The sequence below is a fragment of the Apostichopus japonicus genome, chromosome 5 (assembly GCF_037975245.1).
Source record: "Apostichopus japonicus isolate 1M-3 chromosome 5, ASM3797524v1, whole genome shotgun sequence".
NCBI classification, from domain to species: Eukaryota; Metazoa; Echinodermata; class Holothuroidea; order Aspidochirotida; family Stichopodidae; genus Apostichopus; species Apostichopus japonicus.
Window position 1 is genome coordinate 24,205,264 of NC_092565.1, and position 116,040 is coordinate 24,321,303.

A 116,040-nucleotide genomic window follows, 5' to 3' on the forward strand; every position below is an offset into this window, starting at 1 on the left:
TAAAAGTTACCACAAAACTTTTGGACCATATGGATTCTATATACAACAAATTTCAGTGGGTTTTATTTTTCAACAAAAGTTCAATTTTTATTTACATCTGTTTCTTAATTTTTTCAACAACACAGCGCTGCATGCATGAACATGTGTTGTAGTAGTCTGTGACTAATGATGTTATAGGGTTAAAAATCAGAGGTCAACATTCAAATAACCAAGACAGCATTGTGGTCATTAGGCTATTATAATACCAAAATAACCATACGGCGCATACTTCAAAAGCAAGTAGGTTATTACAGACTTTATCTACAGTGCTTTATTTAATGTAAAACGTCAAATGTCACATGATCAAAGGTGGTCAAACTTGGATAGATTTGTGTGAAAAAGTGATTTCCAAACAAGTTTTTGAAAGTATGGCTTATGGACTTCAACTTGGTTAGTATGTGCATGGGGATGGGTTGTAGTGTCTGTTAGATTACTGACATAAAGTGTCAGAGATGAAATAACCCCCAAAACAGCATTTTGGTCTTTACACATATAACAAAATAAAATACATGGAATAATTGCTTCAAACACAAGGGATCAAAGAAGGTAAAGGTCAAACACTGCCAAACTTATGCATGTAATAAAATGACCTGAAATTTGTGGTTAACTTATTTCAAGTCGAGGATAATTTGGTAGCTGAAGTTGATTGCTTAACAAAGTTGCTAGAAATTTATATTTAGTAACAAAAATAGGTCTTTTGGCTTCTATGTCATACCCATGAAGAAGCACTTTATAGTGTTCATTGTTTGAATGAATGTTTATTTGTGCCTATATACCCAAATTATGAGATGAGATCTGCAACTCCATGGATTACCTACTTGGTTTTTTATTAATTTCTTTTGGTCATATATATCTATTCTTATAGCTGCTTGTATTATAGCCTACCACAATTTCTTCTTTAATTATACTTTCCACTCCACCCCATATCATTTGGAAATGTAGCTTCTGTTTTGTGATGCACCTCATTTAGTACAAGAAACCTATTGTTTTCTGAAGAGTTTAAATGGCATTTGAGGTCAATAGAGGTGAAAGTCTGAAACCCTGGTAGGCTCTTAAACTCAAAATGGAAAGCTTGGATTTACCCGGATTCATCTTATTGAGTACAAGAACCTTGTTGTTTTTGCAGAGGTTAGAGGTCATTTGAGGTGGTCAGTGGTTAAGGTGAAAGTTGAATAACTTATCCAACTAGATAATTTTTGAAACTTTTAGTTGGGTGAGTGTTGCCCCATAAAATGTACTACGTGCATTGAACCCCCCACCCCAAGAAAAAATACATATTTCATAGCCTTCCTCCACAAGGTTGCTCAGGAGTCACAATGGTTGTCCTGTCAACCTGTGTTGAGGAGGGATTGGTAGTGTGGCATTCTTATACATTTTCATATTGACCATTTGAACAATTTGCATCCTGCAAATTTGATATAAATTTAGTTAATGTCATTAGCAAATTATGCCAGAAAATAACTCATTTGTGTGGTGTAGATTATAAAACTGTCATGCAAATTCTCCCACTTGATGTTTGATCAAAATTACTATCCTGAACCGAATACCGTAAATTTTTAGCTCATACCAGCATGTAGTGCTGGTTGAGCTATTGTAATCTCAGTTGCTTCCATCCATCCATCCATCCATCCATCCATCCATCCATCCATCCATCCATCCATCCATCCATCCATCCATCCATCCATCCATCCATCCATCCATCCATCCATCCATCCATCCATCCATCCATCCATCCATCCATCCATCCATCCATCCATCCATCCATCCATCCATCCATCCATCCATCCATCCATCCATCCATCCATCCATCCATCCATCCATCCATCCATCCATCCATCCATCCATCCACATCCATCCATCCACCCACCCACCCACCCATCCACCCATCCATCCATCCATCCATCCGTCTGTTCACACTTGCTAAACTGCTTCTTCTCGTACAACTGTTGATGGTTTTCGCTCAGTAGGGGTCAATCTTAGGGTCAATGCTTCAAATTACTTGTTCTTGTGCATGGTTCAATGGATTTGGATGAAACTTGGACAAATGGTCCATGTGTGGTGGACCATCATGTGGGTCATTACGGGTCAATGTTTGAAAATAGGCAAAATATGTTTCTCCTTCAGATAGCAATGACTGCTAATGAAAGTTGGTGATATTGATCCATGACAGGTGTGTCATATTGACTGTTTAGTATTTTGCATTTAGTTAAGGGTTATCTAGGGTGCTGTAGGAATCAATCTATGAAAACTGCTTCTTACCCTACAGATAGTAATAGATATTAATGAAAGTTAGTCATAATCATCTATAAATTTAACTTACAAAAATCCAATAGGCTCATTTATTAAGAAACACATGATCAATCTGGTATGAGCTACTGCACCATTGGTGCTCTAGTTAAAGTTTACATCCAACTTCTGGGCAACAGCCCTTTCATGTCATTGTTCATTTACTTTCAAAGTTTCAATGGTGTCATTCATTAAAAAGGATTGTGGCGATGGGGATTTAGCATGGCAGCTATCACCTTACACCCAATCAATACCATTTGCCCAAATTAAAGGCATATGGAACACCGGTGGATGATCGCCAACGTGCCACCGTCGAGTCACAGGACATTTCATTTGTATTCCGAGGGTGGTTGCAGCCTGAGGGCCGTTGATGTGCCATGGCAACTGAAGGGACGTCAGGGGCCTTCAAATGACTGCTGAGTGCGGGCTGGCACACATTCACTGCAGTAGTGATTTCAGAATATATAATTAGAAACTGAGACACGATCGTAAGGCGAAAGAGGCAGAGGTGCACACTCAGTATCATTGATGACCATTTGCCTATCAAAGACATCGATTGGCCAATTAATTGGATACTCATTTTTATTATATTTGCCATTTATTTGGAAATTACCACTCTTTTTTTAGGAAAGAAATACTAAGGATAAAAAATTACCCAATACTGAAATCTCGCGCCAGCTCCTAAGTGGGGGCAGTATAACTAAATAGGACAATTGTATTACGGAAATCAGGGTATGAAGATCGACAGTAATTAGCTGTGGTATCATCACCAAGAACCACGGATGGATCACGTCTGCTCGGGCAAAGAAAAGTTGATTACTTATTTACGTTAACTTAATAGGACTTTCATTGAGCTGGTACAAACATCATTGTCAAGTATACTTTTCGTGTGTCACTATCCTTTAGGCCTCACTGTGACGCATTCACGTGGTACCAGGGAGTTTCCACTCCCCTGACAACCAGAAACACTGCATTTACACACTGCGTGGTATGTTGCTACTGTCTTTGCTAGAAGTACTGGTACCAGATTTTCCTATTTCACGCGATGAGACTCGAGTATGTAGGCAGTTATTCTGAGTAGTGGAGGGGCACCAACAATTCGAGGGGGGGCACCAACAGTGGCGTCACCAGACTTTTCAGTCTGGGGGGGCACAGGGGGGGCACCAGCATTTGATGGGGGGGCACTTAGGTGGATACGGATCAACGTCCTGGGGAGGGGTCTAAGGGGAGGGGGTGCCCCTCCAGGCGCGGCGGAACGGAAAAATTATTAGGGGGGGGCTAATGTGTGGAGACTATCTAAGCGCAGCGCCACCATCGGTTGGCGAGGAGCGTACAAGAAAAATTTGGGTTTTTCAAACCCCCAGATGGCCGGAAACGGCACTTCCCGAGTGTTTTATGCTGCGAATACCTAGCCCTAAAATATGGGTCTCAAGCCTGCAATTTCTCAGATTGCACGTAAAAGTCTGTAAAAACATTGTAATTTGTATATTCGATGGTGTTTTAAGAGAGTAGCTATTACTCGTAGTGTACTCGCAAAGACGTTTTTGAGTGTAGTGAGGGGATGTTGGAGAACTGGCTGAAATGAAGCAAGTCATTGGCCTAAGACGAAGTTGTGTTGCGCTTACCGGTACTCACACTCACTGCTTCCACTTTTCACGGGGCGTGAAGACGCGGTTGGGGTGACAATATGGTCTATAGCCAGGGGACAGGCCGAAGGTCCCCCCAGCATTTACTAAAATTATTACACCTATATAGTATACGTGTGCATCGGACAGATCGACAAGTATGCATTGAAAAATGGGCAGATGCACGTTTCGGAGCCTTGGTAAATATTGGGGGGGGGGGGGGGGGCTTATCATGCATTTGCCCCCTCAACTTTTTCATTGGGGGGCTGAGCCCCCAAGCCCCCCGGTTCCGCCGTCACTGCCCCCCCTCCCCTTTGGAAAATTTTCGCATACGGAGGATGGGCTAGATGCAAAATGCTGCCACATTTGATGCTAAATTCGATCTGAAGATATCTCCAGAAATTGCTATTTTTGAGGTAATGATTTTAACAAGGCGCAGAATTTTGCAGAGGATATGAACCACATGCTGTCGATATTATGCCTAACCCTATCAATAGAACCTACATTTGTTGAATTAATGTGTGCATGACCCCGACTCCTTTCTTGTCCTTCTCGTTTTCGCCCATTATCTATTAAGATGTAACAGGTTCCAGCATCGTTATTGGCTCCTATCAGGGATCTCACCATGCAATCCAAAGTTTGATCACACATCGAGTATGGCTCAGTATGCAGGTGTGAACATTCGCCATTTGTTCCTACAAGCATCTGACCTCAAATGACCTCTGCACCCCCTACACAACAGGGTTAATATATGGGTCCACAAATATAGGCAAGTATGGTGCCTGCGGACCCTCACATTCTCACATTTCGTCAGCTCCTAACCTGTCAACCTCAGACCAAGGCAACATATTGCAGTACCCTCCCTTCTCACAGTCATGTAGCTCGCGAAGCGGACTTGTATATCCGCTGGTATGGCGTGAGCACTGACACATTCAATGTAAATATCGACACCTGTTGTGATGGCGCGGGTTACGACTTCGATACCCGACGTTCAAGGATAAACTTGTTCATTTTTTCGCAGCTCATTTGAAGAAAATACGAATTACTGTGCTTCTTTGTCCTTATGAAAAACCAACTCAGATGATGGGAGTTGAATATAACAAAATATATATATATTTTTTTACCAACCCAAATCTCAGATGGGGGGGCACTCGGGGGGGCACTAGGTTTTCCAGGGGGGCACGTGCCCCCCCTGGCCCCCCCTTGGCGACGCCACTGGGCACCAACAACTCGATCGACTGAGGAGGGGAACCATCAATTCGAGGAGGAGAACTATCAACTCGAGGGGGGGCAGAATAGTGTCACGTTACTTTGTGAACTATTTTACATCAAATAAATGTTTACTTGAGTAGAATTAATCGTATATAAATAGAACAAAGAGATAGGGAGTCAACGTATACAACACAAGTCTGCATAGCGAACACGTGTGAATGTAATTTCACAGATTCAACGTTTTCAAGTTATCGGCCAATAATCAATCGAGCAGCACCATTCGGGAAAATTTCCCCAGTTTGATTGTGTAGCAGTTACGAATATTGCTGGTGCCCCTCCAAAAAATTGCTGGTCCCCTTCTGTTAAGTGATAGTCCCCCTCCAACTCAGAATTCTTGACTATGGACCCCCTGGCAGAACTTTGCAAATCACCAAGTATAAAACAAGTATAAATCGCAGTGTTCAAAGTAACAGAACAAATCTGACTGAATGGTAAAATAAGTGGCAAAAACGTACAATAACAAATTAGTCAGTCTGGTTGGGGTCATCCAGTCAGTTCTTTTTCTCATAGAAATAGACGAAAGAACGATATTAGCACGATATAGATCTCACAGAAGAGCACATACAACTGCACGTACAACTGCATGTATACAGGCCAGATCTGCGTTCTCTTTTATATTTCTATAGTTGAACTACAGGCTGACTGAGGACGTGTACACATACTGTTTCTTGATGATACTGATGAGCTAGCTAATGTATCATGTTGGAGCCAGTGAATGTGCCACCGAATAGTGTGATTTAATTTTTACACAGCAGACATATGGTAAAATAATTACAAAGAGCATAACGTTGTAGTAAGCTTAAATTGCACCCTACACTAAGCAACATTATTTGATGACTAAGAGTAAGACAGCTAACGTTAGGCCAATGGCACCTACGTAAAACACATTGCACTTGCACAGGTAGGCTTAGGCCTAATTCATAATATAGGGAAATGAATACTATATATGCAAACACTATTCTCAATTGACGAATGCAACTTACTGGATAGGTATGGTTTAATATTAGGCTTGACATGCAATAACTTGTAGTATACTGATTAAGAACTTGACAGTTTTGTCATGGACTAAATTAGTCTGACAGGTTCTGCTTTCTTCCTGAGCATGTACTATTCAGTATTAGTGATTTTCTAATGTTATTGAAAAGGCAAGATCTCATGAAAGATCTGCTTTATTGGCTCCAATTATAGCACGCTAGCCTATAGCTAGGAAAGTTTTGTTATTACGTAATCGACCTGCCAAGGTCGTAAATCGACCTCAGGCTGTACAATTAGCCTACATAGCTTCTTAACACCATTAGGCTCCTTGTGTAAACACTGTGTGGAAATATGTGGACAAAGACCCTCATACAAGAAATAATATGTGGCAAGCGTTGCAGACTAATTGGTAAAGAGGTCATTTTACGACCAAGGCAGGTCGATTATGAAATCTCAAGAAACTTCCATGATAGCGTGCTATAGTTGGGGTCCATACAGCAGAACTTTAAGGCGGCACGGTTAACCGGTCTTGTAACTCAAACCGGTTCTTGAAACTGCAGTTTAACCGGTTTGGTACATTTCTTTAAATACATAAAACCGGAGAAACAGAATCAGGAAATTACCAGTAAAATGCGTAAAAAGGGCTGAAAGAGTGGTGACTTTGGCAGCTGGGGAAACACTGAGAAATTTTGTACAAGTATGTGCTTAAAGAAGCTACTATTGCAAACACTTGTTCTTGCACAGGCCCATCTAAATAAGGCAAGCGGTATGCGTTGATTCATGGAGGTATATTGTTAACGTTCATCCAATCTTCTGAGATGACAATGTTTTTCCTTTTCTGACAGTCAAATTTCCTTTTGAGGTCGTCAGAACTACAAGTGCATTTTATAAATGTCAGGCAAGAATAACAAATAATGCCAAATTTATTATCCCTAGGCCTACGTTCATGATCCTACAAAAGTAATAAGTTTCATAGACCAGTGCCTTGTTATTAAAGTATTTCAGCAAAGGCGTAATTTGAGCGGTAATAATGCATTAAAGTAATACGGGGCTAAGAACATGGCTACTACAGTCATGTTACAGAGATTTGACCTTAAATAGTTAGTAGATATTTTCCGTTGATTTGGTTGGCATATAATCCATAAAAAAATTCTGCATATATTTTTAGCATCTCTGTAATTCACATGTACACAAAACCCTTTTCAGCAGATTGATCAGCTGCGGCATTACATTTACCTGTGTAAACAAATGATCACCCTAATGTGCACAATTCATAATGTTAGTATACCTTTGTTACATTTTCATCACAAAAAATGTTTCCATGCTTGTGTGTGGAGCAATTGTAATGATACAGGGTTGAAATAGGATAAGCTGGGCTGAAGGAATCTATGCTGCACTAATGTCAGCATTTCCCAGAATGGTTGGCAGAAATGGATTGAACAATAATTGTAGATGGGGAAGGAGAACAGAGAATAAGAGAAAGATGTTGTGAGTCATAATCTATTTTGATCAAGTGAAAAGAAATTCTTAACCTCAGACATGTAAAAACATAGAACCACAAGCCCCTGGAATGACGTACAGCATGGTCTGAAATTTATACGAATGTTTTGTGAGGTGGGCATGGTCAAATGATCGTCAGTTTAACACCTAAATATGCATCCCATAAATTTTTAAATCAATTTCAAAAAATTCTTTATAGTAAGGATAAGAGTGGTGCATTTTAATTTTTCTTATTGTGGTCTTTGAGTCTTACAGTAGGTCGGAACATGTCTCAGCACTCTCACACGGCAAAACCTTGCATATACATATTGCGTGTGCATCTAGCAAACTGTTTCACACAGTAAACTCCTTTTGAGAGTGTTTGTTACAGAAGCAATGGTTCAAAATTTGAACTCTCTCAAGTTCAGGTTACTTGTACTGAAGTATATATTGCACCTGTTTGTAACATTAAGCTCAGGCGCGTAGCAAGGAATTTGCCAAGGGAGGGGCAAACCTGTACGCAAACTATCCGAGCCGTAGATTCAGCATTGGAAACTATCTAAGCGTAGCGCCAACATGAGTTGGCGCGAAGCGTACTGTACAGTACAAGAAAATTTTGGCCGAAAATGCCTCCCAAATCGCTGGAAATTGCACTTCCCAGGCCTTGCAAGTTGCATCTATTTGAAATTACTAGCGATATCATAAAAACGTACAAAAAATATGCTCAAGTGGGGGGGTTGCCCCCTTTGCCCCCCCCATTTGCTGCAGCCCCCCAACCCATTTCTTTTGGTGAAAATTCGGACAATATGCTGAGAATTTTTCGGGCACCTACTGTACTGAAAGAAGAATAATTTGTTGTGTTTTTCAATTTTTTGGGTGAAAATTCGGGTAATATGCTGAGAATTTTACGGGCACCTACTGTACTGAAAGAAGAATAATTTGTTGTGTTTTTCAATTTTTTGGGTGAAAATTCGGGCAATATGCTGAGAATTTTTCGGGCACCTACTGTACTGAAAGAAGAATAATTTGCAATGTGTTTTTCAATTTTATTGGTGAAAATTCGGGCTATATGCTGAGAATTTCGGGCACCTACAGAAAGAAGAATAATTTGCAATGTGTTTTTCAATGGTTAAACTGATATTATTATTATCGTTATTGTTGTAACAACTTCCCCAATAATTCTAACCACTATGGAAGGGTGATAACACGGAAAATATAACCCAATTTTTTCGCGCGCCCCGCGCGCATTCAACATCTCTTTGTGCATGTCATATAGGCCTTCATCGGTTATCAGCATGTCATGTAATAAATTATAACCAATGAATGCCTATATGATAGCACATTAAGATGTTGAACGCGCGCGTATTTTTGGTTTTATTTTTCGGGCAAGTCATTACAGCCCCCCAAATCAAATTAGGCTCCTACGCCTATGGTCAAGTACAGTGTAAAATTCTGAACATTGATTGCTGATGACATATTAGGAGAAGGAAAATGCTCGCACACAAGTTTCATAGCATTCCTTATGAAAAAGAGAAAATTGATATCTTTTTTAACTTGTATCTGACAACTCTAATAGACCGCAAATCTCAGAACATGGGAGCTTGGAAGAAAGTTAGGTGAAGACAGACTTGAAGTTAACTAAAGTTACAGTTTGAAGTTTTCGGGACTGGGTTAGCCGAACGTAGCTAAGGCCCTGCCAGTGTTGTGCCTTTTTTCTTTATATATAATTATGGTATTATAGCAAAAGTTGGTATCGCTTGTAGTAATCATCCAAGCCATAGCCTTAGGCAGTACCATTGTTTGGTAAAATCTAGCCTTAGAGGTACTGTATGTATCTACTGTAGCCTATGTATCTAGCCTATGAGTAAATCTAGCCTTATAAGATGCTATATGTCTTCTTGTTACTTCCAACCAGCTCTTATTTATCACCAAGTCATTAGATGCTTAATTGAGATAGGAAATTTAGGTTAGTGTTCGTCAAGTGTAATGCAGTGACCTTTATTTCACTTTGTTTCATTACCATTCAAGTTCAAGATTGCTTTCATTCCTCCAGATGCAAATTTGGTGGACGAAAGTAACAGGTTGTTTTCAGGGACCATATTTAACTATTAAAGTAGAGTATGGTTCCATTAGGTATTGGTTAATCCTGATGAAAATGGTGAGACCTATTACACTGTACTATCTGATGATGTTGTGTTTCTTGATAGCATTGTTTTTTCCCCTACAGATTTCAATACCATACTTCAAGAAGACTTATTTTCAGACATGATGAGAAGCATTTATTGATGGAAGGGGTCCACAGGAGTCCACAGATGATACCATGGAAGAACCCAAGGTAGTAACCCCTCCTTCAACCACCAATGGAACAGGTCATTCAGAAACCACATGTGAAGAGTCTAGTACAGGCACCATATCACATGACCCAATATCCCAGCAATCTACCCTTATGTCTCATCAAACCCCTTCAGATGTTTCCATTCCAAATAGTACTTCCAGTGTAAAGGAGTTCAGCGATGCTGATCAGATCTCTCAAAGTAGCTCGGAAAGTGTTGTCCCTCTCGGAGTTGTAGCCGAGCAAGATAAAGAGAGGGATGATGCTGCAGGAAATGAAGAGGATGGCTCTATGGCCGGCCAACATGAGGAACCTGATCTCCAAAGAGCTTCCCAGGATGACCACCACCATGGAGACTCAGACCACAGTGACCATTCCTGTTTACAACTAGAAAGTGAATCTCAGATGGGCCAAGAATTGCCACCAACAGAAACCAACATCGCAAATGCGAAGAGTAAGGTCGAAAGTCCACACCTCAGTGGAGGGGTCATGCCTGGTCTCCAAACCCGGTCTTCAACTGACAGTGAATTAAACAATGCATTCCAAAAGGGTCATTTAGCCACCCCCTCTGAAAATTCCATTCAACAAGCATCTGATCATATAAAAGACTCCAGCCGTAGTGTAAATACCTCAATAACTAATAAGGCTGTCAGTGCCAAAGAAGGCATCAGTGTTTCACATACTAGTATTACAAAGACCACTGATCAGGAGGTTTTAAACTCTTTACCAGAAGTTGAAATATTTAAGGATGAAGAGAAAGGAAAAGGATGTGATGGTCCCGAGGACAGTTGGAAGAAAGACGAAGATGACCTTGAGTGTGCAGAGGATGCTCTACTCTCTCAACTGGATGCGGAATTGGACAACGTCAGCGAGGATAGTGACCTTCAAGAGTCAGATTTAGACTTAGCCAACGGATTAACCAAGGAAGCCGTAATCGAGGGACTCGTGGATTATCAGAAGATTAAATTGGAACTGGAGGCTCTGAAAGTGAGGCATAAAAAGAAATCAGTGGCTCTGGAAAGGTAAGAACCAGCTTTAAGGATTATCTGGGCAAGAAATTTATGTTGGATAATCAAAAGAGGAACATTTATCTAATAATTCGGTTCATATGAATATGCCTCGAATTTTTATATTTTATTTTATTATTACATGTAGATAATTGATATTTGATATTTGAAGTTGTCCAAATGGGTCTGGAGAGGTCATCACTGCACACTGATAAAAAAATCCTGTGTTTTGTTTATGTTTTTGCTTCTGATATTTTTGCATTTCAATTGAGTTGGGTTCCAATGTGACCTAGATACGAGCATTGAAGTTTACGAAATAACCACAAAATGTGACCTATATATACAGTAGCATGATAGATAATTTGTATGCAAACTTTTGTAGAAAAAAACAACATGTTCATCAAGTGTGTATCTATGAACTGTTTGCTTTGATTTTACTCTTGGTACGAAATTGATTGACTTCAGATGTTGTAATATATTGAAGCTTGAAAGAGGATTGTTGGAATGAAAGTCTTGTTCACATTTGAGAACGCAAGGGGGATCAAATTTTGCGTGTTCTCAGGATCAGGCCCCACAGTCTTGCTCTCCCTTTCGGGGAGGGTCCTGACCCAGTAAGGGCAATCAATAGTGTGGTGTGAACGGCAAGAGGATCACATGACCCGAGATCTCTGGTTACCTGCCCTCGTCACTTCCACATAAATAAAGACCAGAGAGAGTCTAGCACTGTAGTCCTGACCCTGTAAGGGCAATGAATAGTTTAGTGTGAATGGTAGGAGGATCACATGACCCGAGATCTCTGGTTACCTGCCCTCATCACTTCCGCATAAATAAAGACTAGCGAGAGTATAACACCGTAGTCCTGACCCTGTAAGGGCAATGAATAGTGTAGTGTGAATGGTAGGAGGATCACATGACCCGAGATCTCTAGTTACCTGCCCTCATCACTTACGACGCATAAATAAAAACCCGACGAGAGTCTAGCACTGTAGTACTCTAAATATTTAAACTTTTTGATTTGTAAGCAATCATTGTGACCTTTTTCGCACTTGCTTAATGACACCACCGGTTCTCAAATGTGGAAGCACCTGGTGGGGTCAGCTTTAGTACCTCCCTGAGGTGTTCTTAAACGTGAACAAGGCCTGAGAGAAAATCATGCCTGGATGCATCATGCTTAGATGAAGTTGCTATTTTATAATTCAAAAACAAATTTATTTCTGGCTTTTTTCTTTCAAAGATTTTTTCCATGTTACAATTTAAGAGAATGTATAGTTTAAAGTTTATGATAGGAGTATTGTGTTTTCAATGTATAGCATTGCTCAATACAAATAGTTTAGTGTTGAAAAATATGTTGTAATCCACAAGATGGATGCAATGTACCTTAGTCAGGAAGATTTGATTTATGCCAAAGCTATTTTCAGCACTGACCATGCTTATATGCTTACAACAATGTCAAAGCAATTTGCATGTATATTTTCATCATGATCACACAAATGAGGGGAAATAAAACGTAATTGTTTATTTTTCTTTCATTTTAGAATTAGAGGGGAAAATGAATCTTTACGAGATCAGCTCTCAGATGCCAAGAGGGTCATCTCATCGAGAGATGGGCAACTAAAGGAAAGAGATAATTACATTAAAACTCACCAGTTCAAGAACAAGGAAGTAAGATCATGCAGAGGTTTTGCTTCATTGCATTTAACGTTTTTTATTCTTGAAGTAGGCTCACCACTCATTGAGATCCATGCTTTGTCAGTAATAAAGGGTTAACTTGATAATGACTTGCCTTTGAACTGCCACTTCAGACTTTTCAACTCTAGCAGTGTCGGTTGTCATCCTATTCACTGTATGTGTCTCACATTGTCTGTCACCAGAGTATTCCTTTATCAATGAACCCTTTTCAGTTTCGATGATAATCATAACTCATGCATTCATGATGGTCTGTGTGTGTGTGTGTGTGCATGGGTGCGTTTGTGACGCTCAGCTACGATATCTCAAGAAGGGAAGGTCGGACCAATTTCATATGTAGTGTGTAGAAGAACCACATTGAGTACAAGAAGCCTATTGTTTTTTGGTGGAGGTCAAAGGTCATTTGGGGTCATCATAGGTCAAATTGTGAAAACCTTGTAAACATGATACCTCATTATTGGAAGCTTGGGCTCATACATGTCATGTAATGTCATGTCATGTGTATATATAACATTGAGTACAAGAAGCCTTTTTGGTTACGTCAGATTCATGAAGAAAACTGCACATGATACATCATCGAAACCACAATGCATTTTTGCATTCTGGTTGATTTTGGTGTAGGTCAAAGGTCATTTGGGGACAACAGGTCAAATCGTGAAAGCCTTGTAAACATGATATTGCAAGAAGGGAACCTTGGACAGATCTCATATTTGGTTTGTAGATGTACCATATCAAATGTAAAGAGCCTATTATTGCTTTTGGTGGAGGTCATAGGTCATTTGAAGTCAAGAAATGCGAAACATTATTTACTTTGCTCCCTCTTACCTGTCTCTCTACACTAACACACGTTCCTAAACATAATATCAAAAGGGAAGTTTGAATAGATCACATATTTGGTATGTAATTGAACCACATTGAGTACAAGAAGCCTAATGTTGTGGGCAAAGGTCAATGGGTGGTTTGGGTTCACCAGGGGTCAAATTGTGAAAACCATGTTTTACACAATATTTCAACAAGGACAGATTTCAATTATTAATATGTTGATGTATCTATCACATTTAGTACAAGAAACCTGTTATTGAGGTCAATGGTCACTGCAGGACAGCCTGTGTCATTGTAAATTATTGTTTGTCACCTCACATTTCACTGTATTAATTAGATCAAGTATGTTGTGCACCCTCACTATACATTACATCAGATTCATGAAGAAAACTGCTCATGTAACATCTTTGAAACCACAATGCATTTTTGCATACTGGTTTATTGAATTTTTATTATGTTTAACAAATTTTGTGTGATCCACTGCTATGCAAATCCGGTTGTACTGTAAATGTTAACTTTACTCTCTTTGTTGCTTCACCCGTAATCAAGAATCATTAATTTAAACTGTATTTTGCTACTTCCAGCTTCAGGTTGTGATAGATCAACACAAAGAAGACCTGAAAATATCCAGAGAGAAGTTGAGAGGTCACGATGCTGCTGCCAAGAAGGCTATCGGTCAGTTACAGCAAGAAATGATTGTCAGAGTCAATCAGGTATCCCTTCAAATTGCTTTGGTTTCCTTAAGAGTTGATGATATTTTGTTCAAACTATGAAGTTTAATTGTCTGTATATGGGTAATTCTGGTCATATAAATAACTGATCATCTTGTAATGGTTTCATACATTCTACTTGAATCTTAAGTTTGGTTAAATGCCATTACCTTCCCTTACAATTCTTCCTCATCCCTTCCACTTCCCTACTCTAGAAAAATACAACAACAAAGAGAAGAACATATGAAACACAATTTTTCAAATCCATTAAAGCTTTAACAATCAAGCAAGTGTAATGTAACAGAATCAGAATACATGAAGAAATAGTAGCATTTATGCAATAAAAAGTCAGCATTATACCACTAGTCAGCATTCTTACCAATTCACCAGACCAGTAGCCATTCGCTACAGTCTCAAAAGAAAAGAGGAACTTGTTATAGTGAGACCAATGTGAGAATAACTTAAAGTGAATCTTATTGGAACAGAAATGTTGTTACAAATGCAACAGATTGCATCTGCATTTTTTCCCTCTGCTAAGGTCAAGGGTATGTATGAGGATGCGATGAAGGAGAAAGAGAATATGGTTTTGAAATATGCAAAGAGTGAAAAGGAAGTCTTAGATTTGAGGAAGGCCAAAGAAGCTATGGAGAAGAAAGCAAAAGAAGCTCAACAACACGTAGAAAGTACAAACATCCAGATGAAACAAATACGTGTAGAGCTGAGCAAGATGAGAAACACAACCATGTCACAGGTCAGAGTCATTGCATATTCAATAGTTAAATCACCCAGTATTATATAAAGTGTTTGAACGGTTCCTAAGTTATTACACGAATTCTGCGCAAAGTGTTTTGTTTGTTTTTTAAACCCATGGTTAGGCAAGATTTTCCCAAGATTTTTCTGAACATGAAACCATTGTCAGCAATCCTTTTTAATTCCCCAGTGAATGAGGTCGCCAGGAGGAAAATCCTGTGGCGACTAGATCTTTATTTTTCCCAAATTCTGGTCGCCCAGAATGAAAATGTGATCGCCACTTTGATATGCTAAATATTAGTACAAAAAACACTAGGCCTAGGCTCAACATCGAGTAGCACTACTGTCAGTACTGACTACACTAACGTTGAACTTTAAGCTAGTAGTTAGTACTGGTGACAGTGGCTAGTAGTACATTTTGATTTAAAATAATGACATAGGCTAATGTATATTATTTTCTAACAAAATGGGTACGGTGAAAATTATCTTACTTTATGTTTTCATGTTCAAATACATAGGTGTAAGATAAGGTATAAAACCTTCCTCAATAATTTCTATTTGCTTTTGTTTGTTTCATTAACTTGTTAATTACTTCATATAATTAACATAACTACTAACATCACACTGCCGCCGCTGATTATGCTTGCTCTCCACGTCTATTGGATCAGACCATATAAATATCCAATTTAGCTCTTAAACAGTTATTACTACTACTATCTAATATGCAGGCCCAGGGTTCGCATTAGCCGCTAGATTGCGCGATTCGCGCAATTTGATCGCATTTGGAATAAACGATTAGTAAAAAGCCACTTGCGATTATTATTTTTTAGTTATCCTGTCTATAACCCATAAACATCTTGTGAAATTCCTTGTCAGCCTTTCCTTCTATGAAATAAACGAATGAATAAATAATAATTTCTTCCACATGGTAGCCTAACACCACACTAAGTCAATGGAAATCTGGCTAAGCCTAACCATCTGTTTATTCGCTGAAATTGTGACGCAGTTATAAGATATCCATGGAATACTTTCATTATTGCTTTTATGTTCGACCACATGGTTGCCTAACATCACACTAAGTCAATGGGGTAATCTAGCCTAGCCGTCTGTTTATTAGATGAAATTGTGACGCAGTTATAAGATATCCATGGAATACTTTCGTTATTGCTGTTATCTTCGACCACATGGTAGCCTAACACCACACTAAGTCAATGGGAAATCTGCCTAACCATCGGTTTGCCAAAAAAAAATCACACTTTGCGTAGGATTCGGGTAATAAATAAGGAACCAGGTAGTACCGCGTCGGGCGGGTACCTTCGTTATTTTGTAAAGCATTGATGAAATTTTCAGTTGCAAAAACTCGCCACAGTATTATAGGGCTGGCGACTAGCATTAAATTTTCCAGAAATTCTCATCGCCAGCCGAGAATGGTGGTCGCCAATGCGACCATGGCAACCGTAATGAAAAAGGGTTGATTGTCAGAGGAGAATATAATTCATGTAGTATAGCATTCAATATGTAATTTCTTGAGAAACGCGATACACGAGGGTAAACAATTTTTTATCAGGTACCCGGATACCCGACGAGTAACGGCTCTCGGGTACCTGGTTCCCATTTTTTGACCCGCGTAAACACTAATTATATACTGTGCTTTTTATGTCATGCTTTAAAGGACTCATATGGACAGTATGAGCAGTATGCATGTATATCCCGTTTCTATCAGATAAAGGTTAGGAACTGTTCGTTCTGTCAATATTACTGGCTTGAAGCATGATGTGACAGGACAGTATAGCAAGGTATTAACATTGCAACTTGGCTAGACATTGTTAACTAGTTTCAATATCAGTGGTTACAACTGAGTAATTCTGTTATAGTTTTGTGCAAGAAATTCCCATGCCAATGGGGTTAGTCTAAGTTTACACACAAAACTTCAACTTGACCATCCAAAGTTGTAGTTCGTCTGATTTGTGGATGGTGAAGGTCACCATAGGGGGGGAGCAGAATGTGTGCGGTAAGGTGAAACACACTCCTCTCCTCTCCTCCCCTGTCTAATGCTTGGGATTTGTTGATTGAGTTTGGATCATCAAGGGATATCTTACAGGGCACCTTGGAGAGGGACATGTCAGCAAACAGTTATCTTTCTTGCTATCGTCTGATTTTTTGTAAGGGTTGGAATATTTGTGAACTTTGGGAGGCAACTACGGCAACATTCCATCTGTGTTGTTAGCAAATGTATGTTTACTTCCATTTGGCTGTGGTAGTCAAATTAAGTTCTTCTGCAGATTGTAACTGTACTCAGATCCGAACATTTAAAGCAATTTGATCGTTTCGGTTGCATTCTTTCAGGATTCAGAAAGAGACAACTTCCAGAAGGAGATAGAACATTTGAAGGAAGAAGTCAACTCTCAGGCAATCAAAGTCAAATGGGCCCAGAATAAGCTCAAAACAGAATTGGATTCCCACAAGGTAAATATTATGTCATTTACTTCCTTGATTGTTTGTGTTTTATTTATCAAAAACTTGATCAGACTGAACCAACTATCCTAGTTCATTTTGGCCATTTTAGTATTAATTATTCTTGATTAAAGAAATTAATGGAATTTTTTAGTGAAAAATGGGAACCAGTCCTTCCGATCATATCATTTTCCAGATTAAAACTGACCATTGCGTACATTTTATGAACAGTAACTTTTTAATTATGGGTCGCCATGATTGAAAGAATCAAGTAGGGTAAAAACGACAGGCTAGGCATGTGGCTTCAGTGTGCACATTTTGAGTGTGAAAACTTTGCTTTGAGTGTTTTATTAAATTCAAATTTCTTTATAAAATAGGCACCAAAATCTAATTTCTCAGAGCTTTCGGGGGCTTCGACCCCTGGACCCCAACCGGGGGTGTTGCCCATGGACCCCATCACGGGCCCTACGGCAGGCCCATGGACCCCACCTGTAAAAGTGTCGCGCTGCGTGCTGACTGACGCCTTTGGCGTTAGTATAGTATCACCCACAAAGTTCAGTCATTTTTTTTTACCCCAGGCTCATCCCTGGACAATAAGTACGACTAGGATTTCAAGGCACACTCTCAGCTAGGAAATTGCTAAAATCAAAAATTTTGTCTCAACGTATTCCCCGATTAAAAAAATAAAAACAATGCTGCCCTCTTCTCACAGCGGCAACATATTCATTTCTTTAATATGGCATTCTCATCCTTAGCTATAAACAGCATACGCAAATGGGTACCGTTACCGCGAAGGTATCAAATTTCCGAGATTCTAATCTGCCTCTCAGTGTTGCGTAACCTATAGGCACACTGTGTAACTGTACTGTGTGCTATTCGAGTTACGCAATTTTTCGATTTGCTATATGGAACAGTGCATATTGTACTGCTGGGAAAACGCTATACCAGCTCGTAGCACCAGGTAGTTGTTATGGAAAGTCATATGGGCCCGTATGATCTCGTGCTGCTGATTTTTGTTGGAGAAATTGCTGAAGAAATAAAATGCGAATAGTTTCGTCGTGTAATTCTCTGTAAACATGTGACTGAATGTGTGCTGCTTATGTACTGTTATTTGACGAAACGACTTGCTTCTGGCCTAACGTTCTTCAATACTTGAGTTCAAAATAAAATAAAACAGTGAGCAAACAGCTTATCCACTAGAGAGCCTGTGTAGAAAAAAACACGCACATAATACAGACAGGTTAATGAGCATGGTGAACACAAAGAGATAGATGTAAGGGGATTAGTATGTAAGATAAAAACCAACAGGGAATGAAAGATAAAAACCAACAGGGGAAGAGGATAGGTAGGAGATAAACAGTGGAGGGACAAAGAGAGGATTAAGGGAAGGGGTAGGGAATAAACTGGAGAAGGACAATGACAGAAAAGTGTGTAGAAAAAAAGGGTGGAAAAAGCTATGAGAAGAGGAGTAATGGGGGAGGGGGCAAGGGGAGGAGGGGGAATGAAGAAAAGTTAGTCATGTCCTTCCTGAATGTTGAGCCCATGAGGTTAAATGGTGCGAAGGCGTAGCATCCACAACCTCTCTCTGCTGATTCGCACTAGCCCAGGACGGCTACCTAAGGATTCAATCCCCTGGGCCTATAGAGACATGTCGTTAATGGTATGGTTGCATAGCTCCCAACTCTTGAGAAGGCAAATGCTGGTCCATGCCACGAATTGCCGTCCTGGGGGAGGGGTATATGGGGGGTGTCTCCCTCCCCCTTTTTTTTTTGGAATCCTGGTGATGCCTACATGTAAACTGGTGGCACCTAGAAAGGCTTTTGTCACCCACAATTTTCTGAGAAATATGCATTTTTTTGTGTGTAACATCAATAAATTGAGTAGTAGGTGATAATTCATTCTTGCCCGTGGCATGAAAATGTTCGCTGCTCGCCCCAATGAAATGAAATATAGCCTAATTTGAGGTTCAAATGATGAAGTAAAGGAGGTTTTATACTCTATTATACTAAATGCTAAAGAAATGATGGTTGCTAAGTCCAAATTTGATGCATTTTTTTTAAATGTATACTTGTCAATTACAATGCAGGTTTTTGGGATGCTTGAGTGGGTCAGGGGCTTTGGGTGTTAGAATGCGGGTCCAACACGCGAATTGTGGGTCAGTTGGGAGCTCTGTGGTTGGGAAGGTTAAAGTGTTCTCCAAAAAACCCTAAAAGATGAATGACCTTCGGCACAGGGGTAAACTGGACTCCTCCAGCTGCCTTTACTACATTTTACTGCATTACTACAAACATATGGTGGCTTCCACGCCAACTCTCGACCAGAGTATGCTGTATTGGCCCCAAATAAACCAGATATTCAAATATGGTTACCTTTGGTCAAAGTTTTGAAACTGGTTTTATTACCACATTCCAGGAAATTTACCTCACTGGGACATTCAGGCATCTTATGCTTTCAATTAGAATGCCTTAGAACAATTTGGAAAGTAAATACCTCTAGGAACATATTAAATATTCTAGCAATTATAGCATGCTAAATTGGGGACAATACTACATAGCCCACCTTGAAAATATCCTGTAACCTACTCTGGATAAACACTATCTAATATGGAAGAAATGCTTTGGTTAAAGTATGAATATGGTCACTTGAACATTAAGAAATGCAAGTGAGATAGTGGTAAGTTTTCCCTGCTCATGGTTATCGTATATAGTTGAACTCAATGTAAGAACTGTACAGATGCAATCAATGTGTTAAAAATAAAAACATGTTACAATACTGACTTACCTAACTTTAGAATAAGCAATACAAACAATAGTAGGGCAGTATTCCAAATACGGAATGCAAGGACATATACCCAAATAAGGCTAGGAGACGCCATGCCTCCATTGTGGAACTTCTCCATGATACAGTAAGTATAGCAGCTTTACATGCAAAAGAACTTTTGCCAAAACTTCAAAAGACCCTATAATGTCCCCTGCATTTCAAACATCTCCATCTGCCACTATCTCCATCTGCCACTGGGCCAGACTGGGATTATCATCAGAGCACTGAATGAACTGTTTTATCACTACTAGCTGCAAGTTAGAGTACCTCTTCAACACTCTATGACATCACAAAATATGTTATGTTAAATTGATCTCACACAATACAAAATAAAGACAAGTTATTCTGTACCAACAATAAATAACCCAAGATCAATGTCACATTAGAACTACTGGTATGACTGAACAAGCTACAGTAATTAAAAAGATCAGATATTGCTATCATGGAAAGCCAAATAGTGTACAATCAAGTATGTAGTGAAACCAATATTTCAATTATTTCCTTATTTAATATGACACAGTTGTAACTTTGATGACATCAATTATGTAGTTTACTTACGCTATGAATGAACATGCAAATCAATGCTAAATACTACAGAAAGGAGAAGGATACATAACACACTGAATGCAACAATCAATGTTTGACACCATGGAGAAGATAAATTCTTATGATACATTGCACTAGCTTAGTAACTTCATTTTACTGAGACATCATGTTTGTTGTTGTCTGTTATGGTACAGTTTGTTCAATTGTCTTGAAGCCTTGTGATATCTACATTCTGGATACTTGTTACTCCCATTGTCCACTCTTGTGTCCTTGATGTATGGTATTTAAATACGCTGAGAAACTGCTTTGACATCAGCTATTTCAAAATTGTCCGTATCCATGTTAACAACGTTCACTATGCAAATCCATAGCTTTCACTGGAGAACAAGAAATATGACAATCATCTTACGTAAAGTAGAGAAGCACACATTTATTAATGAAACAATCCAACACAAATACTTCCAGTTCCAACCCTTATATCTGCTTGCAAAACATCCATCATGCCATAACGCTATGCTGTGCTGTACTGTTCCTCTAAAGGATGTTCTGTACATCTGTAATGTGAAATGAAAATGGAAAAAAGACATATTTATGGCATTGTGTGAGGACAGAAGTGTCACAAAGATATACCTGTTCAAATGATTTTCCAAGATATGATTTATTTGATTTTAATTGCAAAAGAGACATTCAGGCTCATAGCCAAGGTAACTGGGTTGGAGCCAGCACAAATGTTATGTTTGTTTATTCACTGAGATTGTAACTTGTACTCATTGTAATAACTAAAATTATTGTTCAAATCTGGGTGAAAGTAGACCACCTTAATGATGCCCCTAACACGTTAAACTAGAAATATAGCTCACACTCAAAATTTGCCAAAAATGTCAATGTCTTTGCTGATATGAAACTATATGCACATGACAACCTGATCAGATGACAACTTCAGTATAGGCAGTTAAGAGTAACTATCTTTAAGCAGTGCAAGTACTGTACTGTATGTACGAATGATGCCACATCATCATGAAACATAAAAAGAAAACATAAAGAGAAAAGAATAAATGTGCAATTTTTTAACACAAACTGCTTCAGACAGGTAGGTAGCACATTCTACAAGATTGGTAAATGTCTTTATTTTTCAGAGATAAGGAAAAATACTACAGGTACTGTTATCATTAACTTGTGGGGTTTGAACATTTTTGGGTCCCTCACATTTACAGACCTCCAGTGGCTGTATTAGCACCATATTTAGCACTACATGTCTATGTCATTAATAAAACATAATACAATAAATGAATAAATGTGTCCAATGTCCTAAATCTGGTTAGTCATATACAGTCCTACAGTAGTAGACTGCAGACCTAGTTAAAATGTAGACTTATTTACAGCATGGAATGGTTACAGTATGTACATCAAAAAATTACCAGTCTCCACTGGGGTATAGCTGCTGGAGTGCATTGCTGCATCAGCCTCTGTTGGGCATGGCCTTTCATTGAGGAACTGGTGTTATCTTTTCTGGTTGATCAGTTTGGATACCAACCTCTCGAGTTTCTTAATTGGGCACACACCTTCAACTGGAAAAGACAAATAATACCGGGATGTGCAAAGTTAATAATATATCAGAATGCATACTGTACGCATAGCAGGGAAGTGCTCATGAATATTTGAGTGCCAGGCAGATTGGACGGTAGTGTGATCCACACCCTGGGAGAGGGATTTCATGGGTGGGGTACCCCCCCACCCCCAAATGGACAAATTTGCACATGAAGTATGCTTAGGTGGTGCTATATTCCTATTCTGTGCCATATATTCTCCCAGATTTTGGTTATGGTAAAACTTATTAAATTATCATCAAAAAGTGTTGGGCGAAAAAGGTTAAATACTGTTTGTGCGGGGCGGCATTCAGAACTGCTGGGCGTACAGTAGCTGCCCAGTGTGAGCAAATCCCTGACATAGTGAATTATATAACTTCCAACATAAATTACTGAATACCACATTTTGCCCTTCACTAAATAGTCAAAAATTCAAATCAATTTTGCAAACACAGAACAGTAATAACACTACTAGTTAATACAGAACTTTGCTATTGGCAGCATAAATTCATCACATCTGCTTTATGATTTACAGTATGTATAGTATCAACTCTGCAAGTATTCAAGAATGGTCCATTTACTAATATAGTGCAAACCTAAACTAGTGATGTGCAACTATTTCTATTATATTTCTTATTTCAATGTTAGTAGTATACACCTGCAGTATTATAACTCATCTACTAATACCTTACATACACTAAATGTCATGTAACGTTTGATGCTACAATGACAATGTCCCAGTAGGCTTGCTCATACACTAATATGTCACCAAATTTCATCATGTTCAGGGATGCATAATTGCTTTCAAAAATATAGCTAGGCTTTGCTTATTTCCAAGACTAAAAATTACGGAATATTCTACAGGTGTGCCCTAAACAATGAAGTGTTTAAAAGCAGGGAGTTGTTATTCCATAACAACTCCCTGTTAAAAGATATATACTATAGAAACATGATATGGTATATAATGGGTGACCATTCTAGTTCTCTCACAAATCAGTAGTATCATTTTCATTTTGTATAATTTTTAGAACTGCATGATCAGATTATGTGTAGAGCTATGAAGCCTATGATGTTGTTATATGTTCTATATCATGATGAAATTATCAATTATTGTAAGACGGACTCAACGACCCCCGGAATGGTGCGTCATGTCCGATGAAGCGCATATTTGGTGCGTTATTACAACTACAATATGTGCTTCAGTGTCCGTCAATGTGCCATGCATGGTGTATCCTTTAAATTAAATGTGATAAACTTTGTCGAACATAAAATGGTGGCATTCACAATTATTGGTGACATTGATTTGTTTATGTTGTCCTTGATTTTATGATTAAACAATAATGATAGCAAACTATCATGTTATGAATGCATAAACATGTGAACAATATCTACTATCCTTCACTAATTCAACAAAGGAGCCTGTAGAGCTAGTGTACAGTAGCTTCTTTCTGAGAAGGCTTTTGTGTTTTGAATTAATTTGGAAAACTTAGTAATATCAGTTATCACTTTACACTACAGTTACAGGAAAAGCCGCTACCGTTTTTTTTTAAGTTACTATACTAAGTTGGAAGTATTATAGGCAAACTCTAATTTGGGTGAAAGAGTTTAAATTACAAAGTGGCTATTCTTACGACTAGTCGTAACAATAATTCCCTTTTACGCATGCACAGTTACTTTAACGTGGCTATTTTTACGACTAGGAGTACTCTTTTTACGACTAGGAGTAACAATATTTTCCGGTTAAGGGTTGGGTTAGGGTTAGGGGTTAGGGTTAGGTTTACCCCTACTACATGCGCAGTTGCTTTATTTACTTTACTGCGCATGAATTCGCCGATGTCGTAAGAATAGTTTATAAATAATTGTTAAGACTAGTTGTAAGAATAGCCACGGCCTTTAAATTAATGCGTACATTTTTTCTTTGCAAGTGGAGAATCATCAACAGCTTAAGTGGCTATGCGGATTGACAAACAAGTGAAGCAAAGTAAATATCCTAGCCTATGCATATTAGACTTAAAAAAGTAAAAGAACCCAATGCCTTAGTAACTTAATTCATCTTGGAGTTGCTCAGCAGATTCGAGGTTATTTCACCACTTAAGAACCCATTCTCAGACAAAAAAAAAGACAAAACTGAAATGGCTACACAAATTAGTAGTCTATAACTGAGAATGACCATGCATGCAAATATGCAGTAAATTTTCAAGTTGTGAGACTAATTTATTTGTTGCTAGGAACTCTATAATTGTGCTGGTAAAGTAGAGTAGGAAATGAAAACAGTTACTTTATTGCGTAAAGGCCCGTCCCTCACGTATCTCATTGCATACTAGACTTACAGTTACAAAATAAATATGCCCATATCAAAAATGCTCTTGACAGGAATAACCATCAAATTGAGGCAGGCCCTCCATGGTGCATAATTTTATAAATCTGGGCCTGGAGCTAGGCTACAGTAGTCCTACTTTTGCTATTGCTCCGCTCATGAGAAGTTGCATTTCTTTCGAGTTTAATTTTCTTGTGGGGAGATCTCCCTACCAAATCCATATTACACTAATGTAGGCTAAGTCCTATTCATATTTGCAAAGCTACCGAATCATAAACCAAACACATGATACTGCACACTTCCATACTGATCATGCTTAGTAGGCGAATATAAGTAGAAAAGCATAAATAACACTTCATGAAATGTTCGGCCTAGGCTAGGCTACAGTTTGTACAGCAGCCTGCACTGCAGTAGCATGGACACTGCGGAGTTCGGACACCTAAGCCTTAAAACACCCCAAAACTATATCTCATGGTATAAATCACCTGAAACTATACTTGATATGGTTGGGTCATTTTGGAGAGAAAATAACTGTAGCTTCGTAGTTTTTCGTGCAATTGGCTCTTGCTGTAGGTTGTCTCATCGTGAAATAGCGTATTTCTTAGGGGTGTTCGGACTTCGCAGTGTTCCAAACTGCGCAAAACTGACTATACTACTACTGTACTAGCCTATGTCTCTCGGTGTATTAGTTGCCTTAGTTTGTAGTACTCGTAGTAGCAGGCCTAGCTAGCATGATCTATTGAACAATATAACAATGAAGCCTACGGCAGACCAAACACTTCGGCCGGAAATCAGTATGCAGTAGCCTAAATAGTACATATATAACGTTAGTCGTTAGCATAATTTGCTGCCTACCTTCTCGTATGATCTGCCATGCCAGTAAATGCTCCGCGAAGGTAGCATTGGTCATTTTGTCGATCCCTGATCTCTGTTCCAGTAGATCGTTTTTGGAGACCCAGTCCACGTACGTAGCACCAGCTCAAGTACACTTTTCATTTCATGTCCGTTTTGTCGCTCACTGCTTTTGGCACTGGGACCCACAATAATGCAACCTGTGCCTTCCACCTAAACAAATACCGTATCACGTGATTAACGGTGAACCATCGAAACATATGAAATTGGCCCGCCCTCTAAAAATTTCCTAGCTGAGAGTGTGCTTTTAAAAAATCTCTCGAATGTATGATCAACATATTATGTAAAAGAACAAGTTTGGGAATTCTGGAACTTTGTAACTCTCCAAAAGATTGCTCACTTGCAACTTCACCGTGGAATTTCCATCTAAATCGCTATTTTACTTTCAGAAAGTTTAACTTTCCTCACTACAGTGTAGCTTGCTAATGATAGCCCACGAAACGAAGTGCCGCAATGACGTCACAGCACTCATCTTTCTCCACTGTTCAAAGTATATTAGATTAAGTTGGCGCGAGGTCAAAAAATTCACTTCTCCTGAATCATAGCATAAAAATCCCCTAACTAGCTTTTTCATGTACCAAATAGACTGCCACTAAAAAATTCCTGTAAATTTCTGATGCTACAAATTTGTCACCAGTTACTTTTGCATATTATTTTTAATCACATTCAAAAACAGCAAATTGAAATTTTCTTAAGTTTTGGACTTTGTATCGTTATCTAGAATGAAGCTTAGATCATCCAGTCAATGAATTATAATGTAATTTGAGTTTGATTTTTATCTAAGAGTGTCAATTTTTTGTGGGAAATTGATGCCAAAATTTCTTCAACTTGCTTCTTATTCATTGTTGTAAAATGTAAAATATTTAGAGAGTCTGACGTGGCGACCTGCATTTACTTTTGTTGCTTGAAGGAAACCAAGACAAAGCTTGCCAAAACGGAACAGAGACTTGCCGAAGCCAAGGAAGAAACAGAGACCATCAGGAAGAATTGTCAGGATATGATTCGTCAATATCAGGTAAAATATCATTCTTTTATTGTAGCTTGTAGAAATGTCTTAAGTTTCCATGGTAACTTTACATGCCATATCGATGCAAATTATGCAACAACATAGTTCCAAATTGCTAAATTTTGTCTAACAATGTATATTCAGTAGCAAAGTTACCTTTCCATCAAATGTCACCAGTTAATCTAGTCCTTCCCTACTTCTGTAGGGAGTTTACCTCTACTTGACCTAATTTGCATATTCAAATTGGGGCAGAAGCTATTGTCATCTACCTTGTAAGACTATATACAGGCCTAATGCTTCTGACTGGCCGAGAAGCAAAACTTCATAATTTCATACAAAGCAGTACATCAGTCTAGTACTGATAAGTAAATAAAACAAAACAGTTAGCAAACTGCTTATGTCCACTAAAGAGCCTGTGTAAGAGAATGTGTAAAAGTAAGTGGGCCCACTTACTTTAACACATTCTCTTGTAAGAAAGTGGTATACATGTTTATCTAAGTTTTGTAATTATATGAAGCCACCTGCCTTAACCTGTGACTTATGCATTTAAGCACTCTGCAACCTGGATGATATATAGACAGGGTCAACAAACAGTGGCACATTTGTAGCCTCACCGACGATGTTGGGGTGCATCAATTTACTTTACTTAATCTTAAGCTCTCGGACTTGTTGTAAATATTGAGAATATAAATGTTGTCTTTTCTGAAGGCTGTTGGCTTCTTTGTTGACTGAGAGGATATTATAGGTTCAGTATAGATCACAAGCCGGTTTCATAGTTGGTTAGTTTTGGGGAGACTAACCAAATCTTCCCACCACCCCTATCCTCACCAGGTGTACACCACTGGTCATGATATCATAGTATTAATTTATGCAACTGGCCTTATTGGCAATGCTGCTTTTGAATACCAGTCTATTGACAATAGAACGTTTTGGTAACGTTGGCTGTTGCAGAGATATTCCAGAAATGCCTGTTTAAGCAATGTGCAAAATGAAGAAGATTGATCTCTGTCCTTTCCAACATTGCTTCTTCTCCCGATTGACAGGAATCGGAAGAAGTTAAATCTAATTCGTTAGGAATTCAACTGAAAAAGACGGAAGAGGAGCTCCAGATCCAACAACAAGAAACGACGGATCAATTAGAGGTAGGACGTTGAGGAAGCGAGGCTTCTAAACTCTCCAACATTTATCCTGCTTGGAAATGTATTGAGATACCTGTTAAAGTATGTTTCAAAAGTGTGCCATAATGCAACTCACCATGCTATATCAAAATGCAACTACTTTCGGATTGTAGTCCTAGTCCAAGCGGTCATTTGTTAAGGTCTTAGTAGTGTAAAAACATGCTTATGATTTAGGTAAGGAACCAACATTTGAAAATACGAGTACTTCATCATGCAAATGTCATAAACTTTGACACCAATGATTAATGCTGAGAGAATAGGTAGAATTTACATGATAATTTTCTACAATGACCAGAGAATAGCATTGATTGGAGCAAGTGGCCAGACAGAATCAAAGTCTCATCTAGATTGAGTAATGTGCAGGATAGGAGGGCGAGGGATTCAAGCCTAAGAGGTAAGGTCAGCATCCCGATTAGTATAAGGTCTTGAGGGCCAGCATACCCGATAAGTATAATATAGTTGGTAGATTCTTATATGAACTAGAATGAAAGTTTGTGAGCTGCCTATTGAGAATCTCTGATTTAGGCCATGATTATAATAGCAAGTGGCCAGACAGAATCAATATCTCAGGATAACTAGATTGAGTTATGTACAGTATAGGTGAGGACAGGATTCAAGCTTAAAGCATTAAGGGCTGGCATACCCGATCAGTATAAAATTGTCAATCATTTTTGTGCAAACTGGATTGAAATTTTATGAGCTGCCTACTTAGAAGCCCTGAGTTAGGCCATGATTATGAAAGAACATATAAAAGTACCCTGCTCTAGGCCTTGAAAATGATGGTTTTTGGTATTAAACAGGGTGGTCATAGTTTAAACCTTTCAATAACTTATAATTGTGTTGTTGCTTTAAGGCTAACTTGCAGCTGATATCTCATTTATGGTGGAGAAGAAATACTTTTCAATGTTGTGGTTACATTGACCGTACAATGTTATCACTCGTTCTCTCATCACTTTCAGGTTCACAATGCCAAACTAAAAGAACTGAATCGCTTGAAGCAAGCACATAATGATGCAACAGCAGAATTGGAGTCTCTAAGAGTTAGGGTCAGTAATATCTGCATGAATTAATGTTTACTCTGATTATAAGGAAAGACAGATGTACCATCTCATATGGCATCAGTAATGTTATAAGAGAAAAAGTTTGCTTCCAGTGACACAAACCCCTCAAAAAGTTTCCGGCCTGTAAAAAAACGTTGCATCCTTCATTTCTCTGCTTCGTGTTCCAGCCGAATGAAGAGCGGGATAACAATAATGCAGTGCCTCCACTGCTTGGTGCAAGGACAACCACCGGAACGTTGCAGGTTCTATTAATGCACAAACCTTGTATGGCCAATCTTCACCAGTGCTCTCGCTTTTCCAAACTTCTTTGAGCATTCGCAAAAGAGTTGAAGCAAATTGGAGAGTTGCAAATCCCTATACACCTGTTGTACAACCGTTTGGTAGTCCTCGAAGCTGCTTACTGCTGACAAGCTAGCTTATAAAAATTCTATATATTTGGTCCATACAGAAACAACATCACCCTACATTACTACATTTAAATGTCATTGAAAGCACACATATGCACAGACTCTTGATATTAACAACCACCACATTGCCACTAGTATCTGTCTGTCATTGCATCCTACTGATGTTACAAGAAACAAAACTTAGCAGTTTTAAGAAATGGTTTCAAACTTATCGACATACGTAAATTTAGTAAGAGTAAGAAAAGGTACAACGCACACAAAGATATAATGAAGAAGAACAAAAGACTGAAAAGCCTTAAAAGAAAAATATATGTACCAGCAACAGCTTCATTGAAACAATGAAGTGGCAAACTATTTGTTGTTAGCAACAACATAGTTCTCATTCTGTGGTATTTGATTGTTCAGACATTATGATTAATTTATCATCATTGATTATATTTGTATGTATGTGGTCTTTGATTGTTCAGGTCCAGTGTTTGGAAGATGAGAGAATACAACAAGAAGAAATCCTGACTCAATTTAAAGGTTTACTCAACAATCAGAAAGATGCAAATCGTAATTTATCGAAGGAACTTGATGAGACCAAGGCTTTAGAGGTGCAGCTGACAGAGTAAGTCCTTGATGTCTTACGTATTTCCAGGAAACCTTTGTATTGCTGTAAGATTTCGACCTATAGTTTAATCAGAACTACCTTCTTCTTATGTACATGATGGATATAAAGTGAAGCCACGGTCAACTCAACTGCTGTGATTTTACCTGTCTTCCTGTCATCAGAAACCTTAACATTTCAACAAAACTACAAGATGTTAATTTCATTTACTTGAAAGTCACAGCAAATATTTGTAAAGAACTAAACATATGTTAGAGGGAATAATCCATGACCTCTGTCTTCCTAATAGAGCTTCAAACCCATACAGTAAGAATAATTAAAACCGCCTCATCTTATCCACAACCAGCAATTGGAAAGTTGGAAATGACAGTGGTGTCTTTCTTTCTTCTAATTTTAGTGCAAATGAAAGTATCAGACAACTCGAGGAGAGGTTGGGTAACATTCAGGAGGATGGGAAAGATTTGGAGGCTTCTCTGGATGCATCGAGGCAGAAAGAGAGTGAATTGTTACAATTTACCCAAAAGATAACATCCAAGAACACAGAGCTTCACTCGGACGTTGGGTTACTTCAATCCAAGGTGATTGTAATACCATTGGAATGTTTATTCAATTTTTTTATTTTGTAGAATGGCTTGTTTTGATTGTTTAGCTGCTCCTTTGTCCTGGCATCCATCCACATGTTTCTTTATGTAGTTACAGGGAATAATTTATCCAGTATGGCATCTCAAAATTCTATACAAAATGATCAAGTTGCTACAGTCGGTGTAAAGATGTATGCAGCACTTTTTGTACATAGTATATATAAGCTAGTGAATCTTCAAAACTGCTAAGCAAAATTTTGACGTTGAATTATTCCTTGAGTTACGTATTTCCTTTGGACAATGGAATTACAAAAAAAAAAAAATTAACAAAAAGCTCAAAAGATGAATGTAATAGTTGGACATATTTGTATAGACAACAGAACCAAAGGATAGAAGGATCATGACTTACTAATAATAGTATCAATGTAATAATGTAACATGTAGTTACCAAACTCTTGTTACAATTCTGCACTATTAAAATCATATTTTACACGCTTCTCAGTTTACAGTTTCCTATTTATGCTTTGATATTAGTAGTAAAACACACAGACCAGTGTCCACAAAAGGAGATAGTATAGAGATTGAGAGAGGAAGTTTTCCATTTTTCCATTCCCCTCCCCCATGCATTTCCCTCCTATCATTTGTAGTATTCCTCCTCCCCCCTCCAAAAATATATATATATATATTAATGATAATATAATACTAAGATGTTTTATGGTTCAAATGTCATTGGTTTTGGTTTTGTGGTATTGTGGACACAATATTCTCCTCTCTTTGTCTTGAGTATGAGAAAACAGTACCCTGAATAATCCATTTGTTGCCATGTAGTTTCAATGGACTGTATAATAAAAAAAAAATCTGTAAGTTGTTTCCCGTTTCTGAAGTGAAACTTCCATTTCTATCATTTTATCCTGTTTCCTTCTCCTTCAGGTTGAGACCTTGACAGATGAAAACAAGTCACTGCAATCACAGATGGAAGACATCACCAGTAAACATTCACAGCTGGTAAGGGAAGAATTGACTAGGGTAGTTTGTAGTATAAGTTTACCATGGAAAATCCCTCTCCTTTCTATTCACAGCTGGTAAGGGAAGACTTGACTCGGGTAGTTTGTAGTATGAGTTTACCAATCCCTCTCCTTTCTATTCACAGCTGGTAAGGGAAGACTTGACTCGGGTAGTTTGTAGTATGAGTTTACCAATCCCTCTCCTTTCTATTCACAGCTGATAAGGGAAGACTTGACTAGGGTAGTTTGTAGTATAAGTTTACCATGTAAAATCCCTCTCCTTTCTATTCACAGCTGGTAAGGGAAGACTTGACTCGGGTAGTTTGTAGTATGAGTTTACCAATCCCTCTCCTTTCTATTCACAGCTGGTAAGGGAAGACTTGACTAGGGTAGTTTGTAGTATGAGTTTACCAATCCCTCTCCTTTCTATTCACAGCTGGTAAGGGAAGACTTGACTAGGGTAGTTTGTAGTATGAGTTTACCAATCCCTCTCCTTTCTATTCACAGCTGGTAAGGGAAGACTTGACTAGGGTAGTTTGTAGTATGAGTTTACCAATCCCTCTCCTTTCTATTCACAGCTGGTAAGGGAAGACTTGACTAGGGTAGTTTGTAGTATGAGTTTACCAATCCCTCTCCTTTCTATTCACAGCTGGTAAGGGAAGACTTGACTAGGGTAGTTTGTAGTATGAGTTTACCAATCCCTCTCCTTTCTATTCACAGCTGGTAAGGGAAGAATTGACTCGGGTAGTTTGTAGTATGAGTTTACCAATCCCTCTCCTTTTTATTCACAGCTGGTAAGGGAAGAATTGACTAGGGTAGTTTGTAGTATGAGTTTACCAATCCCTCTCCTTTCTATTCACAGCTGGTAAGGGAAGACTTGACTAGGGTAGTTTGTAGTATGAGTTTACCAATCCCTCTCCTTTCTATTCACAGCTGGTAAGGGAAGAATTGACTCGGGTAGATTGTAGTATGAGTTTACCAATCCCTCTCCTTTTTATTCACAGCTGGTAAGGGAAGACTTGACTAGGGTAGTTTGTAGTATGAGTTTACCAATCCCTCTCCTTTCTATTCACAGCTGGTAAGGGAAGAATTGACTCGGGTAGTTTGTAGTATGAGTTTACCAATCCCTCTCCTTTCTATTCACAGCTGATAAGGGAAGACTTGACTAGGGTAGTTTGTAGTATAAGTTTACCATGTAAAATCCCTCTCCTTTCTATTCACAGCTGGTAAGGGAAGACTTGACTCGGGTAGTTTGTAGTATGAGTTTACCAATCCCTCTCCTTTCTATTCACAGCTGGTAAGGGAAGACTTGACTAGGGTAGTTTGTAGTATGAGTTTACCAATCCCTCTCCTTTCTATTCACAGCTGGTAAGGGAAGACTTGACTAGGGTAGTTTGTAGTATGAGTTTACCAATCCCTCTCCTTTCTATTCACAGCTGGTAAGGGAAGACTTGACTAGGGTAGTTTGTAGTATGAGTTTACCAATCCCTCTCCTTTCTATTCACAGCTGGTAAGGGAAGACTTGACTAGGGTAGTTTGTAGTATGAGTTTACCAATCCCTCTCCTTTCTATTCACAGCTGGTAAGGGAAGACTTGACTAGGGTAGTTTGTAGTATGAGTTTACCAATCCCTCTCCTTTCTATTCACAGCTGGTAAGGGAAGAATTGACTCGGGTAGTTTGTAGTATGAGTTTACCAATCCCTCTCCTTTTTATTCACAGCTGGTAAGGGAAGAATTGACTAGGGTAGTTTGTAGTATGAGTTTACCAATCCCTCTCCTTTCTATTCACAGCTGGTAAGGGAAGACTTGACTAGGGTAGTTTGTAGTATGAGTTTACCAATCCCTCTCCTTTCTATTCACAGCTGGTAAGGGAAGAATTGACTCGGGTAGATTGTAGTATGAGTTTACCAATCCCTCTCCTTTTTATTCACAGCTGGTAAGGGAAGACTTGACTAGGGTAGTTTGTAGTATGAGTTTACCAATCCCTCTCCTTTTTATTCACAGCTGGTAAGGGAAGAATTGACTCGGGTAGTTTGTAGTATGAGTTTACCAATCCCTCTCCTTTCTACTCTCCTTCCTGCTCCTTGCCACCTTATGCATGATAATTTAAGGCTCTAATGGGTTTTGGAGGAGGGGGTGGGTATAGTTCGCTGTACCCATCATCACATCATAGACTGCAAGTAGTTTCATTATCATGCACACTGTATGCTTAACTTTCATGTGTATATAGGATCTGTGTCCCCCAATGGTAAGAAAGGGAGATTGTGTACAAAACACAAAGGCTGATAGTTTAATTGACATTCTGATTTAAAACATTTATGATAAGAAAATCAAATTTGGAAAGACTTATTAGTATTAGAATGGTTGAAAGGCTGTCATCCAAAATAGGTTCCTCTCCATCCTCCCCCATCCCTCCATCCTCTCCCACCTCTCCCACCCCTCCATCCTCTCCCACCTCTCCATTCTCTCCCACACTCCACTGACTTCATGCCATTCCCTAACCATCCCATCACCAATTGTACCATAGAAAAGTTGAAAATATAAAAAATGCCATTGGTTCACCTTTTTTGCTGTTAACGTCTTTCAGATGAATCCCCTTCTGTTTGATGGTTACTACATATTATCATGCTATGTAAATATGTAATATATGCATCTTTTAAGTAATGCCTCTGTCATCATTTCGACAGTCAACCGATCTTCAGCGTGAAAAGGATTTCAGGCAGCGAGAAGTCACCATTCTGACAAGTCGTCTCAATGAGAAGTCTCGAAATGAAGACGACCTCACTCTGAAGCTTGAGGAAGCCAAGGACGAAGCTAAAACGTTAAAGAGGAGACATGTCGCCAATACAAAAGTAAGTATCACATGACTCTTTGTGGGGAAAAGTGATAGGTTCTTTAAGAATTGCAAGAAGTTATGTTAAAAGCCTCACTTTGCATTGAAGTTTGCGGCAATCTTGTGGTCACCTGTTCAACTGATGTGGTCGATTGAGTGGAACTTATTTTGGTTGGCTACACCCTGGATCCTTCCCTAGAGTAGATCACAGTGGGTGGTCTGTGATGTAATAATAGCACATGCTCTTGACAAGCTTTACCTTTCTGGTTTCTTCTTCTTGCTGATTTATCCTTGAAACAATTTGGAATTTTTGTTTCGATTTAAATATGCCACCATTTGGTATGTAGCCCACTTTGAAGGTCCAAAACCAGCAATATGCTGCATCCCACCTTCAACCAAAGAAATATGGTGTTACCTAGTTCTGGGTTATAAATTAAGCAAACAGGTAGTTATTCCAATGCTTCTCTTTATTTTGTACTTCAGACTCCTCAAAGACACCACTGCTTCCTTTTACATGTCAGAAACATGGAGCCTTCATTTCCAACATCCACTAGACTACTATGCACATCACTGTAACCTCAAAAATCCTTTAGATTCTCATTTCAAAAACTATCATATAACATTGTGATCTCTACATGTCCTTAACAAGTCCCTGCATTTCCTTGTCTCTCCTAAAACACCCTAAGCTTTTCCCTTTCCTTTCTCCCTTAATGCATCAGCTCCTCTCCTGACAAACACCACAGCCCAACTGCCTTAAACCCAAACTACCTTCTTCTCATCATCTCTACCTTTTCTTTAGTCCTCTTTACAAGTGTTGCACCCTTCTTTTTAAGCCCAGCTGTTTGAATCCCCTTAAGAATGCCCTAGTGATAGCTTATGCAGCTAATGTAACTTAGCTCAGCTTTCTGTTCCTTACTTGCAGACTTCACAACAAATGGTAACCCCCAAAAAATGATATGTGACAGACTTTTAACAAGATTCTCACATCTCACACGGCACTCGTTGAATGAAATTGGCAAATTAGCATCAGTTCAAGCAAGAGACAAATGTGATGAGGATAGCATGTATGCTCTCTAGAGTGATCAAATTACAATGACCAGAGGATTTCCACTGTAACTGCAATAGTTAAAGAGGATTAGGATAGCATGTATGCTCTCTAGAGTGATCAAATTACAATGATCAGAGAATTTCCACTGTAACTGCAGTTGTGATGGGGATGAGGAGAGCATGTATGCTCTCTAGAGTGATCAAATTACAATGACCAGAGAATTTCCACTGTAACTGCAATTGTGATGGGGATGAGGAGAGCATGTATGCTCTCTAGAGTGATCAAATTACAATGACCAGAGAATTTCCACTGTAACTGCAATTGTGATGGGGATGAGGAGAGCATGTGTGCTCTCTAGAGTGATCAAATTACAATGATCAGAGAATTTCCACTGTAACTGCAGTTGTGATGGGGATGAGGAGAGCATGTATGCTCTCTAGAGTGATCAAATTACAATGACCAGAGAATTTCCACTGTAACTGCAATTGTGATGGGGATGAGGAGAGCATGTATGCTCTCTAGAGTGATCAAATTACAATGACCAGAGAATTTCCACTGTAACTGCAATTGTGATGGGGATGAGGAGAGCATGTATGCTCTCTAGAGTGATCAAATTACAATGACCAGAGAATTTCCACTGTAACTGCAATTGTGATGGGGATGAGGAGAGCATGTATGCTCTCTAGAGTGATCAAATTACAATGACCAGAGAATTTCCACTGTAACTGCAATTGTGATGGGGATGAGGAGAGCATGTATGCTCTCTAGAGTGATCAAATTACAATGACCAGAGAATTTCCACTGTAACTGCAGTTGTGATGGGGATGAGGAGAGCATGTATGCTCTCTAGAGTGATCAAATTACAATGACCAGAGAATTTCCACTGTAACTGCAATAGTGATGCAGGCATGAGCATTTTCCGCGGATTTCCGTGATTTCTTTTCTTCCTCCAAAAATATACACCTCTCAATTTCCGTGAATATCTAACAACAGCGTTACTGTATCATTTGATCCGTCGTTCGCATGTTTTTCATCACCAATGCATATCCAACCTGCAGGGGACAAAAACTCTTATCCTAGCACACTGTAGCATCCGCAAACTGGAGCCTATACCGCAATTTTTCTCTGGATTTTCATAACGTTCCCAACATTATTGCAACGATATTTTCATAAATTTCCTATGATTTTCAAAGTATCATTAGAGTAGGGACAACTGAGGAGAAGTGTAGCTCCTGAATATTATTCCACATTCAGACTGACCATTGTGTACATTTTATGAACAGTAACTTTTTAATTATGGGTCGCCATGATTGAAAGAATCAAGTAGGGTGAAAGCCACAGGCTAGGCATGTGGCTTCAGTGTGCACATTTTGAGTGTGAAAACTTTGCTTTGAGTGCTTTATTAAATTCAAAATTCTTTGTAAAATAGGCACTAAACTGATGTCTTAAAACCTCAAATTTCTCAGAGCTTCCGGGGGCATCGACCCCTGGACCCCAACTGGGGCATTTCCCATGTACCCCACCATGGGCTCTAAGGCAGGATCATGGACCCCACCTGTAACTGTGTCGCGCTGTGTGCCGATTGACGCCTTTGGCGTTAGTATAGTATCACCCACAAAGTTCAGTGATTTTTTTTTATACCCCAGGCTCATCCCTGGTGATGAGGAGAGCATGTACGCTCTCTAGAGTGATCAAATTACAATGATCAGAGAATTTCCACTGTTACTACAATAGTAAAGAGGATGAGGATAGCATGTACGCTCTCTAGAGTGATCAAATTACAATGATCAGAGAATTTCCCACTGTTACTACAATAGTAAAGAGGATGAGGATAGCATGTACGCTCTCTAGAGTGATCAAATTACAATGATCAGAGAATTCCCCACTGTTACTGCAATAGTAAAGAGGATGAGGATAGCATGTACGCTCTCTAGAGTGATCAAATTACAATGATCAGAGAATTCCCCACTGTTACTGCAATAGTAAAGAGGATGAGGATAGCATGTACGCTCTCTAGAGTGATCAAATTACAATGATCAGAGAATTCCCCACTGTTACTGCAATAGTAAAGAGGATGAGGATAGCATGTACGCTCTCTAGAGTGATCAAATTACAATGATCAGAGAATTCCCCACTGTTACTGCAATAGTAAAGAGGATGAGGATAGCATGTACGCTCTCTAGAGTGATCAAATTACAATGATCAGAGAATTCCCCACTGTTACTGCAATAGTAAAGAGGATGAGGATAGCATGTACGCTCTCTAGAGTGATCAAATTACAATGATCAGAGAATTCCCCACTGTTACTGCAATAGTAAAGAGGATGAGGATAGCATGTACGCTCTCTAGAGTGATCAAATTACAATGATCAGAGAATTCCCCACTGTTACTGCAATAGTAAAGAGGATGAGGATAGCATGTACGCTCTCTAGAGTGATCAAATTACAATGATCAGAGAATTCCCCACTGTTACTGCAATAGTAAAGAGGATGAGGATAGCATGTACGCTCTCTAGAGTGATCAAATTACAATGATCAGAGAATTCCCCACTGTTACTGCAATAGTAAAGAGGATGAGGATAGCATGTACGCTCTCTAGAGTGATCAAATTACAATGATCAGAGAATTCCCCACTGTTACTGCAATAGTAAAGAGGATGAGGATAGCATGTACGCTCTCTAGAGTGATCAAATTACAATGATCAGAGAATTCCCCACTGTTACTGCAATAGTAAAGAGGATGAGGATAGCATGTACGCTCTCTAGAGTGATCAAATTACAATGATCAGAGAATTCCCCACTGTTACTGCAATAGTAAAGAGGATGAGGATAGCATGTACGCTCTCTAGAGTGATCAAATTACAATGATCAGAGAATTCCCCACTGTTACTGCAATAGTAAAGAGGATGAGGATAGCATGTACGCTCTCTAGAGTGATCAAATTACAATGATCAGAGAATTCCCCACTGTTACTGCAATAGTAAAGAGGATGAGGATAGCATGTACGCTCTCTAGAGTGATCAAATTACAATGATCAGAGAATTCCCCACTGTTACTGCAATAGTAAAGAGGATGAGGATAGCATGTACGCTCTCTAGAGTGATCAAATTACAATGATCAGAGAATTCCCCACTGTTACTGCAATAGTAAAGAGGATGAGGATAGCATGTACGCTCTCTAGAGTGATCAAATTACAATGATCAGAGAATTCCCCACTGTTACTGCAATAGTAAAGAGGATGAGGATAGCATGTACGCTCTCTAGAGTGATCAAATTACAATGATCAGAGAATTCCCCACTGTTACTGCAATAGTAAAGAGGATGAGGATAGCATGTACGCTCTCTAGAGTGATCAAATTACAATGATCAGAGAATTCCCCACTGTTACTGCAATAGTAAAGAGGATGAGGATAGCATGTACGCTCTCTAGAGTGATCAAATTACAATGATCAGAGAATTCCCCACTGTTACTGCAATAGTAAAGAGGATGAGGATAGCATGTACGCTCTCTAGAGTGATCAAATTACAATGATCAGAGAATTCCCCACTGTTACTGCAATAGTAAAGAGGATGAGGATAGCATGTACGCTCTCTAGAGTGATCAAATTACAATGATCAGAGAATTCCCCACTGTTACTGCAATAGTAAAGAGGATGAGGATAGCATGTACGCTCTCTAGAGTGATCAAATTACAATGATCAGAGAATTCCCCACTGTTACTGCAATAGTAAAGAGGATGAGGATAGCATGTACGCTCTCTAGAGTGATCAAATTACAATGATCAGAGAATTCCCCACTGTTACTGCAATAGTAAAGAGGATGAGGATAGCATGTACGCTCTCTAGAGTGATCAAATTACAATGATCAGAGAATTCCCCACTGTTACTGCAATAGTAAAGAGGATGAGGATAGCATGTACGCTCTCTAGAGTGATCAAATTACAATGATCAGAGAATTCCCCACTGTTACTGCAATAGTAAAGAGGATGAGGATAGCATGTACGCTCTCTAGAGTGATCAAATTACAATGATCAGAGAATTCCCCACTGTTACTGCAATAGTAAAGAGGATGAGGATAGCATGTACGCTCTCTAGAGTGATCAAATTACAATGATCAGAGAATTCCCCACTGTTACTGCAATAGTAAAGAGGATGAGGATAGCATGTACGCTCTCTAGAGTGATCAAATTACAATGATCAGAGAATTCCCCACTGTTACTGCAATAGTAAAGAGGATGAGGATAGCATGTACGCTCTCTAGAGTGATCAAATTACAATGATCAGAGAATTCCCCACTGTTACTGCAATAGTAAAGAGGATGAGGATAGCATGTACGCTCTCTAGAGTGATCAAATTACAATGATCAGAGAATTCCCCACTGTTACTGCAATAGTAAAGAGGATGAGGATAGCATGTACGCTCTCTAGAGTGATCAAATTACAATGATCAGAGAATTCCCCACTGTTACTGCAATAGTAAAGAGGATGAGGATAGCATGTACGCTCTCTAGAGTGATCAAATTACAATGATCAGAGAATTCCCCACTGTTACTGCAATAGTAAAGAGGATGAGGATAGCATGTACGCTCTCTAGAGTGATCAAATTACAATGATCAGAGAATTCCCCACTGTTACTGCAATAGTAAAGAGGATGAGGATAGCATGTACGCTCTCTAGAGTGATCAAATTACAATGATCAGAGAATTCCCCACTGTTACTGCAATAGTAAAGAGGATGAGGATAGCATGTACGCTCTCTAGAGTGATCAAATTACAATGATCAGAGAATTCCCCACTGTTACTGCAATAGTAAAGAGGATGAGGATAGCATGTACGCTCTCTAGAGTGATCAAATTACAATGATCAGAGAATTCCCCACTGTTACTGCAATAGTAAAGAGGATGAGGATAGCATGTACGCTCTCTAGAGTGATCAAATTACAATGATCAGAGAATTCCCCACTGTTACTGCAATAGTAAAGAGGATGAGGATAGCATGTACGCTCTCTAGAGTGATCAAATTACAATGATCAGAGAATTCCCCACTGTTACTGCAATAGTAAAGAGGATGAGGATAGCATGTACGCTCTCTAGAGTGATCAAATTACAATGATCAGAGAATTCCCCACTGTTACTGCAATAGTAAAGAGGATGAGGATAGCATGTACGCTCTCTAGAGTGATCAAATTACAATGATCAGAGAATTCCCCACTGTTACTGCAATAGTAAAGAGGATGAGGATAGCATGTACGCTCTCTAGAGTGATCAAATTACAATGATCAGAGAATTCCCCACTGTTACTGCAATAGTAAAGAGGATGAGGATAGCATGTACGCTCTCTAGAGTGATCAAATTACAATGATCAGAGAATTCCCCACTGTTACTGCAATAGTAAAGAGGATGAGGATAGCATGTACGCTCTCTAGAGTGATCAAATTACAATGATCAGAGAATTCCCCACTGTTACTGCAATAGTAAAGAGGATGAGGATAGCATGTACGCTCTCTAGAGTGATCAAATTACAATGATCAGAGAATTCCCCACTGTTACTGCAATAGTAAAGAGGATGAGGATAGCATGTACGCTCTCTAGAGTGATCAAATTACAATGATCAGAGAATTCCCCACTGTTACTGCAATAGTAAAGAGGATGAGGATAGCATGTACGCTCTCTAGAGTGATCAAATTACAATGATCAGAGAATTCCCCACTGTTACTGCAATAGTAAAGAGGATGAGGATAGCATGTACGCTCTCTAGAGTGATCAAATTACAATGATCAGAGAATTCCCCACTGTTACTGCAATAGTAAAGAGGATGAGGATAGCATGTACGCTCTCTAGAGTGATCAAATTACAATGATCAGAGAATTCCCCACTGTTACTGCAATAGTAAAGAGGATGAGGATAGCATGTACGCTCTCTAGAGTGATCAAATTACAATGATCAGAGAATTCCCCACTGTTACTGCAATAGTAAAGAGGATGAGGATAGCATGTACGCTCTCTAGAGTGATCAAATTACAATGATCAGAGAATTCCCCACTGTTACTGCAATAGTAAAGAGGATGAGGATAGCATGTACGCTCTCTAGAGTGATCAAATTACAATGATCAGAGAATTCCCCACTGTTACTGCAATAGTAAAGAGGATGAGGATAGCATGTACGCTCTCTAGAGTGATCAAATTACAATGATCAGAGAATTCCCCACTGTTACTGCAATAGTAAAGAGGATGAGGATAGCATGTACGCTCTCTAGAGTGATCAAATTACAATGATCAGAGAATTCCCCACTGTTACTGCAATAGTAAAGAGGATGAGGATAGCATGTACGCTCTCTAGAGTGATCAAATTACAATGATCAGAGAATTCCCCACTGTTACTGCAATAGTAAAGAGGATGAGGATAGCATGTACGCTCTCTAGAGTGATCAAATTACAATGATCAGAGAATTCCCCACTGTTACTGCAATAGTAAAGAGGATGAGGATAGCATGTACGCTCTCTAGAGTGATCAAATTACAATGATCAGAGAATTCCCCACTGTTACTGCAATAGTAAAGAGGATGAGGATAGCATGTACGCTCTCTAGAGTGATCAAATTACAATGATCAGAGAATTCCCCACTGTTACTGCAATAGTAAAGAGGATGAGGATAGCATGTACGCTCTCTAGAGTGATCAAATTACAATGATCAGAGAATTCCCCACTGTTACTGCAATAGTAAAGAGGATGAGGATAGCATGTACGCTCTCTAGAGTGATCAAATTACAATGATCAGAGAATTTCCCACTGTTACTGCAATAGTAAAGAGGATGAGGATAGCATGTACGCTCTCTAGAGTGATCAAATTACAATGATCAGAGAATTTCCCACTGTTACTGCAATAGTAAAGAGGATGAGGATAGCATGTACGCTCTCTAGAGTGATCAAATTACAATGATCAGAGAATTTCCCACTGTTACTGCAATAGTAAAGAGGATGAGGATAGCATGTACGCTCTCTAGAGTGATCAAATTACAATGATCAGAGAATTTCCCACTGTTACTGCAATAGTAAAGAGGATGAGGATAGCATGTAGGCTCTCTAGAGTGATCAAATTACAATGATCAGAGAATTTCCCACTGTTACTACAATAGTAAAGAGGATGAGGATAGCATGTAGGCTCTCTAGAGTGATCAAATTACAATGATCAGAGAATTTCCCACTGTTACTACAATAGTAAAGAGGATGAGGATAGCATGTACGCTCTCTAGAGTGATCAAATTACAATGATCAGAGAATTTCCCACTGTTACTACAATAGTAAAGAGGATGAGGATAGCATGTACGCTCTCTAGAGTGATCAAATTACAATGATCAGAGAATTTCCCACTGTTACTACAATAGTAAAGAGGATGAGGATAGCATGTACGCTCTCTAGAGTGATCAAATTACAATGATCAGAGAATTTCCCACTGTTACTACAATAGTAAAGAGGATGAGGATAGCATGTACGCTCTCTAGAGTGATCAAATTACAATGATCAGAGAATTTCCCACTGTTACTACAATAGTAAAGAGGATGAGGATAGCATGTACGCTCTCTAGAGTGATCAAATTACAATGATCAGAGAATTTCCCACTGTAACTGCAATAGTAAAGAGGATGAGGATAGCATGTACGCTCTCTAGAGTGATCAAATTACAATGATCAGAGAATTTCCCACTGTTACTACAATAGTAAAGAGGATGAGGATAGCATGTACGCTCTCTAGAGTGATCAAATTACAATGATCAGAGAATTTCCCACTGTTACTACAATAGTAAAGAGGATGAGGATAGCATGTACGCTCTCTAGAGTGATCAAATTACAATGATCAGAGAATTTCCCACTGTAACTGCAATAGTAAAGAGGATGAGGATAGCATGTACGCTCTCTAGAGTGATCAAATTACAATGACCAGAGAATTTCCCACTGTTACTGCAATAGTAAAGAGGATGAGGATAGCATGTACGCTCTCTAGAGTGATCAAATTACAATGATCAGAGAATTTCCCACTGTTACTGCAATAGTAAAGAGGATGAGGATAGCATGTACGCTCTCTAGAGTGATCAAATTACAATGATCAGAGAATTTCCCACTGTTACTGCAATAGTAAAGAGGATGAGGATAGCATGTACGCTCTCTAGAGTGATCAAATTACAATGATCAGAGAATTTCCCACTGTTACTGCAATAGTAAAGAGGATGAGGATAGCATGTACGCTCTCTAGAGTGATCAAATTACAATGATCAGAGAATTTCCCACTGTTACTGCAATAGTAAAGAGGATGAGGATAGCATGTACGCTCTCTAGAGTGATCAAATTACAATGATCAGAGAATTTCCCACTGTTACTGCAATAGTAAAGAGGATGAGGATAGCATGTACGCTCTCTAGAGTGATCAAATTACAATGATCAGAGAATTCCCCACTGTAACTGCAATAGTAAAGAGGATGAGGATAGCATGTACGCTCTCTAGAGTGATCAAATTACAATGATCAGAGAATTCCCCACTGTTACTGCAATAGTAAAGAGGATGAGGATAGCATGTACGCTCTCTAGAGTGATCAAATTACAATGATCAGAGAATTTCCCACTGTTACTACAATAGTAAGGAGGATGAGGATAGCATGTATGCTCTCTAGAGTGATCAAATTACAATGATCAGAGAATTTCCCACTGTTACTACAATAGTAAGGAGGATGAGGATAGCATGTATGCTCTCTAGAGTGATCAAATTACAATGATCAGAGAATTCCCCACTGTTACTACAATAGTAAAGAGGATGAGGATAGCATGTATGCTCTCTAGAGTTATCAAATTACTTCTTAAAAGTACAAATACTTGCGGCCCGCCTTAATTCAAGAGGTGTTTCATACCAAATACGTGGTGCTTCCACAACTGAAGATCTTTGCCCCCAAACCCAATTTGACTTGGCCTCTTTCAGGAGAGACAAATGAGTATATGCCACTCCTGAAAGATATTGGTCTGGAATTATCCCAGAAAACATGCATTTACATTTTGTATGCAGTATTTCTCTGCTGTAGTTCTATGCAGTAGTTCTCTGCTGTAGTTCTATGCAGTAGTTCTCTGCTGTAGTTCCATGTAGTATGCATTACACTGTCAGGGTCTACACAGTAAGCATTTCACTGTCAGGGTCTACCCAGTATGCATTTCACTGTCAGGGTCTACACAGTATGTATTCCACTGTCAGGGTATACACAGTATGCATTTCACTGTCAGGGTCTACACAGTATGTATTCCACTGACAGGGTATACACAGTATGTATTCCACTGTCAGGGTCTACCCAGTATGCATTCCACTGTCAGGGTCTACACAGTATGCATTTCACTGTCAGGATCTACACAGTATGCATTCCACTGTCAGGGTCTACACAGTATGCATTTCACTGTCAGGGTCTACACAGTATGTATTCCACTGTCAGGGTCTACCCAGTATGCATTCCACTGTCAGGGTATACACAGTATGCATTTCACTGCCAGGGTATACACAGTATGCATTTCACTGTCAGGGTCTACACAGTATGTATTCCACTGTCAGGGTATACACAGTATGTATTCCACTGTCAGGGTCTACACAGTATGCATTTCACTGTCAGGGTATACACAGTATGCATTCCACTGTCAGGGTCTACACAGTATGCATTCCACTGTCAGGGTCTACACAGTATGCATTCCACTGTCAGGGTCTACACAGTATGTATTCCACTGTCAGGGTATACACAGTATGTATTCCACTGTCAGGGTCTACCCAGTATGCATTCCACTGTCAGGGTCTACCCAGTATGCATTTCACTGTCAGGGTCTACACAGTATGCATTCCACTGTCAGGGTCTACACAGTATGCATTCCACTGTCAGGGTCTACACAGTATGCATTCCACTGTCAGGGTCTACCCAGTATGCATTCCACTGTCAGGGTCTACCCAGTATGCATTTCACTGTCAGGGTCTACCCAGTATGCATTTCACTGTCAGGGTCTACACAGTATGCATTCCACTGTCAGGGTCTACACAGTATGCATTCCACTGTCAGGGTCTACCCAGTATGCATTTCACTGTCAGGGTCTACACAGTATGTATTCCACTGTCAGGGTCTACACAGTATGCATTCCACTGCCAGGGTCTACACAGTATGCATTTCACTGTCAGGGTCTACACAGTATGCATTTCACTGCCAGGGTCTACAGAGTATGCATTTCACTGCCAGGGTCTGCATTCTTTCTTGTGCTGCATAAAGCTCACTTCTTTCTTCGTTCACAGGATCTCACAAGACAACTCCAACATGCAAAGAAACGAATTGAATCCCTGGAGAAGGATGGCCATGGCGGTAAAGAGAGTAACAGCATGGGGTCACGTACCAGCTCATCGGGGTCCCTGGAAACGGCAGGGGTACCAAGTCAGAGCACGTCCAGTTCAGCCAGAGGGAGTATATCTGGACCAGCAGCTGGGGAAGATAAAACATCACAAAGCTCCCAGGTAGGAGTGTGACACTGGTCACAAGACACACACACACACACATAGAAACACAAACACAAAACAGACATAATAAAACAGATACGTAAGGGATTAGAAAATGGATAAATTAATTTTTTGATATGTAAATTTAACCAGCTTTGGTAAAATGACAAATTAAAGATCAGCTTTACTCAAGTGGGGTGGCAAAGATAGGTAATGTTCATACTGAAATCAGTACGATGTATACACACATGCAAGTAGAGTTTGAAATTGTGTAGCTATAGAAGTTTGTACATGTTGTATGCAGATTGTTTTATATCTCTTAGGATCATTCCATGTTTCATTACAAATGACAGATGTACTTACGTCTGGCTAGTGGTCGTGCCAGGATAGAAGGACAGTGCCTCGAATTAACGGGATGTCTAGCCAACCTAACTGCAAGACTTCTTGAGTTTTAGACTATGGCAAAACCTATTACTTACTGAGAAGCCACCAAAGTTTGCCTTACTATGAAAATCATTAAATGAATATGAACTACCAAACTGATGATATTCATAAATGTATATAAATTTTAGTTTTGAACAAAACACAACGTCTAAGTAGACTGTTGTATCACGTAGAGATGTAAAAGTCATTGTCATTTCCCGTTGTGTTTGAGAAGACACTTCTGCCTGTGAAAATCAATCCAAAACTGGGAAATAATGAAAATATCTTGACAAAACCTGCATTTATACCTTTGTGATTGTTAACTGTACTACAATTTGGTTATTTTTAATTTCTTTGTGTTTGCATATTTTACAATTAAATTCAGCTATGACCACCAAATATAGCACTATTTACCAAAAAACAATTCCAAGACTCTGGAGAATTCTTCCTTCCATCTCATTCAAGCGTTGTATCGTTTGTTACTTGGAAAGTAAAGTGTCCCGTCTGTGGGTAAAGTCATTTACAAAAATTCCTAAATTTTTTGATTCTATTGTAGAGTCCTCAGGTGACAATAGCTTCAGGGAACAATGACTTTCCAGGGATAGACAAAGGGATGCTCGTAGAGCGGATAATACGACTCCAGAGGTTGCAGCAAAAGTACAAGGAGAAGATTGAGTTTCATCTTGAGCACAATAGGAGCCTAGTAGAGGTTGTTCAGAAGAAGAACAAGTGAGTACACCCCATGAATTAGGTTTCACTGCCAAACTTTTGTCCAGCTTTTGACCTGAAATTTCACAGATTGCAGGCTGGATTTCAAACTTTGGCATATGCCACACTAATGTATCGCTCCTCAGGACAAGAGTGTGAAGTAAAATGGTGATTAAAACCACTTTTTTTTTTTCTTCTTTTTGTATCTGTGACAGGATTATTCAAGGCTATATCCTACGGGAAGAAACAGGGACACTTTCCACAGCTGCAAGCGACATACACAAGGTAATCCATCAAAGCTTACCAAAACTGTTTAAAGCTTATTATTGATACCCTAGCTTTATAGGGTATGTTTTATTGCTTTTATGATAAGATGTATGACATTACTTTGTTAAGTGACATTTGTTAGGGGACTGTTGTGTGCTGTTACTCTTTAATCACCCTGCAATCAGTTTTACAAGTGATGACTTGGTCATATACAGTGAATTCAACATGGACTTACAATTACACTGTTAGTAAATATGCTAGAATCCAGACAGCCATCTTAACACCACCCACTTCCCCCACCCCGTTCTCCCCACCTCATCTTCCACACCCACATATCCCCCACCTCATCTCCCCCACATCCCCCTCCTCCCTCATCTTCATGATCTTTTTAAAGACATATCATACTCAGTCAAGCAATTAAAGTTTAAGATGTAAATCAAAAGGTGAAAGCCTAGAAAATTTGAAAGAAATGTTGATGTTGGGAATTCATGAATGAAATCTTCCAAATAAGGGAGACTAGAAGATCCATGTGAGTTGTCTAGTAGATGACTCCCCCTCACAGAAAATGAAGAACATTAAACAAAATGATGAATCAGTATACAGACTTGAGGAGGGGGATGGGGAGTGAGTGGGGTTTGGGGCAGGTGGGGAAGGGAGGATTGGGAAGGAGATTGATAGGAACACTAGCAATTGTGTGATCATGTACCTAATGCTTGTTGAGAGCTTGTATCCTGTATCGCCAAACTAAATTTGTAATTTTTTTTACTTTGCCAAAAATCTAGTTGTTCCCTACAGAGTTTTATAAGTTGAAATGTAATGCCCCTTGAAACCATAGGCCATACTGTTTATTTAGTCCACCAAGCACTCACACCAGAAGTTACAAAGTCGGGTAAAAAAATTAAAAGGTTTGCCAATGAAAAGTCAAGCATTAGACAACATTGTGTGGGGACACACAATTTTCTGTATTGGGTTAACTCCTTAACTCACAAATCAGCGAGTGCAAAGCTATGAAGTGGCTGTGAACCACCACAACCGAAATTCAGCTAACAACAAAATGTTGAGAGGTTTGCAGATTGCGGTTTGGAATTTGATTCCGTTCATGTGTCATATTCTGCACAATGGTCATTTCTTTCAAGTTGACAATTATTGCTACTAGCATAACAAGAACATTTTCAGTGTTTCCTAGAAAGGTGGAGTTTGACAAAGCTGACTTGAGGTGACTTTGTCCCTGGCAAATTTCATGGGATTGTGTTAACATTAACAAAGTGTCTAATCAAATCAAGGGGACAGGCTATTGAGGTCTTCTTTGGTGTTGTTCTATGTTACCAACTGGGATATGTAATCAAAATGTTCTCTAGCAAAGAAATGGTGCAATATTTTCATTTAACTATGTTGTAAAGTAATAAATGTCAAGAATGTTTTTGACAAAATTAGTTCAGCAGTCTTCTGCTGTCAATTTGAACTGTTGGATAAAGCATTGTTCACTTCTGGGTATTTTGTTTTTATACCCCATAAAATAGCTTTATAAACTGCTGTTAAGTGGAACCCTCATCTTTAAGTGTTGTATCCCATTGACATCACAACAGATGGTAATTATAACAAATACCACATGGATACATTTAAAATGGAAAGGACGTCTCAAAGCAACTGCTTATTTTCATTAGATGTGAGCTTATTCCCCTCCCCTGCCACTATCGAACAAAAACGTTATCTTTCTTTGCAGGGCTCGGAACATAAACTGTTCTCATGTGAAGCCCAAAACAGCATCCAAGAGTTATAGCATTGCTAACCAAACAATCTAAATCAATATTTGCAGCATCAGTCCTACCCTTATGTTAACTATTCTTGGCACTGCTTAACTATGTTTTGGTGCAAAAAACTCCAAAATCCACCCCCCAAAATTTAATTTTTGGGAAGCATATACATCATCACATCATCATTAGGTCTAACACAGTTTTTGTAGCAAATGTACCTAGCCTAGACTGAACTTAATAAACATATAACAATCTGGGTAGTGTTGTTATATGAAATGAAGTGGTAAGGCAGCTTTTTCAAATTGATTTTAATGCGGGAACTCAGCGATGCCCGTAAGCTCACACCACAAAACATAGCACCCATCTCATGGCAGTCTTATTTAAAGTGAGTGAGCTGGCCATGCTGGGTGGACCACGGTACAAGTCTTCCACTCCCAGCAGTTTTTCTTCCTACGAAACAATAATTCATTGATTCAAAGTGACTACAATAATACAACTAAGGGTGTCCTAACTTTGAAGCAATTTTGTTTGGAACAGCCTTAAAATGAAGGCTAATTTAACCTGAATTAAAAGGAAAAACCAAATTTACTAACAGGAAGTGGGGGGAAGGGGGGAATTTCACGTTTTGTTTCTCTTTCTGTTTTCCGCTATTGTACACCATAATAATACCAGCTGACCTGTTTTAAGTTTCGATGAGAATAGAAACCTATGCTGTCATGATGGCGTGTGTGTGTGTGGGTGCTTCTGTGTGTTGTGACGCCTAGCTTATAATCACGATATATCAAGAAGGGTAACTGTGATGAGCCTCATAGTTGGCATACGGATGTCCCATAGTGAGTAGAAGTACTCAGAAAAATTGGTGAATCTCATAGTTATCATGTGGATGTCCCATATTAAGTAGAAAACCCCTATTGTTTTAGTGGAGGTCAATCACCAGAGGTCAAATGCTGAATACCTTGTAAACACGATTTCTCATGATAGGAAGTATGAATATTTTTATAATTTATTTTTATGAGTATTTTTATACTTGGCATTTGTATGCATCATATTGAGTAGAAGGACCATATTGTTTTTGGTGGAGGTCAAAGGTCATCTGTCATCACCAGAGCGCAAACACAGAAAACCTTATAAAACACTATCTCAAGATATGTAGCATTGATAGTTTTCATACTAGGCATGTGGAATGTGCCATATTGAGAAGAAGAACCCTATTGCTTTCAGTGGAGGTCAAAGGCCATCTGAGGTCACCAGACTTAAAACACTAAAAACCTTGTAAACAGGATATCTCAAGATAGGAGGCATGGATACTTTTATAAGTATCATGTGGATGTGTTTCATTGAAGAAGAGAACTCTGTTGTTTTAGGGGAGGTCAAAGGTTTAGTTTAGTAGAAAAAAAGGATCAGGAGGGACACTTAAGTCCCCATCAAGGACCCTATAGAGAGAGAAAAAAAAACTGAAGACACAAACACTCAGACCCGATTACAATGCTTAAAGTGCTTGTCCAAAGCATTCTTAAACCCATTGACACTACTTGCAAGTACAACTTTCTCAGGCAAACCATTCCACTCATTCACAACCCTATTAGAAAAAAAGTTATGCCGAATATTAATCCTACTATGTGACTTTTGGAGTTTAAGACAATGACCTCTGGTACAACTACTGTTAGCAAACATGAAAAAGTCGGTAAAGGATAAATTGTCGAAACCATACACAATCTTGAAAACCTGGATCAAGTCCCCACGTAACCTCCTAAGCTCCAATGTGGTGAGATTCAACAGTTGTAACCGCCTATAATAAGGAACACTCTTTAAGGAACTAATCATCCTAGTAGCCCTCCTCTGGACCCTTTCAAGTACTTCCTTATCCTTAGCAAAATATGGGTTCCAAGCCTGCACAGCATACTCCAGATGAAGCCTAACCAACTGCTTATAAAGCCTAACTACGATGTCCTCTTTCAGAAAACTGAAGTTCCTCTTGATCATACCTAAAACCCTATTACCTCTTTTAGCAGCTTCAAGACAATGTTTAGAAGGTTGCAGAGATGAGTCAATGTAGATACCTAGGTCTCTTTCAACAGAGACCTCCTGTAACTCCACACCATTAAGATTGTATGTAAACTTTTGGTTACTACTACCAATGTGCATTACCTTGCATTTGTCAATATTAAAAAGCATTTGCCACCCCTTAGACCAGGAAAAAACCTTATCCAAATCCGTTTGAAACTTCTCAGAATCGCTTTTGGAAGAGACCTCAGAATACAATTTGGTGTCATCAGCAAACTTCTTAGCTGTACACAAAATATCTCCGTCGATGTCATTTATATAGGCAACAAACAACAAGGGACCCAATACAGACCCTTGTGGAACCCCACTAGTAACGACCTGCCAAGAAGAAGCACAGCCTTTAATTACCACCCTCTGTTTCCTATTACCAAGCCAATTCTCGATCCAAGACAGTAAATTCCCATTGACACCCATACTCTTCAGCCTAAGTAAAAGACGCTGGTGGGGAACTTTATCAAAGGCCTTCTGGAAATCCAGGAACACAACATCTACAGACTTCTGCCTATTTATCTGAGGTCACCACATTTCAAATTTTGAAAACCTTGTAAACACGATATCTCAAGTTGGGAAGCTTGGATACTTTGCACGTGAATGCATCATATTGAATAGAAGAAGTCAATTGCTTTTGGTGGAGGTCAAAGCTCATCTGAGGTCAGCAGCGGTGAAACTGAAAACCATTTGGACATGATATCTCATGGTAGAAATCATGGATACATCTCATACATGGTATATGGATTTGCCGTACTGAGTACAAGAATCCTGTTGTTGGTGTAGGTCAAAGGTGGTTTGAGGTCACCAGAGATCAACTCTAAAATCCTTTAAACATGATATCTCAAGTTAGGAATCATGAATACTTTTCATAATTGATGTGGATGCATTACATTGAGTACAAGACCCCTATTGTTTTTGCTGAGGTGTGTATTGCCACACACAGTAGACTAACATACATGTGTTTATCATGCCATAGTGTAATTGTACATCAAAACAGTAGTTTAGTACATTAATATTACAAGAGCTATTACTGGTGAACAAGCAGAAGTCTAGTGTAATGAAGTCATTGAAACCTCAATGCATTTTTGCATTCTGGTTAAACTTGAGAATGATACAAAAAGGATTTACAAGATGAAATTAATGGAACAAAAGTAAATACTTAAATGTAAATTTGTCCCCCTTTAGCTGTTGTTGCATTTGTGTCCGTTTGCTGGCATTTCCCTGTAGATATCTACCAGTGGATGTATTTGCAAACCATGTCGACCTCCAAAGAAAGTACATTGGTGGTTGGTCATGTGATAGTTATCAGGTCATTATCAAACAGGTATTCATTCCTTGGGTTGTTATACTTCCTTGCGAAAGCTCTCGATCTGAGACGTTACTGATTTTCTTGTCTAAATCACCCTGTATAAAGATGACTCTCTTCTGCATGGGCAGTCAACTAAGGTTGACTTGGCACACATATATATTGGTGTCACAAGGTTTGGTTTGGTCAAGCATTCATTTCCTGCTAAAATTATATTATCTTTATTAGAATTATTATGAAAAATTTTGGACTTCCTTGTTTTGTGTGATGTTAAAATTTTTGAGATATCTGTAGTGGAAAGGGGAAAAATTTAATGTTTTAGTGGGTTAATGCTTTCAGAATTATGAAACTTTTCCTGAAAAGTATGAAAATCTTTGTGATTAGTAATAAAGAGATACCCCCAACCCCTTCCCCCCCCACTAACCCACCGTCAAGTTTTTATTGTTATTTCTAACATTGACAAAACAAAACAAAAGGAAAGGATACCAAGAAAACACAATAAGACGATAGCTAATAAAAAGTTCATGTTTACACATAAATTGTATAAATATATAACTATCTATTGCTTAAATAGTTTCCATTAGCTGATAATCTTTCTTTGTACAATATATAAAATGTTCAATTATGCATTATTCAGTTGTTCGTCACATTAGCCATTCTTAGGTTGTTCGTGAAGTGGAAACCGAGCCAGGCTTGCAAATGCTTTCATCCCTCTATGGCTATTATAATGAATCAAGGCAACGGTCAGCGGAGGACTGTCAGGCAGTGTACTGACCGTTGACCTCAATCTGCCCGTAAATGGTCCATGAAGCATTCTTTCATATTGATCTGAGCATTGTGAAGATTGGCAAATTGATATATCTATTTAAAAGTTGATGGTAGGATGGCAATTACTACCGAGGCATCCCCAGATATCTGGGAATTTTTAATAATAAGATCATGTTACAGAGGTCAGGACTCAGCGTACAGTGAAAAATAGTCCAATTGGTTTCTTAATAGATTTATCTGCATTGTGGTGTTATTGTCCGTTGAAGATGGGACAAATGTAGATAGAGAAAAATATTAACATTAATGCAGGGGAAAAAGTAGATAAATTGAACAGTATCAAAAGAAGTGGTTTTATTATTTTTTTCATCATGGTGTAGCATCTGGTCATTAGCATTGACCACAAATTTGTATGCTAAAATTAAAAGAAGAAGAAGAAAAAAAGGAAGGTATTTACTGCCATCCTTAAAGCATTTTTTTACACTGAGTCTAGGTTATCCAATCAATTAATCCTAAAATGGCTGACATTTAATTTGCAGGAGTCTACTTATAAGAAATTCATTTTTGGTTCTGGATTGGAAAAGTTGTTAAATGGACTTACTATTGTATATTATTTTGAATTTAAATTTTGCTGTCTAAGACATTTCATGGTCTGTAAGATTTGAATAGATTGATTATTTTACAGGAAAAACATAGATTTATGCTTTGACAGTTGGCTAACTTTGCATCCCTGACTTAATCAACCTTGCATCTGGGACATATGATACTGTATTCAAAACAATGCTGTCAGGACTTGTCAGAATAACTAAAGCTATTTTACCCGTTTTAAACTTTGTAGGGCAGCTTTTAGCTACTCAGATCTGAGACGTTCACCTGCATGTTTAATCCATTTCTGATTTTGTTTTTTTGTGTCTTTCCGCTCACAGAGACCTCTATTGCATGATAATTTTAAGTTGTATTCACTCACTGTATCCGGGAGAAATCTTTATATATTAAAGTTCAACATTTTGTGCCAAATAATTGTCAGTTTCTCATCATAGTCGACGTTGTTAGTGGCATCGTTGAACGGTTTGATAGCTGGCAATGTGTTCAGAAATGGTCACAGTATAGGGGCATACAATCTCTGTTTGGTTCCTTGCAGGAAGCAATGGAACCTATGCAGTCATGTTGAATAGATGTGTGTGTCTGTGTGTGAGACTTGCTTGAGACTGCAATAACTCAGCAACAGTGTGATGGATATTTGTCATATTTGTAGATGTATTTTAGTGAGGTGTGAGGTGTGCCCTGTTGATGTTGGTACTAACCTTATGAATATCAATGTGGTAGTGGGATCAAATGTAAAGCTCTTTACATTGCAATAACTCTGCAACCTTAAGTTGGATTTTGGCCAAACGTAGTTGGTTAAGACTCACATCACTTTCATATTCCACTAAGCAAGGAACCATAGTGCCTGTTGGGCTCTCGTTTTTGCCACGTTCAGCTGTTTAAATGGACAAATTGAGGTATGGGGGATAAAGAGGATAGTTGATATTAGAACCATGTCTAAAACTTTTGCTTTAATTTTGGACATCACTGTCCATGTCTTTGGGAGCTTTGAATAAAATATATAAATAGATAGGAATTTGCAATCTGGCTTCTTACATCAAAGAGAGTTTATTAGTTCATTCTAGTTTGGAAATAAGTTAAAACTGAACAATTTATAATAATTGTTGTCTGATTATATAGATTTTAGTATAACATCAAATTTTGTCAACTTGTAGAACCTTTCTGTTCCAGTGACATAAATAAGGTCCTAGAAAGTAATCAAAGAAACTCCTAGACATGCCACTTGCTGTTATTTAGTAGAGCGCCCTCAGTAGGTTGTCAAATAGTGCGCAATCTTTCGCTATTGTGATTTCAGCCAATTTAAAACGGTGGCTGGTTCGCAACGTAGATTCTGCACGACAGCCGAGAAGCGAATAACACTTGCGGGTAAAAGAATATAACTGCCAGTTGAACTGCTCGGGGAGGAAAGGTGAAAGCGCTTTTGAGTTTCACTTTCTGAATTTTGAGTTCACTGTTACTTTCTGGCATTGAGACTTGACCGCCATCATATTCAGATCAAATTATTACAGATATTCATTACTTGAGAAACTACTTGTATGGTTGTCATGCCATTGTCTTGTTGCTTTTTTTTATTTTGTTTTCTTGTTTTTGGTATGGACCATGATATCTGTTTCCAACTTTGCCCTTATGTAAGTGCAAGCAATTTTTTGTTTGTTTAATAGTTCCATCGTGATCAATCTTGATTGGATGAAAAAAGATTACGGCTAATTCATTTCAGTCGTTAAAAAAAAAAAAAAGCGTGGTGTAAAGTTGATTGTAATAAGTAAAGGTCAGATTTCATTAGTAAAGTGATTCTACTCAGATGTTCCATCCTTTCATTTAAAGTACAGAGTGGGAGGATGAAAATCGGATGAAATTAAAAACATACTGGGATACTAATTTTCTTTTATGACTTCAGGTCATGTCATTTTGTAAACTTTTTGGCCTCTAATCAACTTTTTTTCTCTTTAGGCAAATTAAACTTGGGCATCTATCATTTTTTCATACGAAATTTGGATTTTTTTTTTTATTATGATTGTTTATTTATATACTAAAGCATTTAAATTATATTCTCCCCAAGAAGTTTAAATGGGATAATGCTATACAGTAATATATGTTTGGGTAGTCTCAGGACTTGATATTCCATCAAGTATTACAGGATAGTGGTCATTCTTAGTTTAAATGGGATAATGCTATACAGTAATATATGTTTGGGTAGTCTCAGGACTTGATATTCCATCAAGTATTACAGGATAGTGGTCATTCTTATCTTTATCTTGCTGCACTTTTTGCAAACCAATGTTTGAACAATAAAAAGTTCATTCCTGGTTTTCCAAAGGACTACCAGGAGGAAAAAGAAACCCTTAAAAAATGTGCATTGCTGACTCAAGTGACATTCAAAGACATATAAAACATAAGCATGTGATTCATTTGGTACATTCTGTCCCATTACTCAGGAGAGGAACAGCACACAATTTGATATAAATATTTCTCACTTTTTCCATGAAAATTTGGACTGCCCTCACAATGTCCAGTACACAAGTCAGACATCCAAGTTCTCTACCCCCAATAAACTTAAAAAGTTGCAGAATTATGAAAGCAGCGAATATCATCAGGACACTTTGAAAGCATCATCAGCATTATGCCCCCAGAAACAAATGATCTGTAATAGATCAAGTCAACACAATATTTTGATATATTTTCCTTGGAATCGTAATAATACCGCAGCAGTTGTATTTGCCTTAGATGATGGGGCTCTGGATGGGGGAAGGGGACTGATTCACTAAAAAACGAATGCAAGAAATCATGATGCATTACATACAATCACATTATCACATGAACCTGAATGCAATTAAAGTTTCCTGCACATACCTGTACATTGAGGGCGTTGTGGTCAATTGGTTAAGGCAGTGGACTTGTGATCTAAGGATTACAGGTTCGAGCCCTGGCCAGATCACTGCGTTGTGTCCTTGGGCAAGGCACTTTATCTCCATTGCCTCTCTTCACCCAGGTGTATAAATGGGGACCTGCAAGGTGACTATAGTTGCGTGGGCCGGTTTGCGGCTGCACCCTATGGGAAGTCCCCCAGGGTACACGTGGCTGTGGTGCACTGTGGTGCCCCAGGAGAGATTGTTTGAATTGTGCACACTTTGGTGTGTAGGTGTGACAAGTTACCAATGACCAGGGCTAAGTTACACATCCGGGACAGCAAGTTTGCTTATGAGGATGTTCATTAATCAAGAATCAAGAATCATATATCAAGAATCACATAATTGCATTTCTTCTTTCCTTCGATAAGAAGGTTACATGTAGGTCACACATTTGCCCTTAATCACATAGGTATATTAATTTGACTAGGGATGCACCGGATATCCGGTCCGGCCGGACTATCCGGCCGGATAGTGAGCAATGTTCCGGTTCCGGCCAGATATTTTTCAATATCCGGCTGGATCTTTTTCAAAATTTGGCCAGATCTTTTTCAAAATCTGGCCTTCACCTTAAAAAGGTGTTGGTATTAACCTAAATCAATGTAAACTATTTCCAAAAATTAATAAAGAATCTTTTTATTCAGTATAAAGTATGAGATTTGTGAAATGTAGCTTCCTGTTTTAAAAGAAACTTCATAGGTAGTATGCAGTATTTTTCCAGCAAACAAATTTACATACTGTATCAAGCTTGTCAACAATTATATTGTAGTTATTTTATTAAAGAATGTAGATTTGCGGCTGCACCCTATGGGAAGTCCCCCAGGGTACACGTGGCTGTGGTGCACTGTGGTGCCCCAGGAGAGATTGTTTGAATTGTGCACACTTTGGTGTGTAGGTGTGACAAGTTACCAATGACCAGGGCTAAGTTACACATCCGGGACAGCAAGTTTGCTTATGAGGATGTTCATTAATCAAGAATCAAGAATCATATATCAAGAATCACATAATTGCATTTCTTCTTTCCTTCGATAAGAAGGTTACATGTAGGTCACACATTTGCCCTTAATCACATAGGTATATTAATTTGACTAGGGATGCACCGGATATCCGGTCCGGCCGGACTATCCGGCCGGATAGTGAGCAATGTTCCGGTTCCGGCCAGATATTTTTCAATATCCGGCTGGATCTTTTTCAAAATTTGGCCAGATCTTTTTCAAAATCTGGCCTTCACCTTAAAAAGGTGTTGGTATTAACCTAAATCAATGTAAACTATTTCCAAAAATTAATAAAGAATCTTTTTATTCAGTATAAAGTATGAGATTTGTGAAATGTAGCTTCCTGTTTTAAAAGAAACTTCATAGGTAGTATGCAGTATTTTTCCAGCAAACAAATTTACATACTGTATCAAGCTTGTCAACAATTATATTGTAGTTATTTTATTAAAGAATGTAGATTACACCACTTCAAGTCATATTTAATCTCATAAATGGCGTCTTAATTTCACCTTCTTTATAATATGCATATATACATCACCTAAGATTTGCTCCTTGTTTCATAGTTCTACTTCTTATTAATGATTTTCTTTTGTGTAATGAAAAAATCCGGTTCCGGCTGGATTTATCCGGCCGGATTTCATGTACTATCCGGCAAAATCCGTTTCCGGCCAGATCCAAAAATTTGGATCCGGTGCATCCCTAAATTTGACTCTTTTGAGATTTTTCTCATTTTCATTTATGGCATTGAAATCTAATTAAAGTTAATTCTGGTTTTATGGGTTGAGCATAAACACCTTGTGGCAATGACATCTCATTGGTAAGTGAAACTAGTTGCCCAATTGCAGACTGGTTTGTTTTTGGTTTGCATATGTTATTCTGCCTTGCCAAAAGGGATTTAATTGTGCTCATAAATGTGAAATGCTTTGCATATGTTACCCTGGCTTGCCAAAAGGGACTTTATTGTGTTCATCAATGTGAAATGTACAAACAGACTCAACTTAAGCCACTGTTGGTATTTTTCAGGTGAGAAAAATAGTACATGTGAACTTGAGTTGCCCTCCTGGGCTTAACGGTGCACATATAATAGCAACAATTCTGTTGCACAGTTTGCAGAACCAAAAGTGAATCTTCTAAAGCAATCTTTAAAACAAAGTTAAAATAAACTGGAAAACATTTGTGCAAATATATTCACCTAAAATAAGTGTTGTAACTAGTGCAGGGTATGAACTTGAAAGTTTTGTGCTTTAATATATAATTCAATATTTTAAATAATTCATTTTTATTATGTACTTTGACATGAAACTAGACACACAAAAAAAACGACAGTGCAAACATATTTATTGCATTCTATTAGTCAGGAATTGTTTTCATAAAAGTGTTGGAAATAGTACCTGAAGATCTGTCAGCAGTCTCCTGCACCCAGTCTCTTCCACCCCCCTCCCCCTCTCCCCGCCCTCCATATACCCATCCCTTCTCAGACCAAAAATGAATGGAACAATAATAATGTATGACTTTTGGTGAGGTTTTGCTAAAATGTTCATGATTTTCTAATTTACCATGTAGGTCACAGCCATTTCTCCCTCTATATATATATATATATTACATGTGGGGACTTGCTTGGGATCATGACATGCAGTATATATATAATGTTCACATTCTACACTATGGTTACGGGCAAATGTAGTAAGGGTTCACCCTGCCATTCTGTATTATCACTTGTCTATGTTACTCACCACGATAGGTCGCTGAATAAGCAAATCTCATTCCCTTCTCTTTTAAAAGGCATAATTTAGGAATCTGCTGTGAGGATAGAGAAATGCTCAAACTCATGAATATGCATTTAGTGTTGTGTGTATTGTTCAATAGAGCTTACAGTGTTCAAGGCAATTGCACCATTAAACAAATGATATATCATATATATATATCATATATTTCAATACATGATAATCAAAATAATTCTGGTATGGATCCAAAAGGACAGATATTTCCTTGTTACTTCATCACTCGATCAGTGGACCGTATCACATTGCGCTACCTAGCTACCCCCCCCCCCCCAATTACCCAGAGATCCCTCTGATATTGTAAACAGATATCATAGTCAAAACATGTGAAAATTATGCAGAATGGCAGGGTCTACATTGGCTAATACCTGGGACATCATCATTAAATCATTAACAGTTTGGGAAGAATCTTACCACATCCTGAATGAATGCTTCCACCCATCTCATTTTCTCCATCTTCCTATGTATATAATTTTGTTTACGTCTCCTTCTCCTTTCCATTACTTGCCTGCGGCTTTCAGAAAGCATTAGTGAAATCGACCATGGTAAGCACGCATAAGTATTTCTAAGCACCTTTCAAACACAAACCATAAATTTCTACCCCACGCCCCCTGTTTTTTTCATTTCTCCTTCCCTTTTCTTGTTTCGTATGTTGTTATTGTTTTTATTTTTACTTTCTTTCGCTTTGTTTATAATCACATTTTCATATCTTCTTCTTCGGTCCCCTTACCCCTCCCCTCCCCTATCCTCCCCTTCCCTTCCCTCCCTTGTAGTCTTCTACACACTACTGAGCTATATCTATTTCTTTGCCTGCTCTCTTTTTTCTATAGTTATCAATCCTTTAGACTTAGCTCTTAGCCAGTTGGGACAATTTCATAATGCTAATACCACTCTATACTGTCCTCCCATAACCTGCTTCAAATAACTCATACTGACAGTATGAACAGTTTTGAACCTTCATCATTTCATGTGATAGAAACCTTCATATGATATATTCATACTGCTCGTACTGACAATACGAGTGCTCTGAAGCGGGACATGAAAATACAGTATAGAAAAAATTGTCCCAATTGGGTGTAGCTCTGTACCTCTCTTTAATTTGCTCTGACATTTTGGTTTTAATATAAGATTTTCAGGTTTTGTAAAGTTCTACAGTACTCAGCTCGGAAAACATATTTTGATCTGAGTCCCTGTCTATGAACAACCAAACAATGTACCTTACAGTGGTGGCAAGTGTAGTATTCACTATGACTTGCTCTTACATTTAAATGAAAGACTTTTATTGGTTTTACAAATGTTAATAACACTTTGGGGATTAATTGTTTCTTGTTGTTGTTAAATACTGAAAACATGTGTATAGTACTTTGGACAGTTTTAAATAACAGTTTTCTATGTGATACCAGTAAAATGATTCCCCATGTACAGTACAAGATCATCTCAGAGTAAGAGCTACGTAAGATACAAAGTGCTTCAACATTAATGGGGCACTTCCTGATATTTGAGGAGACGCTCTTTTAAATTATTTCCAAAACATCAAATGTTAGGCCAAAGTATGGCGCCCACTTATTGCCTCAGTGAGAACTCTTATATTTTTACATTGACAGTAAAAATGCAGTTCAAGTGGAAAGTACTATGAATTTAATTTAGACATGTTCTTGGTACATGAAAACTACAAAGGGATGATTGCTACTGGTAGAGAAAAATATTATTATCATAGTGTATGAATATTCACGCACCACTTGTACTTCAAGTTTTCATGTTTTCACTGATAGAAAGATGATTAATTTTGCTTCATTCCTCTAATGACCTGTCTTCCATGCATATATGCAATTTGATCTACCCTAGCCTGCTACGATTCATGACGTTCTTGCACTGCTTTCCACCCCAATGACCAACTTTGCAGTTTGCCAGTAATGCAGATTCTAACATTCAATAGTGTATTGTATAATAAACTAATACTAGCAGTGCTTTTGTAAAGGACATTGTCTACACAAACTTCAAATTGTGAAACTAAAATCAACAGAAAATAATGTTGAAGATTTGGTCTCCTGGTAAGCAATATCACAGACCTGTGAGAACGTGATACAATATTAGACGTGATATTTCCCAAACAAAGAATCAAGTTTTCATCTGATCTATCGCTTAAGATGAAGACGATGGTTGGGTTTTCTTTTCCTATAAAATTAATTAGCCTGCAGATGTCCAATTCATTTATAAGTTTTGTGGACTGGTATGTGCACCAATGTGACTTTACATGATGTTTCACATTTCACACACAATGCACCATTGCATGCATTTTGGTTCCGGGCGGAGCTCTGGAACCATTGTAGTCGCTCATCTGTTGACCAAGTTTTGACCCCGACGTGACCCCGACGTGACCTGACAGAGATTTGAAAACCATTGTTGTTTGAAGTACAACTTTGTCACAGGCTTGGAACAGAGAAGACATTGTTGTGCGATTGATAAAAGGATTGTCCAGTATTTGCTTAAGCCGAAACTCATTGCTTACCACAGCAAGTCTGTGCTTGTTTTGCCTGTGTGGCAAAAGTAATGCGCAGGATTGTGTAACGGTGGTAGAGAAACTTAAGCCTAGGCTAGTCACTGAATAGTAGAACGACATAAGAACTAACGTTGTAACCTGTAGGTACTAAGCACTAGGCTGAATCAGCCATTTAATTTGTTTAGGACCTGCAAGGCTGTGATTTTAATGCAGTAAGCAGTAATGTTAGTAGTTGTAGTACCAATAGCTAGTATGTGTAGTCATGTAGGTCATTTGGGGTCACCAGGGGTGAATTGTGAAAACCTTGTGAACATGATATTTCCGAGAAGGGAAGGTCGGACCAACTTCATACTTAGTGTGTAGAAGTACCACATTGAGTACAAGAAGCCATAATGTTTTAGTGGAAGTCAGAGGTCATTTGAGGTCACCAGGGGTGAAATTGTGAAAACCTTGTGAACATGATATCTCCGAGAAGGGAAGGTCGGACCAACTTCATACTTAGTGTGTAGAAGTACCACATGAGTACAAGAAGCCATAATGTTTTGAGTGGAAGTCAGAGGTCATTTGAGGTCACCAGGGGTCAAATTGTGAAAACCTTGTAAACACGATATCTCAAGATGTGAAGCATGGGCAGACTTCATATTAGGTGTGTAGAAGTACCATATTGAGTACAAAAAGGCTATTGTTTTTGGGGAAGCCAAAGGTCATTTGGGGTCACCAGGGGTCAAATTGTGAAAACCTTGTAAACACGATATCTCAAGATGTGAATCATGGGCAGACCTCATATTAGGTGTGTAGGAGTACCACATTGAGTACAAGAAGCCTGTTGTTTATGGTGGAGGTCAAAGATCATTTGGGGTCATCATAAGCATATTTGGTGTCTGAAGAAGATGTAGCCAAAAACAAAATGGGGGGGGGATGTGGGGGAATAACCAACATGTACACTGCAGAAGTGATGGGGTCGACTTAGTGAATAGAACACCAGGTTTGGGCCAGTAAAACTCCCTCAGGTGAAACATAGGCCAACGACTATTTCTGTTTCATTTTATTGTCTCCAAATTGATGGAACAGTGATACCAATTTATCATTTTGATCTTTTTTGGGCATTTTGTTACAATACAATCTAATTTTGATGTTACGTTATAAGCACGACAACCTCCAAAGCTGACTATGGTTTTCTGAATATGTTTGTCTTGCGATGAGACCGACCGAACAATCATTAAAACTTTTCCCTTTACATTAAATTACATTACTATATTGTGTACGTCAGCACTCCAGTTTCTCGTTTCTTCAACTTTTTACCCTTTTAATATCAATAAGGGGTTAATCAACGGTCTAGCGTGCGTTACTCACAGGATTAATGCATGATCGGGGGATAATGCAAGCGATGCAAGAGGGCGGAGCCCGAGTGCATCCAGCGATAGCATTAACACCCGGAGTGCATTAATCATGTGAGTAACGCACGCTAGACCGTTGATTAACCCCGTTCATTCATACACTACCATTTGTGTGGGGGAAAAGTCATAAAACAAAACATTTTTGGTTACATATAACCAAAGATTTATTAAAGTGATGCCCCGTAATTTTACCGTGCGTTACTCACAGGATTAACCACGGTCAGCTGACCTGAATGGACCAATAGGATTTAGGAATCTTTACTAAGTATGAATGAACCTGACTTAAAAAAAAAAGACTTAAAAGACACCCACACGTCCTTTTGAATTCACGGTTCAAATACAAAAAAGAGAAGAAAAATAGATCACAGGACATTAGATCTAGATACAAAGAAGAATTGCTTGTTGAATATTTTGTAATTAACACTGCATTCTGTGTTGAATTTGTCACAAGTTTGAGGCTACTGGTGTATAATAGCAAAGGAGAGAGTGGGGACCATGGGGGTAGGATAATTAAGCTTGAAAGTTTACCAGGTTTAACATGAGTGTGCAGATAGCGAAGCCCCTCATAAAGTCACAGAAAATAGTGAGTTTTGGGATATTTTGTAGTTATAAACTATCTTTGATAATTAATTGAATACTTTCCCACATATATATCTGGCATCTTGGTCCTGACTAACTGTAGTTTAAACATCGTAAATAATGCTCAAGAATTAGCGATATTACAGTCATCAATTTCCTGGTGTCAGTTGTTCTATTTGGAGTCTGTCCAAGTTTTAACATAATATTTGTTGCATGGCATCTGTGATAATATCTGTTAAACTTGATGAAATGTACTTTGGTAATATAAGGGCATTTTCTGTTCTTTTGTTTTTGTTTCTTTTTTGCTGTCAAGGACAGAGGTGTACCTGGATAGGGTGTACTTAAACATTGTTGTTATATAGTACATTGCCCTCTGTATGTTCTTCATGTATGATATCATATCACTTTATCATAAACTCAGTATGGTGTTGCTGCACTTTAAAAAATGTATCTTGCAAAAAAACGCATGTGGTTCCCGATATTTGAATGTAATGAATATAAGTTGTCAAATATTAATTTTATATTGTGTAGCGATACCAAAAGTGATCTGTTTGGGGTTTTTTTTGGGGGGGGGGGGTTTGGGGAGGGATTAGAGGGAAGGATATGAGTTACTATACAATGCTCTCTATAGACCTATAGGAATATTCTTACCATGGATGCATGACAATAAAATTAATGTGAGTGATATCATACATTTACTGCTGAACCTTGACCTCAAGTGTGTGCAATTTTCTCACATGCTGGTAGACTTATTAACTGAATTTGGATAATTTTGTTGAAAGAGCAAACTTTTTGCAGACGATGCACTCTGATTGGCCATTTATTGGTTAATGTGTCTCTTTGTTGCACAGTGGGGCGTCAGGCTGCAGTTAGCATCGCCGTTCTGCATGGCTTTAATTGAGTGAAACAGTGTAATGTCTCCAATTGTATAATACGGTCTCCCATGAATAGTTTTGTCTGTGTTCACAAGATATTAATATCAGTCTTTGGTTTCTCCTAGAAACTATAATTGCTAATTGCAATATACATTGTTTTCCCCCTCCCCCAGGAGGGGGAGGGGAGGAAGAGGAGGGAGGGAGGGAGGGGATTTCATTTGATGGGAAATGTTATGCTTGCAGAAAATGTTGAAATGTAATGTCTGTAGTCTTTACATAGTTATATTATTAAAAACAAAATTTTGCAAATGATTCCCCCTCCTCCTCCCCCCCCCCCCCAATACCATCATCCTGTTGGATTGCAGGTTTTTTTAGTTTAGAATGTTGTACTTTCAAATGGAATCAGTGAGTATGCTCTGTGAGTGAAAATGGTCTTAGTTTTGGCTTGAGTTGTAATATATGACAAAATAACAGACTATATAATTTCAGCTGCATTAAAATGTCATGTCAAGGAAAGGTTTCAAAATGTTTTCCACAATGTCATGATTTATTTAAAGTATATATATATTATATTCTTGTACATCATTTTTTATTGAGATTTTCAACTCCCCTCTCTCTCTCTCTTTCTTTCCATCTCTGTCCCTCCCCACCCCCATCCCCCCATCCCTCCCCACCCCCATCCCTCCCCACCCCCATCCTTTCCCACCCCCATCCTTCTTGTTTTCCTTAGTATCTAAATGACCCCTAACATCCTCTTCTCTACAGATCTGTTCACATTTGCACCTGTAATTTGCATCCTTTGGTAGGTCATTTCTTCTCTGGTTGTGTAATCTCTGGCATGCAAATTTGTTTTGAAAGAATCATTTCCCTATTCCTCATAGTAATTTAAAAAACATGTTTTGGCATATCCTGATTATTTCTTGTGAAAGTTTTCACCATTGAAGAAATTAACATGACTTCCACATTTTCAGGGCTCTGGCGAAAGATTATGACTGACAGCTGTTTCAGTATTTAATTAATCACATTACAAATTTAAACGAATCATCTTTTTTAAAAGAAGATTTAAAAGTTAGATTATCAAAAATAAGTAGGTTTTAGTTTTTCATAATGATTTAGAAATATAAATCTCATCTGTTGAGTTCATTAAATGACAGAGAAATAAACAGCCACTCATCTGGAAATCAGTGCGTTAAGATAAATAAACTTTTATACCTTGCCAGCGATGAGAAGGATTAATATGTGTTGTCGTGACAACTCTTGTACTGTCTGGCCTTGTTCACATTTAAGAACGCAAGGGCGATTATTGATATCAGGTCTGCGAGGAGGATTATCAATTAAGAACATAACGCGTTTACATTTAAGAATGAGTGAGTTTCGTATTAAGTCCACTTGCGAGATTAATATACTGAGCCGGCGTGAAAAGGTCATATTAGCTGTTTACATTTCCCTGTGGTTTGCCGTTGCCACATTTGCTGTACTAATTTGGTAGGTACTACTCTGTACACCACTGCGCCGGAACATTCAATCATTGCACATGAACAGTAAACTGTATTCAAATTTCAGACCATTCCATACCACTACCATTACAGGTTATAGTCAGGTGGCTTAGCAACAATTTCAGGATTAACGTTACCGGCCGGACAAAAGTACCAAATTTGGCATGGAGTTTCTTTTCGACCTATCTATTGATTTTATCCATGGAACCCACTTGATCGGCTCCGATTTTCCAAGATGGCGGCCAAAATCCAAGATGGCCGCCAGAAAAAAAGGAAATGTCTTATATCTGGCTGTAAAAATCTGAGATGAACAAATGAGGGGTCAATTCAGGTGTTTCCGGGGTCACTGAAATAGATGATGGTAATGGCATGTTGCTTGAGTAACCCACTTCCAAGATGGCGGCCAAAATCCAAGATGGCCGCCAGAAAAAAGGAAATGCCATATATCTGGCTGTGAAAATCGGAGATGAACAAATGAGGGGTCAATTAAGGTGTTTCCGGGCTCACTGAAACAGATGATGGTCATGGCATGTTGCTTGGGCCAACCACTTCCAATATGGCGGCCAGAATCCAAGATGGCCGCCTGGAAAAAGAGGAAATTTCACATATATTCATTCCCCAGACCCCTGTGCCCTTTACTGATCGGGACCATCAAACCTTCCGTCCTCAAACGTGTAAATGAAACCGGGCTAGCACCCTGATTATATGTTATGCCTGGTATTCTAATTGTCTCACTTTGGCTCAGGAAGCCACTTAGGACTTATTGGGGAACTTTGAGGTGTGATCGACCGTGGATAGACACTGTCGCAAAGCCCGTTATTATATGGGAGTTACGAGTGTCATGTAAGATTACATTGAGTCAACTATATAAAGGGTAACTTGAGGGAAAACCGACCAGATGTGAATACCAACTCATTGGGAGATTTTGTACGATTGTGCACCCTTCATAAACACAACGTCAATTCTGCGAACAACACACACTAAGTCAGGTCACTAGTCATCTGAGGTATTTAGGTTGTTCGTTTCGAACTTGTACTCCCGGGCTGCTGTAAGCGAGGATCTCCAGGAAGACTTGTTGTCTGGTATAAACAAAGCCCCCCCTACCTCAGATTAAAAACGATAGCTTGGGTACGAATCTCTCCATTGGTGAGCTCTGGACAGCGGTAGCAGCGATGAAGAAGGGGAAAGTCCCTCGGTCCCGATGGCCTCCCTGCTGAGTTCTATAGGACCTTCAGGGAGGTTCTCGGTGGGGACTTGAGAGACGTGTTCGCTACCGCTTTCCAGTTGAATTACATGAGCCAAACACAGCGGGCTGGAAATATTGTTCTCCTCCCAAAGTCGGGAGACCCTTTGGACCCTAATAGGCGTCCAATAACGCTGTTAAATGTGGACTACAAAATCCTGGCCAAAGCATTAGGAAATCGCTTAGTGGATGTGATGCCGGATATTGTAGGTCCTCTCCAGACTTGTGCTGTGCGAGGCAAGTGTATTCAACATAACCTCTGGTTGATGAGAGACTTGATCGAGTTTGTTAAAGTTTGTGATTTGCCATGTGCACTGGTCTCCTTGGACCAGGAGAAGGCCTTTGACATGGTAGATCACGACTTTCTGTTCAGATCCTTAGAGTCCTTCGGACTGAACTCAGTGTTTATTCGTTGGGTCTTGTTACTATATAAGGACGTCACGAGCATGGTCACTGTTAACGGATTTACTTCTGGTCCCTTCCCGGTTTGAAGGGGAGTCCGTCTGGGTTGTCCCCTCTCCCCGTTGTTGTATGTTCTCTTCAGCGAAACGCTCAGTACCTCGCTGGACAGATGCTTGGGTTTTCGACCCTTCAATGTAACGGGTGGGGCTAGAGTTAAATGCGTGCAATATGCCGATGACGTCACTTGTATTGTGTCGGACCTCGCCTCCTTCAAGCCTTTATCGAAGGTTTTGGCCACCTTCCAAGAGGCTACTGGTGCCAGACTTAACAAGTCCAAGACCAAAGGGCTGCGTTTAGGAGGTTGGCGCGGCCATTCCCTCCCGTTCGATGCTACTTGGTCAGATGTCATGATAAGGGTAAATGGCATCTGGCTAGGTTATGGTGCCCTGGAGGCCACCACTTGGGGCGAGAAGGCTGATCAGGTGGAGGCAAGGCTCGACACATTCAGTCGGAGGTGGCTCTCCCTCCCTGGGAAGGTTACAGTTGTTAATCGTTCTATTGTTCCTCTCCTTTGGTATCTTGGTACAGTGATTGCTGCACCGGATCATGCCTTGGTGCGATTGGAGAGGATCATTCATTCATTTGGGGAAAGCGCAAACCAAACCTTGTCAAAAGGACCGTTCTGTAAAAGACCCCGCGGTGAGCGGTGGGCATGGTTTGGTCCACCTACCATCTAAACTGCGCTTTCTCCTTTTGAAAGGTTTTTTTGTTGCGTTTGAGAATCCCTCGTTTCCCTTTGCCTTTTTTGTTAGGTTCTGGGGTGGGTTTCTTTTTCGCCACCACTGGCCCGGATCCTTTTCCAATAACCGGCCAAAGGTGAAACGCCCTTCGGGGGTGTATACTCAGATTGGTGACTCACTTCGTAGAATCAAAGAGGATGGTGGGCCAGATGTTCTGCTGAACGTGGCCCCCTCTGTGTTATGTTCAATGCTTGCGCCTGTTTGCCCGTCGGCTTGCCAAACCGCCATCTCTCCAGATGTGTGGCGATCTGTGTGTTGTAAGTCACTAGATAGCCGTCTCTGGGACTTGGCAAGGAGGATTGCACATGGGGTCCTCATCACTAACCATTTTCGCCTAGTCAGGTGGCGATTAGGTGATGGGATTTGTCCCCGTGTGGGCTGTAAAGCCATCGAGACTATGCAACACCTTTTGCTGGAGTGTCCCTTTGGTTGGTGTGGGAATGATGGTTTCACGCCTTCGTTATTGGTGTTATTGGTTGCACACAGTGGGCCATTAGTAGTGATTTTGTTTTGGATGGTTTGGTGCCCCTTGTGTGCCCAACCTGGGTTAGGGATCTGCTGTTGTTGTTTGCCGCTATCATCAGGAGACACATCTGGAACAGCAGATGCCGCCTAGTTTTCGATGGGGACGTCTGGAGGGCCGAGGCTGTCGTCCCCCTCGTGCAAAGTGACATTAGGTTGCGCATGGAGGCGGACCAAAAACATTACGTAATAGTAAATCTGTCTAATTTTCACACTGCATCGACTAAAAGTCAGTCTGGTGGTTGGATTTTCAATACTAATCAGAAGGAATCAGAATCTTCAAAGTCAAGTCTACACTTCCACTGACCTTTAACAGTGACAACAAGTGTATTTTCTGTTATATTGGCCTCCATCTTGGAAATGGGTGACCCAAGCAACGTGTCATGACCATCATCTGTTTTAGTGACCAAGGAAACACCTGAATTGACCCCTAATTTGTTCATTTCTGATTTTTACAGCCAGATATATGACATTTCCTTATTTTTCTGGCGGCCATCTTAGATTTTGGCCGCCATCTTGAAAATAGATGGCCCAAGCAATATGCCATGATCATCATCTGTTTCAGTGAACCCAGGAAATACCTGAATTGACCCCTCAGTTGTTCATTTCTGATTTTTACAGCCAGATATATGGCATTTCCTTTTTTTCTGGCGGCCATCTTGGATTTTGGCCGCCATCTTGAAAAATCGGAACCGATAAAGTGGGTTCCACTGATAAAATCGATAGATAGGTCGAAAAGAAACTCCATGCCAAATTTGGTACTTTTGTCCAGCCGGTCACGTTAAATTTGCTAAGCCACCTGACTATTAGCCCAGATTCGAATTCCTTACAAACCCTTCAAATGGATAAGCAAATGATCTTGCTAGTCAGTGTTTTACTGCTGATGTTTATTTGAGGCTAATCCAACATCGAAGGCATTTAATGTTAGGTCTAAAGACCTAGTAAGGTCTATGTGTAGGCTAATGTAACTTTATCGTAGGCTATGCCATACGTAATGGTTTTAGCCTTTTGCAGTAGCAACCGATTCCAAAATCATCCGTTTCAAAATAAAAGTAAAATTACAGAATTTGGCCTCTTCAAACACTTGTGAGTTTGGTGTACAATGAATTAAAGTTTATTTGTGGATTGTCATTCAGTTGGCTTTTTCTGCAGTGTTGGTCGAATCGGTGCAAAGAAAAATGAAATGGGTTCACGTATAGCGTCGTTAGGTAGTGTTTCAGTTAAGAAAGGCAATGGTCTAATACTTGAACAAACAAACACAACGTAGGTATGCCTTACTGATCTGTACACTATGACAGATGTGTGCCTTATGCCTACTGCACGTTCAAAAATACCCGCCAAATTGCAACTGGATAGAGCGGATATTAGCCGGAAATCTCAGGTCACCAAAAGTCCGCGACCGTTCACATTACATTTATTAAGAGCGCAAGAGGGAGTGAAGAAACCCCAAAAGGAGGATTATTCTTAAGAACCCACGCAGACTTGAAGTATGAGTACGCAAGCATTCACACTAAGGGAATAAATCGCCCTGGCGAACTTGAAGAACGGGTGCGTTCTTAAGTGTGAACAAGGCCTATGTGTGCGTGTATGTGTAATTGTGTACATGTATGTGATACCTTGATATCCTAAGGACACAACAAGCAGGTTGAGTAAACTCCATACTTGGTCATTGACCTTTGTCAAGAGTTAAGAGCCCTTTGTTTCTGGTAGAGGTTGTAAAAGGGAAAAATATGGTTTCTCAGGAAGGGCAGCTTTTCTGAATCTGGTATTTCGTCTTTAAATCCATCCTGATATGTACACCATCCATTTCTGTTTTGGTAAAAATGAAGAAAACCTCATAACCATGGTAACTGCCACCTTACAGCTTCCTTGTACTTAATCATTTGATTATATTGTTTAAGCTTAGACTGAGGTCAAAGTCATATGAAGTCAGTCTTGAATCATATTTCACAGTATTATATATGGTTTAGTAGTAATTCCCGTGGTATCTCCACAGTGGGAGGTGGGGTGGGTGTGGGGGAGGTAGATATCAGTTGTGTGAATTGAGAAAATATTAAATACTGAAACTTGAGGAGATGAATTACAGCTTTCAATATTCCTTCACTTTCCACTTGATGTTATTACTACTTAAGGCTAGTCTGTGGTTTAGTTCAATCAGTCATAAATTTGATCAACTGTTATTGTAGTCTTTCAGGGAAAGGTGAGTAAACCACATCCGTTTTGAACATTAACTGGTGCCCTGGTTTTGTTATTTTCAAATTGTATTAATCTTCAGATAGAATCTTGATCTGTTTGATGTTTGTAAATCAAAATGTGTTTCTGAGAGACCAGCGTTGTGCAACTTCCTGTTGTTGTTATAAATATCGTTCTTTTGATATTTAGTTTAAATAGTTCATTACACTTTTATGGCAGCTATAAAGTACATTCAAGGGTTCAATGGATAATGTGTAATATTTATTGTAATATGAAGGGGAGGAAGTAAACCAACTTTTTTCTAAGAGCTTGATAGAATAATTTGAATTGGAAGGGCTAGTCAAAGGGCCTTCATAGATAACTCCTCTCTCATAGTGTGGGCTGTATCTAAATAACTGCAATGTAAAAACAAGGTTTTTTTTCTTAACCAAGAGTACAAAGTTTGGAAAAATTGGGACTATGGAAAGTAAGGGTTGGAGCATGGTGATATAACAGTAATTATACATGTCCACGTGCACCCTTTAAATTCAACAACCACCATGTGATTTCTGAAACAGGAAGAAACAATGGTTTGCATTGTCTTGTTGTAGGAGTTACAGACAAGTGAGCTGGAGGAGGGGGGACAGTGGGGAGAGTGGTGGATGGGGAGAGTGGTGGATGGGGACAGTGGGGAGAGTGGTGGATGGGGTCAGTGGGGAGAGTGGTGGATGGGGACAGTGGGGAGAGTTGTGGATGGGGTCATTGGGGAGAGTGGTGGATGGGGACAGTGGGGAGAGTGGTGGAGGGGGGACAGTGGGGAGAGTGGTGGATCAAAATGTAAAACATCTTCTCAAGATTTTCTATTCTTGTAATATAATTAAACAAAATTGTGAAGTAAAGTAGAGGTAAATTGTAACATGTGAATACATTTTATTATGTTATTATTGCACATACTTGTGCAAACATGTACCAAAGTGCTAGTCTTCTTGGAAAAGTTGTATATTCCAAAACACTTTAATTTAATATTTGTCTTAAAGGAATTTTTTAGTGGCAGTCTATGGGGTATATGAAAAAAACTCCATAATTATTTTATCGCAACAGTCTTAATTTGGGGATTTTTCATCCTATGATTCAGGAGAAGTGAATTTATTAACCTCTCCCCAACTTAATCTAATATATTTTGAACAGTGGAGAACGATGAGCGCTGTGACGTCATCGTGGCACTCGGTTTCGAGGGCTGCAGGGACTCTATCATTAGCAGGCTACACTGTAGCCAGGAAAGTTCAACTTTCTGAAAGTAAAATAGCGACTTAGACATTTCTCATTGAAGTTGCAAGTTAGCAATCTATTGAAGAATTAAAAATGTTCCAGAATTCCCTAACTCGGTTTTCTTCATAATATGTTATTCAGAATTTTGTTATTTGAGCGATTTTATTAATCACAGCTGTACGTGAAGTATGTACACATTCCTGTGTATTGTATCAAGGCCAAGCTTAGAGTGAGATCTTTTGTATTCACAACCGTATGCAAAGTCTGTTCACAATCCTGTGTATCGTTGTCTTAAGGCCAAGCTCAGAGTGAGATCTGATTGATTTTGACCAATGTGCCGCACTGACCTCACATCTCGATGCAAGTCAGTGTTAGATTCAAATTCTCTGGCAGGACGGGCCAACATTTCAAGCACTCTATCACAGAAACTAAACTTCATCTCAGGGAAAGGCTTAGGGCGATACAAAGACAAACCAGAATGCAAAATGCATTGAGGTTTCGATGACTTGAATGCACTAGACTTCTGCTTGTTAGTATAACCAGAACTAGCTGTTACAATAACACTGTGGCATGATAACACAGGTCAGTCTACTGTATGTGGCTATACACAATAAACAATAGGGGTCTTGTACTCAATGTTATGAATCCACACTCCAGGTATTACACAACCAAACCAAACCTTGATCTCTAATAACTTCGCACATTAAGGTTGCAGGGGAGTCAACTTATGGACAATTTAGATTGGAATATGGCCACGAAACTTCAAAGAATCAACTTGAAAGAAGCTAATACAGGTCACTGGAGGTCAACCTGAGGTCAAAGGTCACCCAAATGCAAGTCGACTATTGGATTACAATAGCATAACTCCCAACCTTGATGGACATTTGGTTCTCAAGTTATTGCAATAATACTAGTTTTTGAACCCTAATTGACCTTTGTTGACCTTGGATCATATTACCGTTATTTTTGGAAATGATCCCTTACCCCATTCACAACTAGTCCCAAAATATCAACCATGTCGGACCCTGTCAGTGGTAGTTTCACAAGTTATTGAGAAAAAAAACACATTTTGACCCATAAATGACCTTTGCTGACCTTGGATCACATTACGGTTATTTTGGAAAATGCGCCCCTACTTCATTCACAACTTGTCCCAATATACCAGCCATGTCAGACTTTGTGACTAGAAGTTGTTGCAAAAATTAGCATAAGTTGGCAGTTTTTGCACATAATCAACCTTGAATGACCTTAGATGACCTGATGGTTTTCATCCAAAATGTTCCTCTTGCTGATGTGCACTCTGTCCTAAAATTTTGTTTGCCTACAATGTACACACATAATGTTATTTCTAGAAAGGTATCAAAACCAACCTTTGGCTCCTCATAACTTGAGAACTGGGTGTCCGATTGAAGCGGGAGTTGGTTTCCTATATATAGCACAAAGAGCTCTATCATATATCAAAATATTGACCAACTTTTTTAGTTCTGCCCCGTATCTCCTAAAATGAGCATATTTTTCAAGATTTGACCTTTGACCTTTTGACCTCGTAGTCAGATGTAGTTTGACATGCTGATTCCAAAAAGCAACATGACAAGTCTGTACGACCATCCTAACTGTACTTATTAAAAAACAACAAAATTGACCTCTGCTGACTTCGCACACGAAGGTTGCATAGGGGTCAACCCATTGAACAATTTTGATCAGAAAGTACCTTTGAGATCCGATTATGGCCACGAAAATTCAAATAGCGAAAAAACTAATAAAGGTCACCGGAGGTCAACCTGAGGTCAAAGGTCACCTAGATGCAGGTCCACTACTGGATTACAATAGTGTAACTTCCAACCTTGACGGACATTTTGTTTCCAAGTTATTGCAAAAATACTAGTTTTTGACCCCTGATTGACATTTGTTGACATTGGATCACCTGACCATTATGTTTGAAAACGATCCCTTACCCCATTCACAACTACTCCCAAAATATCAACCATGTCGGACCCTGTCAATAGGAGTTATTGCTTGTTTTAATATTTTGGTTTTTGCCTCTAACTGACCTTTGGTGACCTTCACAGGCACCAAACACAATAGGGCACATCTACTCAATATGGTACTCAAATACACCAAATATTAGATTACTTCAAGCTTCCCTACTTGAGATATCGTGTCTACAAGCAAGTCGTCACACACACACACACACACATGTTTGTATTACATTCCAACCGAGGACCCCATTGTATTTTCCATTGTTCAAATCCACGTACCCTAACCTTAACAATACCCCATACAATAGAATTCTTCCGAGGACGTGGTGATTCTTTAGAAATCACAACCGAGGACCTGGAATTCTTTTGTTCAAGTCCTCGGTCAGATAGAAAAACAAACGCACGCACACACATACACATACATGCATACACACACTCTCCGCCTGCATGAATGCATAGGTTACGATTATCATCGAAACCAAAAATAATATGACCAGAAGGACTGGATCCCATTTTTCGCTCAAAAATTCCTTTAATTTCTTGTATCCTTTGTTTTCTTACAAATTCCTGATATCCTTGGACTGTGGGTAGCAGTGACCTCCTAATGCGACCAAAACCGTAAATTTAATTTCTCGATAGGGTAAACTGTGCAGTTTATCTTAATTTCTCAATAGGGTAAATATGCAGTCCAATAATGGTTACTTTTATGTCGTCATGATAGACATTACTCTCCCACAGACAAACCAGACGTACAGAAGTAATGTAATAGCAACTATAACCTTGTAATGAATGTTATAGAGTCTTCAAATTTAATGACCCTTGAAAAAAAAGTAAGACTATAGTAAGGGAAGTTCAGGAAAAGGTCTATCTGTATAATTAGTGTGTCAGCCTTCAAAAAACAAAGCTGCTCATTTCCCATGGGGAGAAACTACTTTACTTTTGTGAATTCTTAACTGGCTGCGTTTTCCATCAATCCTTTGTTTTTTTTTATAATTTATGGACGTTAACGAACCAGACGATCTCCGTTCTGCTGGGTGGCTTTCAAGTGCTTGACCATTTACCAGCAAATGATAATTTGTGTAAATTGATACAGATAAAACAAAATGGACAAAACTGGATAGAAGGAACAAAAGGACGAAACTAACAAGCTCATGATTAATTAAGTTTCCAGGTTTAGAGAATAATTTATTAATTCCACGAAGTTCGTCAGTGAGGGTCGAAGCATGTGTTAGCAAGTTTGATATTACCAACCCCATTCCAACCAGCCTTACATATACCACATATACGTATACACCAGCCTCACCATACCAACCAGCCTCACATCACATTAATGTATTAATCAAGTTATACTGGGCTACATACATTTCTATAAGAATTGTCTGGGTACCTTAAAAAACGATGTTTTGAAATGTTTTCAAAATATGAGAATGCTTATGTTGCGTTTGACAGAGAAACGATTTTTTAATTGTGTAGGATGGATATTTCAAATATACTTTGAACAGTACAGAACATGACGTCACCTTTGCAAATGAAGATTGCGACATAACCCACGCTCCATACAGTTCCTACAGTAATTACAACATAAACCGCGTTTGAATACAGATTAATTTCTTCCTTAATTTTGGTGAAATTTCTTATCAATTATATGTTTTGAAAACATTGTTAAGCCATCATATACAGTACTGTATGTAGTGCATCGGGATTTCATGATTTTTGTGTAACACAATATAGTTTGAACAGCAGACTCTTCATTGTTTATACATCACACTGTCCAGCTCCAACGTGAAGAATGTTTGCATGTAGGCTACTCTAACGTTTACAATCGGACAGTTCTGCGAAGCCTTAGCTTCTCAGTACTACATTCTGCTCTGACATTGATTCCGTCAAATTTCTCATCTTTCAAGTTTCCTTTTACTTTAAAGTTCATCTGTGAATTTTATTTCAGCAATTTCAAATAACAGTTTATGAACTGTGGTTTGAGTGTGAGAGTGTGTTATGTGCAATGCTATGTACGTATCCCAACTGGGCGTGGTAGGCTCTATACGTTTGCGATGTGTATGTAATATATAATAGGCAATCACCTGTGCGTGGACTCGGGAGAGTGTATTTGCTGCGGAAATGGGAGTGCTAACTTCAAGTCACTCGTTTTGCCTATTTGCCTGCACTACGTTAATCACCAAATTGATGCGTTCGAACAAACAGTGCTTTTGGTAAAAAACTGATGAATTTGAAAACCAGATTTCTACAACAAGGAAACGTCAAATTGGGACATTTTCACATGGTTAGAAAGACAAAAATAAGAACTATCAGGAAAATGTATCAAAATATTCCACTAGACAGTTCTTTTAAATGACTTTTCAAAAAGCCAAAAGGAAGTTGTGCGTACTTGTTTTTAATGTAAGTTTTTAAGATGATACATTGTATCCTGGTTTGCTGGATGCGTTGGTATAATTGTGATACATTGGTCTAAACTTGTGTAAATTCATGTACAAATGAGCTGGTGCTCCAGCTTCTAATGGAAACAAGGTGACATGTGGAATAATCGATTCACAGCGCGTACTCCCTCACCTCATATAACCTATGCATTACCGTATTAACCTCGCTCTAGCATCTGGCAATTGTCTGTATGTGAGTGTGGCCATCTCCCTTCCGTAATTGCCAGCCTTTTGCGCAAGTATCGCTCTTTCATTGCTCTTAATAAAGCTTAAGATTTCAATCACTTCGTATACTATTATCATTGTTTTTGTAATTCTATTTCATCTGTTCAACGTCCTGCACGTTTGAACTGCTTCTTGTCTATTAACATTTCATTTTTGTGAATTTCGAACGTTTTTTTTGGTTGCCTCGTGAACGTTGTTCACGAAGCGTGGCTAGGCCCGCACTTTAGTGTAGCGTTGTCCTAGCGTTTGTTTACTTTTCACGTACAGCAGTTGTGTACGTTATCACACTTTTACAGTCAAGTAACTGCCTTGTTTATTCTTTCGTACTGGTCTAGATACGAATTTCATTAGGTTTTCCGTGCTGTTTCTAACTTTAGTTTCACAGCTTCGAGTTTCTTTGACTTCTCAAAAAAAAAAAATTTTCGAGATATTTTGGAGGATGGACAACTGCCGTTCCTGCAAGCAGTTCCGTCCTTTTAAGGCATGGGACAAACACGATCAGTGCCCGAAATGCCGCCCGTGCGGGAGCAAACAGACTTGCTCCATTTGCCAGGACTGGGCCCAGGAGCGCTGGGATTTGATCAGCACCTGGCTGGCGGATAAAGCCGCGGAGAAAAGAAAGAAGGCGGCTTCCTCAAAGCAGGGGAAAAAGAAACCGCGGACGAAGGACCCCCAGGCTACCATTCGAGATGACATAAGTCCTAAAGGTGGGGGATCGGAGGGCGCCATACGAGATGGCTCAAGCCCATTCCCAGAACGGGTATCCATACGAGATGGAACTAATTCCCATGCGGCGTCGGCACAGCCACGGCTGCGGCCCCAAGAGGGGCCATCCACATCGGGTCATGTGGAGTCCAGAAGCCCCCACAGGCAGGCGGTGGCGGACCTATTTACATCTACTCCGGGGTCATGGGACCACAACCGGAGAGATTACTTGGGGTACCCACAGCCGGAGTCGCGGTAGAAGCCGGAAAAGACACCGGCGGCCTCGGCACAGGTCGAGGTCTGGCTCGTCGCGCTCGTCCTCGAGTGGACATTCTTCGGGGCGTCACAGAGCCAAGAAACGCAGGAGGAGACAGTCCCCAGACTCGGGACAGGCTCTCCTTTCTCAGGTCAAAGACCTCCTGGGGCAGCTATTACAAAAGCCGGGTCAACAGGACCCTGAACAGCAGGTGGCACCGTCCATCCCACAACAACCGGCGCCAGCGCCGGTAACGGACGATCACGCCCCTGAGGAGGCCCAGGTGGATCCCTGGGACGACGCCTCCTCGAGAACCGACGACTCACTGTCGATCGCAGCTAGTGCCCGCCTCCTCAGCGGAGATTCTGAGGCGGACGACGAGGAACCCCTACGGGGCACAGAAATTTCAGCGGAAGCCTTTGAGAAGGCAACGGCAGTCCTCCGCAGGGTCCTTGGCTTTGAGGAAAAGGTGGATGCGCGTGCCCAGGAGGAGCCGGCATCCAAGCTCACATTGAACGCTGCCGCCCAAAAACCTTGAGCCTCCATCCCGGTGGATGTTGAATGTAGAGAACGGTTCGAGGCGGTGGCACAGGCAAAACGCTGGACAGCTTTCCAGCGAACAGCCCATCGCACTTTTCATGTAGGCGATGAAGACTGGGAGAGTCTTTTCACACCGCCCCACATCCCGCCTCAGGTGAAGGAGAGATTTCGGTCGGCGGGTGCTTTGGATGGCAAGGACAAATTCAGGGAGAAGGGTGCACAGACCTTAGAATCCTCCTTGTTTGACGTAGATATGGCCTCCCGTGCGGGGATGAAGTACTGGTCGGCCTTGTTGCTTTTCGCTGAGCTGCTGAACAGGTCGTTCCAACAAGCTCAGGCATCGGGTATCTCCCGTAAGGATACCGCCATCATTGCCCTCCTGGGACCCGTTTCCAGGATGGTGCTAGATCAGTTTGCTCGCGTCTCGGTTAAGGCCACCTTGACACGCCGAGACCTGGTTTTGAACTCCCTGAATTGGTCGTCCCGATCCACGGCGGACGGGTTCCGCAACTTACCAATCCTGGGAAGTGACCTCTTCGGTGGCAAGTTCGACGAGAAACTCCGGGAAGAGGCAGAGAGAATGAAGTCTCTGAGGGAGGCAGACGAGCACATGTCCTGCTCGGCCTCGTCCTCGCGCCCGCGATATGACTCGCGGCAAAGTAGCCGCTTTAATCAACAAAGATCTGGCTACAGTCAGAGTCGGGGTACCCCGTGAGCACAGCAACACTCTGCTCCTTCGCGGCCCGAACACAGGCTGTACCGCCCACAATACCGCGGAAACCGCCGCCGCGGCTGAGGTAAACGGCCCTAGGGATGCCCACCCCACTGTAGCACCCAACGCCAAGGTGGGGGGGCGACTAAGAGTTTTTGGGGCTCACTGGGAAGAGATCGACCCAGGAGCCTGGGTACTGGACGTGGTAAAACGGGGCTACGCGATAAAGTTCTCGTCTACCCCCCCAATATGGCCTCTTGACAACCACTCCAGAACCCGAGATACCGGAAAAGCAGGCCGCCCTAGAGGATGAGATCGACAGTCTCCTCAAAAAAGGTGCCATTACGCGGGTCACCGCCGCAGATGCGGACGGCCCCCTCTTCCGGTCCTCGTTCTTCCTCACGCCGAAGAAGAACGGGACTTGGAGGCCCATCCTGAACCTCAGACCTCTCAACAGGAGGTTCGTCCGACCGGAGAGGTACAGGATGGAGACCCTCTCATCAATCCTCCACCTGCTGCACCCAGGGATGTGGGCATCCTCCGTCGATCTAAAGGATGCCTACCTACATATTCCCATCCGACGCGAGGACCAGCGTTTCCTCGCGTTCAGGTACAGAGCGATAGACTACCGCTTCACAGTGCTACCATTTGGCCTCTCCACGTCGCCCAGGGTTTTCACCAGGGTAACGGGGCGGTCCTGGCTCACCTCCGTCGAAACGGGGTAATGGTGTTTGCCTACCTAGACAATTGGATAGTACTCGGCAACTCCCAGCAGGGGGCGCTCGCCAGTACAAACGCCAACGTCTCCCTCCTGATGAGACTGGGCTGGATAATCAACGTCGAGAAATCCAACCTCGTGCCCGCTCAATCGATCATTTACTTAGGGGCCCGTCTCGACCTCGTCTGCGGCATGGTCTACCCGACAGCCGAAAGAACGGCGAGCCTAGTTGCCACGGTCAGAGAAATACTAGACAAACGGAATACCCCCGCGCTCACGTGGCAGCGCCTGTTGGGGAAGATGGCAAGCTTCACAGACCTTCTGGATCTGTGCAGACTCAGGATGCGGCCGCTCCAGCGGCACCTCCTCAAACACTATGCCCCAGACCAGTCGTCCGCGGCAACGTCAATCCCACTTTCGACGGGTCTACGCCCGTTCCTCACGTGGTGGGCAGAGTCGGACAAGATCGCGGCAGGGCGACCTTTCCAGAACCCAGCTCCCACAACGTCGATCACGACGGATGCTTCCCTCAGCGGTTGGGGAGCTATTTGGGGCACTCACACAGTCGCCGGCAAATGGGCGGAGCCTGAGAGGGGACTCCATAACAACATTCTAGAGACGGAAGTGGTCCTGAGGGAAGGACAATGTACTGGCGAAGCACTGTCCAGGGGGTATCTCGACAATGGGGAATGGGAGCTCTCCCGAACGTGGACCGGAATGTATTTCACCTGTTCGGCAGACCGTCCGTCGACATGTTTGCGACGGCCAAACTACCGACGTTCTGCTCCAGATACCACGACCTGCGGGCCTGGAAGACGGACGCTCTCGTCGTCTCATGGGCGGGTCTCTCAATATACGCCTTTCCCCCACTGGGATTACTCCGCAGAGCTCTCACGACACTTCGAAACGTGGAAGCGGACATGCTTTTGATCGTGCCTTGCTGGCCCAATCAAGCATGGTTCCCACTCATCATCGAGATGCTGGTGGACCTACCGTTCCAATTCCCACCGGCCGCCAAGCTCCTCTCCCAACGGAGCGGCCAAATCACCCACCCCGACGTCACAAGCCTCCATCTAGCTGTGTGGAAACGCTCCGGCTCTCGCTCCAAGCAGCGGGGTTTCCACCGGAGGTTGCGGACGTTGCAGTGGATGCCCACCGGCAGTCCACGATTAAAACATATAATTCAAGACTGCAACGATACTGTGTTTGGGCCAGGGACAACACTGTTGATCCCGTGGAGGCCTCAGTAGACCAGGTGGCGACCTTCCTACTTGAACTCTTCCGGGAAGGGAAACAAATAAACACAATTAGGAATTACCGCTCTGCGATAGCGGCGGTTCACAACGGGTTTGCGGACGGCTCCACAGTAGGAACCAACCCGGTCCTCCGCTAGGTCTTAATGGGCATGTTTCACAGACGCCCACCAAGGCGCCGCCTGGCCCCATCATGGGCTCTTCACGAGGTCTTGACGACCCTCGCGGGCTCTCCATACGAGCCGTTACACAGCGCGCCATTGGACAAGCTCACGCACAAAACCCTGTTTCTGGTCGCGGCCGCCTCGGCTAGACGCAGAAGCTGCCTTCACGCCCTCACCCTCCAATGGGGGTTCACGAGGTTCGAACCAGGAGGAGTCAGGTTACTGCCTGACCCACACTTCCTTCCAAAGAATCAGACAGTAACCTTCACTCCAAACGAGATCTTCCTCCCGAGTTTGTCACAAGCTTCGTCGATCACGGAAGACAAGCGCTGGTGCCCCGTCCGAGCCCTTAAGTGGTACATAGAAAGAACCAAGCAACTACGTACCTCGAACAGGCTCTTCATCTTACCAAGGTCACCTTACACCCCGGCCTCAAAGGACACCATTTCACGGTGGATAGCCGACCTCATCCGGGCCCACACGCAGCCTGGGGAACCCGTCCGGGCGCACAACGTCCGAGGCCACGCCACGTCCAGGGCGTGGTTCCTGGGGATTCCCCCCGAAGATATTATGAAAGCAGCGGCCTGGAAGACTCCGTCCTCCTTTGTCGCCTGTTACCTCACAAACACCCCTGCCACAGAAGGGGATTTTGCCCGAGCGGCCCTAGGTCCGCCGCCCGCGAGATCCTCAATCCACCGCCAGGGCTCCTGTGTCACGAATGCATAGGTTATATGAGGTGAGGGAGTACGCGCTGTGAATTCCCCAAACCTTACCTGGTTTGTGAATTAACGAGCAACGTACTCACCTCATATAACATCCCGGCCCGCCTCCCCACGATGGGGGACTTCGCGGACGGAACCATACAACCTTGTCGGATACCCTCCTCGGATACCAGGGGAGCTGGCCTCACGGAGATGACCACGTGATGGCCTTTTCCTCCCAGGAATTTTCGAGGGATGTAGTGGGTCCCGCCTACACCCACCGACAACCCACTCAGGACCCACCTGTCACCCACCACAGCCCACCGGGGTCTCTTCAGGTGAGAACCACTTTTTGGATGGATCCTCGGGGTTTCCGCCCCTTGGTCGGTTCTCTCCCTCTTCTCCGTCCGGTGCCGCACCAGTGCGGCCTGGAAATTATGGAAGGGAGATGGCCACACTCACATACAGACAATTGCCAGATGCTAGAGCGAGGTTAATACGGTAATGCATAGGTTATATGAGGTGAGTACGTCACTCATTAATTCACAAACCAGGTAAGGTTTGGGGAATATATATACATTAACGGCTCTGATTAAAGATCGCAACCATCTAGGAGTCAGGCTCACTAAATTTGCAACTTTATAAAGTTTTGTCTCCAATTTGAATAGCATAGAAAGTAATATGCTTTCCAAAATTTACTACTGTAGTTCTCATAGTATTCTGAGGAGATGAAAAGTTCCTTATGTTAGGTTTTCTTTGGTATTCCTCAATATTCCTGCCTATCATGTGCTTTCTGCTAGCACTGTTGAAAGCAATCATCCTTCTTTGTTCTTTTAAATTCTGGTGACATGAATTTTTGGTTCCTGTTACAACAGATACATATATGAACTTTAAAGGAAGACCAGCGACTGTACTTTCAAATTTATGAATTTTGAGGCCAGAGCCAGATAGATTGAAGACCATGCTTTCTTACTATGAATATTCGATCTACCTGCAGATATATAAGATTTGTTTGAAATCATAAGGTTTTTAAAGAGGATTATGTTGGATGGGTTTTAGATTACAGTCTGTCCACAGAGTAGAATATTATTAATCAATTACACACCAATGGCTTAGAAACATCTGATACGAAAGGAGACTTAAACTCTTGAACGAACTTAATACTTTGGATAATGGTAGAGGACAAACAATCCCAGAGCATCTTGGTTTAACTAACACACGTCAGAGATGCTATTGATGGCCAGAACCCCCTCACATGTATCCTTGTTCTCGATACTTTAGAAAGACGTCATGTTTGTGTATGTGTGTGTGTTTATGTTTGTTTGTGCAAATATGCTGGTGATGAAGCAACACCTCCACACAGGGTGTAATCAAACCCTACGTATCATGGTTTTGATGTTCCTCCATGCCAAAGCCGCAAGTTAAAACATGAAATCACAGAAAGGCACCTGTACTGTATCATATGGCTTCAATAGATGGAGCCAAAGATGTTGAGCTAATTTTGTTTCCATATTGATCCAAATTTAAGTATTTACATCGCTCCTCTTGTACCTGACTCCCAGTCGACATATTCACTTTCCTATTTACATAAATTACCAAAGTCTACAATGTATTTTAGCACTGTGCCCTCACTTTACTGGTACCACCACATCCTCTTCCTGCTGAATCTAAAATTCAAAGAAGCAACCTTGTTGTTATTTTTTATCTATGGATTTTTCTTTGAATTTTTGCATTATCTATGTTATCTTTGGCAATCATTCTTGATTCGGATGATAATTGTAACCTATGTAATCATGCAGGCGGATGGGTGTGGGTGAGTACTGTATGCGTGTGTGAGTATGCGTGCGTGTGTGTGTGTGTGTGTGTGTGATGACTCGCTTGTAAACACGATATCTTAAGAAGGGAAGCTTGGATCAATCTCATGTTTTGTGTGTAGGAGTAACACATTTAGAAGAAGCCTATTGTTTTTAGAGGTCAAAGGTCTTTTGGGGTCATCAGGGGTCAAATTGTGAAAACCTTGTATACAACATACAGTATCTCAAGAAGGGAAGATTGGACCAATCTCATATTTTGTGTGAAGGAGAAACACATGATTGAGTAGAAGAAGCCTATTGTTTTGGTAGAGGTCAAAGTTCATTTGGAGTCACCAGAGGTCAAATTGTGGAAACCTTTCATAATCTACTGTATCTCCAGCCGACCAGCCTATTTGATAACATTCATGTGCGTGACGCCTCATACAGGCATGAGCTTTTTCTGCGAATTTGCAGATTTCTGTGATTTCTTTTCTACCTCCGAAATTTACACCTCTCAATTTCCATGAATTTCTAACAACAGAGGAGAAGTGTAGTGCTGTAGCTACTGAATAGTATTTCAAATTGTGGAAACGTTTCATAATCTACTGTATCTCCAGCCAACCAGCCTATTTGATAACATACATGTGCGTGACACCTCATGCAGGCATGAGCTTTTTCCGCGAATTCACAGATTTCTGTGATTTCTTTTCTACCTCCGAAATTTACACCTCTCAATTTCCATGAATTTCTAACAACAGCGTTACTGTATCATTTGATCCGTCGTTTGCATATTTTTCATTACCGATGCATATCCAACCTGCAGGGGACAAAAACTATTATCCTAACACACTGTAGCATACGCACACTGGAGCCTATACCGCAATTTTTTCTCTGGATTTTCATAACGTTCCCAAAATGATTGCAATGATATTTTCCCATTAAGTTTCCCATTATTTTCAATATTTTAGTATCATTAGGGTAGGGACAACTGAGGAGAAGTGTAGTGCTGTAGCTACTGAATAGTATTCCACATTAAAACTGACCATTGTGTACATTTTATGAACAGTGACTTTCTAATTATGGGTCGCCATGAATGAAAGAATCAAGTAGGGTGAAAACCAAACACCAATTACGTTTATTGTATGACCTACTGTTACTAATACTATTGTAGTATCACTGCCTATACTTTATCAATGTTATACACAATATATAGGACAGATGGCTTAGGGCCTTAGCTTCGCTGTTTGATGGGGGGGGGGCCCGGCCCGCCCCTCCTTTCGCCCACACTGCCAACAAATTTTTATGCCCAGCCCCCCGCCCTCCATCTGCCCTTGTAATTCCCAACTCGCCCACCCCGTAGTAGCTCCATGCTTTGATCTTGCAGCGATTCCAACAACCGACTCTTCAAAAATCACTGTACCTACAGCGTGCATATCTCTCACTAAATTCCATAGTTCACTGTACTACTGCATGTACATATGCCTGCTTGAGCTTCATTTTCAACTACTGTACACATGTGCAAATCCTTAAAACCTCCTGGGCTCTTTGCAAGCAATCATCTATACGAAAATTACAGGTTTTGTGAATAGATTTTTAAAGTAAAGTAGTTTACACACTAATGTGGCACCAAAATATAATTTACTGAAGCACGTGGTTAATTGAACCGCAAAAAAATTTGCAACAGAAACTACTGATGGTAAGAATGCACATTTTACATTAGCAACTCTTAATGCAGAGAGAAGAAACATACTGTGAGATGGAATATCCTGTTCAGGATCAGAGATGTTAGCTTCCCACAAATTTCATAGTTTGTCTCAACTCATTAACATTTTCTGATCAAATCACTGATCAAAACATGTATTCAAATATTACGTGATAGTCTCAGAAACAATTCAAGTGCATCTTCCTACCAGGAGTGATTGTCAAAAAGTATACGTTCTGTATGTGACAAGGCCTTTAGAATGTTATGATATTGGAGTGCACACATATGATAGCCTATATCGCGAACTTCACAATCTCTACACGGGAAAGTAACGTTGCAAGTAATTGTTGTTAAAAAACAAACTCTGTTTTCATTGAGCACTACAAATGTAAGAATGTTTCCAGACAATGGATAATGACTATTATCCAATCAAATCATAGGAATTTTGGAAAAGCATCATTGTCTATTTTAGCATGAAAATCTCCATAAATTGAGTGTTGTTAATCCTGTACCTTGAGGTTGCTTGTTATGATATATTTATTTTCAAACAAATTCAATGATCTGTAGTAAGAGAACTTTTGGTTCTTGTCAAGAAGTTGTGTTTTTTTTTTAAAGAAATCATGAAAGATGTGGTTTGCTGTGTTTTCCGTTGACCTAGTTGTGAGTGTGTACTTGGGTTTGTTTCTCAGAATCCTGCGTTTGTAACAATGCTGCTTAACTGTCGCCTAGTTAGGCTTTTATCTATGACCAATCTCAATGCAAATTAACAGTGAAAAATGGTTTGCTATCTGCACATGCATTATGTACGGGAAGTTTTCATGCGCAGAGATTGTTCACAAACCTCACAGAGCATTTATAAACATACAGCGAAAGCATGTAAATTCTAAAATAACAATTTAATACAGGGAACAGTTTAAGCTTATGAAGTACTTAGTGTGATTTAAATTTCATTCATAAATTTGTTGGGTTCATATGTTGGGTTCATATGTTGGGTTCATATAATTAATATTTTAATTTCTCAACCAATTCAAAAAGTATTAAACATGGATATCACCATGGCTTTGTTATGTGTAGGCAACCCCTACACAATAGAGTATAGTACTAGTGACCCAGGTATAGATTACTAACAATACACATTGGACATCCTTATCTGAAGTTTAGATATAAGAGCGTTAAATTACTATACCCTTATAAAAAACTTTCACAGTTGTAACCACTTTATTTTGAGTTTCGCGATATTAAAATTCATAACGTAATGACTCAAGACCCCTCTGTGTTGATCTGCAGAAAACAAAACCACAATATAAGATTATCTGTCATTTTGGTAAACCATTTTCGATGCCAAAGCATAGACCGAGTTGCTTAGGCTTCATTGTGCCAAACACTAACACCGATAGGATAAAATTGGGTTTGTTAACACAAAAACGTGAAGGTAAAAATGTTTTGTGTCAGAACACCAATACACTTAAAGTGGCCACACATCTCCAAAATGATTTCTTAAGGCATTTCCTAAAGGCTTGCCATATGTCATAATTGCAAAATATACAACAGTTTAAGGAGTTTTGAGACAAGTTTGCTGTTATTGCTGCTAGGTTTTGGCAAAGATTTTCACTCAACACCAGTTGCGATCTCAGATTTTTAATTGCATAAAAATTGGCTTTGATTTAGGCAGTGTAATGGAGTAATTTAGCAATATTTTTTGTGCATCAATCTGCCGCTAAAAGACAAGATAAATAATTGGGAAAAGGCACAAAGTCGTGCTAATCGAGTAGCAGTTCAAAGTAGCAGTGAGGTACTGTATCAGCTTAGGACTCATGCATACCTAGCTACTGTATAGTATATGCCTAGTATTATAGGAGACCTAATGTAACAGAAGCCAAACTAACTTCTTAGGTATTTTTGCAGATGTTTATGTTTGTTTCAGACACTACAGTAGGCATAGATGCAGATTTATGATTCTGAGGTCTTGTTTTGCTTTGTTCATCACTTCCGTTGGTGGAAAAAGTTTAAATTTCATACTGCACAGAAACATAATTTCGAATTTGCAATTATGTAGCACCATGTATCTGCCTAAGTGCCTAACCTTTGTTCATAGATATTATTGATGTTGTAGATCTGTTCTATGGAGACTTGAACAGCAATCATAGTGGCGAGTGAGTTTTGCGTTGTGGTGAGTAAATTTTTATTCACGGTCGCTAAATAACAAGTACTTTTAAAATATTTGTTGAGACATGAAAACCTTAAAAACATGATTTCTCATGTTAGAAATCATAGATACTTTTCATACATGGTATATGGATTTGCCATATTGAGTACAAGAATCCTGTTGCTTGTGACGTCAAAACTCATTTGAGGTCACCAGAGGCCAAACACTGAAAACCCTTTACATGATATAACGATTGGAATCGTGGATACTTCTCATACTTGATGTGTGGATGCATTACATTGTAAGACCCCTATTGGTTTTGGTGGAGGTTTGTATTGCCACGTACAGTAGACTGACCTGTGTTTACCATGCCATAGTGTAATTGTACATCAACATAGTAGTTCCGGCCATTTATATTGTAACAGCTATATCTGTTTAACAAGCTGTCTAGTGCAATGAAGTCATTGAAACTTCAATGCATTTTGCATTCTGGTTTTTACGAGATCAAAACCTGTAAGTTTTGGGGAATATATGTATTTAATTACTGCAGGCATGAAGGATCAGCTCCCAAAGCCAAATGTTAGTCATCCAGATACCAGCATTGGATTGATGGTGATTTCTAGTTGGCATGTCAATGTTTGGTACACAAAGAACGTGGAAACTATTGATTATTTACCTTGTTTCCTTTCAAGGAAGTTACCTAACATCACACACCCATTGCACTCCCCCTTCCTTATCTGGGATGAACTCAAAACCTTTTAACACAGACCTTCAACATTGTCAAGAGCTCTCAAATGCCTTTTTTCTAACTGATAACAGTTGGTAAACATTCAGCCATTCAGCCATTTTAACAAAGAAACTTTAAAGAGTGATGTGTGACAACAATGAACTCTTTGGTATTATTATCATCTTTAACAAAGAAACTTCAAAGAGTGATGTGTGACAACAATGAACTCTTTGTTCTTGTTAACATCTTAACAAAGAAACTTCAAAGTGTGATGTGTGACAACAATGAACTCTTTGTTCTTGTTAACATCTTAACAAAGAAACTTCAAAGAGTGATGTGTGACAACAATGAACTCTTTGGTTTTGTTATCGTTTTTAACAAAGAAACTACAAATAGTGATGTGTGACAACAATGAACTCTTTGGGTTTTGTTATCATCTTTTACAAAGAAACATCAAAGAGTGATGTGTGACAACAATCAACTCTTTGGTCTTGTCATCATCTTAAAAAAAAGACTAGAAAGAGTGATGTGTGACAACAATGAACTCTTCGGTTTCGTTATCATCTTTAACAAAGAAACTTCATAGAATGATGTGTGACAACAATGAACTCTTCGGTTTCGTTATCATCTTTAACAAAGAAACTTCATAGAGTGATGTGTGACAACAATGAACTCTTTGGTTTTGTTATCATCTTTAACAAAGAAACTTCAAAGAGTGATGTGTGACAACAATGAACTCTTTGTTCTTTTATCATCTTTCACAAAGAAACTTCAAAGTGTGATGTGTGACAACAATGAACTCTTTGGTTTTGTTATCATCTTTCACAAAGAAACTTCAAAGAGTGATGTGTGACAACAATGAACTCTTTGGTCTTGTTATCATCTTTCACAAAGAAACTTCAAAGAGTGATGTGTGACAACAATGAACTCTTTGGTTTTTTATCATCTTTCACAAAGAAACTTCAAAGAGTGATGTGTGACAACAATGAACTCTTTGGTCTTGTTGTCATCTTTAACAAAGAAACTACGAAGTGTGATGTGTGACAACAATGAACTCTTTGGTTTTGTTATCATCTTTAACAAAAAAACTACAAAGAGTGAAGTGTGACAACAATGAACTCTTTGGTCTTGTTATCATCTTTCACAAAGAAACTTCAAAGTGTGATGTGTGACAACAATGAACTCTTTGGTCTTGTTATCATCTTTAACAAAGAAACTTCAAAGTGTGATGTGAGACAACAATGAACTCTTTGGTCTTGTTATCATCTTTCACAAAGAAACTTCAAAGAGTGATGTGTGACAACAATAAACTCTTTGGGTTTTTATCATCTTTCACAAAGAAACTTCAAAGAGTGATGTGTGACAACAATGAACTCTTTGGTCTTGTTATCATCTTTAACAAAGAAACTTCAAAGTGTGATGTGTGACAACAATGAACTCTTTGGTTTTGTTATCATCTTTAACAAAGAAACTACAAAGAGTGATGTGTGACAACAATGAACTCTTTGGTTTTTTATCATCTTTCACAAAGAAACTTCAAAGAGTGATGTGTGACAACAATGAACTCTTTGGTCTTGTTATCATCTTTAACAAAGAAACTTCAAAGTGTGATGTGTGACAACAATGAACTCTTTGGTTTTGTTATCATCTTTAACAAAGAAACTACAAAGAGTGATGTGTGACAACAATGAACTCTTTGGTCTTGTTATCATCTTTCACAAAGAAACTTCAAAGAGTGATGTGTGACAACAATAAACTCTTTGGGTTTTTATCATCTTTCACAAAGAAACTTCAAAGAGTGATGTGTGACAACAATGAACTCTTTGGTTTTGTTATCATCTTTAACAAAGAAACTTCAAAGTGTGATGTGTGACAACAATGAACTCTTTGGTTTTGTTATCATCTTTAACAAAGAAACTACAAAGAGTGATGTGTGACAACAATGAACTCTTTGTTCTTGTTTTGTTCATCTTTGTCTTTTATTTACCTTTACTCTTTGTTTTTCTTCTTTCAGGCCCAGATGTCAAAACAGAGCGGTATCATGGCGTCTCTTTATAGATCGCAAGCATCTGACCCCAAAATGACCCTTGACCTCTCTTTAGAAATCAACCAAAAACTTCAAGCAGTACTAGAAGATACCCTGTTGAAGAACATGACATTAAAGGTATGATCTGTACGAGAAAATAATTTAAAGATGGTCGTGGAGGCCAGGGACCCTCTCCCTTTCTCCCCATCCCTTCCCCCTTGCTTCCTCCCTTCATCTCTCCCCTGCCCCTCCCTCCCCTCATTATTTTCCCTGATCATCCCAAAAGCAAAATTTGATAGTGTTATTGATTGTACTGTAAGTGAGAACTTGAGTGGGAGAGGCTATAGGACAGACTATTTTGACATATCGACCAAACTGATTCATTTGCCAGAAAGCTGGACGCAATATGGCAAAGCATTTAAATTGTTAGGTATAGCTCAGGGGAAAGCGATGTACAGTTTGTAGCTCTTTCCCCGGCATTGTCAGTTCGTTAACACTCACTTTTCTGATTAATGATCACAGTTAGATTTATCCCTCTGCAGCTCTCTCGTCTGTCTTCCCTCGCTTTGTTGCACCTTTCCAGTACATGCAGCCCTCTAGATTTATCTTGTTCATTTCTGTCCTCTCTCTCTATGGTCTGATCCAGAATTTCATAAAAGATGGGCGGTGGTCCTGGGCTTGCTGAAGCTGTGTACTATGTAGGGGGGTCTGAGGATTCCCTCCCAGAAGAAATTTGCATAATTTAGGCTATAAATTAGGTCTATAATTAGATAGTTATAAGCACAACCTTGCTTGTGGATCTACAAGCAAGGTCATCACCCCCCTCCACCCCCACCCCCTCTCAATTGCAAAGGAAATCACTTGCAGAATAGGCTACTGTGCCTCATGCAGTGGTTGATTTTTTCAAGCAGTTTTAGCGATAACATCAACTATTGAAAGTGTGTCAATCAAGCCCAGGTATGGTTGTCTTTCTTGATCCCCTCCACTCTCCTCTTAGTGCCATAATGGTCAATGATATATATATGTCCAACCTGTGACAAAAAATCTGTAGTAAATATCCAAATAGCCTGACACAGTGTGCGACACATTTAGGGCAATCTGGAAAGCTTAGATGACATTATCACAAATACTGGCGTGGGGCAATTGAAAGTATTGATGAAACTTATACCAGTGTATGAAGACAAGGTTTCTCAGTTACTCTTTATTATCAGTCCTATAGACAAATACAGGAAGGATTAAACAGGAAAAACAAAACGAATCCCGGCCAAATCCTCTAGGTGCTATTGTAGCCCTCTTTTTTTCGACGTAATATATTGTTTTTTGGCATCCAATTTGTGAATTGTTTTGAAATGTTCTGGATTTAAAGTTTATAAATAGATGAGAGTATCAGGTGACTATTCCATTTCATGTATAATTGGAACAAAAAGTAAATTATTACACATAACTTCTGTTGAGTCTCTTTGGTTTTGGGAAATAGTTAAAGAAATTAGTTATGCTGCGTAATTGGTTTAATGTGATTACAGAGACAGCTGGGGCTCATGGTGATACCGTCCTTTTAAAACTGTCCCTTCAAATGTACATGGCAGTTTGGCAGGATTTGAAACTTAAATTTTAACTCTAAAAGGGGAAACAGAAATGGCATGGCAAAACAGGGATTTTTATTGGGAGGAGACAAGACTAGAGTTATATGAGTGTTGAATTCTTATAATAGTTTTCTTTTTTTTAGTTTGTTCAAGAGGGGGCAGAAAGGGGTGTATTGCTTCCCCCTTTCTTATAAATACATCTGTGTTCTATCCTCTTTGATAACGATTGCAAACATGGCATGTTAAAGGTTGTGACATTTTCCTTACATTTTGTTTGCTTCACTCTTCTCATACTCATCTCCAACCTTAGTAAGCTTAGCACTGCATCCTCTGTGACCCGACCCCAGATCTCTGTCCAGTGTCCACTTCTTTAGTTATTAAAATAAAATAAAACTGTTAGCAAACTGCTTATCCACTAGAGAGCCTGTGTAATAGAATGTGTAAAAGTAAGTTGGCCTGACGTTTCGATCCTAGCAGGATCTTCTTCAGAGCCTAAATGACAAGTACAGTAACAGAAGGGACAAAAACACGCACAGAAAACAGACAGGTTAAATGAGCAAGGTGAACACAATGAGATATGAAAGGGGATTATAAATAGAAAAGGGATGGTGAGAAGAAAGCAACAGGGGAAGAGGAGAGGTAGGAGATAAACAGTGGAGGGACAAAGAGAGGATTAAAGGAACAGGGTAGGGAATAAACTGGAGAGGGACAAAGACAGAAAGGTGTGGAGAAAAAAGGAGGGGAAGAGAGCTGTGGGAGGACGAGTGAAAGAGGGGGGGGGAAGGGAACAAGGGGAGAAGGAGTGGGGGACAGAAGAAAAGTTAGTCATGTCCTTCCTGAATGTTAAGCCCATGAGGTTGAATGGTGCGAAGGCGTTGCATCCAGAGCCTCTCTCTGCTGATTCGTACTAGGTCAGGGCGGCTACCTAAGGATTCAATCCCCTGTAGGGACATGTCATTAATGGTATGGTTGGGAAGGTTAAAATGTTCTCCAACTGGGGTCTCTGTCTTCATGGTGTTGACTGTGGATCTGTGACCATAGAATCGCTTCTTGAGGGTGGTTTTGGTTTCGCCAACATACTGGATGCCGCAAACTCTACAAGAGATCAGATAGATGACATTGGTGGTAGTGCAAGGATGTGACCCTTTATTTATTAGCTGACGATTTCAATGTTTGATATTATGTGTAAATAATTTGTAAATATGTGTGGATAATCAGCCTAACACAGATAGACAGTCAATGTCTTAATATGTTCAATGTGTTCCAACTGTTAAGCTCATGGACAGATGGATAAGGTTGTTTTTATTGGCCAATTGCAATGAAACATACCAGAGTGACTATTTTGTGATAGTATTTTTGCCTAACTAAGAACCTTTTTCAGATTTTGGAGATGTTTGTGATCAAATTGACCAATTCTTTGCAATTGGTTACAATGATGTCTTTATCTTGCCTTTGAAATTTTAAGAAGCATTTTCAGCTGATTGGTTTCGAAGTATATTCTTCATTCCCAGCCTCAATAATATGTAATATTTAATAATATCTTGTAAATTTGTCAGACCTATAAATCCACACCTCACATAGTTTTATAAACAGTTCATAATTTTTTAATTGGCAGATTAGAATGCTCTTTCCATGTCTAACTCTTTGTCTTTAAAAATTTAATTACACCTTTTTGGTTCCTTGCTTTAGCAAAAGGAACATATGTAGTCAGGTTGGCGTGGTGTGTGTGTGTGTCTGTGTGTGCATCTGTGACACTTGCTTGGGTACGCTCTATCTCAGTAAGGGAAAGTTGGATTGAGGCCAAACTTGGACTGTAGATCCGCCATATAGAGAAGGTGTGCCCTTTTGTTTTTGGTGCCCACAAAGGTCACCAAAGGTCAGTGATGGTCCAAAAAACGAAAATATTAAAACTGCAATAACTCCCAGTGCCAATACAAGGTTGATATCTTGGGACAAGTTGTGAACTGGTTAGGGGAACATTTTGAAACTTAACTTTCATGTGATCCAAGGTCACTAAAGGTCAATTAATGATAAAAAAAACTAGTATTTTTGCGATAACTTGAGAATGAATTGTCTGTTAAGGTTGGGAGTTGCTTCAATATAATCCAATTGTTGACCAGCATCTGGATGACCATTGACCTCAATTTGACCTCTGGTGACCTTTAAGTGTTTTAGGGATTTGTACAGGTTCGATGATATTTTCAGATGTTAAAGGTACCTTCTGATCATAAATGTCAATAGGTTTGACCCCTGTGTGACCTTCGTGTGCGAAGTTATACGAGGTCAAAGTGAATTTTCAGACATTTAATGCAATAACTCCCAGTGCCAAGGTGTGACATGGTTGATATTTTGGGACAAGTTGCAAATGGTATAGGGGTATATTTTCAAACTTAACGGTCATGTGATCTGAGGTCACCAAAGGTCAATTAATGTTAAAAACTAGTATTTTGGGGGGAGAAAATGGGCAAAGAAAAAATTGTTGGAATTTTTATAGTTTTGATGGTATATTCAAGTCGCACCAATCAAATATGTCAATGGGTTGACCCCAGGTAACCTCTGTGTGTGAAGTTATACGAGGTCAAAGTTAATTTTCAGACATTTAGTGCAATAACTCCCAGTGCCAAGGTGTGACACTGTTGATATTTTGGGACAAGTTGCAACTGGTAAAGGGGAATATTTTCAAACTTAACGGTCATGTGATCTGAGGTCACCAAAGGTCAATTAATGTTAAAAACTAGTATTTTGGGGGGAGAAAATGGGCAAAGAAAAAATTGTTGGAATTTTTATAGTTTTGATGGTATATTCAAGTCGCACCAATCAAATATGTCAATGGGTTGACCCCAGGTAACCTCTGTGTGTGAAGTTATACGAGGTCAAAGTTAATTTTCAGACATTTAGTGCAATAACTCCCAGTGCCAAGGTGTGACACTGTTGATATTTTGGGACAAGTTGCAACTGGTAAAGGGGAATATTTTCAAACTTAACGGTCATGTGATCTGAGGTCACCAAAGGTCAATTAATGTTAAAAACTAGTATTTTGGGGGGAGAAAATGGGCAAAGAAAAAATGTTTGAATTTTTACAGTTTTGGTTCTCTAGTTAGGTCTCACCGATCAAAAATGTCAATTGGTTGACCCCCGGGTGACCTTTGTGTGTGAAGTTATGTATACAACTTCAAAGTTAATTTTTAGACATATAATGCAGTTAACTCCCAATGCCAAGGTGTGACATGGTTGATATTTTGGGACAAGTTGTGAATGGGGTGGTTGTCATTTTCAAACTTAACGGTCATGTGATTTGAGGTCACGAATGTTATCATATCTGTTGACCCGATTGTAGGTGACCTTACATTTCTTACAATTTCAACGCCATATTCAGATCTCAAAAGTGCCTACCGATCAAAAATCCGATCACAATTTGTGATCACAAAAGTGTTGGCTATAGTGTTGGTTACTTTATGGGTACATGTAAGACCACAATTACTTGGACTATTTGAGCCCAATCTTGCCTGATAATATTATGTGTGTTGTCATATACCCCTATGCAAGGAACCACAGTGCCCTTGGGCTCTTGTTATCTTTATAATCGTCTCAACTATCCTCAATTTTTCTATTTTCTTAATATTTTGGCGAGTGAGAACAAAGACTATATGAGCTTCAGGGCACGTCTTTTCATACTTTATACTGCTAACGCCATTTTATGACGAATTTATGACTAGTAACTGGATTGTGTTTCGAATGTTTTTGGATACTGAGGTCAAACTCAGGACTATTATTAGCGTGTATGTTGTTAATCATAGCAACATGGCGACTGTCTAGCACTCGTTAATCTAGGGTGACTCACGTTGAGTTGCATATCAAACTCTTGTTTATTTGACACCCAACTCCTTAAGTCAATGGGCCATATAATGTATTTTCATGGAACAGTAGACAATATTTCAACAAATTAGCATTTATGGATTTTTTTTATTTATTTTGGTTCAGGAACTGTCGCTCCCTTTAGCTGAAGTTATTTTTACTTATGAGTGCCACAGACCAATGACTGTTAGTAAGGGTAAGAGAAACTGACCTACATTATTAAGTTGTCTGTTGTAGATGTAAAGTACCTGTGAACCATCTTTGACAGGGTCTAGGGAGAGGAAGGACAGAGAAAGGAGGGACGAGGAAGCCGTGTAAAGTGTGGGGGGGGGGGAGGAGGGGTTGACTGGTTCTGTAAGTTTTGCATGAGTTTTGATGAGTTGTCAAATAAAGATCAATTGCAGAGAGATAGAATTAGTGCCAATTAAATTTAACATTTTATAAGAATTTGATTTCCAGATGGACTTAATGTTGATGTGTCATAAGGACTCTAACTACTGTATTAATTTATTACTGGCAATGAATTGTGGAGGGTCTTTGTGTAATTCTAGGCAAGAGATAGTGAGGGGAGGAAAGGGAAGGACAAGGAAGTGGCTTGACTTTTGTTCAGTACAGTTTCAGTGCGTTTTTGCTTGTCAAGAAACAATCAACTGAAGATTTCAATTAAGAAATTATTAGATTAATTATAATAAAAGGTTCTTTTGTTTTGTGAAGACGGAATTACTTTGTGAGAAGTAACTTAATTGTATTGTTCAGCCCAGCATGTATATGTACATCAGAGCTTGTTGAAAACTTGACAACATGGTAGTCTGCAATACTGCAATTAGCTGTGTGGTCTTTGTATGCAAGTCCCACGTAGGGTGTGGAGGGGGAGGGGGAGCCCCCATGGGGATCCTCCCTTCAGGAATACTGGCAAAGTTAAGATATCAAATGGTGCATTCTGAGGCACATTTAATAAGGTCTGTAATTAAGGTGTAAACACAAGGTTGTGCTATTAAATACTTTTTGGGTTCTAAACAAAGTCTGAATGTTTTTCCACCAATTAAGTAAGAGGTGAAGGGCAATGACTTTTGGGTCATCATCACCATCCCTCTTCATTCAGCTGGCTCTGGAACGATTAACTACTGCGGAGACTGAAGACGGGTCATCTGTGTAAGTCCAGTACTGATTGGGGTCGCTCAAAAACAATTTCCTGTGCATAGATTGCGTTCGGCAAAAACGGGCAGCGAACCACCGCACTACAAGGCCGTCGCCGTCAGCCATTCTGGAAAATTTCTGATCAGGACTTCATAAACACACAGACATTGACCAACTTTCGAACATTATCTATGTTACCGAGGGCAAAGTTGAACTTGGGTTGTCTTTCAGTTTGGGCAGTGTGCGACAAGCTTAACAATAAACAAAACATTATAATGTTCAAAGGTTGTTAATGTAGTTGGAACGATCACTGCTATTTCTTAGTATCACAAGTGTCACATGTCTTCTTTATTGTTAATACCTTCTGATATCGCTGGAAGCTATGACCCCACTCACAGCTGTCCAGCACTGGCAAATGTCATACTGTGCGCCCTGCATCAGCAAATTACAAACACAAGTAAAAATACAGAGCATTAGAACCCAGGTATGAAATTGCTTGAACTGAAACATCACAATGAGTTTGGAAAAAAGTCTCCTGAAAATATGTCACAGGGGATTATATATATAGATTGTGAAAAACATGATATGTGATTTGGTTGTGCCTATCAGCACATCATATTACAGCTGTCATAATGATGTAATCAACATTCAGTTGTTGTCAATTTGGAGTAATTGAGTCTCAGGGTCAGAGTTTTGGTTTCAGAAGAACTGACAACTATAGTGAATCTGGTTTAATGGTTGGGATGATCCATTTTTGAGAAGGCTGTGTTGAATATACAGTAGCGTTTCTAAGGCTGGCTTACATGCAATCCAGGTTGACTCCACCTAGCCAGTTAGGAGATCACATTTCTCTTGAGTAAAGTGTTTGCAGAAGAGGGTTCAATTCAGGCAGAACGAGGGGGGGGGGGTGGGAGTGAGGGAGGGAGGGTGATAGAAAGATCTTTCCTCTCTTACTAGTCTAACTAGCTCACAACAATTGGTAACAAAGTTCAAATGGTAGTGGGATATGGCACTTGCATTAAAATGAGCAAAACGCAAAGTTAACTCGAAAAAGTCAGTACGCCACAAAATGAATCCTCTGTGCAGTCTGTATTATTAATTCCAGTAGTTTTCTTCAACAAAAGTCACCTTCGATCTCATTTGATCAATATTATTGCGGCGTCGATCTTCCATCTGTACTGTCAACTTGCAAAGTTCCATCCATCAAAAATATATATCTATTCTTGTTGTTTCTTTGACCTGCAGGAAAATATAGATACCCTTGGCAGAGAAATCGCAAGATTGTCGGAGGATCTTTTCAATACCAAGGAAAGGCTTAAAACTCGAGGCAAATAGGACCAGTTTGTTCGTTTCTTTTCCCAATCGAGGATTTGGCAGGATGGAGACAATTGTGACGGGAGCGGTCAATAACATGTCTTCTTAGTTTATTTCCATTTACTCAATCACACTTTCAGAACATCTGGTGATTTCAAACGGGACAATAACTTTGAAAGGTGACAATAAAGTGTGAAGCCAGAAAGAAGCATCGCATGATGCTACCAGAAATTCAGTGAAGACTATATACCTTGCTAAATTCATGTCACCGTGAAAAACTAGTACGCACCAAGATTTGAGTTTTTGTAATTTTTTTGGTATTTAGGTATATCCAGGATAACTTTTTGTGTTGATATATTTCCATTCCTAAAACTAGTTTTTAGTTGATTTAAGCAAGGCCTATTACCATAGTCTTTATATAGGGATATGTACAGCAGTGAAACTGTTCTTCGGAATAGATTGAAACTTCAACTTGCCGTTTTTGTTTCAATTTAACTGAATATTAGAAAGGTCTTTAAAGTAAGAAGTAATGGAATTCTCTTTAGAAAGTTTCAAGATGTCTCCCAGACCAAAATAAAAAACTTTGTCTAAGAAAATTATGCTATAGTGAACCCGGAAGCTCTTGTAGAGAGTAAGTTGCAGTTACATGCTATTTGAACCATCATACAGATTGCAAGCCACAATGCCAGTAAGATGATAAGTCCTTTGGTCCTAACTATACGTTAGTCGAAAAAGATCTATCTTATTAAAGAAATCATTGAAAATATTGATTACTACATAAAGGCAATTGAATGTCCTGAGGTAGCCTCATTGAAACATTATGTAGAGCTCTGACTTGTATTAAGTTCTTTCTCTATCAGTAAAGCACCCTGTAGCATTGGCCTTCTATTCTTTCATGCTGGTCATATTTAACTGAAAACATTGTCCCCTCCCCCCCACCCCCACCCTGTTCTTTCTCTCTCTGTGGCTCTTCCAGCTTTCAGAGAGAATCTCCTCACATCCTATTTTCCTTCTGTATGCCTGACAAGAATCTAGGGTATTTGGGCTTGTCCATTTAATAAAATATGTGTTAATTGATTATCATACAAGCAGCAGGAGCAACCAATGGAATGCAGTAGATGACCACAGGAGGTGTGATGGTGAGGGTTTTGGAGTAAAAGTTTCATTGAGTGGAGTTTCCCCGTGGATCACTTAGAGGAGTACAACACAACCCGTCATGTAAGGCTTCTTATATTAAGAATGTTTGTGTGCACTTGATACTAGTTCTTTGTCTTGAAAGTTCTCCTCTCTGCTATTGATTGATTGATTGAACAGGAACCTCACTTCTGCATGGGTTTGAAGTATGCTACAAATACAAGGGGGCAAAAATAGTCAAACTTTTAAACCGTGTTTGATGGAAATTTCATAGATTGGGTAGAAGTTCATCGGCACTGTTCACCATGACTATCAAGGTATTTTAACTTGTAAACAAAATACCAGTTCATCTGTGAACACAAACCAGGTGTTGGTTCATATGTAAATGCTGACCCAGGTGTTGGTTCATTCGTAAACGCTGACCCAGGTGTTGGTTCATCTGTAAATTCTGACCCAGGCGTTGGTTCATCTGTAAATACTGACCCAGGTGTTGGTTGATCTGTAAATGCTGTCTCGAGTCTTTGTTCATCTGTAAATTCTGACCCAGGTGTTGGCTCTGTAAATTCTGACCCAGGGCAGATGTTGGTTCATATGTAAATTCTGACCCAGGTGTTGGTCCATATGTAAATGCTGACCCAGGGGTTGGTTCATCTGTAAATACTGACCCAGGTGTTCCATAAAGACCCTCTGTTGTTATTTGGCAGTGCTACAGTACAATGTCACCTTTCGTGAAACATTAGCATATATTAGCACAAACCGTATTCACGAAAGATTGATGTAGGAAAGTGCAACATTGGGGTTTACATGCTTGAAACAGCATGTGTGCCAAAGAGTATCTAACCAATAAACTAACACTGCTGAATAGTTTTATTACAGTATGACTGATTTGGAATAAAGGGTCATATTTCATTCCTGCATTTCTGGACATCTTGCTGATGATTACCATCGAGTGAAGCTACATTACACTTGCTATCTTTTGAATAAAAAGAATTCAAAGGCAATGCATTAAGAAGGAATATATTTGATAGTATTGAATGGCAGTAAAATGTGTTTCTAATTGCGTGCAAGATAAAATAGATCTGTTTTATCAAAGAGGAATATTTGACAATTGTGAACAAAAACAAACATTGTCATGCATAGCAGTTAATTAAAGACCTGTCATCAGACTGTGGAGAAGACAGAAGCTGAGGATTTGGAGATAATTGACAAAAATGTAATTTGACAAATAAGTCAGTAAGTGTAACCAAGATGTGCAGAGGAGTTCAAAATATTAAGTTTAATTCAGTCACGTATAGATATCTTATTTAATGTTTTTGTTTTTTTGAAAGTCTGTGATATGAGGAAGTGGTTGAAGTCTCTATGACATCCTGCAATGTATGTTTTGTCACTATTTTCAGGTTGTTATATGTTATCTGTGCCAAGTTACAATTGACACATTACTGTTAACTGCTGTGGATGAATCCACCCCCCCCTCCCCCCACCACCTACACACACCCACATATTTGGTCATACACACACACAGATACATATCCACCATCTGTCCCAAATTCTCTGAATGAAAATACATGTTTCAAATAAAAAAACAACAGAACAAAATGAGTTGAACTACTGCACCATAATGTTAAATTGCTACATGTAATTAAGAAAGAAGAAAAAAATAAAGGAACTGCTCCCTTTTTTCCAACATTTGCTGAATATCAGTTGTTATAAATAGGCAGGTCCGGAATTCAATGTAGCCATGTTCTTTTGTTTCTGGAACGAGGGGGAAAAAAGAGTGAAGAAGATCAACAGTGGGATTAAATTTGTCGATGTTAGTTGTTCATCAACAGGGGGAGTAAACTGTGTTGATATCAGATGTTGACCAACAGGGGGAGTGAAATTTGTTGATATCGGTTGTTGATCAACATGGGGAATAAAATTTGTTGATATCAGTTGTTGATGTATGACCTGAATAATAATAATAAATGAGACTTATATAGCGCCAAATCAGTAAACAAAAGTTACTGCTCAAAGCGCTGAAGGGTAATGTAGCTGTGTTCTTCCTTTTCTTGTTGATCAACAGGAGTAAAAACTAATGAAAAAGAAAGGTATGGAATGAAAAGATACAAAAAATGGAGTAAAGTGCCTTTTCAAGACTTAACATCCAACCTTGGTTTTTTTTTACTTGATGGAAATTTCTACATGGTATGGATATATATCAGTACAGTAATTTGATTGAGTCATATCATGTTTGATATTATTGATGGATTTAGCTACCCTCAATTGGGTATCAGTTTACTGATCGAATGGAATCCGAGATGCATCTCCGTTGCACGCTGTGTCATTGAACCTCGAGTAGATGGTTTCAAAACCTTGAAAAGACCTGTGGGAAGAAAAAAGCGAAGATAAACTTCAAACTGATATTTTGATTATGAACTGTTATGATTTTGAGGGTATATACAGAATGAATAGCAAGAATTACGACTCAGTTACATTTTTTTATATACTTGATAAATTGAAGTAAACATGAACAGGAAATCGTAGTCACATTCTAGACGATAAAAACATGACACTCTGAGTGTTAATAGGTTTAAGCAGCAATTTTCATCAAATATCTTTACAGGTAGGTCTGTGTACTTTCTTTTCAGGATTATATGGCTAGGGCAAGTTTAATGTTATATCTGTAAGAGCAGGGGTATGTTTATAACACAAAAATAAACTTATTAACCAAAAAAGTTTACAGGTGCTTCAAAATAGTACTGCAAAATCTTTGAAAATTCTCTGCTGTTAACCTTCATCTGCAAAATTCATACACCCTTAATTTGTTTCCCTTTTAGTGCTTTTGGCTGAGGGTGTTTATATGGTGTTTAAAAACAAAACTAAACACTTGGTTTGTCCAAATAATTGTATTTCTCACATCTTGAGAGAGTTGTATAGATGTTTATTCACAGGTAAAGCACACAAATGCACAAAGTTCCTGCAAGTGATACTAATACATGATGCATGGTTAATGGCATACATAAAACACAAAATGAACTTTACTTTAATTAAGGAAAGTTGTCAAAAGAGGATGGTCATCGAAATGTTTTATTGAATTTTAAACATAAATCACAGGGTAACATAAACAACAGTCATAAACATTTACTGCTTTTGTAAAATCCGCACCTGCCATTTTTTTCCGTTTTAAATTTATTTCACCAACGTTGTTAAACCTCTCTGGATGTCTTCTCTTTACTCGACAACAGTGACATTTATTCAGCCACCACCTGATAATATGTTTTTCCTTTTGAAATAAATGACGTTGTATTCATTGCCTGTAAGTTATAGAATCACAAATTATTTATGATGAAATGGGATTCATGAAAATTCATAAATCATAAGTGACATGATGATTATGCAGAGACTTTTTCTTATCGTTGCCTTGAATGAACGTGATTTAAGTTAACTAAAACATGGATTTCAGTATGAAGCAGAAACTGCTGTTTGGATTATGTTCATGCAAACTTTCCCGATAACAAAATCGCAAAGTTTGAAAATGCTGATGAAGGATACATGATTGAAAGTTTTGTTATAAAAAGTTGACTTTTGTAGTACTTTTAAAAGGCATGAGATTGGTATGACAGAAGCCTGTAGTTTCGATATTGGCTTTGTGGCGATCGATGAAACGTGTGTTGGGAATGGAATATTAAAGGTAAAAGACTTTGAAAATGCTGAATTGTTCGGATTTATGGAGTCACAGAAAAGTTTGTTGTATTATACCGTCCACCACTAAATAGAAGATAAGGCTCCTGACAAAACAATATATTTCTTTAATTCAACAAAGTAGTTGCAGGAATTGTGAGATTATAGGTATGTGTAAATTTTATATGAAGAACTAGAACATTACATGAAGTTTGTGGGACACAAAATTTCCATGTTGGACTAATGAATAACAAAAGACCTGCCCGTTTGTAACCAAACAGAGGGTTGGGAGGGCTGAGTTGGCACAAACAGAGGGTTGGGTGGAGGGGGGGCTGAGTTGGCATACTTAACTTCAAATTTAAGTGTGGCTCACACAAGAAATATATACAATGCTTGATGGTCAAATTTTGATGGTCAAATGTTTTAATTATTTGTCAAGTTTGGGAGTTTTACCTCAAGAGTGGGAAACTGCATGCTTGCTCATGGGTAAGAATCAGTGAATTTGTTAAGACCAGCATTGATTGAAAATATGCAAAGCTCACTGATGCTGTATAAATCTGAAAGAAAACACCTGAATCTCAGAAATTTGTTTCACAAATGCAATGAGACGATCCCCTGGTCTCCATACAGCACATTTACTGCATGAACTCTTGGTTACATTTCAATGAATCAAAGTATTTTTAAATGTTTTGTACACTCTAGGCAAAAAGAATGTCGCATTTATATCCTGGAGTATTTCCGTAATCACACCCAAGTTATTAAAAATGATTTTTAATTACTTAACAATGTGCTTGTGTTATGTTGGTACTGTTTAGTAGATGTGACAGAGTTTTGGCACAATTTGCTTTCACAAACTCTCCAGTCCACCAACACCTGCTATCCATATTGATTCATATGGCATGGATCTTGCTTCTCAAGGGCAATTTATGGTCGAAATATTACTCATTCCTTTATCATCCTTAGTTTATTATTTTCAATTTTTTTTTCAATTTTTAGTTCCTCAGCAAACTATGGTAATAGGGTATGAACTGTGATAGTATTTTGTGCACGTTTGATTGGTAACTGCAAACCCTTATATATCCTGAACAGAGAGGCAGGAAGGTGAGCAAAGATGGTGGATGTACAAGAGAAGAGGATAGGTGGGGGAGGGGGGGAGGGTCTGGTGAATTGTCCCGGGAAGGGGAGGGGGACTGAAGGGGAGGGGGTCTGGATGATTTATTTATTCTTTATGAATTTAATCATTAGTAATCACTGCTAGATATAAGTGGCAGGGAACATGGCTTGAAATCTTCAGTCTATTCAAATGGGAACAATCTCATTGTGTGCATGGGTACTCTTTACAACTGCAGAGGTTAGGTCTTAGAGAAATTTTATTGAGAGTTACGTTCATATATCTTTGTTTCAAGGTTCTCATTATCGAAGAAAAAAGCAAAACAAAATTTGAGTACCCCACCACCACACCCTATGACATTCCCTGCCTTTACTTCCCTGAAAATGGTTTGTAACAGGTGGACACTTAAGTTATTTATGATTGTCATATCGTGCTCTTAGTTAACTTGTACATAAGATTCATCAAAGTCATGCCAGAAACATGAGAAATTATATATTTAGTTTACATGGAGGTGTCCGTCCTTGGTGGATATGAGACCATAAATAAATAGTTCATTAACAAAAGAGATTGTGGATTTTGTAACATGATTTGGTGTTGTTCTTGTTGTCTTTGATGTAACAACCCTTCACTTTTGTGTCTCTCTATTGATCTTAAATTATGGACTCTGTTTTCATGCATTTTTTTAAATCATCTTTGCTATAGTTATTAGAGAAATAAGGAACATTGCTATAACGTTGTTGAATTGCTTTCTTTAAGGGGGGGGGGGGCATTATTTTTTTAAGACCTTTCTCAACCTTATTATAGTTACCTTAGTAACTACACATTTCTATAATGTTTGTTTATTTGCATTTTTGGTTTCGATGATAATTGTAACCTGTGCATTCATGATGGCGTAAGGGTGTGTGTGTGTGTGTGCCTATAAGGTATTGTGTGTGTGTGTGTATGTGTGCCAATAAGGTTTTGAGTGAGTATTTGTGTGTGCGTTTGTGACGCCCAGCTTGTAAATATATCTGAAGAAGGGAAGGTCGGACCAGTTTCATATTTGGTGTGTAGAAGTACCACATTGAGTACAAGAAGCTAATTGTTTTTGGTGGAGGTCAAAAGGTCATTTGGGGTCACCAGGGGTCAAGTTTTGAAAACCTTGTAAACACAAAATCTCAAGAAGGGCAGGTCAGACCAATTTCATATTTAGTGTGTAGAAGTACCACAATGAGTACAAGTAGCCTATTGTTTTTGGTGGAGGTCAAATATCACTGGGGACAACAGGTCAAATCGTGAAAGCAAACATGATATTGCAAGAAGGGAACCTTGGACAGATCTCATATTTGGAGCCTATTATTGCTTTTGTTGGCGGTCAAAGGTCATTTGAAGTCAACAAATGCCAAACATTGATTTCACTCCCCTCTTTAATACCTGTCTCTCCACTTACTCAACCATGTTTTACACAATATTTCAACAAGGACAGATGTCATATTTATTATGTTGATGTATCTATCACAAGAAGCCTGTTGTTGAGGTCAATGGTCATTTCAGGACAGCCTGTGTCATTGTGAATTTATTGTTTGTCACATCACACTGCTTTTCACTGTATTTATGTTTTACACCCTCACTATACATTACGTCAGATTCATGAAGAAAACTGCTTGTTACATCTTCGAAACCACAATGCATTTTGCAGTCTGGTTTTTTTCAAGGACATGAGTATAGGATATTATTTATTGTCAATTTAAAGAGAAAAGTGTTACAGGAAAAACAAAACATAAAAGAAAACATTGTATTCATGTTAGTTTATCAAGACTATTATTAGAGATGTAAATAAAAAGTTATTTATGTTTTGTCGTTCTTTCTCTCTTCTCATTTTTAACATCGATGAACGTAAACAAATAGACATTCGGTAAGGCGTTTAGGTCAAAACCTTGAGTAATCTTTTTGTGTACTGTAGATCTTTCAGCAAAATCTTGACTAAACTTTTATCTTTTTTTTTTCCTTTTTTTTCTTCTAAATTTTCAGAAAGTGAGTATTAACCTTAAGTTTACTTACGCCATTAAAGTTCTGTGTATTAATTGAATTGTTATTTGTGCATATTAAGTGATATTAAAGTTGAATATGTTTAGCTTCATTACTGGAAAATGATAAAGTGATGCCATAATGGGCCTCTAAATTTATGTTTTGATGCAGAAATTGCGATTTAGTTGTCGTTAAAACTTTAAAATTATTTACCATAATTTTATGTTATTTTTTATTTCTGTGGTAAATATGTGGTAGAATGCAATTCCAGCTAATTATTTTGTAATGACAAAAAGTAAAAATTTTAATTTTAAAGTTAAAAGAACTACAATTTCGAGTTGATGTTGCTTTTTTAAATCAAGAAAGTTGACAGAACAGTCAACCCCCTCACCCCCACTCTCCCACCATGTTATATGCAATCAGCTGTATGTTTCAGATGGTTGTGGTTAAACATTTCACACCAGTTGATAAGGTTTCTTTTTCATTCCTTTCACCCCTTCAACCCCTGCCCATTACCCCTTCCCCTTTGAGCAATGTCAGTGGGTAGTTTTTATGTTAGTTCTTGCCATCCCACGTTCGAAAGCATGATTAAGATTTTTACAGTTATTATATGAACGGAATGACATCTTCTCTGTGATATTTATTGTTGTTGTGTATATCCGTACACCCTGTAATATCAGAGACAGTCACTATGTGACGTCATTGTGTGACGTCACTATGTGTGTCAGCCTATCGACCCTATGGCAGGGTTTTAATTTGCGCGCAGTTGCCAAAAATTTATAAATGCATGAAGGATTTTCCTTCTCAGAGTATGCAAGTCGGATCAGCGAGTAGTTGTCAATTTAGAAAAAGAGAGCATAGAAACAAAATGAAAGATAATGCGGGCCTTTAACTGGAACTGGGAGACAAGTAAATAGGGGGGGGAGGATTGGTAACTTTGTATACCATGTATAAAGCACATTTTCTGAAAATAGCATACCCGCAACCGCAGACGATCAGTAGAATTCCGGGGAGGCTAGGGACGCTTCAGTATCATGCTCTGGGTGACGTGCTTGTACCAGCGGGGGGAGGGGGGGGGTGAGGAGGGGCGGATATAAAGGAAGTGCATGTGATTACATCTCAAGAGCCGCTTAATACATTTAACGCTGTATAAGGATATCAGGCTCCGTCCTTTCTCTTAGAACTTTAACACGAGGTGAACTATTTTCTAGTAAACCGAGTGATTTTCTCTTTGACTTTACGTTACAGTCTTCATGAATATTCACGTTTCGGATATTTCATGCGCATTTCTCCCGTGCTTATACTTTATATGTGTTTAATTTTTTTTTTTTAATAATTATTTTCGGCGATTATCAGTGTCATGAAGAGGGGATATTGTCAAAAAGATTTTCAATAGGAGTAATTAAAATTTAAGTAAAAACATGTTTACGTGACGAAAATTGTATGTATTAATAATGGAGAAAGGCTATAGTAAATACATAACTATATAAAAAGTGAAAACTCACATCTCGAATATCGTCTTTAATAAGTTTTTGTCTTTCTTTAGCTTTTGTATTAAATTCATTGAAAGTGGAAGTGTAAGCAGAATATTAAGCTCGAACTTTCACTCTTTTATTTCAATCTATCATATCAATCAAATAAGATTTACTGTTTAGTACCCTTGTATTGAGTCTGTACTCACATTCTAACGTGATTGTGTGTACTCGCATTCTAACGTGATTGTGTGTACTCGCATTCCAACCTGATTGTCTGTACTCGGATTCTAACGTGATTGTCTGTACTCGCATTCTAACGTGATTGTCTGTACTCGCATTCCAACCTGATTGTCTGTACTCGCATTCTAACGTGATTGTCTGTACTCGCATTCTAACGTGGTTGTCTGTACTCGGATTCTAACGTGATTGTGTGTACTCGGATTCTAACGTGATTGTCTGTCAGAGTACTCGTAAACATGAATTTATACTCGGCGTATTTTGGAAAACTACTAGCTTAACTAAAATTAGTACAAAATCATTAGTACTTAGTATCGGGCTTAAAACTCGTACTCATACTAACTGTACAGGCGCGAGAGTAGGGGGTTGAGATATCTGGGCGTTCTGGGGGGGGGGGTTCCCCCTGAGTACGGACTAGTACTCATCCTCATAGTTGCACTGACTTTTGTCATATGGTCGAAAAGTTGGGAAACTACAGACGGCATAGATTTTTTTTGATCCATTTATATGTTTTGTAAAGTTCCTCTGAAACGTTTTTCTGTTCTCGTACCTCAACTTGTTTTTTTGTGTGTCTGTTTTATATTTGGAATTTCCAATCATTTGTTCGATTGAAGTTTTATAAGCAAACTTCTCCGAATTGCTCTTGTCAGTAGATATGTCACTTCTCAGCTTTGTACAAATCGGTTAAATCATAAATTTATCAAGAAGATTTAATTTTGTATGTTTCAAATGAAATGAAGTGAAGCAATACAGTTTTAAACAACCGTTTCCTATACTGTTCAACTGATTGAAGATCATAAAAAAAAAATGTCCTATACACAGTGGCGTAGGAAGGTACTTTTGAGTGGGGGGGGGGGCTGAAGACTGATGGCCGGCGTGGGGGAGGGGTCTAAGGGGAGGGGGTGTTTTTGCATTTCCAGGTGTCCTCAGATGCAATTTGGTGCAATATAGCACACTTCAACACCCACTCCATTTTGTAAATAATTTTGCATTTTCACCTGGCCTTGGATGCAATTTGGTGCTCCAAATGAGATTTTTTTCTCATTTGGAAATGAAAAAGGGGTTTACTGACTTGCGAAGCGGGGGGGGGGGGCGGAATGATACTTTCGCCCCCCATATTTTTCACTGGGGGGCTGGCGCCGCCAGCCCCCCCCCCCCCAAAAAAAACCCCGGCCTATCGGGCACGTCCCAGAACAGGGATTTGTAGTCGCAAGGCTATATTCACTGGAGTTTCTCTTCTCATTAATAAAAATATTTCTATATGAAGGATGGCTTTTATATGCTTCTATAGCATGGAACGTCATAATCTCGAAGTTGACATGTTAATTTTTTTGAAATCAGACAGTATTACCAGCGGGGAGGGCGGGGGGGGGGGGGAGGGAGATTAAACGCTAGATCAACCGATTAGACCAGCATAATTTTAGGAAAATACGGTTAAATTTTACACTTTTTAACTTATAGTATTCATTTTGATCAAGTTGTCGGGAAGTAATGTTAATAATTGGCTTTCATGCTGTTTAAGTGTTTACGTACCGTATAAAATATCAACGCCTTCAATCGGATTTAATATGATATTAACTGTATTTTTGTTCAATGCTCATCTTCAGTTAGATATTATCATTTTAATAATCATTTTTCTCTCATTTTCTTTTTCATTTTTTATTATTTACATCCCGAATTTTAATATTTCACGGCTTTTTAATATACCTGCGTGCGTAATTTGGCAGTTTCCGTGAATTTTATAACTTCTCTTTTAAATCTATAAATTATATCTTTTTTTACCTCAAAAAGTACACTGCCATCGATCTCATCGACAAATTGAAAAAGTGACATTGTTCTAAAACTCGTAAATTACGTTTCCTATAACCGCACTTGTTGGAGAGTGAAAAATCTTCAAACGTATAGTACCTTAAGAAGGTCATTTTTTAAACCAAAGAAAGAAATGACATTAACCATTCCTCCGGATGAAATCATCTTTCTTGGAATCCACGTCTCGAGAGCCCTGTCATAACGGATTGAGGGAAGATTATAGAAGACCGTTCACCCTCAATTATCACCGCAAACTACCAATATATACACTGTATCCCTTTATTTCTTGCCTTGGCGATGAGACTAGTGATTAAATTCAATTCTAATTAGCCATATCACTTCACACAATTGATTGATTATTAATGGGTTTACTTGAAATCTGTGTTTTTTTTTAATATCTTATTCAATCTTTCACGAATATGATATTTTCATGGATAAAAAGTTTTATCTAATTTTATTGGTGCTATAAGAAAAAGTTATCAATGTAGTCCCCAGATATGCTAAAAGTCACTTATAATGGTCACTCATGATTACACGTTTAATTATAAAGCTCTTACATTGATATTCAACGTATGACTGATAGTTTCATTTTTGCTTCTGACAAGAATTCCTCATTTTACAAGACTTTAACAATTTTTCACCATCAAGGACTTCCTGGATGTGGCCTTCGGAAACCTATTATCCAGGGGCCCTCTACAAATGAATCCCAGCCACAAGGTTAACCAGTGGCGGAGCTAGGGGTATTGGTCAAGGGGGGCGAGAAAGGTCTGTAGGGGCGCTTTCGACACTATCTAAGCGGAGCGCCACCACAGGTTGGCGCGGAGCGTACAGAAATTTTTGAGTAAAGATACTTCCTAGATCGCCGGAAATGACCCTTTCCTGGCCTTGCTAATTTGCAGATAAACGAAGAACAAAATGTGACAAATGTCAACAGGTAGATGAGCTGAAAAAGCTGAAAAGGACGCCAACAGTCCATTTGAGTCGGTCAGGGGGGGGGGCATTCGCCCCCCTGACTATATGGACGCTCCGCCACTGAGGTTAACGCCCCCTGGAAATGGCAATGGTTCTGTGAAGTCACTTTAAGACTTGTTGGATTCTTTAATAAGTCTCACATAACAGGATCACGAAACAATATAGTGACACCAAACTTGATACATAAAAATACATTGAATCTTTCACAACTTCTACGTAACGTACAAGACAGTTGTAAGTCATTTGTGAACGTGCTTATGAAGGGAACGCTCCTATACTATATTACATATCCAGGTATATAGCTTAGATAGGCCTTTAGATAAAGAAATCTAGACGTAAACTAAGATAGGTTAACATTCGTCACAATGAAATGACCCCGTATGCATATACGAAATGCTTTATAGACGAGTGTAAATATATTAGCAATTAAATCTCAGTGGGTAGCCTACCAGTGCACAGATCGAATTATATTTAGTAAAAAGTAGTAATATATATATATATATATATATATATATATATATGTATGTGTGTGCTATTCAACTGCTATACAGGATCGAGTCACCTTGACATTGATTAGTTGTATTTAGCGTATATCTTGATCGTTGAATCTCTGCTATGTAGCTCTACATCGTGGTAACACTTATTCTTCCCCTATAAAGAGTTTATTCATGTCCCTCCTCGTTCGTTTGTTCGTGATGGCCCTCCGCAACGAAACTCAGAAAATTCACGTATTTAAATTGTAGCTCGAATTATAGCAAATGAAAATACCAATGTACTCCTGTGAACTCGCAGCATATGCTTCCTATTTTACAGCGTTCTTAGTGTACATTTTACAAATTAAAGAAAGAAAGAAAAAACAAAGATGAATTAGATTTGGTTTCACGATGATAACATACAGGTAGTGAAAGAAAAAACCAAAACGAAAAATTAAAACTAAATTGAGACGGTAATCTATGTGATAATGCCCACCATGCCGTGTAAGTAAATTCTTCAATTAAATCTTATGTATGGAATCTTAGCTATTTTATTAAAAACAAGATTCTACGTACAATTACTTCAACCGGGATTATAAAGCTGTAACCCGTTTATGGATGTTTTAACAAAATCAGACACACGGGCGCTTTGGCATCGCGGGGTTTCTCCGTGCAGTCCAAAATCTCCGCAGAATAAAAGGCCAAAATATCATTTGAACCTTCTGAAAATTTGAATTTCTGAAAATTTATTATTACGTTCATTCATATATACCTTATTAAACGCTCGGTTTATTAAAAAAAAAACTTGCAATTATAACTATATCTTTTACGGTAAACAAGTTTGTGACGTCACACCTACGGCATGATGTTGATCGTTTCAAGGTCACATGGCCTTAGGGCATATTCAAGTGCAACGGTGAATGACATGAGTTGTACTTATTACCATATTTCCCATCTGAATCCGAATTACGAATTATTTGCAATTAAGGCGCCAATTAGCTCTCATGTTCGAATGTTGTATAAACTCAGTGTTATTCGCCTCGTGTATACATGCATGCACATGGAGAATCATGTCGTCTGCACCATCATGGCTTCGTGGGTGCACCAGCGTGATCGAAATACCATTACACTTTGAATTTAGTGGTGAACTTAATTTAGCTACTGTCGACCCAAATTCATTGCATAAACAGGCACTTTTAATCAATATAACCAAAGGCCTACTTCTTTCTCCTTTCAGCAGGCTTGACTAACTGTTCAACTTTGTCACAAGTTCACAATTATTATTATAATTAAGTTGGGGACCTGACGTTACGAACCTAGCAGGATCTTCCTCAGAGGCTAACGGAAACGAAAAAACAAAAACAAACAAACTATAGACAAATGAAGAGAGACAAATATGGACAGTTAACTTACTTGAGAAAATTGATGTAAGCCCATCTGACTTTCTGCATGTGTCCTAATAGTTTGTTTTCTATTCATTTTGCCTCTGAAGACGATTCTGCGAGGATCAAATCCTTAGGCCCTCTAACTTTTAAATATTTTCATACACATGCCTTTTTGCAGTACATAAATAGTTTGTTGACAGTCTGTCTCTCTCTCGCTCATAAATTAACACTGTTACAAAATATCAATGAAACAAAGAATACCTGGCTTTGGCGAGTTAATGACAATAACAGAAATAACCTTAATTTGCATATGAATGAACAACCTTTTGAACATAAAGATGGAGATATAGTGACAGGGAGCTGACCATTTATCAAATTCAATTCTGTTTAGATCTATTCAATGGTCACTTGTCAACAAGGACACATTTCTCAAATATCTTCAGAGATCGCTTACGCTGTTGGGACTAGTGAATGACTGTAGTTTTTTTTTAACCAGTGAAAGAAGATATTAATCTAAGCTGCAGATGCAAATTTGAATCTAATTCTTCCGAGACGTTTCTTGAAATACTTGAACATGATGTCTTTATCTCCAAAATACCAGTATACGGGTATGATCTTATAAAATAAATAAATACCACCATAATGATTAGAATGTATAGTCCTCTTTTACATACATGATTTCATTACAAATTTACCCCCTGAACTATTGTTTTAAGTTTGATCGAGTATGATTTGTCAATGTCATTCCAAACATATTTTTGTGGTCCCGTTCAAGAATTGTTTTTATCATCATGTCATTGCAAGTCTACAGTATCGAAACAAAAAGTTATGCAAACTCTCTCCCTGATACATTAACTGAAGAAATGAAAATGTTATACATTTCTCGATTTGGACGAGTCTCTCCATTGCCAGTTTTATAAACGAGTTTCTATCACACATTTTGTCAGTATTGAAGGTATAGCCACACTATCAACTGATGTTGACACTATCAACACTATCAACTGATGTTGACACTATCAACACTATCAACTGATGTTGACACTTATAAATCTCCACTGATCCTTTGAACGGAAATACTAGAGAGAGAGAAATGGGTGAGCAGCAAGGTGGGGAAGGGTACATGGGTGGAATTTCCCCAAATAAAGGTGCTTGGCGCCAGTAGTACGTGTTCCCCAGTCCCTAAATTTGCCCATTATGTGCACTTTATACAGGTGCGTGTTTGCACTTCCAAAATGTCTGTCTCCAAACTGTTTGCAATCCCCACTTGCACACACGCATTTCTGGTGGCGCCACTGGTGAGTAGAGGGTATAGAGTTCCTTTATCAGGGTTAAGGGTTATGGTTCCTCTGTAAAGGAACTCTAGTAGAGGGATTGTAAGGGAGAGGATAACAACTGAACGGTAAGAGTAGCATGTAGGGCCTTTCATGGATGCCACGTCAACCCAATGGCAATGTTTAATTTCCAAGAAAAGGCATATTTTTACGTACAAAATTTAGAAAAGGGTACTTTTAATTACTAAAACGAGGCAGACGTCATCCTCTATAAGTTATCTGTATTATTTCTGAATTTTAACATTCAAAGATAGAGGAGGAAAAGAAAGAAAATAAAGCCAAATCTGAAACTGAGTGTTTTCTTTACTGGAAGTTTTATTCTTCCAAAAAATTTGAAGAAAGCTAAATTAGAAGATTGAATGTCACAATGAGTAAAAATGCTCTGAGACCGGAAGTAATATCACACTGAAATATGTCGTTATTGATGACAATTTTATTGCCCATCTAGCATATATTTTAAACATGCCCTAACCCTTAAACAGTTCAATAGGTTCGTGTTTGATATCACGCAGTATAGAACATTATCATTAATTATAGTTTATGCATATATTATGTAAGTTATATGTTCTAAGTACTCAATAGTTTGCTACGATGGCCTACATTAATACCATGTTAATTAATAACTCTCTTAAACAACAAAGTCCATTTATTCTAACAAAGACACTTTTGTTTTATAGTGATCACTTACATGCTTTTATTAAATTTGTTTGTAAAAGGAAAAAATATCTTGTATTTCATTTCCCCACACTTTCTTGGGGTCCTACTATTTATTATTCCCAGTTGTGATTGCGTGTATGTGTGTATGTATGTGTCTTTGTGTGCGGGGTGTATGTATGTGCATGAAGCGACAAAGCCTTGTCTCAACTCAGATGTAGGCTCAGATAACATTTATTGACCTATTTTCCAAACTGCCTCTTGGGGTATAAATACGGGATTTCTGAATTCTGTGTTATATATATATATATATATAACACAGAATTCAGAAATTTCCGTTATTCCGTTATTCCTATATATATATATATATAGTTTTTCCGTTATTCCTATATATATATATATATATATATATATATATATATATATTGTTTCGATATAAATACTGCTTAAAGCTATATACTTATCGCTGTGAAGTATTCTGACCATGCAAATCAATTTTGACAAATCATTGGATAACCCTAAATCAGACAAAGGTATCTATAGTATGTCTTTACAACGATTTGACTATGCATACCGGTATGTATGTATGTATGAATTTTAGATCCTCCTGCAAGCAGGAACTCGCGAAGAAGCCTCATTGGCTTATCAAAGCCGAAAGCTGACCGAAGTCAGTCCCTTACATTCATATTTAATTTCTCTCAGTTTATTCACATTTTCACTTTACAAACCTACTAGAAAGCAATAAATACAGGATTAAACAAGAAAGAAAGACAAAAATTACTTATATTTACAAGCTAAGAATAAAGGAATAAGTTACTCTACACTCTAACACTACGGTAACTTAATTTGTACTACCCCCGTACCATTTCACAGAACGACGAACCATGAATCCAAGTTTTCACAAATTTGGTTTCTGACCATCTTCTAAGATCAATTTCAATGCGTTCTTGTATATCTCTTTTAATCAATTTGACCACCTCCTTTTCATCAATAATTCTCTTATCAAAAAGCAGCCGACACCTTCTATTCCAAACTATCTTTTTAACAATACCAAAAACTAAAACAAGTCTTTCCCATGTTAACCTATGTATTCCAGGGTTAGGAATACCACGTAAAAATACATCGCAAGTGAGTAACACATTCCTACCAACTACTCTTTTGA

General features: G+C 39.2%; 1 protein-coding gene and 1 long non-coding RNA gene across 4 annotated transcripts; one reads left to right on the forward strand and one right to left on the reverse strand.

Moving 5' to 3' along the window:
• The first annotated feature begins 5,752 nt into the window (after positions 1-5,752).
• LOC139968141 (coiled-coil domain-containing protein 186-like) lies at positions 5,753-109,409 on the forward strand. 3 transcript variants are annotated; one of them, XM_071972532.1, is made up of 19 exons: positions 5,753-5,984; positions 9,904-11,030; positions 12,551-12,677; positions 14,108-14,236; positions 14,772-14,984; positions 17,330-17,449; positions 26,529-26,633; positions 27,668-27,766; positions 28,762-28,848; positions 29,738-29,880; positions 30,278-30,458; positions 31,392-31,466; positions 34,153-34,317; positions 45,641-45,856; positions 46,818-46,990; positions 47,185-47,254; positions 59,926-59,949; positions 90,730-90,879; positions 96,306-96,404. In XM_071972532.1, exons 2-19 carry the CDS (start codon positions 9,997-9,999, stop codon positions 96,387-96,389), a joined length of 3,195 nt encoding a protein of 1,064 aa, XP_071828633.1. In that variant the 5' UTR covers positions 5,753-5,984; positions 9,904-9,996; the 3' UTR covers positions 96,390-96,404. The 3 variants fall into 3 exon arrangements, with proteins under 3 accessions (XP_071828633.1, XP_071828632.1, XP_071828634.1); XM_071972531.1 differs by lacking the exon at positions 96,306-96,404 and adding an exon at positions 98,562-109,409 and having other exon boundaries at positions 5,756-5,984; XM_071972533.1 differs by lacking the exons at positions 59,926-59,949; positions 96,306-96,404 and adding an exon at positions 98,562-109,409 and having other exon boundaries at positions 5,757-5,984.
• On the reverse strand, positions 17,460-25,748 carry LOC139968143 (uncharacterized). Its single transcript, XR_011793230.1, has 3 exons — positions 25,562-25,748; positions 22,222-22,371; positions 17,460-21,357 (listed from the first exon to the last, which is right to left on the reverse strand). It is a non-coding gene; the product is annotated as an uncharacterized lncRNA (long non-coding RNA).
• Positions 109,410-116,040: the final 6,631 nt, after the last annotated feature.

Excerpts from the sequence above, each read along its gene's own strand:
- LOC139968141 (XM_071972531.1), top strand. The coding sequence starts at position 9,997 with ATGGAAGAACCCAAGGTAGTAACCCCTCCTTCAACCACCAATGGAACA. Across the intron at positions 47,255-59,925 it reads CTGCAAGCGACATACACAAG|AAAGCATTAGTGAAATCGAC; the intron begins GTAATCCATCAA and ends TGCGGCTTTCAG. Across the intron at positions 90,880-98,561 it reads TGAAGAACATGACATTAAAG|GAAAATATAGATACCCTTGG; the intron begins GTATGATCTGTA and ends TTTGACCTGCAG.